General features: G+C 44.0%; 4 protein-coding genes and 1 long non-coding RNA gene across 8 annotated transcripts; 3 read left to right on the top strand and 2 right to left on the bottom strand.

Moving 5' to 3' along the window:
* The first annotated feature begins 13,609 nt into the window (after window positions 1-13,609).
* MAN1A2 (mannosidase alpha class 1A member 2) lies at window positions 13,610-51,060 on the top strand. 4 transcript variants are annotated; one of them, XM_053370283.1, is made up of 14 exons: window positions 13,610-14,329; window positions 22,462-22,717; window positions 24,566-24,662; window positions 35,545-35,663; window positions 39,390-39,470; window positions 40,486-40,580; window positions 40,967-41,090; window positions 41,461-41,554; window positions 43,211-43,326; window positions 45,309-45,528; window positions 47,041-47,213; window positions 48,185-48,300; window positions 50,419-50,501; window positions 50,618-50,684. In XM_053370283.1, exons 1-13 carry the CDS (start codon window positions 14,010-14,012, stop codon window positions 50,477-50,479), a joined length of 1,872 nt encoding a protein of 623 aa, XP_053226258.1. In that variant the 5' UTR covers window positions 13,610-14,009; the 3' UTR covers window positions 50,480-50,501; window positions 50,618-50,684. The 4 variants fall into 4 exon arrangements, with proteins under 4 accessions (XP_053226258.1, XP_053226257.1, XP_053226259.1 ...); XM_053370282.1 differs by lacking the exon at window positions 50,618-50,684 and having other exon boundaries at window positions 50,419-50,516; XM_053370284.1 differs by lacking the exon at window positions 50,419-50,501 and having other exon boundaries at window positions 13,772-14,329; window positions 47,041-47,135; window positions 50,618-51,060.
* A 9,712-nt stretch (window positions 51,061-60,772) lies between these two features.
* LOC128404604 (uncharacterized) lies at window positions 60,773-76,125 on the top strand. The gene is made up of 6 exons (XR_008328142.1): window positions 60,773-60,832; window positions 65,671-65,757; window positions 68,325-68,390; window positions 71,894-71,976; window positions 72,117-72,173; window positions 75,962-76,125. It is a non-coding gene; the product is annotated as an uncharacterized LOC128404604 (long non-coding RNA).
* Window positions 76,126-76,139: 14 nt separating this feature from the next.
* ZNF697 (zinc finger protein 697) lies at window positions 76,140-78,264 on the top strand. The gene is made up of 2 exons (XM_053370293.1): window positions 76,140-76,203; window positions 77,053-78,264. The coding sequence occupies exons 1-2, from the start codon at window positions 76,140-76,142 to the stop codon at window positions 77,892-77,894; spliced, it is 906 nt and encodes a 301-aa protein (XP_053226268.1). The 3' UTR covers window positions 77,895-78,264.
* Window positions 78,265-79,081: 817 nt separating this feature from the next.
* On the bottom strand, window positions 79,082-86,893 carry HSD3B2 (hydroxy-delta-5-steroid dehydrogenase, 3 beta- and steroid delta-isomerase 2). The gene is made up of 3 exons (XM_053370290.1): window positions 86,501-86,893; window positions 81,743-81,907; window positions 79,082-80,237 (listed from the first exon to the last, which is right to left on the bottom strand). Exons 1-3 carry the CDS (start codon window positions 86,652-86,654, stop codon window positions 79,423-79,425), a joined length of 1,134 nt encoding a protein of 377 aa, XP_053226265.1. The 5' UTR covers window positions 86,655-86,893; the 3' UTR covers window positions 79,082-79,422.
* Window positions 86,894-93,844: 6,951 nt separating this feature from the next.
* Window positions 93,845-113,620, bottom strand: HAO2 (hydroxyacid oxidase 2). The gene is made up of 8 exons (XM_053370291.1): window positions 113,516-113,620; window positions 112,664-112,806; window positions 107,951-108,102; window positions 105,797-106,080; window positions 101,584-101,799; window positions 99,419-99,577; window positions 95,520-95,589; window positions 93,845-93,986 (listed from the first exon to the last, which is right to left on the bottom strand). The coding sequence occupies exons 2-8, from the start codon at window positions 112,792-112,794 to the stop codon at window positions 93,931-93,933; spliced, it is 1,068 nt and encodes a 355-aa protein (XP_053226266.1). The 5' UTR covers window positions 112,795-112,806; window positions 113,516-113,620; the 3' UTR covers window positions 93,845-93,930.
* Window positions 113,621-126,127: the final 12,507 nt, after the last annotated feature.

Below are 126,127 nucleotides of genomic sequence, written 5' to 3'. Positions count from 1 at the left end.
GTTGGTTGGCGGGGCCTCCAGAAGCGTCTTGGTAGCAGAAGTCCTGCTCTCAATACCCCCAGATCACGAAATTAAACGACGCCTGCTTCTGGGGAGAAAAGCAATGACGAACCTAGGCAGCATCTTAAAAAGCAGAGACATCACCTTGCCAACAAAGGTCCGTATAGTAAAAGCTCTGGTTTTCCCAGTAGTGATGTATGGAAGTGAGAGCTGGACCATAAAGATGGCTGATCACCGAAGAATTGATGCTTTTGAATTCTGGTGCTGGAGGAGACTCTTGAGAGTCCCATGGACTGCAAGAAGATCAAACCTCTCCATTCTGAAGGAAATCAGCCCTGAGTGATCACTGAAAGGACAGATCGTGAAGTTGAGGCTCCAAGACTTTGGTCACCTCAGGAGAAGAGAAGACTCCCTGGAAAAGACCCTGATGCTGGGAAAGATGGAGGGCACAAGGAGAAGGGGACGACAGAGGACGAGATGGTGGGACAGTGTCCTCGAAGCTACCAGCATGAGTTTGACCAAACTGCGGGAGGCAGTGGAAGACAGGAGGGCCTGGCGTGCTCTGGTCCAGGGGGTCACGAAGAGTCGGACACGACTAAACGACTAAACAACAACAATGCCTTGCATGCGCCAGATCATGGATCTCTTCGCAAGTGGTGGGCGCCATTTCTGAAACCAGAAAAAAATAAGCCATGCTGCAAGGTAGCCAGCGGGCTGGCCCAGGGGTCAGCAACCTTTTTCAGCCATGGGCCCGTCCACCTTCCCTCAGACCATGTGGGGGGCTGGACTATATTTTGAAAAATAAGAATGAACGAATTCCTATGCCCCACAATTAACCCAGAGATGCTTTTTAAATAAAAAAACACATTCAACTCATGTGAAAACACGCTGATTCCCGGATCATCCGTGGGCCGGATTGAGAAGGCGATGGGGCCCCATCTGGCCCACGGGCTTTAGGTTGCCTGCCCCTGCTGGCCTCTCCATATTATTCCAAATTCGAGGAGCTTCTGTGCATTGAGGACATTCCGAAATATATCCTCTACCTTTATATATCCTAGGTAATGAGCAGTAGGAGAGCCATTTCCTTAAAGGCAACTGGAGGCCCCTGGCAGCCTTTCTGGACCTTGGGTCCCAGGATAATTCGTAGGGTTGGGAGGGTCCCCGAGGGTCATCTAGTCCAACCCCCTGCAATGCAGGAATCTCAGATAGATCATCTCAGACAGGTAGAATTATAGAATCATAACATCCTGGAGTTAGAAGGCACCACTAGGGTCATCTAGCCTAACCCAAGTCAGGAATCTTTTGCCCAGTGTAGAGCTCGAACCATTGGCGGACCTTGGGGTCTTAAATTCAGCACCTTTTGCCTTCCATTCAAAATCTACTTAAGGATTCAGGGCACAGAACAAAAACTGCATATAAATTGCATATGCCAATTTCTATCTACAGATGCCTCTGGGGAAATAAGGTGGTGGATGGTGCTCTCCCCTAAATCCACCTCTGCTCAAACCCATGACCCTGAGATGAGGAGCCTTGTGTTCTGCCAACTGAGCTGTTTTTGGACTACAACTCCCACCATCCCTGACCACTAGCCTTGCTAGCTAGGAATGCTGAGAGTTGTTGTAGTGCAACAAAAGCTGGGGACCCAAGGTCAAGAAGGGCGGTCTGAGGCCTGTGGCACTTTAAATGCTAACAGATTTATCATGGTATACAGTTCCGCAGCATATTGGGGAGAGCCAACGTGGTGCCCTCCAGGTGATGCTGAAGCTCAGGAGCCCCAGCCAGCACCACCAGTGGCGAGGGATGATGAGGATCTTATTCCAACATCATGTGAAGGGCACCACATGGGCTACCCCTCAGTTAGGTCCACCACTGCATGAACGAAGTGTGTATGTGCATACTGTTAAGTTATGGGTGAACATATCAGACGACACAGCGATTCTTCAACAGCTCTTGTTTATTCACAGGCCAGGACAGAACTGAACTGAAAGGATCTAGGAGTCTTGGTTGACCACAAACTTGACATGAGCCAACAGTGTGATGCAGCAGCTAAAAAAGCCAATGCAATTCTGGGCTGCATCAATAGGAGTATAGCATCTAGATCAAGGGAAGTAATAGTGCCACTGTATTCTGCTCTGGTCAGACCTCACCTGGAGTACTGTGTCCAGTTCTGGGCGCCACAGTTCAAGAAGGACACTGACAAACTGGAACGTGTCCAGAGGAGGGCAACCAAAATGGTCAAAGGCCTGGAAACGATGCCTTATGAGGAACAGCTAAGGGAGCTGGGCATGTTTAGCCTGGAGAAGAGGAGGTTAAGGGGTGATATGATAGCCATGTTCAAATATATAAAAGGATGTCACATAGAGGAGGGAGAAAGGTTGTTTTCTGCTGCTCCAGAGAAGCGGACACGGAGCAATGGATCCAAACTACAAGAAAGAAGATTCCACCTAAACATTAGGAAGAACTTCCTGACAGTAAGAGCTGTTCGACAGTGGAATTTGCTGCCAAGGAGTGTGGTGGAGTCTCCTTCTTTGGAGGTCTTTAAGCAGAGGCTTGACAACCATATGTCAGGAGTGCTCTGCTGGTGTTTCCTGCTTGGCAGGGGGTTGGACTCGATGGCCCTTGTGGTCTCTTCCAACTCTATGATTCTATGATTCTATGGTTCAGCCAGCCTGCTTATATAGAGCTCCAGTACAACGTAACTGTAACAATTTTCTAAAACTATCCAATCACTGAACGCCACTTTCGATCCCTTATTTGCATAACTATCTACAGTATCCCCCTGCTGGCCCAGGGTGAGAACTTCAGTACATAACACATCCAGTCAATTAAAACTATATACATAACACAGTTGCAGAGAAGCTGGTTGAGAGTTTAAGGTGCCACAGCACCGTCATTTTTGCTGCAACACATGGTCATGGGTACTCCTCTGAAAACTCTTGCTGCTATCCCAGTTTTGCTATGTTAATCAGCACCCGGTGTGGGACAGGAAGGCACTGTCTCTGTCCAAGCCTTTATGTACAGAACACAACTTCTTGGTGAATTCTAATTCAGCTGTTTCGCACCAAATTGAGCCTTTGAAATCATTTTCCAATTTTCACATCAGCCGTGGAGTATCCTGGGAGACTGAAATCTTCCCCCACTGGTTTCTTGATCTTACCATTTCTGATGGCAGAGTTACTATGTCATACATTATTTTGCATACACCTAGATCAGTTTGTCCTGTATAGAAAGCAGGAGTGCAATGCCAGGAGGTAAAAGCATTTTGCCAAATTTGAAGGATAAGCAAGTGAGGGAGCCCGTGGGCCACATCTGGCTTGTGGAAGATTTTCACCCAGCCTTTGAGCTGTCCCCTTTTCCCCAATCCATGACACTCCTAGACTGTTAGTATCATGACAACCATACTATCATAAGGGAGGGTGTTCAAAAATCTACACCTAAGCCTTCATTGGAATAATGCAAGATTCAGCTCCCATGACTTAACCTTAGGTATATTTTCTGATATTTTCTTGAGCAAAAAATTTAGTGCAATCAGCTCTAAACTGACAGTTTATTTTGCCCTGCACAGCCGTGTCACCAAGACTGAGCTTGAGAACAGCCCCTTCTTTAAAGGCATCTGAGAAGAAACATCTTACAATTCAGGGGCAGTATTAAGGGGTTGCCCAGGGGGCCTGAGCCCATTGTTGTTTGTTGCAGACACTGGATCCCTTCCCACTTAAAGGTAAAGGACCCCTGACAGTTAAGTCCAGTCGCGGACGACTCTGGGGTTGTGGCGCTCATCTCGCCTTAGTGGCTGAGGGAGCCAACGTTTGTCCACAGACAGTTTTTCTGGGTCATGTGGCCAGCATGAATAAGCCGCTTCTGGTGAAACCAGAGCAGCACACAGAAACGCTGTTTACCTTCCCGCCGGAGTGGTACCTATTTATCTACTTGCACTTTGACGTGCTTTCGAACTGCTAGGTGGGTAGGAGCAGGGACCGAGCAATGGGAGCTCACCCTGTCGCAGGGATTCGAACCACCGACCTCCCGATCAGCAAGCCCTAGGCTCAGTGGTTTAGACCACAGTGCCACCCTTTAATTTTATGGGAGAAGGAAAGCTCTGATCCTAAACCTCCACTGCCTTAACAGTTATACTAAGCTGTTAGAAAAGCTTCGGGAGTAAACCCTGAGGAACAGTCCCTTGTGGGACACCTTCAAGAAAAGGCAAGGCTAAGGAGTAAACCTTGCACAAATCCAGAGAGGAGTCCCTCAGTTGGATGTTGAATGCATGCCTCCTTCCTGTAACTGCTGCAGCCAAGTTGGTGCCAAACATATTGCTCTGATTTCCTTTGGACCCCATCAGTGAGGCCAAGGTTGGGGGGGGGAGTCTTGTTGCCTGGGCAGCTCAGGACCTCTGTACACACTGCCCAGGCTTGCACCCCTGAGAGAGCTGGGCACACTGCAAAGTGTAGCCACCCACATCTCATTTTCCCAGAGGCACCTACACATATAAATTGTTGTTGTTGTTTAGTCATTTAGTCGTGTCCGCCTCTTCGTGACCCCCTGGACCAGAGCACGCCAGGCACCTCTGTCCTCCACTACTTCATGCAGTTAGGTCAAACTCATGCTGGTAGCTTCGAGAACACTATCCAACCATCTCGTCCTCTGTCGCTCCCTTCTCCTTGTGCCCTCCATCTTTCCCAGCATCAGTGTCTTCTCCAGGGAGTCTTCTCTTCTCATGAGGAGGCCAAAGTCTTGGAACCTCAGCTTCATGATCTGTCCTTCCATTGAGCACTCAGGGCTGATTTCCTTAAGAATGGATGCGTTTGATCTTCTTGCAGTCCATGGGACTCTCAAGAGTCTCCTCCAGCACCAGAATTCAAAAGCATCAATTCTTCGTCGATCAGCCTTCTTTATGGTCCAGCTCTCACTTCCATACATCACTACTGGGAAAACCATGGCTTTAACTATACGGACGTTTGTTGGCAAGGTGACGTCTCTACTTCTCAAGAATATAAATTATAAATTAGTATATGTGAATTGTATGCAAATTTGGCTCTCTGCCCTGAATCCTTTATGTACTGTGCAACACTCCTGTCTTAAATAAAATCTAGTAAGTTATCTCAATTGAGAAAACGAAACATAGGAATGAACAGAAACACTGAAATCAGGGATATTCACTGTGCTCCTAACCTGTAAGTCAACGTCTTCCTCTGCTGACTTTTGGACGCTTTCAACTATTTTTTTAACATCCTTAACCCTAAGCCCTCAATGCTTTTCTTTAATTCTGGATGACTTGTATTGCAAAGCCTCGCAGTTACAATCCGCCATAAAAAATAGAATCATAGAACTGTAGAATTGGAAGGGACCCCAAGGGCCATCTATTCCAACCCTCTGCCATGACAAGAAAACTAATCTCTTTGAACATAGCGGGACTTAATTCCAAGTAAACAGGCATTGGGTTGTACTGTAAACTTTCTAATTCTGCAGCAGCAGTTCCAATCATATTCCAGTGCTCACAAATGCATTCTTAATGTAGAAGAATTCTAATAGTGAAGCAGATACAAACTCGTTAGATAGATAGATAGATATCATTTATTACAGCCATAGGCCCATACAGGTAAAAACAACACATAAGTGACAGCTTATGCCATAGGGGGGAAAAAACAAAAACAAAAAACAGTCGCTAAAACACCACTATAACAATAAAATACTATAAGATGGAAAGGCATACTACGCCTTAATTAGCTTGTAGTGCTCCTTGTCGACGCTTTTGGGAAAGGACAGCGACCAGGAATCTAGCCACCTTCAGGGTCGTGTGGGTATCCTTGTCCTGCAAGATTTGGGCAAGGTGGAATTTTGGTGGGGTACCCTCTAGTTTCTGAATGATTGATCCCAACAAATTTGCCCGTGGCGCATTGAACAAGGGGCAAAAGAACATAATGTGCTGGAGTGACTCCGGCGTCACCTTATCACATTCGCACACGGCAGGGGCTTGGCCCTTTGAGAATCTATGTCTCAGGACGTTGGAGGGAAAAACGTTAAACCTCGCTTTGGTGAAGGCCAGTCTATGGGCAACAGTCGAAAGGGAGGAGAGGTATGATGGAACGCAGTAAGTTAAAGTGATACCAATGTTCTGGGGCGAGCAAACACCTCCCCCCAGCATATAATTTCGCTGTAAGTCGATGTCATCCAGTCTTTGGCGGATCAGTCTTTGAGCGGTGATTTGGTCTAGTTTTAGGGAATCTGAGGGAGAGATTCCATAACTCAGGAGTTTGGCATGAATTCTACTAGTCCAAAGGCTAGAGAATTCATCTCGCCATAAGCATTGGACAAGGTAATGGTTTGGTAATCTATGCCACAATGATAACCAGTAATTGAAGACTTGCTTCCACAGACAAGTTTCTAAGGATGCGATACAAACTCGTTATTACAGCCAGTTTTTAATGAACTGTGTTTGTTGACCTGGAAACACCATTGTCATATGTTTTGAGTTTTAGGAGTGGGTAGATGCAAATTGTGAGGTTACAAATTTCCTGTCCCTAGACTATATGGAGAAGTTTCTCAGGAGAAGGACATTCTCCCTTTCTACTCTCCAGAATGCCCAATCCCCTGGCTTCTATATAGAAATAAAGTGCTCTGATTTGTGGTTGAAGCTAGCCATCAACCTGAGCCATAGCACTATATAGTTTGGTGGAGGAAATTTTTCGGTCAGGATATTCCTTCCTTGTTTCTGAAACATTCCCCTTGCCAACAAACAATGCTACTACATGGTAGCATTGTTTCTGGGATGGTTGGAGATCTGAACCGGAGTAATCTTTTTAGGAGTTTGGAATACACTGGACAACTTTATTGCAGGTCTGAAATCAAATTTGGATGGTCCAGTCATTACTGATTTCACAACAAAACCTGCCTACCCCAAAATGAGGGAGTTGCTTCTTGTGCCCCAGGGAGTATAAGTACATTAAGTTCGACATTAAAAGAAACTAACAAGGATTGAGGCATGCTTTTTGGCTTCCCAAAGCCATGAAATATTGAGCCTTGTGCTTGTGGGGAGGGCAAAAAGAGGAGGAGGTGACTAGCCAGCATGAAGCCTTAGTAGCATATAATAACCTAGAAGAGGGGGCCAGAGGCAGAGGGGGTTGTGGGTCATTATATTAAAAAGAATCGGGGGGGAAGGGGGAAAACTTCCCTTTCCCAAACTTCAGAAACCTCCCTCATCCGTCTGTTTCAAGAGACAGTAGAGTGTGCCTCAGGTGTTGAACTAAAGTCACTGTGTTAGCAGCACTGAAGTGACTTCACTCGGGCACAAACCTGGGCAGTGTGTATGGAGGTCCTGGGTTGCCCAGAGGACAAGCCTTGTTGTTGTTGTTTAGTCATTTAGCCATGTCCAACTCTTCGTGACTCCATGGGCCAGAGCACGCCAGGCACTCCTGTCTTCCACTGCCTCCCACAGTTTGGTCAAACTCATGCTGGTAGCTTCGAGGACACTGTCCAACCATCTCGTCCTCTGTCGTCCCCTTCTTGTGCCCTCCATCTTTCCCAACATCAGGGTCTTTTCCAGGGAGTCTTCTCTTCTCATGAGGTGGCCAAAGTCTTGGAGCCTCAGCTTCAGGATCTGTCCTTCCAGTGAGCACTCAGGGCTGATTTCCTTCAGAATGGAGAGGTTGGATCTTCTTGCAGTCCATGGTACTCTCAAGAGTCTCCTCCAGCACCAGAATTCAAAAGCATCCATTCTTTGGCGATCAGCCTTCTTGATGGTCCAGCTCTCACTTCCATACATCACTACTGGGAAAACCATAGCTTTAACTATATGGACCTTTGTTGGCAAGGTGATGTCTCAGCCTTGCTGATGTCCAAAGGAAAGCAGAGCCATACATTTAGCAACAACTTGGCTGCAGGAGTTGCTGGAAGGAGGCATACAAGGCATCATCCAGCCTTTTTAGGGACTCTGGATTTGTGTAGAGCTTACTGCTTAGCCATGCCTTCTTCCTAAGATATCCCTCAAAGTATCAGAGGTTTAGCGTCAGAGCTTTCATTTTCCTAGATGAACTACCGTCCCAGGTTGATGAGCCTTATCTGCCCCTCACTCCCCTCCAGAGCACGTGCAGAAATCTCCTTCTTGACCATTGGACCCACTATTGGTCTCATCCACTGAATCTGTCAGAGTCTGTCTTCTCACACAGGGGTAGTCTGTAACTCACTGAGGGTTTGAGACTCATCAGCTACCCTTACCTGGTTTAGCTGACCAGTCGAAGCTGTTCCAGCGGTGGGGCCACTGTGACATGCTGACAGCTTCTAGGAGCCACAGGTGAAAGTTGAGTGCAGGGTCGGGACCAAAGGTGGACAAACTACCTCACGACGTGTCCCCCACCAAAGTTACTACCCTCCCCTAACACCCCACTATACACCTCCCCCAATACACAGCAACAAAGTGCTACATTTGTGGGTTGCACGCGAGGGTTGCAATTTGGCGCTTCTGCGCATGCGCGAAGCATGATTTAGTGCTTCTGCGCATGCGTGGCTGCCGAAACCCGGAGGTAACCCATTCCAGTACTTCTGGGTTTCGGTCCATAACCCGAAAAAACTCAACCTGAAGCGTCTGTAACCCGAGGTATGACTGTAGTCTGCTTTCACTTTGGCCTCTTGGAAGGAAAAAAAAGTATATGGAAACAGGAAGTTCATATAATGTATCATTCTGAACCTCTGGTTTTGAGTTACTTTGCAGAGCACAGAGATGGGGGGAGAGAGAAGAACCCCATTATCCACATAGGTAATTTCTTGGTTTACATGTGAAAAGCCATTTTAAAATTCCCCCTGGTGTAGAAGTGAGAGCTGTATGAATGGAGAAATGCTAGATTTTACTGTACCAGTATGTTCCTCCACATTGACTCCCCCACCCAACGAACAAGGGAAAAGGGGCATTCCTGACTTTTCTAGCTCAGGAAATGTGGAGGGGGGTGTTTTTCAAATATTTTAAAAAATAGACTGCAAATTGCAACACCAGTACAGCTCATTACAACAGTCCCACAATGTAGCCCATAATGCATATTGCAGATGTGGGGCTAGGCTAAGGCCGGTATAGAACAGTGCAGTGCAACCCTCATTGCAAACCGAGGGTCAGGCTGAAGTTGAAAGAAAGGAGTATACAACCATCCGTACTATATAGTCCAGTGTTAGCACTGTCGATCAGAGTGGGGTCTGAATTGGGGTTTGCATTTATTACCCCAAACAAAACACTCCTAACACTCAGTTGAATGTAGAAGCCTTGTGCTTCGTTGACTTGCATGCAACCATGTTACAGAACTGTAAAATGCAAAAACAAAAAACTCAGACGAAAGAGAAGGAACTTCTGTTTCTCCTGGTACAGTACATTGAATCGCTGGAAAGATAGGTTGCTATCAAGTCACACCTTCACTAAAATCCTGACTTTCTCCCTTGATTTCCATAGACGGCTTTCACTCCCCTGCATTCTATTGAAACCGGAAATAATCCCAACTTCTCAGTCTGTAATTACAAATCTATGGTGTAGACAACAGGAAGTACAGGTGTCTGGAAACTATAGACTTGAGAATATGTTTAGAGGAAATCGCTAAACATGCAGCTAAGAGTCAAAAGACTGCTCTTTCAGGAATTTATCCCTCCCAGCCTGCACTATGGTGATATTATTTGTTAATGTAGTCACTGAAAAATCTTTTTTAAAGAAACTATCAATACTTGAATTATTTCCTGCACTGTTTATCTGTGCTGTTGTATATTTAATAATATGTAGCTGACAGTTCTAAACTGAAAATTAACTGGTTATCTGTCAGTATCTACCTCACCAGATACTGTGGAGAAGATAATAGAGGTCAGCTGTGATAACACACACAGAAAACCTATAGTGAGACGGTAAAACACTGGTATAAAGGTAAAGTGACCCCTGACCATTAGGTCTAGTCGTGACCAACTCTGGGGTTGCGGCGCTCATCTCCCTTTATTGGCCAAGGGAGCCGGCGTTTGTCTGCAGACAGCTTCCGGGTCATGTGGCCAGCATGACTAAGCCGCTTCTGGCAAACCAGAGCAGCGCACGGAAACGCCGTTTACATTCCCGCCGGTGCGGTACCCATTTATCTACTTGCACTTTGATGTGCTTTCGAACTGCTAGGTTGGCAGGAGCAGGGACCGAGCAACGGGAGCTCACCCTGTGGCGGGGATTCGAACCGCCGACCTTCTGATCGGCAAGTCCTAGGCTCTGCGCTTTAACCCACAGCGCCACCCGCGTCCCACTGGTATACATAGCCATTATCTCAGCCACAGGTGCCTCTCCCCAATGCAATATGTGGATGGAGTGTGTGTGTGTGCTTGCTCGTTTATTAAGCTGAAATCTAAAACTAAATCTCAGAAACTAAGACCCGAGTAACAAATAAGCCAAGGAAGCAATTTCTTTGCTGCTATGCTTTGTTTAGAGCTGGGCAGAATCACATATAGAATCATAGAACTGTAGAGTTGGAAGGGACCACCAGGGTCATTGGTCCAACTCGCTGCCATCCATAATAATAATAATGATAATAAATTTTATTTATATCCCGCCCTCCCCAGCCGAAGCTGGGCTCAGGGCGGCTAACAACAATAAAACAATACAAAAGTACAACACAAACAACACTCTAAAATCATTCATTATAAAATTAATTAAATTCAAGCCAAGGGCCACCATTGGGCCAGAGCTCCGCGAAGATTGCCGAGGGAGGGAGTCAGGCTGTGCCCTGGCCAAAGGCCTGGCAGAACGGCTCTGTCTTGCAGGCCCTGCGGAAAGATGTCAAGTCCCGCAGGGCCCTGGTCTCTTGTGACAGAGTGTTCTACCAGATCGGAGCCACAGCCGAAAAAGCCCTGGCTCTAGTTGAGGCCAGCCTAACTTCTCTGTGGCCTGGGACCTTCAAGATGTTTTTATTTGAAGACCGTAAGTTTCTCTGTGGGGCATACCAGGAGAGGCGGTCCCGTAGGTACAAGGGTCCTAGGCCGTATAGGGCTTTAAAGGTTAAAACCAGCACCTTAAACCTGATCCTGTACTCCACCGGGATCCAGTGCAGCTGGTATAGCACCGGGTGAATGTGATCTCGCAGCGAAGACCCCGTAAGGAGTCTCGCTGCAGCATTCTGCACCCGCTGGAGTTTCTGGGTCAGTCTCAAGGGCAGCCCCACATAGAGCGACTTACAATAATCCAGTCTGGAGGTGACCGTCGCATGCCCCTCAGGTAGAGCATCCATGGCAGGTGGTCATCCAACCTCTGCTTAAACACCTGCAAGGAAGGACAGGTCACCACTTCCCATGGGAGCTTGTTTCACTGCTGAATAGCTCTTACTGTAAGAAAGTTCTTCCTGATGTTTAGTCGAAATCTCCTTTCTAGCAACTTAAATCTACTGGTTTGGGTCCTATCCTCCAGAGCAAGAGAAAACAAGCTTGCCTCGTCTTCCATTTGACAACCCTTTAGATCAGGGTTAGGCAACCTAAGGCCCGGGCGCCGGATGCGGCCCAATCGCCTTCTCAATCCGGCCCACAGACGGTCCAGGAATCAGTGTGTTTTTTCATGAGTAGAATGTGTCCTTTTATTTAAAATGCATCTCTGGGTTATTGTGGGGCATAGGAATTCATTTACCCCCCCCAAAAAAATAGTCTTGGCTGCCCTCCTCTGCCCGCATTTCAGCTTGACAATATCCATAATAATAATAATAATAATAATAAATTTTATTTATATCCCGCCCTCCCCAGCCGAAGCCGGGCTCAGGGCAGCTAACAACAATAAAACAATACAAAAGTACAACACAAACAACACTCTAAAATCATTCATTATAAAATTAATTAATCCATCTTAAAGTTTGGTGCCCAGAACTGGACACAATATTCCAGGTGTGGTCTCACCAAGGCTTTTACTTCCCTTGATCTTGACACTATACTTCTGTTGATGCTGGCTAGAATAACTTTAGCTTTTAAAATTAAATTGATATGCTGCCCTTCATTCAATGATCCCAGGCCAGCCATGGGGCATATCTAGGAGTTGGCAAGGCTGGCCCTTGCCAAGGGCCCAGGCCCGGGGGGGGGGAGCAAAAATTACTCCTCTCCACTGGTTCAGAGTAGTTGGAAGCCTGAACCCACCCATGTCCTCTCCTTGCACCTAAACAGCTTTTTGCCAAGGGTGCAAGGGAACCTAGGTGTTATGTACTGAAGTTCTCACCCTGGGCCAGCAGGGGGATACTGTAGATAGTTCAGGTCCACATATGCAAATAAGGGATTGAAAGTGACGTTCAGTGATTGGCTAGTTACAGAAAATGGTTACTGTTGCGTTCTACTGGAGCTCTATATAAGCAGGCTGGCTGAACCCTTCAGTTCAGTTCTGTTCTGGCCTGTGAATAAACAAGAGCTGTTTGAAGAATCGCTGTGTTGTCTGATATATTCACCCACAACTTAACACTAGGTACACCTTTGCTTGCAACATAAAGACACACAAAACCACAAAATATTTAAATATGTAAAATCACACACACACATAACAAACGAAGACAATGACCCGCCCCCAAAAGTCCACAGACCGTGCAATTGTATTAAATCCCAGTCACTGATAGCTTAGTTGGTACAGCATGAGAGACTTAATCTCATGGTTGTGGGTTCAAGCCTCAGGTCGGGTGAAAGATTCCTGCATTTCAGGGGGTTGGACTAGATGACCCTTGGGGTCCCTTCCAACTCTATAATTCTATCTGTTATGGATGATCTAGTTCAGATTCCTGCATTGCAGGGGGTTGGACTAGATGACCCAGCTCGGATGGTCCCTTCCAGTTCTTAAGATTCTATGGGCAGCGGCCGTTTCTTCGAGAGCGCTTTGAAAAATAAATAAAAGATGCCCAAGAAAGATGTTAAATTATTTTTGTATGCCACAACTGCTGCTCATATTTTGTTAGCTAAAAAGTGGAAAACCCAAGAATTACCAATGATAGAAGAAAGGAAGATGAAGATGATGGAGCTAGCCGACTTAACCGGAAGAGTCCGTGACCAGAAGGAGGAGGAGTACCAGGAAGATTCGATTAAATTTAATGATTACTTAGTTAAACATGTTCAGTTAAAGTAACTGAAAACAGCTTGCAGATACTTACTTGGCTTAGGATTTTATTTACGGTTAAGTGATGAATTAATATGTTTAATTTCATAATGTGAAGATCTAAGGAGGTTAATGTTTAAGTTAAATTTTATAAGAACTGTGATTTGGAAAACCGTTAAAAGGACATGCAATGAAATTCAACCAAGGGGAAGCGAGGGAGTCACTTAACAACAAGTGTAAGTTTCAATAAGGCTATGGTTTATGTTTGTTTGTTTATAATGTTGTGAAAACCAATAAAAAAAATTTGGGAAAAGAAAGAAAGAAAAGAGACCCGGAATAACTTCCGTTGCCGCTGCCAGCCCTTCTCTACCCTTAACCAGCTCTATGAAACAGAAAACGAGAGGGAAGCGGAGGGCGTCCTCTTCCGCTCCGGGAGAGCCACGCATGCGCGCGAGGGGGGCCTGCTTCTCGCTCTCTCTCTGCCTCAGGATTCCGGAGTCGGTTCCTTGAGAGACGTTTGTGGGGAGGAAGGAGAGGAGGAGAAGCGGAGGAGGAGGCGGCCGGGGAGCGAGTGGCGCCACACGGCCGGCCGGCGGGCCCCTCCGAGGCTCCTGGGGCTCCGCCGCCGAGCGGCTGAGGGAAGGGAGGCCGGTTCTGAGGGGCGGGCGGCGCTGAGGAGGCCCGGCATGCGGTGAACCCCCCTCAGGCTTCGCGCTCCGGACCCCGCCGCCCCCGGGAGCCGCCTCGGGATGAGCGCGGCCGCTCCGCCTCAGGCCGCCGGGGCGCGGGGGCCTCCCTCCGGGGAGCGAGCCGCTGCCGGGACGGCTTCCCTGCGCGGAGCGGCGCGCCGGCCCTCCTGAGGCAGGAGGCGGAGAAGGAGGCGGCCTGCTAGCTGCTCCGCCGACCGGAGATTGAACCGCCGTCACCCGACGCCTCGCCTCGCTTCGCCCTCGCCGCCTTCGCGATGACGACGCCGGCGCTGCTGCCGCTCTCGGGCCGCCGCATCCCCCCTCGCAACCTGGGCCCGTCGTCGTCGTCGTCGTTCCCGCACCACAGGGCCACCTTGAGGCTCTCGGAGAAGTTCATCCTCCTGCTGATCCTCAGTGCCTTCATCACGCTCTGCTTCGGGGCCTTCTTCTTCCTGCCGGACTCCTCCAAGCACAAGCGCTTCGACCTGGGCTTGGAGGACGTGCTCATCCCCCACGTGGACGCCGGCGAGGGGGGCAAGAACGCAGGAGGGGGGTACCTGGTCCACGGGCAGGGCCGCGACCAGCACAGGCACAGGTAGGCCCTCATGCCAATGCTGCTGCTGCTGCTATTACTATTATTATTATTATTATTATTATTACTGGTGGAATGGGGTTGGGTAGTCCACGGGTCTCAAACTCAGTGATTTAGGGGCTTCCCCTGCATGCAAAGCCAAGCTCTGGTGGATTGCGCAGACAGTACCAATACAGTGGTACCTCAGGTTACATATTCTTCAGGTTACAGACTCCGCTAACCCAGAAATATTACCTCGGTTTAAGGACTTTGCTTCAAGATGAGAACAGAAATCGTGCTCCAGCGGCACGGCAGCAGCGGGAGGCCCCATTAGCTAAAGTGGTGCTTCAAGTTAAGAACAGTTTCAGGTTAAGAACGGACCTCCGGAACGAATTAAGTACTTAACCCGAGGTACCACTGTATTATTATTGGTGGGATGGGGTTGGGTAGTCCACAGGTTTCAAACTCAGTGATTTAGGGGCTTCCCCTGCATGCAAAGCCAAGCTCTGGTGGATTGCGCAGACAGTACCAATACAGTGGTACCTCGGGTTACATACGCTTCAGGGTTACATACGCTTCAGGTTACAGACTCCGCTAACCCAGAAATAGTGCTTCAGGTTAAGAACTTTGCTTCAGGATGAGAACAGAAATCGTGCTCCAGCGGCACGGCAGCAGCAGGAGGCCCCATTAGCTAAAGTGGTGCTTCAGGTTAAAAGCAGTTTCAGGTTAAGTACGGACCTCCGGATCAAATTAAGTACTTAACCCGAGGTACCACTGTAGTGGGTCCAGTGGTCAAGGTGGCTTCTGCATGGTGGGCTGTATAGAGAGGAATGAGGGCAGATGGGCCTTGTCAACCTGGGAAGGTATCTCATCTAGGAGAAGGAAGACACCGATCCTAAACGGCTGTTGCCTTCTGGGATACTTTTTGGGAGAAGAAAAGGCTATGGAGTAAGCCCTTCACAAATCTAGAGTGGCAACCCTAAGACTGTTGGGTGGCACTTTGTATGCCTTCTTCCAGCAACTCCTGCCGACAAGCTGGTGCCAAGCGTATTGCTCTGCTTTCCTTTGGACCACATCAGGGAGGCTGAGAGGGAGGTCTTGTCCTCTGGACAGCTCAGGACCTCCATACACACTGCCTAGGCTTGCAGCCTGGGGACGTCATGTCAGTGCTAATGCAGCGATTTGACTTCAGCCTTGGAGGTGCACTCCATTGTGTCTCGAAACAGACAGATGCTGACAACAAGAGGGGGAGTGTTGTATACAGGAATAGGTTTCAGCCCTGGCTTAATGTGGTGTGCGGCTTTGGTGAAGAATCACTGTGTGCTGTCAGGTTACGTTCATATCACAGGTGTCCAGAAAGAGGAGTTGTCAAGACCTGATTCGCCATTGCACCTTACTTACTGTATTTAAATCCTGCCTTTCCTTCAAGGGGCTCAAGGTGGTATGCATATTTCTCCTCCCACTACCCATTTAATCCCCGCAACAACCCTGTGAGGAGTGTTAGGCTGAGAGGCAGTGACTGGCCCAGGGTCACCCAGTGAGAGCTTCATGACCAAGCGGGGGATTCGAACCCTGGTCCGTCAGTACTCTTAACTGCTGCTTCACATGGGCTCTTGTTTGCTGTTTCTCTCCCCGTCCCTGCTAGCAGTGGCTGTCCCCATGGAAAGCAAGCCTGGATTTTAGACTAATGCAAGCCAGTTGTGTATCTGTCTCCTGCCATTTTGAGGTGGGGCAGTGGGACGTTAAATTGCCTTTCCTTCTGGGACAAGTCTTTGGAGCTATTAGGAGTGGAATGAGTGAATACTTTAGATCAGAGGCTGGGAACCTCTTTCAGCTGCATTCATTTCTTGGCAACCGTCGGGACCACATGGCAGTGATGGGTAAGACCAGAGGCAAAAGTGGGCTATTTTCTGCATGCACTTGTATACCCTTCTCTGTCCTCCACTAGGGAACCAAAAGGCATTATCAGAATACAAGGACACATTCTAGCTAGGCAAAAACACTCAAAGAGGGTACAAAGACAGGTCAGTGAGGGGTGTGGCCTAGGGAATGTTCTGGGGGGCCAGATAGAGGGTCTGGAGGGCCTCTTATGGACCCTGGGTTCCTCACCCTTGTTTTAGGTGGGGCTGGTGACTGATCTACCACCTACCCTTATTAGATGTAGGCAGAGCAGGAACTTCCACAGACTGAAAAACAGAAGTTACATCTATATTGTGTCTGATAACCTGAAGAGCTATGTAACAACTTGGGAGAAAAGAGTATATATAAAGTCCTCACAGCAGGAACCTGTGCCACAAACCCTGGCATTATATAAACCTTTAGAATATCCTCCATATGCACTCATACCCAGCTATGAGTAGAGTTGGTGTGTCATTTTATACAATGCTCTTAGCAAATGGAACAGAAAAGATTAATTAAAGGGGTGCCTTTTCAGTACCCATTTTGTTTGGAACAGGATAAAAGAGGGGCAGCACCAAAAGAACAGAGTACAGTACAAAGAGTCTGCGCTGGGAGGAAAAAAATGAATTACACTGGGAGTTCAGTAATAAAATTACTATTTTTGAACCTTATTTTATGGCTTTATGGGGCAAACCTAATGATGTCTATTCAGAAGTAAGTCTGAATAGGTATATAATAGCAAAGGTATATAATGAAATCATTTTACTACTGAAGAATAACATTAAGGTAGTAGCAAACATAATTAGAAAAACTACTGGCAGGATCTTCAGTTATTTTAAATAATTTTACCCCACTTTTACTTTGCTGCAGCTTACAGCAAAAAATAAAAACCAAATTCATCAACATTATAACTTAACACGATGAACCTAACCCCCCCCCCCACAAATCAGCTGAACTCACAGTCAATTCCTAGTCTCCAAAGGCCAGAACAGACAGATGGAGCCTGTGATGTGGTACAGTTTTCTGTGTAGAATAAAATGATGGGAAATGATATTTGCTCTTTTCAGAAAACCATTGAGGTTATAGCCATAGAATTTTGTATGTTGTGTTTTACACTTTGCTCTTTCCTTGGTTGCATTTTTTAAAGAAAACACACTGGATTGATTTGAACTTGACACATATTGACTTGTGTCTCATGCTGTTCTTTCATTCTTCCCTTCTTCATGCACCACAACTGAATAATTCCTGGGTTCATTCCTGCTCCTGAACTTGGAAATTGGGGTTTTCAAACAGGGCTTGTTAGCCAAGTTTTTGTTTTCATTAGCCAGCTATGAAGCATATACTACTGTCAACAAATATACTAACTGATGAAATTACATAACACTCTATGTAGGTTGAAAACATTTTTTTTGTTTGAACCTATTGACAGGTTTTTCTCTCCCTTTCAAAAATTTAAGACTTATCTCCTCCATCACAAATATATATACACTATTTGAACTTGTACAAACAATATTTATATAACTAGTTCTAATAGGACTATAAAATGTAGAGGCAACATGGCATTTTGCCAATAAGATGCTTATTTTGATTTTCTAAGAAATTTTATAACAAAAATGACGGAAGAATTATCAGAGAGTTGGGGCATATTAAAGATTGAGATTGTTTGCGGCATGAGTTTTCATAGGCTAACACCTGCTTCTCAGTTTTTTCCAAGCTGGATCACTCACATTCTCTGCCCATAGGATATTGAAAAGCTACAGTGGGCTTGGTTAGTTTTAAATCAGAATTAAATAAGCTTTAGGCTCCCAAGTCCCATCAGTCCCAGACAACATGGCCAGCGGTGAGGAATGATGGGAGTTGTAGTCGATAACAGCATCTGGAGAGCCATAGGTTAGCCAACCCTGATTTAGGGTCAATTTCTTTCCTCTTTCAACTGCATAAAAAATAGATAATAATGCTATCACAAGAAGATACCACTTTTCTCTTAATGCCAGGTGAGAAAATTCAAAGTTTGACAAACTCTGTACTCTCAGAGTTTGTTAATATAATTTATTTGTACTATTTTTACCCCACTCTAATACTCTGGTAAGTTATGTATAATTGTAGTCTACGTCCCACTGAACTCCGTGGTGCTTGATTCTGAACCTATGCTTTTGCATAGGTTCAATCTAAAAGTTAACCATTTTTTTAAACCAAGGCTTATCTTCAGCCAGTTCAAATGCAATCTTTAGTTCTGAGCAAGAAAAATAATTTTACAAAGAAGTATCTAAATGGCTAGTCTGAAGTAGCAACTCTATCTAAGAAGAAAAAAGTAGTATCCAGTTTCTGCTTGCTTCTTTTCCTTACTCTTACTCTGTTTTATTTTTAGTATTTATCCCCTCGCAGTTCATTCAAGTAAAAACTCTGACTGCAAAAATGTTACCGTCTGAAAGAAAAAATCAAGCTCCATCTTCCAGCCCCCCAGCATTGTTTTTAAAATGGAATCCCTACTTGCTCTGATTAATTAACATAGGTAAAATGCACAATAGTAAAACCAAAATGCTTTCCTGAACCTAGTTACAATCAGCAATCATTTTGCACATGTCTGATTGACACACAACCACTGACACGTACGCTGCTTTCGGCCCGGAAGGGGGCGGGGGCAGTATGGGCTTATGCACGACTGCTGACACCCACAATGAGTTGCCTGCATTATCTTGCAACTACCTCATACATTCTCCAAAACAGGAAGCATTTAGCTATAACTACCCTGATGAGTGGATTTGTCAAAGCCTTTTATCACCTTTGGAACAAACCAGGAACTGAAATAATTGGAAGTTGGTGTTTCCCAGTTTCAGGCATGTTGGGAAACTGGTTAATTGATTTACATAGGCAGTCTTCGGTTGTGCATGGAGAAGGAGTGGGAAAAGGTTCAGCAAGTGCAGGGTGTCTGGGTGCAAGGTTTGCGTTTATTTTAGCTTAATAAATGTGAGATATATTGTGGCTGAACTGGGGTGTTCACAACTTCTGCATTTTATTGTGTCCATAAATGGACAAGGAAGAGTATTGACCTGCACTCTTATTTAAAGAGGAGTGCATATCTCCACCTGGGGTTTTTTTGGGGGGGGGGGTTTGCTTTACCCTCGGAATGAAAGCTGGATTAAAGTATTCAACATTCAGAACTTCTAAAGTTCCTCTTTATTAATGTCCTATTGTAATGCTTCAGGTCAGTCTAGCAGAAAATTCCATGACACAGTTGAAACAATAGAAGATTGTATGTTAATATGAATTAAAGTGGTACCGCTGGAAGTTTATAAAAATATAGTTGTCAAGAATTGGAGTTGTAACATGACTTGAAACCATTCAATGGACAGAGGGAAACCAGTTCAGAATTCTTCCCTTAACTCCTTTTCTAGCTACTGTCTTTCCAGGTTCTGCACAGCCATTCGGGTTGAACAACCAGGGATCTCTTTTGCTCTAGGAATGCAGACTTAACCTTGTCACATTAAAAATGGGAGTAGTTTGGCAGTAACAATAGTTTGAACCAATTACCCCTTCAGTGTCATTGTTGGAATGTCTTAGACCAGGGATGTCCAACTCCAAATAGACAGTGATCTACTCACAGTGTAAAAAAACTGGCAGTGATCTACCCATTGTCATTGGATGGATCAAAGTTGTTTTTTTAGGGAGCAAATGAATGAATGGAACTGATCAGCTTTTCTCAACCTGTGGGTCCCCAGATGTTGTTGAACTACAACTCCCATCACCCCTAGCCAGCAAGACCAGATCTCAGAGATGATGGGAGTTGTAGTCCAACAACATCTGGGGACCCACAGGTTGAGAACCACTGAATGGAACTGAATGAGCATTGCAGTATACACAGAGCATAATTAAAAGTTGATTATATAAAACACAATTGAGGGTCCTGAATCCCTAGTCCGGCAGTGGAACTTAATATGATGGCCCACTATTTTGCTAGGAAGCAAAAGTTGCTGAGCTTTTTTAGGAAAGGCAAAGTTATTGAGCTTTCTTGGGGAAGCCAAAGTTCTTGAGCTTTTTTTCAGGGGGAGTAGATCACTGAGGGGCCAGAGATCTACCAGGAACACACCACAATCTACCAGTAGATCACGATCTACCTGTTGGATGTGCCTGCCTTAGACTTAGGAAGTGGGAAGAAACTATTTCCCACCCCCTTTCTTAGACCTTCTAACAATGGTGCTGCACTAGGAGGAAAAATGACCCTTTCCCAAAAATAGGCTTTGTTTCTCCTTTCCTGGAACTGGAGGAGACCCTCCTACACTCTTTCAATTGTAGACAGCAACACAGTTGTTACCCCGCCCCCCTGACATGCTGGGGTAGAGGGAGATTCTTCTACTGCAGCGCTGCCCTACAGAGTAAAAATGCTACTGACTGAGCATGTCTGTCTGCTCCTGAGCCTGCCCCTCTACTGTTTGCGCATGTGTATTTGTATGCATATACACATAAGTGCAGGTTCCTGTGTGCCCCCCCTGCTGTGCTGTCTGTATGTGCATGTGAATTGGACTCTGGTTAGCTTGTGACCCATGGAAGGCTTGTCAAATCCTAAATGCGGCCTTCAAGCCCCAAAGGATCACACACACACCCTTTCAGCCTACTGTGTTGAATTATAGTATTGTTGTGATTCTCAGAAAGTGGGTTAAACTCACAGTAGGTTTCTGGTTTGCAGTGGGAGTTAGGCATAGTGTTATCCAAGTCTCAAGGGCATGGAGTTTAATGTCACAGGTGTTGCTATTCCTTCAGAGTTTAATGCCTATTGCTATTCGTTGCAAATGGGGTGTTAACTGCTAATCTACTGTTGAGAAGACTTATTTGTCATTGTTGAAATGAACAGAAGTGACGGAATCTTAAATGATTTTGACTTTTTTCGCACTTAAAATAACTAGTAATATAATGTTAATATGTCAAGAGTGATATTTTCATTTTCACAGCACATGTTTTGTGACCTTTTCAATAGGATTGAGTAGTTCTAAAGCTTGTGCGATAAGCAGGAAGCAGAGATCCATCATGCCAAGCTTCTGATGAGTTTTAAATCCTTTTTAAATCAGGTTTATCAGGGGACTCTTGGGCTGCAATCCTAAACATGGTTACTTAGCAGTAAGCCCCATTGAACATAGTGGGTTTTACGTCTGAGTAGACGTACATAGAATCGTGCAGTTCTCTGAAATGCCTGTGCCAGTTTTCTGATCACAGATGTGGGTCTTCCTTATCTTGTGATTGCTGTTGCATTACCCTATTTGTGCCAAAAACTTGTTGTGTAACTACTTCCTGCAGTAATAAGGTGAAAACTGTAAATTGCTGGTGATATTTGTTCATTATTGCTGCAGCTTTCTAAATTAGATGCACATGGATTTCCTTCTTTGAATGTAGAGTTGAGGGCATGAAGTGGATTTGCATCCAGATGCAGATATGCCTACACACATTGTGTTTCTGTCAATGGTAGGCATATATATCTGGCCAAGTCTTAATTGGGGCCTGAGAGTTTTGCTGCAGAATCCTTTCAACAAGGTTGGAAACCTCTTTTCAAAAACCATACCTTTAATAATTTGGTTTGCAACAAAAGTTAATTGAAAGACTTCATACCCAGCGTTCTTGGGATAATGTTGATTGCTACGCTAGTTGCCTTGCCATTTAGGGCCTCCTCATTTGCTCTATTCAAATTAGGGGTTGGCTGGGAGCATATTTGCAAACCAGAGAAACAGTTGTGGGCACAGCAACACACACAGCACACTCAAGCACACAACACCACCTATTTTGTTGACAAAAATAGTATGCTTAACTTCAGTGGGGGAGAGAACCCTGTAGACTACAGGCAAGACCTCTGCAAGCATGTGTGTGCCTACGGGAATCATGTTAGCGACCCGTGCTCTAAACCTTATCAGAGCTTCAGTTTTTGGGGGGGCTGGTTGATACATGCATGGTGTGTGAATGCACTTTAACAGATAAAGCCTATAAATAGCACTTTCATGTAGCCTCACATCAGTAACAATGTTTTTCAATGAAATCTGTTCATTTAATCCCATTTAATCATTAGAATTTCTGAAATGCTCTAATGTCAACCATTTCTTACAACATATAGTGGTCTTCTAATACTAATAGATGTATCATTTGTATATATTTGGCAGAACGTCTTCGGTTACAGTTGAAATAAGAAATAGATGATGGTTGTATAACAGATTGGCTCTAACGGTTGGCCCTAAGCTCTAAAAACAGAGCTTAATGACTATTATTTGCTTATTTAGAGAAGAAGAGGAACGCTTGAGAAATAAAATTCGTGCAGATCATGAAAAAGCTTTGGAGGAAGCAAAAGAGAAACTGCAGAAGTCACGGGATGAGATCCAGGCTGAAATTCAAACTGAGAAGAACAAAATAGTAAAGGGTTTGAAGAACAAAAGCAGCAAGCCCTTGCCACCGGTCCCAGTACCAAATCTTGTAGGGATAAACAGTGGAGATCCAGTGGATCCAGACATCCGAGAAAAAAGGGACAAAATTAAAGAGGTAATGGCTTGCGTCATCTTATCATTACCTAGCTGTAGTTCGTGATGCTAGGATTATTTCTGTGAATAGAAACCATACTGTTTGTGATAGTCATAGAAGTTAATTTCATGTGGGAATTGGCTTAATATATTCTGCTTCATAATCTGGGCTTATTTTCTGGGCTGCTTTGGGAGGAAGTTCATCACTCTGACCCCTATAGAACATTTTCTGCCTCTGGAGGAGGCTAACAAGAAACTCATGAGATAGAATCTGGAACAGGACCTCATGAGGAAATCTTAAGTGTCATGATGAGGTGGCGGTTGCTTTTTGGAGGCATAATAAGCACGTAAGACAATTATTATATGTAGATCTTTTGTGCCTTTTTCTTTTATTGTAACCTGACATTTTTCTCTAATCTCTTGCCCTGGAGCTCCCTTTCTGGGGTAGAGTGAATATTACTGACAATATTTTTTAAATGTTGCATTAAAGTGTGTTAAGCTATGCTAATGAAATTTCTACCTTAATTTTCCTTTTTGACAGAGGAAACATGCATTAATGCCCACAGTTCTTTCAACAGCTTGCTGTTTTTCCCCAGTCATACTTTTTCTTCTCTGCATTTGCTCCTATACCACTGTAGTCATGAAATGCAACAGAGGTCTCTAGGCTTTCTGGGTCTGTGAACCAATTTGGATGTTTTTAAAGTGTCGTGCATATGACCATAAAATGGCTGGGGTGGGTAGGGGATTGCTGCTGTGGGGGTATGGCTAATCACAAAACATTGGGAGTGTCCCATGTGTGTCTGCCTATGTGAAAACACAGACCCAAGACACATACACACTCAACTGTTTCTCCCCATTTGAGTCAATGGAGCAGTTCCTCCACTGACTTGCGAAAATGGCAGAGAGGGGAAGCCTTCAGGAATACAGTGTTCTGCCTTATGCAAATCAATGGAGACACTGCTGCTTTGACTCACAGAGGCAGCAGGAAGCATTGAGAGGCAGGTGGCTGGCTGGCTGGCTGGTGATTAGGGATACCAGGCATACAATTTCATTTGAGTCAGAGTCAGAGAGAAAATGCAATGCCACTCTGAGAAATAATAATGAGAGGCAAATTAGGAATGTGTGTTTTGAAAAAAGGTAATAAAAGAAAGAAGTTGGAACCATATTTAGAAATGCATTTCAACAGTGATTCTCATGAATGTGTTGGCCTTTGCAAGTTGATTAGCTTCTTCTACTTAACTTGTTTGATTTATTGGCAGGGGATGCAGGGTTGCAGTAGATTGGCAGTTCAAATCTGCATGATGGGGTGAGCTCCCATTGCTTTGTCTCATCTCCTGCCAACCTAGCAGTTTGAAAGCATACCAGCACGAGTAGGTAAATAGGTTTCACTGCGGTGGGAAGGTAAACGGCATTTCAGTGCACTCTGGCTTCTGTCAGTGTTCCATTGCGCCAAAAGCAGTTTAGTCATGTTGGTCACATGACCCAGAAAAGCTGTCTGCGGACAAACGCCAGCTCCCTCAGTCTGAAAGTGGAGATGAGTGCTACACCCCATAGTCAAATTCGTCTGGACTAAATTGTCCAGTGGTCCTTTACAGTTTTAAACCTTTACCTTTTGATTTATTGGATTAGCTTCCTCTTACATTAATCACTGCTAGTCTTCCATCCCTTTACAGAAGCAGTTGCTTACTTTGACAGCACAGAATATTTTGCAAGACTTGAAGTTGAAACATTTTCAGATATATTTCAGTTGAAATTACAGTTGTACTCTGTTGCTTACCTTTGTTTATATATAGAGAGAATCTGTGTCTAAACAAATATTTTAGTTGAATGGTTAATTTGTGTTAATTTTTATTTGTTTTCCATTCCTTAGATGATGAAGCATGCCTGGGATAATTACCGGCAATATGGATGGGGACATAATGAACTGAAACCCATTGCTAGGAAAGGACATTCCACCAACATATTTGGTAAGTTGTCGTTCTAAAAAACTCATTTTGAAAATTCCACATAAAATACCTTGCTTATCCTGTTGTGTCATTGGAACATTTTTCAAAAGTTAACGAAAGAGAACTGTTAACCCACTTAAGAGATTGCATGTGTAATCCTGTAGATAACCACTCAAGAATAGCAATTACAATTAAATGCAATCCTGTTTTATTGAATTTTATTGTGCAAATGCATCAGTGCATGTCTGACTTCTTATGATAATGAATGTTCTAAATTTTCTGATAGTCATTGCAAAGACAAAATTTGTACAACAGGTTTTTTTTTTGTATAACACAGACTTTTGTCGTTCTGATAGTTGGCTCTTTGAATTAACATTCTGCAAACAAATCTGTTTCATGGTTACATTTGATGAAATGCACTCAGATTTTTGTGTGGCAAGCTGCTGTGTGTGCATGTGCTATGCCACTATATATATTTATGTATGAAGTCCTGCTGGGGCATTTGTGTGTATGAGAGAGAGGGAAGAGCTGGCATGATGACTTCACTTGATCTTCAGTCTTTGCCCTTGCTTACTTCATCTAGAGATCTGTTCTGCACAACTTTTGAGATCTCTTCCATGTTGCCTGGATTTGCAGCTTGATAGCAATGGTAGACTACATAGGCTTCTTAAACTATTGGACAAACTCTGAAGATAATAAAAACAGGGATACTCTGGGGATGATAATAAAATGCCTATTGTGCAGGGTTGACATGTAGAATATATATATAAAGTTCTTTAAATGCCTTAAATGCATATGCTAAGATTTCTGCAGTCACAATGCAGTTAAAAATTCTACCTCTCTGTTCCCACTATGCCTGCAAGAGGAGAGGACTTAAGTCACTCAGTGAGGTTCTTTTTCAAAAACAGGGACATACTAGGACCAAAAATCCTTCAGTTTAAGAGAAAAGTTAAGATGTTTACTTACCTTATTCATCAAAAAACCAGAAATAATAAAGGGTCCAACCTCAAGCTCTGTGCCATATAAGCAACAAGTACAGCCTACAGTTTGGCATATTCTACAGTGGTACCTCTGGTTAAGAACTTAATTCGTTCTGGAGGTACGTTTTTAACCTGAAACTGTTCTTAACCTAAAGCACCACTTTAACTAATGGGGCCTCCCGCTGCACTGCCACCGTGCGATTTCTGTTCTCATCCTGAAGCAAAGTTCTTAACTGTTTCTGGGTTAGCGGAGTCTGTAACCAGAAGCGTCTGTAACCAGAAGCGTCTGTAACCCGAGGTACCACTGTACTCGCTTACAAAAGTCTCCATATACCTGTGTTTTTCCTTGAGCTTTCACCCTCCATCCTCTTCCTCTGTAAGTTGGGAGAATGCTATGGGGGCAATGACTAGATAGGTGCACATCCTGGGTTCTGTTTCTTGGTCACGTTAGGGCGTGATAGGGTTAAGAGGGATAGATGAGAACAGTGCATTTTAATTTATTGAATTTCACAGCAAGAGTGACAGAGTAGCTTTATTTCCAAATGTGGTTTAATGGACCTGTATTTCTTCAACCTGAAGTGCCCTGTTTGTCTCACAAAATGTTCCAGTGGCATATATATGTGAGGTGTTTTCCTCTCCCCTTTCCTCACAGAATGTGGTCTCTGTGCTTCTCAAGCCTCTTTGTTTTCGTAGCCCTCATGTGGAGCATCTTCCTCTCTCTGACTTAGAATGCAGTTAGTCATCTCATCTCTCAGTGTGTCCAGGTCAGATAACTCTTCTGTGGATATGCTGGAACTAGTCATATCTTCCTTGAGGAATGTGATGTTGGAGATTTGTTTTCCTTCTTGTTGACAGAGTTGTCCCTCTAAATGTTTTAATGTATCTGGGTGCTTGATGTCTTTTTGTGAAGAAGGTTCAGACAGGTCTTCTGCAGAGACAACACCTGTCCAAAAAAGGCTGAACTCTTTGCGAGAAGCAGCAACAGCCATAGTAGTAGTGAGTATACAGGGCACCAGGTATAGGAGAGTTGACTGACTTGTCTGTAAGAATGTTGCTACAACAAAGGTCACCATAAGACCATAGCTATAAGCTAGAGTAGAAGCTAGAAAATAGACCCCTGAGGAGTTGACTTGAGCATCAAATCTGTGACAGTAGGCTACCAGGAAACCAGGAAGTATAATATCTCCAAGGCCTATGGCAGTAAAAGAACTGTCATCAAAAATGGATGTTGAGGGTAATATTGGTACTTTCAACAGAAAGGGGATCTCTTCAGAGTCTGGTGTCCCATAAGCTGTCACATCCGTGATGCTTTTTCCAGCTTTGGTTAGGAAAGGAGTGACGAACAGACAAAGTACGTCATAAAACAAATGAGCGAACAGAAACAAGCTACAGTTCTTTAAGGTGGGCATGTGAACTGTTCTCAGAATGTAAATGCCAATAGAGATTCCTAGAACATCTTGCAAAACCCAGCCCCACTCATTCTCATTTCTGAAGATGACCCAAAGTGCACTGATGGCTATACACAGGACAGTTAGAAGCAATGTTCTGATCTCTAGACCTTTGTGAAAAAATGGGAGATGGATTACACGTTTTCCAAATGGAAGCTTGCTTACAAATGGAGCTAAGCAACCATGTAGACTGAAAGATGCGTATAGACAGAAAATGCCAATCATTGCATGTACCAGGTAATCATAGAAATAGTACAGAGCAAGTAGCATGAAGGTGGCCATTACTGTGCAAGTACATGTGAAGTAGGCATTGGTGTCAATTGTTATCTCACCAAAATCATCGTCTTCCGTTTGGAATCGGCTTTCAATATATTGTTGCTTTTTTCTCTCTGTTCTGCCTGCCCAGTAGCTTCCCATGGTGACTATGAACATTGACATCAGATAAATGACCCCAGTTTTGTGTAGCAAGTCCCTGATCAAGTTCTTAAACAATAAATAGAGAATGTCCACATCTTGGAGAAGAATTCCTGAGATTGTGACCTCCTCACAGTGACCCCAGTTATATCTGGATCTCCGGTTTTTCACGAGATAGGGAGCATCTCCGCCAAGAGTCAACAGCCCCTGGGTTTGGTTAATTTGATGGAGTCGGGCACTCTCAAAGAGATTGCAGTTGCCCTCCCTTACAGATGCAATTCTTGTGCTGAATCCACCACCATCATTGTCTTCCTCCCCAAAGAACGAAGGTGGGCAACACATGGCTGAGTAACTGATGTTCTGAGTTCCGAGCGCAGGGTGAAGCCAGCGATTTTTGTTACCCTCTTCACGTGATTTCATCCACTGTGAAGGGAAGAGGAAGCAGTAATCTCCTCCTTTCTCTGGGCTGATACGGATGACCCCAGGGTTCTGAGCAAGCACAGGTGGAATAAGGAGCAGGAACAAGGTGGCTAGAAACAGAAACATCCTTCTTGGCAGTTTCCCTTAATCTTTACTAGGAACTGTAACCACAGGCTGCTTCTTTCTCTTCTTGTAAAAGAGGTTTTGTCCCTTTCCCCCCTTTAATTCAAAGCTTAGGCCCCTGGGACCCAAGCTCTGCTTGCTACATGGTAAGCTGTTCCTGACAGCCTTACCCCACATCATGGATATAACCCCAACCTTGTTTGTTACATAATAAGCCCAGCTTCCTATCCATGGAGACAAACCCCTCCCCTGTCTGCTGCATTGCATCTTCTCTAATAAGTATTTGTTTCTTGCTTTTGCACAACAAGTTTATCAGTAGGGCTGTTTGTCACAAATTGAGCCTAATTTTCTCTTTAACCATAGATACGGATCCAGAATTACAAACTGGAAATCAAATTTTATTACTGCTTTTATGATTTAATAGCTTAAACTGATGACTGTCAGAAGAAGGTGTGATGTGAACATTTTAGTTCATAAAGATGACTTTCCTCTAAAAATCTGAAGTATCGGAGATAGTCATTACAGGCTGCATAGCTACACAATAGGAATCAAGTGAAACTAGGGACTCTCTAGGTTAGCAAAGGTGGACATTAATTTTAGGTTGTGTGCTAGGTAAAAAGTCAATGCTGTAGAAGCCCAATTGGGTAGAATCATAGAATTGTAGAGTTGGAAGGGATCCCAAGGGTCATCTAGTCCAACTCCCTGCAATGTGGGAATCTTTTGCCCAAGGTGAGGCTCAAACTCACAAACATGAGATTAAGAGTCCCATGCTCTACTGGTGGAAAGAATCTTCCCACTTCAAGGATCCTCTAGCTCTAATTTAGGATCTCACAGCTGAATGGCTATATTTTCTAATTGAGACAAAAAGTAGAGGTAGCCATGTTGGCCCATAATAAAAATTCCTAAATCTGTACTAGAGCAGTAGTTTTATTAGGCTAAATAGAATAACATAAAATAGTGTGCAAGCTTTTGGGTTCACCAGAACTCTTTATCAGACTAGATGGTAAACCGAACATCTGGTCACAATCTTCTACCTAGTACGCCATCTAAAATTAAATTTAGTCTTCTAATATAAACACTGCCTAGTTTTACTGTTTTCTGCCTACCAAGGTGCCTGTATATTTCACTTAAGGAACAGACCTGGTTAACGAGCATCTTTTGAGGTTCTAGAGATGGGGTCAGCCATTGTTTTTCTTCTTGTTAACAGGACGCCTTGGTGCTACCTGCATAGCACCTAAAGAGCCTCCTTTGATTGCATACTGCCTCCCTAGCATTGCCCCCCCCCACTGTCAACAATTCACTACTCAGTTGCCTGTGGTGATTAAGAATTGTCCCCTGGCAACCACTCAAGACTCCATTCTCCTATGAAGCCTACCCCTCTAAGATTAGATTGGAAATAGGCAGTCCCACATGCCATGCAGTCTCCAGAATTTTAACTTAAGAGTCTCTCACTTCTGAAATCGGAAAAGGAATGGACCAGAATACTGCCCGTGAAATAATACATAGCCTTACTCTAAGGAGGGCTGCAATTCTGTAATCTGTACATTAGCCTTTCATTGCCTGCCTTCGTATTTTGTTAAATATTTTTTTCCCTCTTTGTCCTATTTCTACTGGTTTTTGTCAGTCAGTTTTTTCTACCTGGAATGGCCCCACCACACCCCAGTAACCCAAGGGGGGCAGGCTGTTAAATTACATTTGTATCCATGTTGTAATGACAAAGTTAAATCGCCAAGCTGTAGTCACTACATCAGCAGGGGCTACACATTATGGCTGGGGAAGGCAGCTAAGCATTAATTTTGACTACACAGCTGTGTAGTCCTACCATGCTATTGAAACAGTATTATATGCATTGAAACAGTATTATATGCATTTGTCAACACAATTACTGTTAAGTTACCGTTAAGTTCACTTAGCTCAGTGGTGCTTGCTTCTGAATAGAGATGTGCAGCACTGCACTTTCACTCTATATGCAGGTTGATGAAAACCTGGAAGCTATTGTTTACTTTTAACTTGTGATTCCCACCCCCAGCTTTTTACATTTTCTCCCTTCTTCCAGTTTTTTGGGACACCTACCACCCTTATGTACATGGTAAATAAGCTCAAACAACATTTATGTTGCTTTTTTTTTTTACTACAAACATTTAAATGAAGGAAAATATGGGTTTGTCCAGTAAGATGCCCATTTTAATTTTCTGCCTTAAGAAATTTTACTAACAGTTGAATGAAGAATGACCAGTTTTTGTTTGTTCGTTTTTTGTCTGTGGCACCTTGAAAGCTAAACCTTTTGGTAGCATGATCACAACTTATTTGACTTGGAGCAGTAGCCATGGAGTGCAAAGGGAAGGGCTGAATTTTGGCACTGAATTTAGGAGGCTGCTGCTGCTAAGGCAAGGTTATGAGTGAACTTTAGCACTGGAACTTTTTAGTGCTGGCTGGCTCAGTGATAAGACTGGATATTATATACTGCTAGGGTTACCATGAAGTTTTGGCTTGGGGTTGTAGAAGGGATTGTCACTTTCTACTCATCTGCCACTTGCTGAATTTCCCCTTGCAGATTTGCTTAGTATCAGGTGGCACTTCAGTCAGTCAGAAAAATAGAACCAGCTCTGCTTGACCAATCAGAAAAAGCTAAATATTCCTACCGGCTTCAAGAGAAACAGATGCATCCATGAAGAAGACTTGCTATGCAATGATGGGTGCCAGAAGGAGCAGAAAGTGGGGATAGAGAGGTTTCTGGGAGGTGGGGCAAGGGAATGAGAGAGAAAGTGTGGGTGCCTTGGTTCTGTGAGCTTGCTGTTACCCATGAATAGCTGCCTGTCCTTACAGGCAGGAGAACTTTCCCAGGGAATTTCCCCTTCTACCTGACAAGTGATTCTTCTGGTATCAGCCTGAGCACAGGAATTTCTTTGGCGACTCAAAGGAACAGAGATTCAAGTTCAAAGTTTTACTTACACAACAGAACACTCTAAAATACACCATGTGTCAGGGAACTGACATCAGAGCCAGAGGCGGAGGCAAGGCTCCCAAGCGATGCTGGAGAAGGGCCCAGCAGGGAGAGAGGTAGCTCATCCGCTGGGGAAGGAAATCAGCGTAACACCAGGGATAAAGGGGGGCAGATGGGGGAATCGGCGAGGGGGCTCCAGAACTCCTCGCCGGAGACCAGCGGGGAGAGCACGGGTCCTCCGCTACCCACACCCACCCTGCGCAGAAGACTTCCGCGCAGGGAAAGTAGGCGTAGACTTGGCTTCAAAGAACTTCTTTGCTGGAAGAAGTTCAAGAAACGCCCACTGACGGATTCTGCTAGCGACTGAACAGCCACGAAGTGAATGGCTGTCCAGACAGAAAAGGTTTAACCAGGCAACCTAGCCAGGAGTGGCGGTAACTTACGCACGAGCAACCCCTAAAACCATTACACCATGCACGAGGAATAATTACTATAAAACCTTTATATAGCAATAAACAAATGAACACAGCAGATTAACATTTTTTTTAGAAAAAAGCACTGAGTATATCATTCAGTCTAGTTTGTTGACATACAGTTACATTGGGTGATTTTGTTGACACTGATGCTGCTGCAGGTCCAAGCGAACATTCCCATGGGCCCAAACAGTATCTCTGGTGGTTCCTCTCCCTTTGGGGAGGGCATTAAGTTCAGCCCTAGTCATGCCATATTTGTTTCAAACTGGTTCTACTACAGTGGCCTAAAATAGCTTTCCATTCAACTTTACTTTTGTTTACGCTCGACCATACTCCATATATATTGCTATGAACAGGTTGTCTTGTAGTTTATTGTGAGTTAACATTCTTAGAGAAAATCCCTTTAATTCCCATTTAACTTCCCTTGTTTTTGTAATGTCAGATGAACAAGCCATTCAGTAGGGCATAGTATACACAACAAACAAGGCGAAACATCTGAAGGAGTAGCTCCTTCCAGGTTGATCTGCCTAGTTGTTAAAATCAGCACAAAAGGTGACCCAGCCTGGGGCCATTCAGTGAAAGATAGACTATTAGCACAAATAATCAATAAATAAAAGCATAAAATTAAAATAATAGACCTCTGAAATGTTACTCCTGGGGGGAATGTGTCTCTTTGTTGGGGAGGGGGAGGTTCCCCACCCTAGAGAGATTGGCTCAGCTTCCGTGTCTTGAATTTGAGATAATAGTAAAATTTAAAAGCTGCTGATATTTTTAGATTTATTTTATTTATTAAGGGCAACTATCACATTCACTTAGCAGATTATAGGGCGTCTAGTTGTCCAGAGTGCCAAATCTCCATAAGGTTCCCCCATCCCACCCTGCCGCTTTGCAAAAGCTTCAATTTCAGGAGCATGTATATATTTTGTGTGTGAGAGTGAGATAGAAATCTTATAGAATCTGGTACATATTTTCTGTACCTGTTTGTTCCCTAATTCCAGTAAGAAGTGGGGAATTCATTGGCAGGCAGGCACCTGATTCTGTTGTTTTATATATACCGTATTTTTCGCACGATTGGACGCACCGGACCATAGGACGCACGTGGTTTTCAGGGGGGGAAATCAAGGAAAAAATATGATTCCCCCCCCCCAGCTCTGGGAGCAGTGGACAGGCTGCACGCAGCCTGTGCGCTACTCCAAGACCTTCTCCCTGCTTTTGCGGGAGGTGGCAGAATTCCCCCACCTCCCGCAAAAGCCCACAGGAGCCCCGCGTGACTCCTGCGGGCTTTTCGACCAGGAGGAAGAAGGGACTGAAACGGCCCGTCAGTCCCTTCTCCCTCCTTGGGGAAAAGCCCCCAAGAACCGCTCGCTCTTTAAAGGCTGTGCGGCTTCTGCGGGCTTTTCTAGGAGGTGGGGGAATTCCTAGAAAAGCCAGCAAAGCCGTGCAGCCCCTTTAAAGAGCGCACGGCTTTTGCCTGCTTTTGCGGGAGGTGGGGGAATTCCCCCATCTCCCGCAAAAGCCCGCAGGAGGGAGAAGGGACTGACTCGGCCAGTCAGTCCCTTCTCCCTCCTTGGGGAAAAGCCCCCAAGAGCCGCTCGCTCTTTAAAGGGTGCGCGGCTCCTGCGGGCTTTTCTAGGAGGTGGGGGAATTCCCCCACCTCCTAGAAAAGCCAGCAGAAGCCACGGAGCCCCTTTAAAGAGCGCCTGGCTTTTGCCTGCTTTTGCGGGAGGTGGGGGAATTCCCCCATCTCCCCCAAAAGCCCACAGAAGGGTTGGAGAGTAGCGGGAAGGCGTCGCACGCCTTCCCGCTGCCCCCCAATCTCTGGGGCTGGCGATGGGGGAAGCGCTTTTTTCCCCACCGCCAGCCTCGAAGCCGGGTTGGAGAGTAGCGGGAAGGCATCGCTGCCTTCCCGCTGCCCCCCAATCTCTGGGGCTGGCCATGGGGGAAGCGCTGCTTTCCCCACCGCCAGCCTCCAACCCGGGTTGGAGAGTAGCGGGAAGGCATCGCTGCCTTCCCGCTGCCCCCCAATCTCTGGGGCTGGCGATGGGGGAAGCGCTGCTTTCCCCACCGCCAGCCTCCAACCCGGGTTGGAGAGTAGCGGGAAGGCATCGCTGCCTTCCCGCTGCCCCCCAATCTCTGGGGCTGGCGATGGGGGAAGCGCTGCTTTCCCCACCGCCAGCCTCCAACCCGGGTTGGAGAGTAGCGGGAAGGCATCGCTGCCTTCCCGCTGCCCCCCAATCTCTGGGGCTGGCGATGGGGGAAGCGCTGCTTTCCCCACCGCCAGCCTCCAACCCGGGTTGGAGAGTAGCGGGAAGGCATCGCTGCCTTCCCGCTGCCCCCCAATCTCTGGGGCTGGCGATGGGGGAAGCGCTGCTTTCCCCACCGCCAGCCTCCAACCCGGGTTGGAGAGTAGCGGGAAGGCATCGCTGCCTTCCCGCTGCCCCCCAATCTCTGGGGCTGGCGATGGGGGAAGCGCTGCTTTCCCCACCGCCAGCCTCCAACCCGGGTTGGAGAGTAGCGGGAAGGCATCGCTGCCTTCCCGCTGCCCCCCAATCTCTGGGGCTGGCGATGGGGGAAGCGCTGCTTTCCCCACCGCCAGCCTCAAACCCGGGTTGGAGAGTAGCGGGAAGGCGTCGCACGCCTTCCTGCTGCCCCCCATCCTCTGGGGCTGGCGATGGGGGAAGCGCTGCTTTCCCCACCGCCAGCCTCAAAGAGCAGACTCTCCTGGCTTCAGCGGAAGCAACGCAAAGCCTCCGGAGCGCAGGCTTCGGAGGCTTTGCCTTGCTATCGCTGAAGCCAGGGAGCCTGCATTCGCTCCATAGGACGCACACACATTTCCCCTTCATTTTTGGAGGGGAAAAAGTGCGTCCTATAGAGCGAAAAATATGGTATATATATATATATATATATATATATATATATATATATATATATATATGTATGTATATATATATATATATATATACACACACACCGTATTTTTCGCTCTATAACACGCACCCGACCATAACACGCACATAGTTTTTAGAGGAGGAAAATCCGTAGGCATGCCACCCGTAGGCATTCCCTCCATAACACGCACAGACATTTCCCCTTACTTTTTAGGAGGAAAAAAGTGAGTGTTATGGTGCAAAAAATACGGTGTGTGTGTGTGTGTGTGTATATATATATATATATATATATATATATATATATATATGTATGTTATATATATGTGTGTGTGTGCGTGCACGCGCGCGCTGTTATTTCATTAAAAAATATCAAAGTGGTTTACAACAAAAAATACATAAAAAACCAGTTTGGAAATGAAACAAAGCCACCTAAAAATAACGTAGCGGTTTCAACATGTATACTACGCAGAAGTATATCTGTTTGCAAATTGAAAAGAACAGTTGTTACATGGAACGTTAGGGTGTCATTTTTTATAAGGAAAAAAAAAGGGAAGTGGGTGGATGGATGGAGAGGGAATTGACCTTCTCAGGCCCCTAACAGCAGCTCATAGTGCCTTCAGCACTGTTCTCTAACCCAGTGCCCTCCAAATGCTATGCAGTACAACTCCCATAATCTCTGACCATTGTCCATACCAACTGGGACTGACGTGAGTGGTAGTCCAAAAAAATCTGGAGTGCACCAGTTTGGGGAAGGCTGACCTAGAGGTAGGATTAGACGGGGGTAACACATTTGTTCAAGGATGTTTCAAGAAAATGGAAATTGAAAGAGGTACTCTTCCATTCTTCAGCCTGCTCCTTGACACATTTCCCACCTTTTAGCAAAGGAGAGGCAGATGCAAATGTGATACAGAAATAACATTGAAGGAATAATGTTCTTAAAGGCGTGACAATTCACTCTTCTTCTTTTTGTTGAAGTTGTTGTTTTTCCCACATGTCCCACATGTTTTTTTAAATCTTTATTCATGCATTCAACAAATATTTATATACTGCTTGATTGTAACTAGAACCTCTAACAATTGGTTTGATTCATACTTGGAGAAATTGATTTATTTATAAAGGATAGTTCCAGCTTACAAATAAATAATGGCTACACTGAAGGGGAAGATCATAAGTAAAACATTTAGTTATAATGGAAATTCTGGGTTTTCTGTAGGAAATTCACAGCTGGGTGCCACTATAGTAGATGCATTGGATACCCTCTACATTATGGGCCTTCACGATGAATTCAAAGAAGGGCAGGAGTGGATTGACAATCACCTTGATTTCAGTGTGGTAAGTTGAACTTTGTGTATGTTGTCCGATTTCTTCCTATCTGGAGAAACATAGAATCATATAACTGTAGAGTTGGAAGGGCAGGAAACTTCTTAGCTTGATCAAACTTCAAATACTATTCTTCTTTCTAAAATGAGGCCTGAAAAAGAGCTGATTAGTGTCTTTTGATGACTCACAAACACTGTGTAAATTTAAAAACAAAATGGAAGGACCTTTCAACCTTTCCTCACAGGACTTGGTCTCCAGGCTTATCTAAGACATGTTGCTTTAATTAGCTGTCCCCCTTCCCTCAAGGGGGAAAAGGAAATTCTGGATGTAATGGTGGATTTCTGTTCTTCACATGGTAGAAGCCCACCTCCTGCTTTTCTTGTCTTTCTACATCCTTGGTGCCATACTTTCTTCACTGCAGCCTGTGGGAGACAGAGAAGTTTTTCTTCTTCCAAGTTAGGTTTCTTGGTCCCAAGCTTTTCCTAACAAAACAAAACTGAATTCTCTTGCTTTGATGCTTCTAGTTCTTTTGACTAATAGCAGAATAGCTTTTTCAGTTCCACACGGTGTCAGGAGCATGAGGGGGAAAGGCCATTCTTCCTCTCTTTTAATAACAGAGAATGTGTTTTCCTGGTCCCAGAGGAGGGGCTTTCTCCCAGCCTAGCTGCCCTCCTTTCTTTTAGGAAGAGAAATCCAGTGTCTTCAAAGGAAATTTGGGACCTACAACACTGGCAATCACATTTCTATGAAAGAGAGAAGACAGCAGGATGCTGGTTTGATGTTCAGCCCCCAAAAGAGACATGAGTAGCTTTTGTGGATGTAACCTCAGAGCCTCTCAAAAATTATAGAGAATTATTGGAGAACAGATGAGGTGCCTGTGGACTGGAGGTGGGCAAATTTTGTCCCTATCTTCTAAAGTGGGAAAAAGAGAAGACCTAGGTAACTACTGATGAGTTTGACATCAATACCAGTAAAGGTCCTGGAGCAGATAATTAAACAGTCATTTTGTGAGCACCTAGAAAAGGATGCTGTGATGACTAAGATGCAGCATGGGTTTCTCAGAAACAAGTCATGCCAGATGAATCACCTATTGTTTTTTGATGCAGGTACAAGCTTGGTAGATCAGGGGAATTATGGAAAGGTAGTGTATCTTGATTTCAGTAAGACTTTTGACAAAGTCCCCCATAACATTCTGGTAAAATGTGGATTGGACAAGGTAACTGTTAGGTGGATTTGTAGCTGGTTGACTGCCCAAACCCATAGAGCGCTCACTAACAATTCCTCACTATCCTAGAAAAAAGTGACAAGTGAGGTGGCACAGGGGTCTGTCCTGCGTCCAATGTTGTTCAGCATCTTTATGGATCAAGGGAATGCTCATCTAATTTGCAGATGACACCAAAATGAGAGGGAATAGTCAATGCTGGTCAAAACTGAGTTGGGATTCAAGATGACCTTAACAGATGGGGAAACATTGCCCACACTAACAAAATTAATTTCAGCAGGACAAAGGTGTAGCTGTAGACTTAGGCAGGAAGAACCAGCTGCACAAATATAAGACTGGAGTACAGTGTCCAGTTCTGGGCACCACAATTTAAGGAGGATATTGACAAGCTGGAATGTGTGCAGAGGGAAGGTGAGCAATGTGATAAAAAGACTGAAAACCAAGCCTTATAAGGAACGGTTGAGGAATATGGGTATGTTTGGCCTGGTAAAGAGCGTTGTCAATATGGAAGATGGAGCAAGCTTGTTTTCTCCTGCACAAGATACTAGGGCCCGAACTAATGGATTCAAGTTACAAGAAAGGAGATTCTGACTAAAGATCAGAAATAACTTTCTGACAGTAAAAGCTGTTCAGTAGTGCAACAGATTCCCACGAGAGGTGGTGGACTCTCTTTACTTGGAGGTTTTTAAGCAAATGTTGGGTGGCCACCTGTCATGTATAGATTCCTGCATGGCAACAGGTTGGACTAGAATGACGACCCTCGGGGTCCTTTCCAACTCTGCAGTTCTGTGTTTCTATGAAAGCTCATCAATCAGAAACTGAATGACCAACTAGTTAGTTCCTTTCTTTTTTTGATCTCTTGATTAAGAGGCTGTGATTTTGAATACTTGGGGCATGGAAAACAAAGTAAGAAAGGATTTTGCTCACATCAGCTCTCTTGCATCTTGGCAGTTAAACTTTCCACAGAAAGTCAGATTTTATATCTTATGAAGAAGATTATATCCCTTGTATGCTAATGGAAGATTTCAGTTAGCCATTGATTTCAGGTTGTGAAATATTTCTAAAATGCAATTTGTTGTCTCTCCCTATAATAGATAGTTGGAGCTCTTGAAAGTTTTCCTGAATGGAGCTTTATGTACCACAGTTATGAATCCAACAAATTGTACAGATATGACTATAAGAGTTTTATCTCTTATGTGAGAAGGTCATTTTTCACCAAAATAAAAAACACAATGGCACAGTTCATGACTCCTGTTCGCTTCCTCTTAACAATGCACCACTGTTCCTGCAACTTGCACACATCTCTTTTGCCACCTTGCTATTCTTACAAGAGGGTGTTGGAGCCGATTTGTACAGAAAGTTAAAATCAATTCATAATAAAGTATGGACGTTTAATGTATATGTGAAGCAACACATTTGCACACATTCTTGATGTGAAAGGGCTCCTTAGCCAGAAAAGTATACTGTTAATTCGCATAGGAGGTAACACTAACTCCAAAACCTGTTCTGTTAAATGGGTTTATATCTCCAAAGAAACATTTACAGGAATTATTTATTTATTCATTTATTTATTTAAAAATTATTGCTTTTCCAAATTTATAACAAACAAGAAAAACATTACAATATAGAGAAAACAAACAAACAAATATCTTAACTGTTATAATCCCACTTTTGTTACCATTGTTGGGTGACTGCCTCAAATCCCCCTAGCTGAGTTTCCATGTAACTCATTGTAGCAGTTTTCAAATACTATTTTCATATAAAATTTACTTGTTCAATTAACATCTTTCTTTCTTTTCATATTGACTTCTATCCATAATGTTATACAACTTCACATATTTAAATCCTAGGCCAATCTGTTACTCACAAGTAGTTCTATTTAAGTTATCTTAACATATTTAACTAAATAATTCTTAAATTTCTTCCATTCCTCTTGGTACTCCTCCTCCTTCTGGTCGCGGACTCTTTTGGTCAGGTCGGCTAACTCCAAAAAGTCCATCATCTTCATCTGCCATTCCTCCACTGTTGGTACTTCTTGTAATTTCCAATTTTTGGCTAGCAAAATTCTAGCTGCAGTTGTGGCATACAAAAACAATCTGACATCTTTCTTGGGCAGTTCCAAACCTATTATTCCAAGTAGAAAGGCTTCTGGTTTCTTAATAAATGTATATTTCAACATTTTTTTCAATTCACTATAAATCTTTTCCCAGAAGCCTTTCACCTTGAGACACATCCACCACATATGGTAAAAGGCACCTTATTTTTCTTTACATTTCCAACATAAATTGTCACTCTTTGCTAGTTTTACAGGGGTTAAGTACCATCTATACATCATTTTCATAACGTTTTCCTTTAACAGGAATTCATTATTTAAAGCAAGAGGCGCCACCCTAGGAACCTTCAGAAAGAAGGCTGGGATACATATTTACTTAAAAAATAAATTCACTGTAATAATTTGTAATAAATCTACATACTCTGTACTAATATCTAGCTTATATCCCTTTTTCTGTCTCAAGAATTCAGAGGTATCTGTCTTTGAAGTCAACATCCGCTTCATTGGTGGCTTGCTTGCGGCCTATTACCTTTCAGGTCAGGAGGTAAGTGAATTATAATATAATCATGGAAATATGTGCAACTTTTACATAGTTTTCTTAAAAGGGAACAAAGGCTTGTTTTCTTGCTGCTTCAGAGGCCTCACTAATAGGTAAGTAACCACAAACTCATTGCTGTAATCAGGAGTGATATGAATTTCAAAATTCAGTACAAATGCAGAAAATTCAAAATGCTGGGCATTGGTCACAGAATCTGTTTTCATTTTATTAAAAAGAGGCATTAAAATGAAATATCTGGAGCCAAAAGAGATGGGGGGGTGCTTTAGTACTGTGGAAACTCATTTCTCCCCAGCAAACTAATAAAATATGTGTGAGGTAGTTTAAGTTGTATATTCAGGTTGCAGAATTTGGCACAAAATTTGCCAATAATTATACAGTAATGAGCACTTGTCACCCTGTCCGAAATCAATTGTCAAAATTTGAGGTCTTAGTTTATGGTTTGCAGCAAGGTTTTAACTGCAGCCTGTGAAACAGATCATGAAAGATCTGTATTGGGTACCATTCTGTATCTGGAGGATCACTTGCTCCCATATGAACTTGCCCATATCTCATTAAGATCTTCTCTTGAGAGGTGCTCTGGATGCTCCCAACCTCAGAGATCCCAGATGCATTACATGGAGCAGGGCCTTTTCTGTGGTGGCACCCAGATTATGGAGAACTTGTTAGGGAACCTGCAATGCTGTCTTTTAGGTGTCAGCTAAAACTTTTTTTAAAAAATTGCCCTAGCCTTTCCCAATATTTAATTTTTGTATATAATTTGTTATCATTTGTATTCATGTTTTTACTAACTATTGAATATGTTTTGTTGCGGTGGTTTTAATTGTTTGTTATGAGCCATTTGGAGCCAATATCAGAATTAGAATGGGATAGAAAAGAGTTAAAATAACCCAACCTGCACTTTTCTATTCTTACTTGCATAAGGACTTACCTCTAAGATGATATGTATAAGATTACACAGAAAAAAATGGAGAAGTGCTCAACTTTCTTTCTTGTGTTACAGGTTTTTAAGTTAAAAGCGGTCCAACTTGCAGGAAAACTTATTCCTGCCTTCAATACACCCACAGGGATTCCTTGGGCAATGGTGAATTTGAAAAGGTAGGAGATTTGAGGCAAGAGGAAGACTGGCAATCAGGAATAGCAAAAACCTATGTTTGGCCACTGATAGTAGGATGTCTCAATGCCTGCTAAGGGATTTTTCTGCACAATTAAATACCTGTATGTGGTGTCTTTGGAGTCTGATGTTAGCTGTGGTATCATGTTGAGTAGTAGTCAAGTTTGGGGGTGATCCTTTCACTGTTGGTTCTCGAATTATTTCAAGGACACTTTTTTCCTTTGGCTTGTGCTTATCTTCCCCAGTAATCTGTTGCTGATTGGTCTTTGCCTTTAACAGAAATAGATAAATTGCTAAACCTCCTCCTATATAGAACAATACCAGTACCAAATATTTGTATACATTTACCCTTTAATATTTCTCTTGCCAGTGGTGTAGGTCGCAACTGGGGCTGGGCGTCTGCTGGCAGCAGTATCCTATCTGAGTTTGGCACCCTTCACATGGAATTTGTACACCTGAGCTACTTGACTGGCAACCCTGTCTACTATGATAAGGTTAGTTTTGTGCTCTTTCTGGTGGAATAAGAAGTTTGTAGATATTTATTGACAGTGACTATAAATAATGTCTTGTTTTTATTATGTATTCTGTGTTTTTACATTGTGAGACCTGCAGATTTTAATAATAATAATAATAATAATAATAATAATAATAATAATAATAATAATAATGGAAATAATGCATATATTAAAATGCATAAACCACCAAGGACCATTAATTGATTGACAATTTATAATGAAATGGTATTTAAAAGTCTGCCTAATTTGTTAGGGCACCAATTTAAACTTATTTAATTGGTGGAAGAGGATTTGATTTACATTCTGTATTGAGACTAAGCTGTGATTATGATTTTTTTTTCTCATTTAGGTCATGCATATTCGTAAGCTACTTCAAAAAATGGACCGCCCAAATGGGCTTTATCCAAACTACTTGAATCCAAGGACTGGGCGCTGGGGGCAGCGTGAGTACTTCCTCCACATTTATGTCAAATTCGATTATATCTATCTATCCACGCACACATATAAGCGCACATTCACACATAGGCACATTCTGAGACCCATTTCAGACATCGCAGCCCAGACCATGGTTTAGCCTTTGGGAACAAGCTTCATACTCACATGGTCCATCCTCCTCTTTCATGTTCTGGTTTCTTGTATCATGTCCTGGCTAATAGTAATAATAGTTCTGCCTCCTTCATTGCACAATTGCATCAAGCTTTGATTTGGGGAGTTTGACTTCAGTAACTTCCAGGATTATTTATCTATGCTGCACAATGCAAGCTTCATTTATTAGTTTATGTAGATAGTTTCACAATCAGAATCAGCTGCTTCAAAGTATCGGTTCCTAGCAGTAAGTCGGTGCACACCGACCCCTCTCACTCTCCAGGCTTCAGGGAGCCCCCGCTGCGCTCCGGAGGCTTCGGGTTCCCTTTGCTGAAGCCAGGAGAGCAAGACTCTCCTGGCTTCAGCAGAGAGGGAGAGCTGTGCAGCACCCCTTCAGCCAAGCGGGAGGAGAAATGGAAGGGGCTCCGTTTCTCCTGCCGCTTTGCTGAAAGGGTGCTGAACAGAGAGAGGGATAAAAAAAATTTTTCTTGTTCTCCCCCTCTAAAACAAGGTGTGTCCTATGGTCAGGTGTGTCCTATACAGCGAAAAATACGGTAACTAACTTTGTGGTGAGTTCTCTCACCGTTTTTTCCAGAAAAAAAGCACTGGGTACATGTTCTGCATGTGGGGGTAGTTACTTTCTTCAAATCTGTCAGTCTGATGGCTTAGTTCACTTTAAAAAGTCTTAAGATTTTAAAAGATTTCCTTGATGGCAAAAGTTGGCTTGAAAAGAGACCAGCTTTATTCTGCTGTCCCCAGCACACAAACCTCTGAAGAGATCAGAAAAGATTAGTTATCTTAACTTACTCAAGAGAGAACATTAAGCAGTAACATGATCACAGTCCTGGAGAGCTTTCAGTGCAGACATTGTGGCCAAGTAGATAAGCTAAGAGCCAGTTTGCATATACACTGAGTCAGATTATTGATCCACTTGTCCAATACTGTGTTTTCTGACAGGAATCCAAGGTCTAAGGGAGCTTCCCTGCCTGCCCCACTCAACCTTACTGTGTAAATTGAATGGGAACAGTCAACTAATATAATTTTAATATGGAATGAAATGAAAAGCCCACTTTGCTGTTCCGTGATCGGCACTTTATGTGAAATTCTCCTCAGGTTTCCCAATATGTAATTGCGTGTTCGATCATGGGTCTGGGATTAGGCATTTAAGTTCTTGTGTCAAAAATTCAAAACGTTGCAAAGCTAATCAGTGATGGGAAAAGGAATTCATTTTCCATGTCAGTGGTGTAAGATGAATTGTGATGCAAAATAAGTTATTTTTAGTATACCAAATTCTTAAACCACAGATTGATGGAGACAATTTTTAAAACAGTTGCTTTTCCAGACTTAAGGGTTATTTCCAGCTAGGTTTTACAAAATCAGTCATGTTCATTCATTTCACTGAATCTACTTTGAGTATGAGTAATATTGGATATAACTCTATGGAGTTTGCCCTGGCAAATCTAGGTAGTATTGCGCACACCAAATTTTACCCTCTTTCTCCTTCTTTGTTGCAGATCACACTTCCATGGGTGGGTTGGGAGACAGTTTCTACGAGTACTTGCTGAAAGCATGGTTGATGTCAGATAAGATGGACATGGAGGCAAGGAAAATGTATGATGATGCTATTGAGGTGATTATAGTGCATTGATTTCCCCCACTTCCCCACATACACAATGAGAATGTCAATTTTAAAAATGTTTCTCCCCTTAAAATGCAAATGATTATTTTGTTTCTAACTCTTTTTAAGGCAGCAAGATATACAATATGTACAGATATACCATTTTGATTCAGTTCTGAAGCTGGAGTTATAAAACTGTGGCGCTCCCCATTTTGACAGTTTGCTAGCTGCATATTGTGGACTAACAGGCTTTTGATAACCCTAACCCACCGCGCCACTCGAACCTGTTTTTGCAGACTCAGGCAGGCAACAAAAGCAGGTTTATTAAGCACTTGGCTGTAGCCAGAATTCTGCATTTGGTAGACCAGAAGTTGTGCAGACCTGCAGTAAGCACCATATTTACACAACTGTGTAAATGCTGTGAAAACTTAAGAACTGGATTGTGATTCCTCACCCTGAATTGTTTCAGCAGTATTGTAACTGAACAAATACTGGTTGACATTCTGGATCAGACTTCCCGGACTTGTCCTCCACATGTTGCATGTGAACAAAATATTGCAGTTCTTTAGATTCCTACCATCACTGCAGTGTCAGAGTAGCTGTTGAACTGGAAACCTCTGAAAAGTGTCATTTGCCAATATTAGCATTAAAAGTTGACAGAAGGAAACACCAGCTTTTACTGAGCACTGCTTCCTTCTACTATGACTAATTAAAAACAACAACCCCACTACTGTCAGAATCTGCCCCCACCTTTACATTGTAAGTAAAACACAGACCTGCTTCCAGAACTTCAACATCCACATGGAAATGCCCTCCCAGCTTAGAGTTTTATAAATTTTGTGAGCAGAGAACTGTTCTTGAGCCAAGATTTTCAACCAACCCCTTGCTCAAATAGGGTACCTTTTCTTAGTGAAGTTCCTGATTCTGGTACCCTACCTTTAATTCTAAATAGGTTTCATGAATATGCTTGCTTTTAAAAGAGAGAATACCACCCACTGGTCTATGTTTCTTTTTGTGTATGTAAAAATCTGTGGTCTTGTAAATAGCAATGGAAAGTTCTCTCTCTCTCTCTCCCTCTCTCGGTGTATGGATTTGCACTCTTCCCAGTAAATGTCCAATAATCCTGATTTGTTGAATTGCCTTGAAGTAAGAAGCCAGGAAAGTTTTTAAGCAGAGGTTGAACGGTCATCTGTCATGTATGATCTAGTTGAGATTTCCCTCTAACTCTACAGTTCTGTGATTCTATTATTCTAAGCTGGAGTTTGTCTTACAGCAGCTTGTATGCTACTCTAAATCCCATGTGATGTGCAAAAGGCTCATGTCAGTATTTGTGATGGTGTTTCCGTGTGCTGCTCTGGTTTCGCCAGAAGTGGCTTAGTCATGCTGGCCACATGACCCGGAAAAACTGTCTGCGAACAAATGTCAGCTCCCTCGGCCAGTAAAGCGAGATGAGCGCTGCAACCCCAGAGTCGTTTGCAACTGGACTTAACTGTCAGGCGTCCTTTACCTTTTATTTACACCCCCCCTCTGAAAAACAAACCCACACCCCCAGTGTAATAGTGCTGTCTCTGGAGAAGAGGGGAGGAGAATGAAAGTGTGACTCGCTAAGCTATGCCTCTGCTGTTCTCCTCACCCCCACCTCTAGTTCTGTGGGAAATATGATGCAGGATAAATGCTTAACTCCCATCATGCATGACAGAGCAGGAACTAGGTAACTTCTTTCTACTCTCTCTCCCTCCCTGAACAAAGAGGTAAGTAGCTACTTAACTCCTGTCCTGTCGAGAATTCCCATCCTATAAGTTTATCATTGCTATTCATTGGTACCCAACTATGTGGTTCTTTGGGTGTTTTGCAGGAGAGAAAAGACTTGCTTGGACACACACACACACACACACACACACACACGTATTAATTCAAAGCATAAAGGATGCACTTGTGACAGTGAATATTTTGAATATTTGAAGTAACTAAAGCTTTTCTGTTTCTTCTTCTAGGCCATAGAGAAGCATCTTATCAGAAAGTCCAATGGAGGCCTAACTTTTATTGGAGAGTGGAAGAATGGGCACCTTGAGAGAAAAATGGGCCATCTCACATGCTTTGCTGGAGGATTGTTTGCTCTTGGAGCAGATGGTTCCCGAGATGATAAGGCTGGACACTACCTACAGCTTGGAGCAGAAATTGCACATACGTGTCATGAATCATATGACAGGACAAGTAGGCATCCTTTCCTGTCTTAAGTTCTGGGTGGCTTTTTTCCTTAATACTTACTAATGGTAGTGTGGCTGAACTCGGAGCAATTTTGAAAGTACATGAAAATGGGGAGAAAATATACTGTGTAAGAGATTATTATTTTTTTAGCTCATGCCCTTTGAGTTTGAATAGTGAATGTGCATTTAATGATGTGTGCATTTAAACTTTGTTTTGCCAAGAGAGAAAGCTGCCTAAAAGCACCATTCGTTCTTAGTAGTCATGAATTGTGTGAAAGCTAGAAAAGGAGGTTATTAAATTACACAATAAAATCCCGTAACAGTGCAAACCAGTAGGAGTATTCTTACTGTTAGCTTCAAACAATTTAACTGGATGAGGAACATAAAACTATATGCTATGCATCTTTGTAAGTTGAGAAATTATCTATATCTGAGTTCATTTTAACTGTATTTTTATAGAAGCTAGTAGCAAAATCTAGATTATCCAAAACTATTTTGCATTTACCATGCCTAGGGAAAAAATGAAGCCTGCATCTCCTGGAATCCAACACTTGTTATGACTTGCTCATAATTACAGTACATAACACTGCCATTTATCCTCAGAAATAAAATGTTTTTTGCCATAGTTATCTCTATGAGAAGCAGCCTTTAATAACTTGATCTACTTAGTAGATTTCATGATTCAGTTTAAGAGCTATAGATGTCAGTTTCATAATTTTGCAGTAACCTAAAATTTCCTTTTTACAGCAGGTTTAAAACAAGCTTCTTGAGTAGTGAATTCTGTATTCTTAGTAAATGAATCATATAGTTGTTCAATGTGTTCAATATTAATTCTACAACTGTGTGCACATTCATTATTCTTTCAGTGGGTTTTAGGGCATTCTCACGCTACAAAAGGCCTGGACAAATTTCTAAGAACTGTTCCAAGTGCTAGTAAGCACAAAGTACCTGTGAGCGTTAAAAACAAACATAGAGTAATGTATGTTATTAGCATATTTGATATAGAATTTCCATTAAAAGTTATTATTTTTCATGCTTTTTATTAGTTTTCTTACTTGCTAAACACATACAATAAAGTAATCAAAATAATAAAATGATGACAACAACAAACACCAAAAAACCTCAAGAAACATACAACCATAAATCCATAAGTTCTTACACATGGACTTATGTCATCATATTCTTTATTCCCAATTCCTTTTCTTCTCTGACAGACTTCCATCTTCCTCAAAGCGGGTCTGTTTTATCTATTTGTTAAACTGCTTCTTTTATCATTTCATCATTTCTGCTGTTTTCCACATACTATAATTATAATCCATATTATGGTTTGTGAAAATTAATCAAAGCAAATCTAGGTTTTGACTTGGGGGCACTTTTTTTAAAGTAATCTCTGTAAATTTCCCATTCCTTTTGGAACTTTTGGTTGGGCTGTCTCCTAATTTTCTCTGTCATTTTTGCCAATTTCCATAAATAATTAAACCATTAAATGTTTCTCCCCCTCCACCTCTTTCCTCTGCAGCATTAAAACTGGGTCCTGAAGCTTTCAAATTTGATGGTGGCGTGGAGGCAGTAGCAGTACGGCAAAATGAAAAATACTACATTTTACGACCAGAGGTGATAGAGACGTATTGGTATATGTGGCGATTCACACATGATCCGAAATACAGGCAGTGGGGCTGGGAGGCAGCACAGGTAACAACAGAAAGCTTTTCCGTGTGGAAGTCAAAATGTTTACTGGCAACCTCTCACTGATGAAGTGTGAGGAATATTGTGTTGCTCCATAGCTGTCTGTTTCACAAGCGGAGACATAAATGCACATATAGGAGAAATGACCAATAGCAGCATATAGAAACATATATCCAAACATATAGAAGAACAACCTTTGTTGAAGCAGAACCAGCGTGGCTTCCGTAAGGGCAAGTCCTGTCTCATGAACTTATTGGAGTTCTTTGAGAGTGTCAACAACCATATGGCTGTTTTATTGGCTGGGTTTTTCTGTAAACGCTAAACAATGAAGACAGAAGGCAGCACATGAGATCAGTACTTGTTTCTCTTTTGTCTCCCTCTGTAGCCCCCCCCCCCACCAAAGCCCCTAGAAAATTGGGGTGGGCTCTCCTGGGTTGCAGTGGGAAGAGATAATCATATGAAATCGAACAGAAGCACCTTGAATGAACCATCTTCACGTTCCATGCTTTATGCAACAAAGCTTTGCGTAGTATTCTGGGGCAATCAAATGTAGTAGCATAAATGAAGTACTAGTGAAATGATTAAGAGGAGCAAGAGTCGTCTCATAACTTGCAGTGAATATTTCTGCTTACCTTATTATGTTGTTGCTGATTTTAAAAACAGTCCTCTACAAAAAAAATAACAGGAGTTTGGGAATTCCATATTTTTAATGTCCTGCAAGAACAGATTAACGGACATTTTGACTATAATATTTCACATATTGTTTTCCCGAATACAACTCCCTCAGCTACCAAATTGTTCTCTTTTTTGTCTTAACTGTGAATACCCAGCGTTAGGTCTTGTTTGTCCCTTGCTGTTTTCATCACTATATGGTTAGGTAGGATTCCACTGTTTCGCAACAGAATGTGTTAACTAGATGCAACAGTGAAAAAGTGTCTAGCGGAACACTCATTCTGTTTCCCCCACGCCCCATATAGGCGATTGACAAGTACTGCCGAGTGAGTGGTGGATTTTCTGGGGTCAAGGATGTCTACTCTTCAGCTCCTACATATGATGATGTGCAGCAAAGCTTCTTCCTTGCTGAAACACTAAAGTAAGCAGATTTTTCTTCTTGATAATTTTCTTGGAATTGTGGTGGTCCTAAGAGGCTACTCAGTGCTTATAGAATTGTTGCCTATTTCATTATTGTTTTCTTAGGTAAATTGCAATTTTTTTGTAAACCACACTGGAATCTATTTTGATGAATGGTAATATAAATGTTTTAAATCATTGTAACAAATTGAAGTCAACAAATGAGCTGTTGATGGGATGAATGGCAGAGGTACACCCACCGGAACGTAAGATGTAAGCACAAAGACCACCACAGTGTATCTAACGTGTAATAGAAAGGGTATCAAAATACGTAATAAGTATTAGTGACAAGACAAATGTGCTGTTTCTGTGATCCTGAAGGTTTGCAACATTGACTTTGTTACTAATTATCATTTACATTATTATATAGTGCATATTCTATAGTTTCTGAGTCCCTTTTTTAAGCGGTTGTCTTCTGTAACATGTTTACATCCTGTTTACTGGTGGATATTTTATAGTGTCAGGCTATAGGTGTGTTTTACCAAGAGTTTATTTTTGTTTTCTACTGACTAGATTTAAACATCACACTAAAGGTTGGCTTGGCTCAGACAAACCACAATTAACGTTAACCACAGCTGATTAATGCTTGGTTGGGTCAGAATAACAAACCATGGTTAATCAAGCACTGAAGTAAAAGCTTCCAAACTTTGTATTCACATCATGTTGCTACATCATGATTTAGCATGGCACTTGTTTTCTTTTTTACTGCAATGCAAAAACAAATTACAAATGCTATTTACCCTGCCAATGGTTACCCAAGGGGAAATGGTGTTTAGTCAAGGCAGTATTTTTGAGATTGTTGGGTATTTTACATAAAAAGTGTCAAGGCCTTATGGATTTTTTTCCATATGCAGAGGGGGAGTAGTTATGAAATATAGTGGTAGACTTTTTTTTTAAAAAAAAGGTTGTGGGGACGATTCCCATTGGCAATAAATGAGGTTCTTGTGTACTGTACTGCAGTTAATTACTCACCAAGACACCTTACGGTTTTCCATATCCAGGAAGGCTGAATGAAAGCCAGATACACACAGTGCCAATTTTACTATTTGGAGAGACTATCTCTTGACTCCAGCCTGTTTCAAACTACTTTTTCTGCCTTTTATGAACAAATGTGTTGAGGCGTGTGGGAGGGTGTGGCAAAATGGGTCTTTGTCTGCCTAGTTTTGGCCCTGCCTAGCCCACTTACCCTGGAGAAAGCCCCATTGATTTCACAGCAACGTACTTCTGAGTAGACATGGCTAGGATTGCACTGTAAATTTAAAGATTATAGAGTTCCTTGGCACATTAATTGGATTATAAACAAACAAACCTGCAGAGCTGCATTATTGAATAACGTGTTTACCCCAGTGTGTTAACTTCAGAGATTAGGAAATAATCATGACTTGAAAGCCATTATTCTGAGTGAAGAGTTCTGAGAAATATTTTAGTCTACAGCTAACGTGTCCCTTGCTTGAATACTCAGATCATTTTGGCTTTCTGAGCTGGGTCTTAACGATTTGTTCTTTCAGTCTTCTAAATAAATACTTTCTGGGTGGAAGCATATATTATCAGATAACGTCTCTTAGAGGTCTGAAAATAAAAGGACTCAGTTTATGGATGCGCATTGGAGACTTACAGGCCAACATCACACTTTTCACTAAGGCTAATGAGCACCAGGCTGGCATTTCACTACAGCCAAATGGAATTTGTTCATGTTAAGTTCATAACACTTCACTGAAAATGCAGTGGAAATCCAGTTATTTCAAAGAGAACACTTCTGGCAATCATGGCAGTGTTATTAATTTTGGTGGATAAAATCTAAATCATAAGGTTGAGATTATTATTTTTAAAAGTATTTGAACAAGAACTAGATAATGAATCCATTAAAAACATTTTGATCCATTATAAAATGCACAGTTAATTGAGCACAAGAGTTAAAATAACCATCATAATTTTTTTAAAGCAAGTACTTATTTAAAGAAAGGTGGATGGTGAGAATCATTCTGTCCTATATGAGATACTGGGGACTGTTGCTTTTATGATAGCACCTACTCTGATTACATTCCTGCTTCATTTAAAGCAATAATATTTTCTCTTTCAGAACAGTTGTTGCAGATTGTATGCAAATTACAGAATTTATAGAATTTAAGTTGATTAAGTGATCTGCTACAACTTCTTTAATGGGTGATACTTTAAACCGTAAAGTCCATAATTTTTCTGAGGTTATCTAGGTTAGACCAGACATGGTGACAAACCTCCTGTTGCTCATTCCAACTTGTTTTCTCTCTCTACCTTGACAGGTATTTGTATCTGCTGTTCTCCAATGATGATCTCCTACCTTTGGATCACTGGGTTTTTAACACAGAAGCTCACCCCTTGCCTGTTTTACATCTAGCCAACACAACACTTTCAGGAAATCATGCATATCGATAGAAACTATTCCAGGACAAGGACAAAATACTTCGTTTTAGCTGTGTTTTGTTTACATGGACCACTTCAGACTTAAGGCTTGAGAGAAGACTGGCATTGTTTAATTAATGAATAACTTTGGATGAAGAGAGGATCAAAACTGCACTCTTAAGCATGTACATAAATTTAAAAATTCCATTTTATACATGACCAAAACTATCGAGTGCAGTGTGTGTCAGCGAAAGACCTTGTATATTTGCAACTGAGAAGGTGGAGCATGGTGTTTTTTTAACAATTCAAAGCCTATCGGAACATGTTTCCTGCCCTATGACAGGACTGCTACTACTGACCTTCGTAGTGAGCGATCTCCTGCCCAGATGATGTGGATTCCTGATATTATGTCATTTGGTTTTTCTTTCGATGATGGCATGACTGAAACAATGACAGGCAACAAAAGTGCACTAATAGCACCTAGAGCTGAAATTCCTCTACTCCTGTTTAGAATTTTCTACTTTTCATCAGTCTGTCCAGACTGGCAGCCATTCCCAGTGCCTCTCAGACCCTTGCCTATTTTTATTATTGTTATTAATAATATTGATCAACCATTTGTTCTTGTAGTATTGTTCATCAGTAAATGAGATATGAAAAGGATCAGCAACTTCTCTCGGTTTTCCTTTTAGGATTTGGGAAGCTTCTTTCACTGCAGTATTGCTTCTTACACTATGACAAAACTGCCCAATGCATCTACCACTTGGTCAAGATTCCCTTCAATTAAGTTGCAATAACTCAACATTTGTCTATGAAGCCAGGAGTTTCATTAAACTCTCACTTTTTTATTTGTATATTATTCAGAAATGGAAGAACTGTTCTGTAAGAGATGTTTTTACACGTCCTCTGAGTAAGACTGTTACCTGGGTATAATGGTGCTTGGTTTTTGGATCTTTTGGTACAGCGGAAATGTGAGGATGAGTTTGTCAGCCTTCACTTACATAATAGAAATCTTACCACTTGATTTCTAAGTAACTGGAAACATAACACTTACTGGTGGGTACATGATAGTGGACAGCAGATCAACAGAAATGTTTGTGTGAATTTTACTTTGCAATGCTTCCTTGTCATTACTAAATGCAATTGGTAACAATTTGGGTTAGAAACGGCTCCTTTCCTGTCAGGTCCCCCACCCCAGTTCAGTTAAAAGAGAATCATGAAGTATTTGGGGGGCGGGGGTTAGTTGGATATTTAAATATTTTGTATGAATATTTTTCATGTACATTGGAATCTGATTTCCTGGTGAATGCAGATTACAAGCATTTATTTTTGTTGGTATGCATCCCTTTTAAAGAGTGCTGAATTCCAAAAATGTTGACCAAGTTATCCCACTGGGACCTTACTGTGCCTCAAGGACAGCCGATCTGTAACTCAGCACACCATTTTAACTAGGTAACTGGTAACAAACCTAAGATCCACTTGTGGTGGAAGGTAAGTTAAATATTTAACATATTGCAGTCCCTAGGATGGAGATCACTCTACCCACTTTGCACTGGTACAGTACAGCTGGGCCTCTGGCCAGGATCATGCTGCATTCTAATGTGAAACCCAATATATCTGCATGTCTCTAGCCCACATAATTGCAGAGATAAATCTAAAACTTCATGGGATATTTACAGTAGAGAAAGGTGGAATTCTAGACCTCAGGAGGTTGAGTTATTCCTTGCTTAGCACAACTACTGGACAGCCCCATGGTCTCCACTCCCATGTTGCGACCCCCACAAATCTGTTTTTTACATTTCTGCATCCTAATGTTTACTTTATGCTCACTTTTTCTTTCCCAGGCCCCCAATAAACTCAAAATTCTAAATTCTGCATGAAAAAGGCAACATATGCAAATCAAAATCATGTGCTGTTTTTTTGAACTGTAGCCTGGCAATAGAATTTGGAATATTTTGATGCAAAGCTCTGTAGAAGTTGTGTCTAGCATAACGTTGGAAATTGCTCTCCATATGCTGCTTATACTGTTTTTATTGAGCCTAAGTCTTGGAACATTGACAATGTTCTCATCGAAATCAGTGGCAAAACTCTGTATGATGCATGGATATCCAAAGTGATTGTTTTGTTGAAAAGTAAAAATTGAGGGGGCTAGAATGGTTTTCAGCCTAAGTAGAGTGGAGTTGGGCTTTGTATTAGGCTGAATAGTTTTCAGCCACTTTCTGTACATGGAAACAGTGCATACTCATGCTGGTACTACATTACTGCTACATTTGTCTTCCCTAAAACATTGATGTGCAGCAGATAGTAATCTTCATTTTAGAGCAGAACTGCATAAACAATACAGGGTCATTGTTGGGAATACTTGGGTGGATTAGCTGATTTTGTTTGTTGAATAGCACCAGTGTACTGGCAGTCTTATCATCCCTCCATGCTTATTTTACAAGTTTTTCAGACCACTCTGCATGCAGTTTCTTCCAGTTTTGAGTTTGCTTCTCGACCCCACCCCCTTACTGGTTTCCAATGTGCATGAGTATATCGATTAAAATGGGCCTGAGCATCTGGATCTACTGGATAGATCTCTGAGATATTTGTAATAGATCTGCAACAGTTTCTGCCCTCTGTTTTTTTTTAAAAAAACCAAAAACAAAAGCAGCAACAAGTAGATTTCTCATTTCACTTTTCTAAATTAGGCTGTTGAAGCTAGGAAAGCTTGGGGAAAATTAAGAGTAGTTTTTTTTTTATGTGAAAGGCCTGTGGGCTCTGTTCTACTGCTGCAAACAAATTCCTGACCCATGCATGTACTCAGAGGCTTCCTGTTTTAAGTGTATATATCCCCGCCCCCCCCAAACACACACACATTTTGCATGGGACTTCAGAGAAGACGACACAAACTGAACATTGTGACAAGCTAAACCAGCTGACATGGAATATAGGGCAGAGCCAACCTGTTAAATAGTGGACATTAGCAACCCCCAGAGCCCCCTAGATCTGCTGCCCCTGTCCACTTGCTGTCTCCAAGCAAGTGAGCAGTGACAGGAAAAAGGCGCAGGGTAGCAGCCTCAACCTCCCTCCCCCTCTGGGCAAGTGCTGTAGCATGGGCCTAGAGCAGTCATCCCCAACCTGCGGCCCTCCAGATGTTTTGGCCTACAACTCCCATGATCCCTAGCTAACAGGACCAGTGGTCAGGGATGATGGGGATTGTAGTCCAAAACATCTGGAGGGCCGAAGGTTGGGGATGCCCAGCCTAGAGGGACAGGTCAAGCTAGTCACCAGTAGTGGTAAGGAAGAGAGTAGGCTACTCAGAGTGGTGGAGGACCTATTACAGGCCTCTTAGCCAAACCCTGCCCCTAAGCATCAAGCTGTATCCGCTGAGCCCTAATAATGTGGGTTATGTTCTAGCTACATATTGGGGGGGCAGGAAGAGGGAAAATGCTTGCCCTCTGAAAAAATGGAAATATTTTTTTCCCCTCCCAAGACAGAGGGTTGGGTCAGAGGATCACCCATGGAGAGCTCCTTTCATGACCCAGGTTAATCCAATGCTACAATACACGTAATCACCAAAAATAGAAATTGGAAGTTCAGCATAAATAAGTACTCCAATAATTCATAGTCACTCAAGTTAATTGTGACTTGTGCGGCTATTCGCTGAAAACCAAAAGCTGAATGAAATTACTATAATTGCTTCCCAAGCATCATTGAAACTAATTACCTAATTAGTCTTTAATGACTTAAGGCAAGTACTTCTGTTCCATTTTAAAAGAGTGGTTTAAAATTAGATTTTCCACTTGTTATAATCGCTAGTAATTTGAGCTTTACTTCTGCACACTGCTTTTGCATCAGGAGGACTAAAGGCGGGGAAGCATTGTGTCTCTCTAAAAGTTCTTTTATATTCTTCAGAACATACAACACCCTACCCTAAAAATAAAATACTTCTTCCAATTCTAGAGGGAGAGGTCAGGGACAGAATTATATAGAGCCAGAAATAGAAAGTCTGAATTCATGCCTGCTGATTTGCTATCACTGTGCCTTGAGTTATAAAAGTGCTGCTTGCGTTTGTTGCTTTGGTAAGACTGCAACATGGGGTGAACTCACTGCCATGAAACACCGTATTTTTTGCTCTATAAGTCTCACTTTTTCCCTCCTAAAAAGTAAGGGGAAATGTGTGTGTGTCTTATGGAGTGAATGCAGGTTGCGCAGCTATCCCAGAAGCCAGAACAGCAAGAGGGATTGCTGCTTTCACTACGCAGCGATCCCTCTTGTTTTTCTGGCTTGGGAGATTCAGAATATTTTTTTTCTTGTTTTCTTCCTCCAAAAACTAGGTGCGTCTTGTGGTCTGGTGCGTCTTATAGAGCAAAAAATACGGTATGTCAAATTTTAAATCCTAAGCCACTTCAGAAAATTTTGCTAATCAGATGCAATGCCATTTTCCTCTTGTTTGGCCATGCAACAAATTGAATATATTTGCTTCATTATTGAGTTTATCACAGTATTTGGTCTGGGGAGTTCTAATGCCATCCCTGCTCTCCCTTCTCAAGCTTTGTGCGCTAGAGACAACAACTCTATTGTAGTTTGTGTACCGTCTTGACAGCCATGAAATGTGGCTCTTTAAGTCTGGCTTCAGTGGACTCTAGATTTTCTTTTTCAGGAATTAAGATAATCCGAGGGATGAATTCATACGCTGCTACATGTGATGTGTCACTTGTTAATGTTAAAAATGTGAAAGACATCACAGATTGACAGGCCATAATGAAAGGCTCATAATCACAGCAACTGTTTAAACTATGTGTTGAACCCATTAAAATCTAGCTGCAACAATGGTACATGAATGCACTGAGTTCTTGTTTTAAAGAAGAAAAAGGATACAAGTAACAACTAAAAACAAATGCATTAGAATTAGTAGGTTTTTAAAAACATTTTGTTGCTCCTGTTCTAAACATGTTAGATTTACTTATTTACAAGTCCTACATTCTAACAACACACAATTCTGGTTTATCCAGTATTTTTGCAACATGCTCACTTCTCTCCTCCAAACAAAATTTTAATAATGGACAACACCCATTTTCTCCGTACTAGGTTATTTATGTACATGCCTGGCAACTGATGTGTGACCTCACTTCATAATTTTTATGTGGAATGCAAAAGCTCTCTGTGGTCACATGTGCAAGTCATCACTTGCTGTTGTAGACATAAAAATGCTGAACATGCAAATATTCAATTCTATACATGTTTACTCACGAGTAAGTCTCACTCCGATTGCAGTGAGGACTCTATTCCATTGAACTCAAAGGGGCTTACTTCTGAGTAGACATGCCTATGATTCTGCCTGTGCCTATGAGTAGACATACCTATGTCTGCTGTATAGTATTTCCCCCCTGCTAGACCAAGAACATGTGTGTTATACCCAAATATTTTAAATTACGTATTTTAGCATGGAGTACTAAAGCTCCATTTTCTGAATGAATAGGAACAGTACTCTCCATCAAGGAAAAACCCTCTAATTGACTTCAGCTGTTTCCCCCCCTAAAATGAATATATTCGCTTAAAGATCCTGGGTTCTTTTAAACAACAACAAAAATCTCTCTTTGATTGTCCACGCTAGATGTTTATACATTTACATATATACTTCTTATATTTTTCTTCCTTGAAAATATTTGGCTGGTTGAAATAATTCATCCCCCTCACCTCCACAGGCAACTTTCCTATATGTTTAAAAGCCATAAATATCTAGGGCAGAATCCTTCTAAGAGAACCAGAGCCAATCAGCAGGGATTTTTTTTTGTTAAGCACTGCATTTGAGCTATTTATATAATCTCTATATGCATACACTTTTGGCTTGCTTGTATAGTTCAGTTACTTTTTACACCGTTAAAACAAGGAAATAACAAAGAACAATTCAGTTAGTGTAGGAATTGGGAACCTGTGACCTGCCAGATGTTAAGACTGCAACATCCATCTTCCCTGCCCCTTAACTATGCTGGCTCAGCGTGAGAGTTTAGTCAGACAACATCAGGAGAGCTACTAGTTCCTTATCCCTGGGCTTCATGTATCAGGTTGGTGACCATTATTGGCTTTTGGACTGCCATTAATACACACAAAGGGGGCTTGGCTCATTCATTATTGTGATGTCAATCTGTAGTGGTGCAATTGTGGATAACCACAGGCCTAGGGGCACCTCTGCTTGATTTAGTCCATCTACCATGAAACACTTATTCATAGTGGATGTTGGCTGTCATCCTGCCTCTTATTTCACTTTCCTAAAGTTTATATTTTTCTTCTGAAATATTAAAAAGGGCAAGAGTCAGCCTTGTGAACTGGGGAGCTTCTGGCTGTCTCTGAGCTGGCATCCTGCATATGTAATTTTTAAAAGTTTAAAAAGAATATTGTATATAAAAAATAAAGAATGTCTTTAAAAGAAAGTGTTTGCTGTGAGCGTATCTTTGTTTGCTTGGGAGTTAAAGAACTGTAGGCAGCAGGTGGGACTGGATTCATTCACCTAATGAAGTTACTGTTATTTTGCATTGTGTTATAAGCTTCTCAAGATGTGTGAAACTCATGTGGGTGTTATCTATAGGGTGCTTTCTTAGTAAAAAAAGTTCCCTTGAATCAGTTGTATCCGCCTGGATTGCCTTTCATTGTTGCAGAGGGAGGCGAGCTGCATTGCACTAATGAGACTTGGCTCCTGCTAAGGAGGTAGCTGGACAGCAAGGGAATTAAAGATGTGCTAAAGGCGGAAGATGAGATTGCAAAGAAGCTGAATGAATTATTTGCATCTGTTTTCACTGTGGGGAAATGGGCAGATCCCTGTGCCTGAACTAACTTTCTCAGGAAAGGAGTCTGGAAATTAACAAATTAACCAGGTCCAAATGACACCCACCCAAGAATTTTTACCTTGAATGTGAAACTGCTGATCTTCTAACAAAGGAATGTGAAATATATAAACTTATTGTGCTGCAGGACTGGAAACTGGCCAATGTAACACCAATTTTTAAAAGGGGTCCAGGGAGTATCAAGGAACTTACAGATCAGTTAGCCTAATGTCTGTTTCAGGAAAATTGGTGGAAAGGCATTATTAAGATAGAATTACCATAGCTAGAATAACAATGCTTGCTGAAGCATAAGCAGCCTTTGGAGACAGTGCCTTTTGGAAAGCATCCATTAAAATTAAGAATAACATGGATTTGTAAAATCCTTGATTTCCCCATCAGGTGACACTTTAGACACAGCCAGTTAATAGATTTTTAATCATTGTCATGACGCCTATATGGGTCACCCAGTAACACGGCTCACTAGTTGGCTCAGAAGCACAACATAGTAAAATACATTATTAAAACTCCATAAACATGGCAAAATCTATGGACTAATAAAAATGCACTAACTCTTTATCGTTGGCACAAAAAAAAGAGATGGTGGCGATGCCTCAAGCAGTGCTGAAGAAATTATGTATGGAGGAAAAAAGGGAATAAATTTTTTTTTTTTAAAAAAAGATACATTTCAAAGGAAGCTACAAACAAGCAGCAGCCCAAATTAGACAGTTCAAGACAAGCTTTCATTACCACCAAGGGATTGCTTTGAGAGGGAAACTACTATGGTCGCTCACGGTGCAGTACCACTTCCCTCCTTTCAACAAGTTTTTAGTGTTTTGCCATCTTTTCTGGTCCTTGGACAGAAAAGATGTAGAGATAAATAAATATAGATTCGCCTGTCAAATAAACTGCATCTCACTCTGGGATGTAGGTTGCACTATAACCAGACCAGCAGCACTGGCACCACAACAGGTGCCACATAAATAACACCCACATTTGCAAGAACCTGATCATTTTAGTGTGGCAGCGCTACCACTTTGCCTACTGAGATCAAGCAGGCACCTTTGCTGTACCCTGTTTGGCACCTGCTAAAAGCTATCCCTGTTTTGGACAAGTCTACCCAGATGCTTAGAAAGCTGAGGCAATTCTAATCTGCTCTAGTATTTTCAACTTTCGTTAATAGGATCATAGATTTGTAGAGTTGGAAGGGACCACAAGGGATATCCAATACAATCCCCCTGCAATGCAAGAATCTTTTACCCAACACGGGGCTCGAACCCACAACTCTTATGCTTTACTGACTGAGTAAAGGTGTGGGTTAAACCACAGAGCCTAGGACTTGCCGATCAGAAGGTCGGCGGTTCGAGTCCCTGCGACGGGGTGAGCTCCTGTTGCTCGGTCCCTGCTCCTGCCAACCTAGCAGTTCGAAAGCACCTCAAAGTGCAAGTAGATAAATAGGTACCGCTCTGGCGGGAAGGTAAACGGTGTTTCCGTGCGCTGCTCTGGTTCGCCAGAAGTGGCTTAGTCATGCTGGCCACATGACCTGGAAGCTGTACGCCGGCTCCCTCGGCCAGTAAAGCAAGATGAGCGCTGCAACCCCAGAGCCGGCCACGACTGGACCTAATGGTCAGGGGTCCCTTTACCTTTTTACCCCTGACTGTTAGGTCCAGTTGCAGACGACTCTGGGGTTGTGGTGCTCATCTCGCTCTATAGGCCGAGGGAGCCGGTGTTTGTCTGCAGACAGCTTCTGGATCATGTGGCCAGCATGACTAAGCCGCTTCTGGCGAACCAGAGCAGCGGATAGAAATGCCGTTTACCTTCCCGCCTTATCTACTTGCACTTGGACATGCTTTCGAACTGCTAGGTTGGCAGGAGCAGGGACTGAACAACGGGAGCTCACCCCGTCGCGGGGATTCGAACCACCGACCTGATTGGCAAGTCCTAGGCTCTGTGCTTTAACCCACAGCGCCACCCTGAGTAGGGTTGTGGATTTCCCCTTGGTTTTACTGCTTTATCTTTTCATAAACCGCTTTTTATGTTTGCTTTTAAACTACCAAGCGGTGTATAAATTTCATAAAATAAAACAATATGAATATTTTGTGTGCTGTTGCCGCAACTTTCGCTGTACTCTTTTCGGTGCCTGATGAAAACCATCCCTGTTTTAGACAAGCCTACCCAGATGCTTTTGAATTCTGGTGCTGGAGGAGACTCTTGAGAGTCCCATGGACTGCAAGAAGATCAAACCTCTCAATTCTGAAGGAAATCAGCCCTGAGTGCTCACTGGAAGGACAGATCCTGAAGCTGAGGCTCCAAGACTTTGGCCACCTCATGAGAAGAGAAGACTCCCTGGAAAAGACCCTGATGTTGGGAAAGATGGAGGGCACAAGGAGAAGGGGACGACAGAGGACGAGATGGTGGGACAGTGTTCTCAAAGCTACCAGCATGAGTTTGACCAAACTGCGGGAGGCAGTGGAAGACAGGAGTGCCTGGCGTGCTCTGGTCCAGGGGGTCACAAAGAGGCAGACACCACTAAACAACAAAAAACCCTGATGCTTAGAAAGCTGAAGCAATTCCATTCCACTTTAGTATTTTCAACTTTCATTATGCCTTAAAAGTTGGGTTGAGGATTTTCCCTCGCTTTTACTGCTTTACCTTTTCGCAAGCTGCTTTGGGTGTTGTTTTTAATTATCTTGCGATGTATACATTTTACGAAAGAAAAGCAGAATAAACCAGGGCGTGGCAGGAGAGGATGCCAAACGTGGTGGGAAGAAGAGTCAAGGACAATCCCAGAAACATTTAAACGTGCAGAGCTGCAGTGCCATTTCTCTTGCGGAATATTTTCAAAAAGAGCATCGAGTGATATTGAGGACCATCCTAGTCAGCAACAAAAAAACATCCGGTGCGGCGCGAAAAAAAATTGCATTCTGCAATTGTGACCCAGAGTTGGGGGGTCGGGAGTTTGAGAAGCACTGAAATAAATTAGATAAATTCCGTGGCGTGGCTGCAAAGAGCACCCGCGAGCCTCTTCTTCTCCTTCTTCTTCTTTTTCTTCCAGGGCGGCGCCTTCGCGCCAAAATTAATAAAATAAAGAAACCGAGGAGGAGAAACTGTCGAGATGCCGCCGGGAGTTGGGGGCGGCTGAGGGGAGTCTCCTCGGGTTACCTCAGGCGGAGGCGGAGCGGGGGGCGACGAGGGACCGCGGCCGGCCAGGCGGGCCGAGGAGGAGGCGAGGCGAGGAGCCCTGTGGGCCCGCCCGGCCTTTGTCTGGCCTCGGGGCCTGCGGCGCCGGCGTCGGGGCGGAGCCGAGGAGGAGAGGTAGGGAGGCGCGGGCGAGGCGAAGGCGCCCGGGGCCCGGCTCTCGAGGAGTCCGGCCGAAGGGGCGGGCCGCCCGGGGTGGTGCCGACAGAGAGAGGGTCAATTCCCCCTTGTCCGGAGGAGGCCCTCCCGCCTTCCAGCCCCGCGAAGCATTTCCACGCAGGCAGCTCTGCACATGGGGGCTGCTTCCCCTGCCCGAAAAACCCAGCGGGGGGGGGGTTCACTTGGAGGCCTCCTCCTTTTAGCCCCCCAGGAGAGGGGAAGGGGTGCTGGGGGAAGGGGGTGGCTAGGGGGCTCAGCTTTGGCTGCTCATTTTTATGGAGCAGTCAAGTAATTTCGTTGTCCCTGAGAGGGGGCAATGACAATAAAGATGATGAATTCTGGTGCTGGAGAAGACTCTGGAGAGTCCCATGGACTGCAAGAAGATCCAACCTCTCCATTCTGAAGGAAATCAGCCCTGAGTGCTCACTGGAAGGACAGATCCTGAAGCTGAGGCTCCAAGACTTTGGCCACCTCATGGGAAGAGAAGACTCCCTGGGAAAGACCCTGATGTTGGGAAAGATGGAGGGCACAAGGAGAAGGGGAGGACAGAGGACGAGATGGTTGGATGGTGTTCTTGAAGCTACTAACATGAGCCTGACCAAACTGCGGGAGGCGGTGGAAGACAGGAGTGCCTGGCGTGCTCTGGTCCAGGGGGTCACAAAGAGGCGGACACGACTAAACAACAACTACTCCTCTGCACCCATTTTCCATCAAGCTCCACCCTGGTTCCCTGTTGCAGACCCTCCAGCATTTCTCCAGTGAAAATGTTGCTGTTTAGTCGTGTCCGCCTCTTCGTGACCCCCTGGGCCAGAGCACGCCAGGCACCCCTGTGCTCACAGAGCACATAGGAAATTCTCCCAAAGATGCCCCATTGGCATGGATGTGCACTGTGCAAGAACGCAGTGATGCTCCCAAAGCGCATGGTTCATGCCAATGGGGCGTGCACAGAACGACTTCCTAGCACATAAGCTTTGTTAAGCTGCTTGTTTTAGCATTTGCCAGAAGGGTTGTTGTTATTTAGTCGTTTAGTCGTGCCCGACTCTTCGTGACCCCCTGGACCAGAGCACGCCAGGCCTCCTGTCTTCCCCTGCCTCACACAGCTTGGTCAAACTCACGCTGGTAGCTTTCGAGAACCATCTCGTCCTCTATCGTCCCCTTCTCCTTGTGCTCTCCATCTTTCACAACATCAGGGTCTTTTCCAGGGAGTCTTTTCTTTTCATGAGGTGGCCAAAGTTTTGGAGCCTCAGCTTCAGGATCTGTCCTTCCAGGGAGCACTCAGGGCTGATTTCCTTCAGAATGGAGAGGTTGGATCTTCTTGCAGTCCATGGGACTCTCAAGAGTCTTCTCCAGCACCAGAATTCAAAAGCATCCATTCTTCGGCGATCAGCCTTCTTTATGGTCCAGCTTTTACTTCCATATATCACTACTGGTAGTTAAACCAGAGCTTTAACTATATGGACCTTTGTCAGCAAGGTGATGTCTCTGCTTTTTAAGATGCTGTCAACAATGGGACGCAGGTGGCACTGTTGGTTAAACCACAGAGCCTAGGACTTGCCGATCAGAAGGTCGGTGGTTCGAATCCCCATGACGGGGTGAGCTCCCGTTGCTCAGTCCCTGCTCCTGCCAACCTAGCAGTTCGAAAGCATGTCAAAGTGCAAGTAGATAAATAGGTACCGCTCCGGCGGGAAGGTAAACAGTGTTTCCGTGCACTGCTCTGGTTCGCCAGAAGTGGCTTAGTCATGCTGGCCACATGACCCGGAAGCTGTACACCGGGTCCCTTGGCTAGTAAAGCGAGATGAGCGGCACAACCCCAAAGTCAGCCATGACTGAACCACAACTGCACTTTGGTTTCTGTCACAGTGTGCTACACCACACTTGAGGCTATTGTTTTGTAGGCCCTTCCTCTACAGCAGAGCTTTCCAAACTGTGTGTTGCAACACATTAGTGTGTTGGCTGTGTAGGTGTGTTGCACGAATGCTCCCCGCACTCCTCCCAGGTGTGGAAAGGGGTTAGTTTAACCTCCACTTTCCTAGTGAAACTGAATTACTGCGTCGCAAAATTATGCATGTCTAAAAAGTGTGTCACCAACATGAAAAGTGTGGAAAGCTCTGATCTACAAGGAAGAGGGATGATGATGATTTGCTTAATGCTGAAATTGCACAGTTGTGGCAGTGGGTTTGTATATACAGCAAAGAGTTTCGTGGTACCTTTAATAATAACACATATATTTATTTATTTATGCATTTATTTATTTCATAAGATTTATATACTGCTTATTGTGAAAACCAACCAACCAGCCAACTGCAAGGTGGTTTCCAAAGAGACTTTAAAACTTTACTTTCCAACCATTGGAAATGACCGCTGGGGGGGAGCACAAAGAGAAGAAACGAGTGAGGCATATGCACCAGCGAAACCAGACGCCTTTATCTGCCCCACCTGCAATAAAACATGTCTCTTCTGTATCGGTCTCTACAGCCACAGTTCGTGCTGTAACTCTCCAGCGGTTTGACTGAAACAGATTAAAATTACCTCAGTTTTCTAAGGATCTGGGTAGGCTTCTAAACAAGAATGTTTATCATGGCATAAGTATGTGGACGAGTGTCCCTTTTATCAGATACATGAAATGCTATCCTTACTTGGCAGACAGAAGAAAAAATGTAAAAAGTGAGTTCTGAGGAAAAGGGAGGCAGGGACACCAGACTGTGACAATTACATTAAAACCTAAATGTAAAATAAGTACAGCAACCATTCAAAAATGTAAAATCCTGGCATTGGTAGATTGCAGCATAATCCATTCCTAGCCATGTCTGCTCAGAAATAAATTATTTTGAATTCAATGAGGCTTAGGCTGAAGTAAATGAGATTACAATTGCAGTCTTAATTAGCACCTATAATGGGATAAAAACCTGTTATCGTGAATCAGGCTGCACACACACACACAGTACCCATATCTGTTGTAACAAAGTGCATTGTGTTTTGCGGGGCAGAAGGGAGGTGTGTTGAAGGGGCTGAAAATTTAATAATCAATTTTGCATTATTTCTACTAGCAGATTCAATTAGCAAAATGTCCAGGCAACTGAGTGCAGTTCTTGTTCTCTGTCCCTCTCTCACACTTTTAAAAGAAAGCAATTGTGGTACAAAAACTTGTACAATTCTGCACCTACCTACCTGGGAGTAAGTCCCATTGAATTCAGTGGAACTTACTTCTGAGTAGATATGAACAGGATCCTGCTGTGAACAGGGATTTTTTAAAAAACGTGCTAGTATACCAGTGAATTCATTTATGATGAGAAATACACCGGATAATTATAAAGTTTCACTGTGGCCAGAGGAATACAGCTTTTTATTTGACAGAATGAATAAAATATGGAATTAGTGAATTGATGTGCACAGTATTTATTACATAAGAAATCCACAGTTTTCTTCATATTTGGACAAATGCAAGTTTCCTCCAAAGAGCTCAAGGCAGCATGCATTGTTCTTCATTCATTTTATCTTCACCAGAACCCTGTGAGTTAGATCAGACTGGAGAAAGGAATAATAGGCCCACGGCAATTGCTATTGCATGGGGAAATGGTGATGCTAACCTAGGTCTCCCAGTTAAAGTAATGGATTACTTTGTGTATGAACTTCAGCAGGTGGATCCATACAATCTTTTCTCACTGCATAGTACTGTATTTTTCGCTCCATAAAACACACTTTTTTCCTCCTAAAAGGTATGGGAAAATGTGAGTGCGTCTTATGGAGGGAATGGCGCTGCGCAGAGGGAGAGCTGTGCAACCCCCGTTCCCCCTCCCGCTTTGATGAAGGGGCGCTGCACAGTTCTCCCTCTCTGCGCAGCGCCTCTCCTCCGAAAGTAATGGAGAGCGAAGGTAATGGAGCGAAAAATACGGTAATTTTTGCAGCCACCTTGTGGAGAATATCTGTATTAACATACCCTTTGTTCAATGGATTGAGTTTACACGGGTTTAGCAGGAAATGGGATCTAAGAAGTAGGGAATCGTTGACACTGTTGGGCAAATGCAGCCATAATCTTTGACTGTTGGTGATCTGTCTTCATGTTCTGCTACCCACACGGTGCTGCTTCAAACCAAGAGATACATAGATCTGAGTCAGAACATTGAGCCATAGGGCGGTGTAGTGTTTTCTACTCTGATGGTGTAGAACTGCCGAGAGGGCTGGGTCTACAACTGTCTTCCCACAATGGAAAAAGGTGTGCATCTGTCTGTCTTGGGAGACAACTGGATACAAACTCCACCTAAGTCCCAATATCCTTCAAGCTGCCAGGAATGCCCTTGGCAATAGAGGCTCTCAATTCCCTCCATTTAAATGCAAAACTCCTCAGGGCCAGACTTCATAATAATAATAATAATAATAATAATAATAATAATAATAATATATAATAATATTATTTTTTGTATTTGTTCTCAAGACATGACCTGGACGGGAGTGGGATTTGAGTGAAGGGCAAAGAGCACAACATTTTCAAGCCAAACCCCAGACAGCTTACCCTGGTTAGCCTCCTTGCCACAACTGCTTTCTCCTACCGGAAACTAGGAGGAAGTGCTTTTTGGTGGGCTCTTTCGTAATCAGACCACTCTCTCAAAGGCACTTCCTCTCAGTTCCAGGCATGCTGAGAGAAGGAGAAAATGCAACTGTGGGTAGCATAGATAGGGGGTGGAAAAAAGGGAGGTGCTTCCTTCTTTCCTCTCTTATGTCCCTTCCACCCTGCTGTGGATTTTTGATGGACGCCACTAGTAAGTTACCGTTGTCATTGTTAATCTCTTGATGTGCAGGGCGGCCTGTTCAATGATCCTGGAATGCAGAAGATGCACGTCGGCAAGACATCCTGACTGAAAACCTACGTGGTTTGCAACAACAAAGTAAGTCAACCCATAGACTTGATTAAAATTAAATTACCTGCTTATCCTGCCGCTCTTCCAGGAGACACAAGTCAGTATATACCGGTGTCCCACAACCTTCACAAATTGAGGGGAGCTGGGTGAAGAGAAAAATACTTATTTCTTTGTTGCCTTTATGTCCCACCTCTAAGGAGCTCAAGGTAGCATGTGTGATTCTTTCCCCTCCTTATTTAATCCCCACAGCAACTGTCAGGGAACTGCCATTGGCTCAGGGGCGAGGGGGGGAAAGACAGGTGGATTACAGAGAGCCCCCAAAGATCATGGGAAGCAGCACTTCCTCAGCGGAGGAAGGAAGCCACGCCTCTAGTGGAGAGGAGATGCGGGGCTCGGAGGAGGCGAGGCGGTGCCAGGACACCTTGCCTGAGCAAAGCGGGGAGGAGGGAGGTCCCCCTTTACCCAAGCCATCCTTGCACAGTAGGCTTTCACGCAGAGAGGGGAGGCGCAGACTGGGCATCAAGAAACTCCTCTGCTGGGGAAGATTTAAGGACTGCCCACTCTCAGATTCTGCTAGTGAATGAGCAAGACATGGAATAGAGGCGCTCTGCATTGTAAAGGTTTTTAGCACCAATAATAAAGCTCTAGAACAGACCAGTGAGGCATCTTGCCTGATTGCTCTCGAGCAACTACCCGATCGCCCTAACAGCAACCCTGTGCGGTAGGTTAGCTGAGAGGCAGTGACCAGCCTAGGGTCACCCGGTAAGCTTCATGGCCAAGTGGGGATTTGAACAATGATCCGTCAGGTCCTAGTCTGACACTCTAACCACTACACCACACTGCACAGTTGCACAGTGAACCTGTCATCTCAGTGTGGATTTAAGCTTTCGTAGCAGATCAGCAAATGCAGCCGTCAAAGGTATAGTGTGTCTTCCTTCCACATCATTAGCATTCAGTAGCTGAGGTTCGGCAATGATCAGCCCAGCTTGGAACCACATACTGAATGATGTATGACAATGAAACTGGGAGATTTGAGCACTCAGACCTTATCATGAGCAAGAGATGGTCGTGAGCTGAGAAGTGACACTGAATATTTTATTCAGTAGGGGAAACCAGCAGTCCAGTCCCAATACTTCTAATCGCCACAAGTTCATTTTTTTTTTTAATCCAATGCAAGAAATCATGAGTGGTTCGAACTCCATGGTCTTCTCTTCCTTGACCTCCAGTTTCTGTGTCTTTCCAGATTAAATATGAGCTTTTACAAAGGAGAGAAGTAAGGCATCGTGTCCCCCATAGAGCTGTCTTTAGACTGTTGCTTTTTAACGTGTTCATAAAATGAACTGGAATTAGGGCAGAGCAGTGAAGTGGCCAGCTTCGCGGAGGAGATGAAACGATTTCCGTTACATAAAGCGAACAAACAGTTCAGAAAGGTGACAAACAAAGATTGCAAATGGTTAGCAATGGACTTTGTTGTTGTTTAGTCGTTTAGTCGTGTCCAACTCTTCGTGACCCCCTGGACCAGAGCACGCCAAGCACTCCTGTCTTCCACTGCCTCCTGCAGCTTGGTCAAACTCATGCTGGTAGCTTCGAGAACACTGTCCCACCATCTCGTCCTCCGTCGTCCCCTTCTCCTTGTGCCCTCCATCTTTCCCAACATCAGGGTCTTTTCCAGGGAGTCTTCTCTTCTCATGAGGTGGCCAAAGTATTGGAGCCTCAGCTTCAGGATCTGTCCTTCCAGTGAGCACTCAGGGCTGATTTCCTTCAGAATGAGAGATTTAATCTTCTGGCAGTCCATGGGACTCTCCAGAGTCTCCTCCAGCACCAGAATTCAAAAGCATCCATTCTTCGGCGATCAGCCTTCTTTATGGTCCAGCTCTCACTTCCATACATCACTACTGGGAAAACCAGAGCTTTAACTATACAGAGCAATGGACTTTAGGCCAAAGAAATAATCTCTCCACCTCGGTGGAATGAGAGCAGGAGGAGCCCCAAGCACAGGCCCAGCAGAAGCACGGCTTTCTCAGATTACGACACACAGCAAAGTGCCCAAGATGCAAACACCCCCCGCAATTACAGTAGACCCTCAATTTGCACGTGATTTATTTACACGACTGCAGCTTTGCACAGGTGGCACTGGCAGCTCACACTTACACAAACATCCTACACCCTTTGGGACCCTTTCCCCGGGGAGGCTTGCCAGTTTGTTGTTACTCCAAGTTCAGATACTTCTCTCAAATATGCAAAGGTTTGAAATAACACTGAATATCATTTTGCTGAAGAAAATATGTATTTTCAGGGAAAGTCTTTTCTTTAAAGGAAATGAATGTTCAGTTCAACACTGCATGGCAAATTTTGATACATGCTAAAGGGAACAACCTGGCTGATCATCAAACAGCCATGAACATTAATGCGTTTAGTTAGCTGGTTCCATTTCTGCCCCACCTTTTCCGAAGGATATCCATATTTTAGTAGCACATATGTGTTAAGTGGGGGGGATTCTGTTAGCTGCCTAGAACCATCTTGTTCTCAGCTCATTTCCTAAGTTTTTCTGAGTCACCCAGGAAAAGACTAAAACATTGCTGATTCATTTCCAGATGGCAAAAGTTGACGGTGTGATAAATGAGGACGCTGCCAGATTTGAAATTCTTTGGCACTGCTTGGTAAGATGTGTCCATTCCAACCTTGTACTCCTGTTATCATCAGATAAAGAATGTATGGTCTTGCCCTATGCATTACCCAAAGCGCTCTTGAAGTCTGGCACTTTGAAAAGGGCTTTGTGGTTTTCTAGGGTTCTAGGTGCCTAGGATGTGGCAAAATGAGCTCAATGTGGACAAGAATAGGCCAAAGTTTCGATCTCTGCATGTAAATAGCATTGATTATAAAACAACATTTGGGAGAATATTGTTTTTAAAGGGTAGAAAAGGGGTAATACCAGAAAAATCCAGTCTGCCTAAACGCATTATTGGTAATTATTGTAGAAAGTTAAACAAACCTTGTCTTTGCTTACAAGTTTAAGCTGCAAAGGATGGATACCTAAACAATATATCATCTTCTAGTGTCTAAATCCATTGCTACAAATGCTATATTGAATTCCACCCAAAGTATCTCCAGAAATGTCTATATGAGGGTAAAAGGCATACAATAATACAGTGGTACCTCGGGTTAAGAACTTAATTCGTTCCGGAGGTCCGTTCTTAACCTGAAACTGTTCTTAACCTGAAGCACCATTTTAGCTAATGGGGCCTCCTGCTGCCACCGCTCCGCCAGAGCACGATTTCTGTTCTCACCCTGAAGCAAAGTTCTTAACCCGAGGTACTATTTCTGGGTTAGTGGAGTCTGTAACCTGAAGCGTCTGTAACCTGAAGCGTCTGTAACCCGAGGTACCACTGTATAATAAATTTTTATGTGAACCACCCTGAGACCTCCAGGTATAGGGCAGTATATAAATTCAAAATAATAATAATAATAATAATAATAATAATAATAATAATAATAATTAGACTTAACATTAAAAACCCGTTTCCATCTTGTGAAAACAATGTTGGAAAGCTATGAAAAGGGTAAAAACAGAAGTAAGGAGGAGGCAAAGAAACTCATTGTAAACCTTCTTTGAGAGACTGCTGTTAATTTATAATTTTGAGGCATAAAATGTTCGCATGTCTTGTGTTATTTTCTTTTTGGTTACTGCCTGCATTAATTTTGTTTCGAACGAGTCCTTGATATTTACAGGGCCCATGACTTTAAAAATATATTCCTGTGGTAATGGCAGGACTGAAAAAGTGGATTTTGCAAGGCCTTAAGGTTTCCAAGAGGCTGGAAGGAGAAGCACGCGTTATCTATTACACAATGATTCAAGGACCTTGCTGCATTTGAACGTATTTCTTATAAACATCAATTTTGTTTGGATATCTGTCAGGATATTTGGACGGTGTATATTGACTTATGGTTGTAGCCAAGGCAGCACTAAAGTAAGGATCCTGTCAGCACAAGGATATCTGCTTGTACAAAAGGGGTTTCCTCTCTTCTCCCGGGGGGTCTCCCAACCTTCCAGAGCAAATCTGGGGGGGGCATGGGGTGCACATGGGACAGGGGCCATTGCCCAAGCAGAACTATTTGCACTAAAGGGGTGTGCTAGTTGAATACTACTCATCGCATATGTTCAAACTGAGATTGCTATATTGATGGTTACTGGATTACTAATGTGAGCTGATGTTTTCTTTTTCTCTCTTGCCTTGTTTCCCCCCATTTGTTTATTTTGTGGTTGTTAATTTTGCTATAAAAATATCCCATTAAATCTTTCATCATTAAAAGGTAGGCATTAATAGTATACTATTTTATTTATTTATTTATTTATTTATTTATTTATTTATTCATTCATTCATTCATTCATTCATTCATTCATTCATTCCAATGCCATATTGCAGATAAGCAGCTTCATAGAGCCATTACAGTGGTACCTCGGGTTACAGACGCTTCAGGTTACAGACGCTTCAGGTTACAGATTCCACTAACCCAGAAGTAGTACCTCGGGTTAAGAACTTTGCTTCAGGATAAGAACAGAAATCACACAGCGGCAGCGCAGTGGCAGTGGGAGGCCCCATTAGCTAAAGTGGTGCTTCAGGTTAAGAACAGTTTCAGGTTAAGAACAGACCTCCGGAACAAATTAAGTACTTAACCCGAGGTACCACTCTACACTAAACCAGGGTTTGCATAAACCATTATTTCAAACCCAGATAATGGTTTAGGTTTACAGGCACATGAAATAACCATGATTAGGAGTCTTCTCTTGTTTCCATCTGCTCAACAGCTGTAGTTTAATAGAGAGAGAAAAATGGGGGTGGGGGTACAGGTGCCCTTATAGATTGAGCAATGCCTGTAATTAGTTTTTCAATTTGAACATGGCTGGACATATATGCCCATCACACAAAGTGAAACCCATGGTTTAGTGGAAATGCATAATATATTACTTAACCTTCTAGAAAGGAGACTGCTGCGACAGTTAAGCAAAGGTTTTGCTTCATATGAGGCTGATTGTGGTTCAAGTCTCTCTTCCTCATCACAATCTGTAACTGAGCCAAAGTAAAACGGACCCCATTAGGTCCAGTCGTGGCCGACTCTGGGGTTGTGGCGCTCATCTCGCTTTATTGGCTGAGGGAGCTGGCGTACAGCTTCCGGGTCATGTGGCCAGCATGACTAAGCCGCTTCTGGCGAACCAGAGCAGCGCACGGAAATGCCGTTTACCTTCCCACTGGAGTGGTACCTATTTATCTACTTGCACTTTGATGTGCTTTCGAACTGCTAGGTTGGCAGGAGCAGGGACTGAGCAATGGGAGCTCACTCCGTCGCGGGGATTCAAACTGCCAACCTTCTGATCGGCAAGTCCTAGGCTCTGTGGTTTAACCCACAGCGCCACCCGCGCACAGTAAGCCATACCCCGGCTTATTGGGATGTGCGAACCGGGCCACAACTAGCACCAGCTGTTACTTGTGACATTCTGGTTTGCTCATGGATTACAAACCTTGACGTGTCCATTCAGACATCACAGCAAACAATGGCTTTGGTGTGATGCCTGAATATAGTTATAGTAGAACCAGTTATATCATGCATAGTTTGGCCTAGCTGTGTATATATAGAATCATAGAATCATAGAGTTGGAAGAGACCACAAGGGCCATCGAGTCCAACCCCCTGCCAAGCATGAAACACCAGCAGAGCACTCCTGACATATGGTTGTCAAGCCTCTGCTTAAAGACCTCCAAAGAAGGAGACTCCACCACACTCCTTGGCAGCAAATTCCACTGTCGAACAGCTCTTACTGTCAGGAAGTTCTTCCTAATGTTTAGGTGGAATCTTCTTTCCTGCAGTTTGGATCCATTGCTCCGTGTCCGCTTCTCTGGAGCAGCAGAAAACAACCTTTCTCCCTCCTCTATGTGACATCCTTTTATATATTTGAACATGGCTATCATATCACCCCTTAACCTCCTCTTCAAATCCTCATGCATTTCCATACTCCTCAAGTAGAACATTGATTGGGGGGGTGGCAGGAAAAGTATTTCTGAGGAGATTCCTGCCATCTACTCCCAAGTTTCTGCTGCTACGAAATGTAAAGATGCATAATAACATTTTTCATTTTCCCCCTTGTCCCTGTATTTTGTTTTAAACAGACTTTGGGGCAAAGTGGAGGAGATTTGAAAGCGGCGCGTTCGGGGTCTTGAGTCATTTTCCAGTTTTTGCATGAAGGCACTAGGTGAAAGTTTAATTGTTTTCATGTGTAAATTGGATAAACGGATTATTTTCTCTCTCTGAGTATACAGGGTGAACCACTCTTCATCTGGGGAAGCGTGTATAGGGATGGTGCTATAGAAATACTGCTAACAATAATTTCAGAGAGGTGCATGTTGGGAATGGGTTTGCAGTGAGCTCAGATGGCCATGTTGAAGGTGGGTTCTGTTGAATGGTTTCTTTAAATGTAAAGGTTCATCATTGTTCCACCCGATGTGTATGTCTTTAAGGGGCCAGAGCAAGGGCCAGAGTAAGATAACGAGACCCTGCTTTACAGCTGTGAAGCATAGCAGGTGCTGCTGAGTTGTATTTGATTAAGGTGTGTCAGCATTTGGGTGTAGTATATAAGGAGCAGCACCTAGCTCTCCCATTACCCTGGGGGTTGGGTTGGTGGTTGGGTCTGGTTTGGTTGTTAATGTATTTAGTGTAAAAGGAGTTTTTGTTTTTCTTATTAAAACCTTGTTTAAGTTATTTTTGAGTCCTTTATTTTTTAATGCATGGTCTCCCCAGCAAGCTCTCTACGCTACTAAACTGCAAACAGCCAACATCTTTGGTTATGGGCCCAGCTGCTGAGTGGATGACTGCATATTTTTGGACTCTGAGAAAGGTTTGAAAACTCCTTCTCCTGTTAGCGTAGTTCTGTGGGTCTGGAAGAGTTCCAGAATGGTTGACCGGGTTCCTGAAGCTGAGAAGGCTCTGGTCTTCCCACAGCTAACAGATGAGAACTATAGTTTATGGTCTTTTCGGGTGGAGGCGCTTTTGACCTCTAGAGAAGTATGGACCTATGTAACTGATGACCCTCCTGACCCTGTGACTAATGCTTGGTCGAAAGGAGATGCAAAAGCCAGGGCGATAATTAATTTGGCAGTCAGTGACCAGCAAGTAGTCTATATAAGAAATAAGAAAACTGCCAAAGAAATGTGGTACAGTCTTGCAGCAGTGCATGTTAGAAAAGAGTCAGCATCTGCATTGACGTTTTTCAAGCAGTTGTACCAGACGAAGTTGCAGCCTGGTGGTGATTTGGCAGCACACTTGGGACGTCTGGAGGCAATACGCGGCGAATTAATTCGAAGGGACATGGAGATACCTGATATTCAGTATGTTTTTATCATTCTTTGTTCCCTTAATGAGGACTTCGATGGTATAGCTAGCCAGATATCTGCTGTTCCACCAGCACAATTAACTGTGGAAGGGGTGACGGCAAGATTAATGGGCGAGTTGGATAGAAGGGAGGCTTGTGCCATAAGCACTCCTATTTCCAGAAGTAATGAGGAACGCCATATGCAAACCTGTGGTGATACAACTGCATTTAAAGCTGCAAAGCGTTGTTGGTTCTGCAATAAGCAAGGACATTTTGCAAAGGACTGCAGAGCCAAAAGAAAGCAAAGTACTCCTAAGTCTGTTTCTGTTCGTCAGTCACGGTCGTCAGCCCAGCAGCCGACATCGTATAGTAGAGACAGAAACGAGCCCCGAGCTTTTCATGCTCGGACAACAGATCGTAAAAGAATTAAAGATGCCAAGTGGAAGTCTTTTATTATTGACTCAGGAGCATCTCAGCACGTTTGCAATGATCGGAGCTTGTTTATTTCTTTCGAAGAGGAAATTGGTAATGTACATTTAGCCAATTCACAAGTCTTGCAGTCGCTTGGCAGGGGTACTGTTAAACTTGACTCTTTAAACATTACAATAGCGAACTGCATTTACTGCCCGTCAGTGGACAATTTATTGTCAGTAAGGTGCTTTGCTCGTCAAGGCATAACTGTGCGTTTCTTAAAGTCAATGTGTGAGTTTTTCGATGGGAACAAACGTCTATTATATGCCCGGGAATCTGATGGTTTATATAGACTGTATTTTCGCACCTACTCCCAATCGCCTATAAATTGCAGAGCAGCACAGTCAAGCCAGGGGTTGAGGAATGTAAGGCCACATTCCGGGTGTGTCCATGAGGCGCACAGAATTCTGGGACACCTGAATTTTGCTGATGTAATTAAGACAAAGAATATTGTTAATGGCCTCAACTTAAAACCATGTAAATTATTTATGCAATGTCTATCGTGTTGCAAGAATAAGATTAAGGTTGCACGCAAGGGTAGGTGCTCAGATAGGAAAGTAACTGAGCCATTTGAGCGTGTACATTGTGATTTAGTTGGGCCACTCCCACCATCATTAGGAGGTTCTAAGTACTGGCTTACTCTGATAGACCAGTATAGTAGATATTGTTGGACTTATGCAATAGCTGAGAAGTCCCAAGCATTTGAGAAGTACAAAGTTTTTTGCAACTGGGTAAAAACGCACTTTAACAAATCAATTAAGAACCTGTTTTCTGACCGGGGCGGGGAATTTGTTTCTGAGGATTTTGAGAAATTCCTGGAAGCGCAGGGGACTACTCATGAGTTATCTTGCCCCCGAAGTCCCTGGCAAAATGGGCTTGTTGAAGTTGTGCAGCGTGACCTACAGGCAGGGGTTAAAACGTATCTGCACGATGCTAATCTGCCCAAAGACTTTTGGGCTGAAGCGCTTAATGCGTTTTGTTATGTTAAAAATCACAGTTATCATTCTGGTTTAGATGTCACCCCCTATGAGAAGCTGTTTAAAAAACGCCCTAATCTGAAATACCTACGCATTTGGGGTTCAGATGTAATTATGCATTATCCCGCTAAACAGAAATTGGGTGAACGTAGTGTCCAGGGAAAATTAATGGGCTACCAGCAGGGGGCGTACAGAATTTACATACCAGCAACTGGCAAATTTCATATTACCAGAAGTATGATACAAACTGTAAATTGGAATGGCGTTGCTGTTTTCCAAGATACTAACGGTATAGATAATATTGAGGAAGAAGAGGAAGAAGCAGCAGCAGGAGGAAATGGTGCTTCTGAATTAATGGAAAAAGACAAAAAGTCTGTTGAATCTGATTTGTTTGATGATTTAAAGTCACAGGCACCCGAGGGGAGGTTAGATTCTCTTGAGTTTTCTGATCGTGAGCTTAGCCTACAGGCATCTCTTCAATCTGACAATGATTTACAACCTGAAAGTAGTGGTTCACTTAGTCCCATTAAGTCTGAGGAGTCTGACTCTCCTTCCGGACTGAGACGTTCAGATAGAAAGAGACAGAAGCCACAACGTTTTGCAGATGAACATTTTAATACTGTGTATGCCAATAAGGCAGTTTTTGAGCCAAAAAGCTACAATGATGTTCAGAAATTACCTAAGCAACAAGCTGCAAATTGGTATTAAGCTATGAACTCTGAGATAGCTTCTTTAAAAGAGCATAACACTTGGTCTCTTGTACCACAAACCCCAGATATGAGACTTATTGATTCAAAGTGGGTTTATAGAGTTAAAATGAATGACAAAAATGAAGTTGTAAGGTACAAGGCTAGATAGTTGCTAGGGTTCTCAACAAATTACAGGTGAAGATTATGATTTGTGTTATTCACCAAGCGTAAAATTTGAAACAGTTAAGCTTTTGTTAAAAGATGCATCACAACGTGGACATTCTGTTTTGAAAGACATGTACAAAGTATGCTTTATGTTTTTGTTCCACAATGATGAACCGCAGGGGAAATGTTGAATGGTTTCTTTAAATGTAAAGGTTCATCATTGTTCCACCCGATGTGTATGTCTTTAAGGGGCCAGAGCAAGGGCCAGAGTAAGATAACGAGACCCAGCTTTACAGCTGTGAAGCATAGCAGGTGCTGCTGAGTTGTATTTGATTAAGGTGTGTCAGCATTTGGGTGTAGTATATAAGGAGCAGCACCTAGCTCTCCCATTACCCTGGGGGTTGGGTTGGTGGTTGGGTCTGGTTTGGTTGTTAATGTATTTAGTGTAAAAGGAGTTTTTGTTTTTCTTATTAAAACCTTGTTTAAGTTATTTTTGAGTCCTTTATTTTTTAATGCATGGTCTCCCCAGCAAGCTCTCTACGCTACTAAACTGCAAACAGCCAACAGGTTCTGACCTGGGAGATGGATAAAGTCCCAGTAAAGTTTCTGTTACTGTGCTAGTGAAGGGGTTGTGTGGTTTGTTATGTTGATTAATGTATTGCACTTGGAAGAGATTTTACAGACATTTGCAGTATCCTCTGCCTATCTTTCTATATGTCTTGCCATGAGCAGGATTCCCCAGTGGATGGAACCAGTAGAAGAACTGTGTGCATCTGTGCTCTCCAGTTCTACAGAAAGAGAATTTATAGGTGAGATAGAACAGTCCAAAAAAAAAAGTGGTTTATATCAAATATCTCATCCTGGTCTCGCTTTATGCACGGTGTGGCTGGAAACACACTTTCTAGCTGGTCTTTATTAATCTTCGTCACTAATGGCAGTACAGTGGACACTCGGGTTGCGAACGTGATCCGTGCGGGAAGCACATTCACAACCCGCAGCGTCTGCAGTGCCGCATCTGCGCACGCGTGGGTTGCGATTCGGTGCTTCTGTGCATGTGCAAAGCGTGATTTAGCGCTTCTGCGCACACAAGCGCCAAAACCCAGAAGTAACCCATTCCTGTACTTTCGGGTTCGGCACGGTGCGCAACCCGAAATCGTGCAACCCAAAGCGTCTGTAACCCGAGTTATGACTGTATAGATATCCTCACTTTCTCCTCCCTCCTCTCTTCTGCATCTTTGTCTCAGGTGGCCGATTGTGTAGTTGTGCTTTCCTTATGAGGCAACACTGGGGTGGGCGAGTGGCAGCTCTGAGCAGCATGTGCTTCCTGCCAGGCCCTGAGAAAGATTGGGCAGGGAGGGGACTGGGCAACTCCAGTTTCAAATCCATGTTTCTTTGGTGGGGAAGGATTAGCCCCCCCTTCCCACTTCTCACCTTCATGGGGTGATTACCAGCATGAATTACCTCTCTTCTTGGCTGTTAACTTGCCTGTGTCTGCCTCACACCCGTCTCCCCAAAGTCATGCCATGAAGTGTCTTCTAGTTATTCCGCCCTGGTCTGTAGGATTCTTAAAGCCCTCAGGGGCCATGCCATACCTGCTTTTCAGGCTATTATTAATATTATTGGTCTAAATCCTCCTATCTGATGCTTCTGCTTTCTAGGAAACTATGAGATCCCAAGTGAGTACGAGGAAGAAATTCCTCCTGGAGATGATGCAGAGAAGGTGCAGCAAGATGAGCTTCTACTGAGACAAAATGAAGAAAATGCTCCCCAGAGTCATGGAGGAGCCATTGAAGATGAGCAGATGCAAGACAATTGTCCTGATCAGCAGCATAATGAATCTGCAGATCGAGGTGGTAGCCTGGGACTCCTCCAAGACATCGTGTCTCCACCTGGGATTCCCTTGGGAGTAGAACCTTTCCGTTACACCGAAGGTGGGGAGAGCGTCCAATATAATTCAAGCCTTAATGTCCAACCTGAGATCTCTCCAGTGGGAGAGAAGCCGCATAAGTGCACTGAATGTAGCAAGAGCTTCAGCTGGCGCTCTGACCTTATTAAACACCAGAGAATTCACACGGGGGAGAAGCCCTACATATGCAGTGAATGTGGGGAGAACTTCACGGTGAGCTCTCACCTTTTTACACATAGGAGAATCCATACCGGAGAGAAGCCTTTCCTTTGTCCCGAGTGCGGGAAATGCTTCAGTCGGAACTCGCACCTTGTGAACCACCAAAGAACCCACACGGGAGAGAAACCCTTTGAATGCAGCGAGTGCGGGAAGAGCTTCAGCGATTTCTCAACCCTGACTCAGCACCAGAGGACGCACACAGGCGAAAAGCCCTATATATGTGTTGAATGTGGGAAAGGCTTTATACAGAGTTCGCATCTCGCAAGGCACCGGAGAACCCACATGGGAGAGAAACCCTACAAGTGTGCCGAGTGCGGCAAAGGCTTCCGATACAAGACGCACCTCGTACAACACCACAGACTTCACATAGGATAGGGAAGCATGGGGAGGACGGCTGCCTTGCCTATAAAAGCTAATGAATGTTCTAAGTTTCATGGGGAAATGAAATAAAGAAGGAACCTTAAGAAACGTAGCGTTTTTAACTGTAGTGAACAGAGGCCAGAGCTGTACTTTAAGTAGGAAACATGTTTGCTGTGTGTAAACCATTGCTTGCCAAGTCGGTGTTTAAACTATGGGTGGCATGTGTGTCTGGAAAGCCTGGCCAGATTTATGTGGAAGGACTTGTGTGGCCCTGGGGCAACAGACAGCAGGGTGGAGCTTTCTCAAGGAACAGGGAGGGAGGCTGGATCTTGCAAGTCAGGGAATTTGGGGAAGTGGGTGAGTATAGTTGATGGATTGATGAGTTTAACAAGGAATGGGAACTTTGGACCTGTAGGGATACAGTCACCAAGACCTCAGCTGATGTGCAGTAAGTGAGAGGAACACTTTGTTTGTCCTCGTTTAGCGAGCAGAAAGCATGCTGTGTTGTGTAGTTGATTCCAAATGGTAACTTTGGAAACCCCTCCCTTTTTCATCTGCAGGTGGGAAAATTCCCCTTCGTCTTTCACGCAATATCTCCCCTGATTGCATTGATGTTTTCTTTTTAAAAATTATATGTATACGCATGCTGCTCTAGGGGCTCAGCTGTCCCTGGCTTGGGGGGGGGGAGAGGAAATGGAAGAGCTTTTGAACATGTTAACAATGTTTACTTTTCTCTGAAATAAAACCTTGGGGGTTTTTTAATATAAAAAAGAGTTACCTATTCTTCCATTTTCAACCTGTGCTTGGATTTCTGGTTGAAATTGCATTTGGGTATCTGGAAAGTGTTCAGATGCACTTAACGGACAGTGAAAATATTGCACTCTATACAGTCCCTAGGGGTGAAGAGGCACCGTAGGGTAGAAGGATTTGTTAGCTGGCATGACTTGGGGGCCAGAGTATAGAATCAGCAGGATCAGGTGGTAACTATTTTATGGTCCGTACTAGAGAAAAATAGGAAACTGAGACGAGAACCAGGCCAAACCCTTCTTTGCACCATATTCTTTAAGAATGTATTTTTTCCTCACCCACCCCTTTTTGGCAGCACACCTCATCACCCTTATTACAAAAACTATTGCCACTTGATCATGCTGATTCTATACAATGGCCCTCAAACTCAATTTAAAAAACCCCACACACAACACTTGTTGCACAGGTCATGCTTGTCCTGTTGATTTTATATATGCATTGCTATTATTAACATTTATCTGCTAGGTGCTTGCAAGTAACCTGTATGTGACAAATCACTGTTGTCCTTGCAGTTTTGAATGTTGACAGGAGCAGATGGTGGCCCATGAGAGCTGGTGAAGAACTCTCCGGGGAGATCTGCTTGATCATTAATGTCCACAGTGAATGAAAGGGTTCTTGTACTTCATTGAGGCATTACAGAAAGTGGGTTTCACGCTTTGGGTGCTCTGTTGCCTCCCGGCTGACCCCCACCCTCCTTACTTCCTGCCTCCTCTTCATCCTACCACGGAGGTCAACCTTAGAGGGTCTTGTTTTTCAGGTAGGCCCTTCTCAGTGGAGCTACTTTGGCAATCCACTGGCTTGTAAGCTCCTTGGCTTCTTCCCATTTGTAGCGAGGTGCATAGCCAAAATCCCTTTGAGCTTTTCTGGAAGAAAAGCTAAACGGGGTATTGACCAAGGTCACAAGGTGAGTATTGATGCGGGGAATGTATCTGACAAAAGGCCGGAGTAAGGAACTCACAATCTCCAGCAGCAGACTATAGTAATAGAACATTGTCAAGGGCATTGGTAGTTTGGGTTCAATACCAAACCCCAGCTCCTTGCTCAGCTCGTAATTTAAGTCCGAATAGCTCATGTGGGGAGTGTCATCTGTGATGTAATAGAATTTTCCTCGGATCCGCTTGACCTTTTCTGGATCCCGCATGGCTTTCGCCACTTGAATGTGAGCTGAAGCAATGTTCCCTACGTAGATGGGATTTACGAGAGCCTCCTTCCTAGATAGCCTTATAAAGACATTATTGTTTTGGATGCTTTCATCGAGGTGGCCCAGAAGGAAAGGACTTCCTTCTCCAAAGATGTACGGGGACCTCAAAGCGCACGTCACAAGACTGCTGCCATCTTTCAGCGGCTGGCCATCCAGCTGCTGCACCAATTTCTCCGCTGCTCTCTTTGATTCAGCGTAAGGAAATTTTCTGGTATCGTGGTACACCGTGTCTTCATCGCCATCAACAATGGGGTCCCCTCTTCTGTTTGGACCCATCACTTCAATGCTGCTGGTGAAGACAAAATACTGGACGTTGTTGTAGAAGCAGGCATCCAGGAGCAGCTGTGTACCTTTGCCAAAAAGAAATACGTTAGCAAGGCTGGCTCAAGTTTTGCTACCAGAGGTGGAAAAATGAAAAGAACATTTCCCTGCACTCTCACACACATGTGCCTTCTGCCATTTTTAGCGATGACCCAAACCCACCAGGCCTATCTTTGTATTGTGCCAGGCCTATCTTTGTAAAGAACTGCCTGCATGAAGTAAGGTGGCAGGTGTTCCCTGTGAGAGGGCCACCTGCTAGGAAGCTGAAAGCCTCTGTAGCTCCTCCCCAGCTTATCCGTTAAAGTGGGTCTACTTACTACACAGCATTTCTGGAAATTGACCTGAGGCTTAATTTGAGCCCCTTTTCAGTTCAGTGTTGTCCTACCACTCATTCTGCATAATGTACATCAGTGTGCATAAAAATCCCTCAACGTGTACTAAAGCACACCAGGGAACGGCCTGTACTAAGCCATTCTCCCTGATGCACTGGTCTTCTACATGCAGGGAGGTTTCTTTTTAAAGAAAAGTGGTTATTCAAACATGCAGTCCTGTCCAGAATCCACCGACTTCAGACTAGTTCCTCGTTTTGTAACAGGAGCCTCTTACATAGACGGTGGGCTTATGGGAGCATTTCATATCAACGTTTAAATGCAGAACATTGTGCACTAAGCATCTGCAGCTGAAACTGCAGTGTAAAGTGGAACAATCTATTCTACCATCTCAGGACTCTGCCTTCTATCCCTACCTCATTCTGCACTGTGTCACTCTAGCTTCCCAAGAACAGCTCTGACAGGCTGGGGTGTGGCTGTGTATACCTGACAGTGCCATGGAAAGGAGACAACAGAGGCTATATTGTGTTGTAGTACATTAGCAGGTGGCTGAAGGGGGCCTAGGAAGCAGGAGGACTCGTGGCAAAAGGTTGAGACTGAATATTTTGCCTGTGTGCATTGCTTGTGATACCAGGCTACCCTCTCCCAGAGGTTGTTGTTGCTGCAACAACAGAAACCACCTTCCCTGCTCTGAATTTCAACTCCCTGGGGACAGGCTGTGGTTGGTCAGCAGTGAAGGAAAGATATGTTCAATAAGCAGCACATATGGTTCTTCATTGGTGAACTATATGCTGATTTCCGCCAGCAATTTCTAGATCAACTCTGCTTCCCCAAATGGAAACCGGAGTTGGAGGTCATACATTTTCTATTGCTGGTGAATGATCAAGAGCTCACCAAGTTAGTGGCTAAATGTCTCTATTTGGTTTTTTGTCGTCGAAACACACTGCAGACATCTGATCTCCCTGGAGACCAAGAGATGTGACGATAGACCCCTCTGCCTCCTTTCTTTTAGCAAATGTTTTGTGCCACTGGGGAAGTGGTAATTCTGTATTGATTTGGTTCGGATGTTCGTATGTGATGCCAATAAAAGGTTTGGTGATGAACAAGCAGCACAAATCACCTTCCGAGGTCATTTCAATCATCTTGCAGACGTTCCTTTCCAAGTGTGTCCCACCCGGATTTCCCTCTGCACAACCCAGTCTTACCTTTCGTGTTGACATCCCAGAGTGTCTGTTTGTCTATATATCCCAAGACGTCGATGAGGCAAGCTGTGTGGATGACAAGAGACACACCTTGGGTAGCCGTGCGGAGGAACGCTGCATCCCGGATATCCCCTTGGAGGATTGTCAGGGGAGTTTTAGTCTTCAGTTCTGGAAATTATGACATCAGACAAAGGGGTGATCAGTTGTTTGCCTCTGTGGGTTCACTAAAGAGCAGGAGAAACCCTACTGTTTAATCTATATCAAGGAGCAGCCAAAACAACATGTTTCTCAGGACATTGGCTGTGTATATACTTGCCAACAAAGATCCGCATAGTAAAAGCTATGGTTTTCCCAGTAGTGATGTATAGAAGTGAGAGCTGGACCACAAAGAAGACTGATCGCCAAAGAACTGATGCTTTTGAATTCTGGTGCTGGAGGAGACTCTTGAGAGTCCCATGGACTGCAAGAAGATCAAACCTCTCCATTCTGAAGGAAATCAGCCCTGAGTGCTCACTGGAAGGACAGATCCTGAAGCTGAGGCTCCAAGACTTTGGCCACCTCATGAGAAGAGAAGACTCCCTGGAAAAGACCCTGATGTTGGGAAAGATGGAGGGCGCAAGGAGAAGGGGACGACAGAGGACGAGATGGTTGGATAGTGTTCTCGAAGCTACCAGCATGAGTTTGACCAAACTGCGGGAGGCAGTGGAAGACAGAAGTGCCTGGCGTGCTCTGGTCCATGGGGTCACGAAGTGCTGGACACGACTAAACGACTAAACAACAATACTCGGGGCCGGATTTAGGTTTGATGAGGCCCTAAGCTACTGAAGGTAATGGGGCCCTTTATATGAGCAAACCAGTAGTGATCTTTTAGTGAGCCGGCAGGGCCCATTAATTACATCATAGGAGCCTACACAACACAAAACACTGTTGCTTTATGTAGGTTTTATTTTATTTGTTTTTTATATTTTGGAAATGTACATCCAGGTTTTTTCCCCTTTAATTTTTTGGGGCCCCCAAGAGAGTGTGGCCCTAAGCTATAGCTTGTTTAGCTTATATGTAAATCTGGCACTGTATATACTATACCTTGAAAGCACATTCTTTCCCTCAAAGAATTCTGGGTGCTGTAGTTTGTTAAAAGTTGCCGGGAATTGTCACTCTGCAAGAGCTAAACTACAGTGCCCAGAATTCCTTTTTTAAAAAAACTTTTACTTACACATTTCAATAATTTTACAATCATTTTAACATTTTAAAAACTCAACTTCCTTCCCCCTCTTTCTGTGGTTCCTAAATTTTTTTGTATTTTCTGCATATTCTGAATTAACCATTTAGTCATCTACTTTAAATGTATACTCTTATAAAACGGCACGTTATTATAACAATCCTGCCAATGTTCTTATTGTTTAGTTTGTTTGTAAATATTCAACAAGCCATTTCCATTCATTTTTTAAAAGTTTGTTATCTTGATTTCTTATTTTTCTGGTAAGTTTTGCCATTTCTGCATATTCCATGAGTTTTTGTGTCCATTCTTTTGTCAGGACTTCTTCTTTCCATTTTTGAGCAAATAAACATGATTGCTGCTGTAGTCACATACATAAATAAATTTCTATAAAGTTTGGGTAGTTTTGTGCCCAGAATTCTTTTGAGGGAAAGAATGTGTTTTAAAGGTATAGTGTATATGCAAACTGTATGTTAGAGCCAATAAGATGTAAATGATTGTAGCCGACTTAAGCCTTTTCTAAATCTGTGCTGGATTATGACACATCTCTCTTCAGTTCAATTGTATGTATTTTCAAAATGTGTGTGTGTGTGTGTGTCTAATTGCCCATAGCCAGTAAGAGATGCCCTTGTGGGCAATGTGTCCAAAAAAGCGGAGGAGCAGAGTCCATGATGTCTCAAGCACTCTACTGCACACTGAAGAAGGCAGAAGGATGCCTGCCTCTTTTTTGAATATTGGTCTTTTTCTTAAAAGCTCATTTTTCTTGCATGACTAACATGACCTTGATGTAATCCCAAGGAGTCTGTGGCCATGCAGCTTTTCAGTTGGAAGCCATAGGGGCATTGAAAGCCGCCTTCCACAGCTCAATATTGACAAGTTACAAGATTTTTATTAAAGTTTTTCACAATACAGATGCAGTTGTACCTTGGAAGTCGAATGGAATCCGTTCCGGAAGTCTGTTCAACTTCCAAACGTTCGAAAACCAAAGCGCGGCTTCTGATTGGCTGCAGGAAGGTCCTGCAGCCAATCGGAAGCCCAGTTGGACGTTCGGAAACCGGAATGTCCGAGTACCAAGGCATTCGGGATCCAAGGTATGACTGGACAATAAGATAAGGGCTACCAAAAATACAGGCAACTCCCCATTTCCATGGGGGTTGTCTTCCAGTATTGTGCATGTCAGCGGTTATGCATAAGCCCATTACACTCGCACCCTGTTCTGTCCCCTTTGGGGGCCAAAAGTGGCACACATATTGGCAGTCACGCATCAATCAGACTCGCACAAAATGGTTGCTGGAGTCCTCTCCTAAAGGCAATTCTCAGCCCTCACCTCCCGCGGAAGGTAGCTGCCCCCCCCCAGCTCTTATCCGATATCCTTCCTTTCTTCTCCCTGCCTCTCACCCTGGGAGACCAAAATTACCCTGTTCACCACCCGGAGCCCTCCATCAGCCATCTACCACCCCTTTGAGTACACAATCCCTGGATTTTAACAAACGTATGACTTCACAGAAAAGGAGAAAAGACGCACAGAAATTGTCAACACCCTGAACCTCAAATTGTCTACAACAAAAAGGTCTCAAAGTGACCGTAATTGACCTGTATGAAGGATTTGAAAGAGACAATGAATGTTGCTTTTGTTAATTATAGAAAACCTTTTAATATTTCCTGAACTTTACTGCTAGGCATGTTGCTGCTGCTATCCTGGATATTCAGGGGACAATGGGAAACTAGTCTGCCAGTGCTCTAAAGTCAGTCAATTAGCTTTTAAACTGAAGGTTTCTCTGTAGAGAAATATATGAACAGCAGCCACAGGAGGTCCTTCCTGCTTTTCCTAGGACAATAACTAAAGGAACAGTTGTCTCTTATTTAAACCTAACTTCTGAGGTTTAAGTTTGTTGCCCTTACACCTAATGCCCCTGGTTTTTATTTTTCGCTCTGGTGCCCACACATGCCTGCCATCTCCTAGAGACCACCAGCCCTGCTCCCAGCACAGGCACACAGGCAGGAAAAACTCGCTTAGCATCTGAACATTCAGCTGAGCATGTAAAAAGGGAGACATCACTCAATTGCAGTTGTGGAAGCCTGTTTCATTTGTTCATCTGAATACATGGAAGTTGTGGAGATACAGCTCACTCCCAATGAACATACATCTTATTTTAATGAATTGACTTTTGCACAACTTTGGAAAGCTTTTACAGAGTTACGACTAAATACAATAAACTCTGCTTATAGAGATGGGAGACACAGAGGCATACCAAAAAACGAACGCGTTTGCATTAGGGGATGTTCTGAAGTAGAGGACCTTATGCATTATATCTTGCACTGTCCCTTATATAATGATGCAAGAAAAAGATTTTTAGTACCTATAATGATAAGGTCCCCTGGCCAGAACCCCTCTGATAAGTACAGCCCACTCAGGCGTTTGCCGGAGACAGTGTTTCTGAGGAAGCTAAAGGCAGTCTGCAGGGAGCGCCCAGGTTTGCAAAGCTGCAGCCTTACGCCAAAGTATTCCTGTTCCACAGTACAACTGCTGCCCCACTGCTGCCCTATTCTACCATCACAGAGCAATATAAGAGAGCCAACGACCCTCACATTAAAAAAACACCACACTGTCAAAATATGAACATGAAACAAATTTTACCATCCCCAGGCAGAAAACTAAACCAGTGAAGAAATAGCAGGCCTTTTAAAGAACCACAGTTTAATGACGGGGCCTGAGGCACCTTACTTGGTAATGGGAATACACCCCGCTGCACAAAACACATTCCCTGCAGGTAGAAAAGTGGCCTGTCAGGGCGAAGGATCCCTGTACGATATACGATCTCTTCATTGTCATTGTCCCATGCAGAACAATGAAATTGAAAAACTACATAAAACTACATAAAAACTACATAAAACTACCACAAAATTACATAAAACTACATTAAAACTACATAAAACTACATAAAACATTCAAAACCCCCTAAAAAATCTAAAAAATTTAGAATACACTATACATAAAACTACATAAAAACTACATAAAACTACCACAAAATTATATAAAACTACATTAAAACTACATAAAACTACTACAAAACTACATAAAACATTCAAAACCCCCTAAAAACTCTAAAAAATTTAAAATACACTATACTGTAGAGACCCGTTATGGTGTGTTTAGAACCAGAATTGCATTTGTGTAGAAACTGTTTCTCAGGCGGCTAGTCCTGGCCTTTGTAACCCTATACCTTCTTCCAGAAGGCAGAAGCTGAAAGAGATCATTCTCTTTTGTGCTATCTCTGCCGCTTTCTTATGGCACCTGGCAGCATAGATTTGATCTAAGGTGGGAAGGTACACTCCTTTCCTGAGCACGCTACCTTTCTAAGTGCATCCTGCGAGCTCCCACCCGTGTTCTGAAATGTTTCAGCTCATGCAACACCTCAGTAAGTGAGGCCACTGTCCCAAAGTGACCCCCTCCACGAGATAACCCTACAATTTGGATCCTCGCACCTCTTCTCTAATCTCCAGTTCTTCCCCTCCCTTCAGAAAACAAACACAGAGGAACTTACTTCCAAAGCGCTGGAGCGTCTCAGGGCTGAGGGCTTTGTCCGTGGCACGAACCTCGGCCAGTCCTTCCTCTTCCTCCAGCAACTGGCAGACGATCCTTTGACCAAGGAATCCACCAGCTCCGGTCACCAGACATTTCGTTCCTGCCAAAGACATGGTGAGGAAGCTGCAGCAGTTGACTCAGGGCAGCTCTTCCTTCTGAGAGACAAGGAGAAGGGAACAGCAGAGCTTAAAAAATAAACTCAAAAGGGATGACCAGATTCAGGTACCACTATGACTAGAAACTCTAAGAAGTTAACTGCTCAAAGAGACAGTAATGATTAATGATCCCTACAATCTCCTTCCTTGTCTGAATTCCTCAGGACAGAGGTGACAGCTCAGGGTTGTTGCTGTTACTGCCTTCTCATCTCAACCTCCTTTTATTCTCGCCCCCGCTTCTCTTTGCCTCCCTCAGATTGGGTAGCACACTCATGACGTTCCCTCTTGATGCACCCAGCTCTCTTCCCTCTTCCTCCACCCACTTGGGGGGGGGAATCCTCAAATTTATTTATTTATTTTTAGAAAAAGCTCGCACAACTGGTATCGCTTGTGTCTGGGGTTTTCCCCCCATGCATTTGTCCCATTCAAGAATTACCTGATGGCCTCTTGAATGGATGGCAGAAGAGTTACTGTATTTCTTGCTCTATAAGACTCACTTTTTCCCTCCTAAAAAGTAAGGGGAAATGTGTGTGCGTCTTATGGAGCGAATGCAGGCTGCACAGCTATCCCAGAAGCCAGAACAGCAAGAGGGATTGCTGCTTTCACTGCACAGAGATCCCTCTTGCTGTTCTGGCTTGGGAGATTCAGAATATTTTTTTTCTTGTTTTCCTCCTCCAAAAACTAGGTGCGTCTTGTGGTCTGGTGCGTCTTATAGAGCGAAAAATACGCTACTTCCAGTTTCGCAGAAGGGGGCCGGCACCCGATGAGAACAGATAACAACTCTGGCTTCATCAATTGGCTGAACAGAAAAATAGCACTGGGAAAAAGTTCACGTAACCTGCAGCAGAATCAGGCAGTAAAAGCCTTTCCATGGCAGCTTCCAGGATGTAATGCTTGAATATTTGCTCTTGTTTTTCAAACAGACAAATGAAAGCACTCGTTTAACTAGCATGTCCTGGAGAAAAGTTCACCCTAGCTTTCTCCCAGACATTTCCCCCCCCCCCAAGTGCATGGGATTTCCTTTAACAAAAAAACCCAGAGTGTGTTTGCTACCGTCCACCTGAGACACAGCTGCTGCTGTTTAAAATGGTACAATGCAGTAAACATTTTATCATTTCAGTTCAGCAGATAGTATAAATGGCCCTCTCATTTTAAAGACTACTCCTCAGTTTTTTTTTCTGTCTGCTGCTTTGGCAAAATCAAAGCAATGCTAGCTTGTAGCTCCGTTTGTAACAAAAACTTTAAATAATACATTTAATTATTGACTTGCCCCACCCTCCGGCCCTAGGAGTCCTCATAAGGGAGCTGGTCCTGGAGGAAGAACTGCGAGGGGAGAGACTCCATCAGGCAAGGCTTCCTCCCTCTTGCCTTGCCCCAATACAATACAAAATAGAATACAAAAACAAGGAAAACAGTCTTACTATGCAAAATCAAGTAACAATTATAGAATCATAGGGTTTTTTTAGAGTTGGAAGGGACCTTAAGAATCATCTAGTCCACCCCCCTGCAATGCAGGAATATGCAGCTGTCCCATAAGGGGATTGAACCTGCAACCTTGGCATTATCAGCACCAAGCTCTGACCAACTGAGCTATGTTTATGTTATAATCAGAGTTGCAGACCTGTGTCCTCATTCATGGGAGTCCGCCCCATTAGGGCTTACTTCTGAGGGGGTGGGCATGTGTAGGATTACATGGGTAATTTCAAAAATCCAATTTACGAACACCATATGTTTTTCTGCGAAACAAACCCCTCTCTAAATTTTGGCACCTTTGCAATATGCGCAATCTGGCAATGCATTGGTTGTACAGTGTGGATGTGATCAGAAAAATAAAGTTCACTCTTATGGATATTTACTCTAAAGTAAGTGCCATTTATGCTGGCTCCCTCGGCCAATAAAGCGAGATGAGTGCTGCAACCCCAGAGTCAGTCATGACTGGACCTAATGGTCAGGGGTCCCCTTTACCTTTAAGTGCCATTTTAGTGGGTCACGGGTGGCGCTGTGGGTTAAACCACACAGCCTAGGGCTTGCTGATCAGAAGGTTGGCGGTTCGAAGCCCTGCAATGACGGGGTGAGCTCTCCCTGCTCCTGCCAACCTAGCAGTTCGAAAGCACATCAGAGTGCAAGTAGATAAATAGGTACCACTCCAGCGGGAAGGTAAACGGTGTTTCCGTGCACTGCTCTGGTTCGCCAGAAGGGGCTTAGTCATGCTGGCCACATGACCCGGAAGCTGTACGCCGGCTCCCTCGGCCAATAATGAGCGCCGCAACCCCAGAGTCGGCCACGACTGGACCTAACAGTCAGGGGTCCCTTCACCTTTAAGTGCCATTTTGTTCAGTGGGTTTACTCCCTTGGAAATGGGATTGCGGTTGTTGGGCTTATGGGCTTTGCTCCCCCCCCCTTGTGATGCTTTCTCTGCATCAACCTTGAACTGTCTGCTGGTGGCTTATCTGACAATTGTGGAAGACATCCAGACCTCCTGCTTGTGTACTGCCTTTCGGAATGAACATTTTCTCCCCCGCTTGAAAATACATGGAATTGGGTGTCAGAGGGCACATTTTTCATGAAGTGCGCACCCGTTTGGCTCATTCCTAACACTGACACAATGTGAATCCAGCACCCGGATTCACAGTGCAGTGTACCCAGAATTCCATGTCGACATTTCTGCAGTTTCCCAGTTTTCAGCTATTTTTTGTTTCAATGCTCTTTGCCTCTGTGCTTACGTGGTTTTAGAATTACATCTGCTTCATAGTTGAAGGATATTGGGATATAAATACGTTAGATAAATTGTATAGACCCTGAACTGCCCAAGATCAAACGAAAGCTAACAAGGCCTCTCCGCTCTTTGGAGCTAGTTAATTCGCAGAGCACACAGGAAATTCTCCCAAAGATGCCCCATTGACGCGGATGTGCACTGTGCAAGAACACAGTGATGCTCCCATGCCTCATGGTTCATGCCAATGGGGCATGCGCAGAACAACTTCCAAGCACATAAGATTTGTTAAGCTGCTTGCTTTAGCGTTTGGTAATAGGGTTGTTGTTATTTAGTCATTTAGTCGTGTCTGACTTTTTGTGATCCCATGGACCAGAGCATGCCAGGCACTCCTGTCTTCCACTGCCTCCCGCAGTTTGGTCAAACTCATGCTGGTAGCTTGGAGAACACTGCCCAGCCATCTCATCCTCTGTCGTCCCCTTCTCCTTGTGCCCTCCATCTTCCCCAACATCAGGGTCTTTTCCAGGGAGTCTTCTCTTCTCATGAGGTGGCCAAAGTCTTGGAGCCTCAGCTTCAGGATCTGTCCTTCCAGTGAGCACTCAGGGCTGATTTCCTTCAGAATGGAGAGGTTTGATCTTCTTGCAGTCCATGGGACTCTCAAGTGTCTCCTCCAGCACCATAATTCAAAAGCATCAATTCTTCGGCAATCAGCCTTCTTTATGGTTCAGCTCTTTATGGTCCAGGTAGAAGGGTTACCAAAATGAAAATGTGCAGGCAGCACGGAAATAATCAAGACTCATATTGCTCAGCATAGATAATAATCAACCCCCACTGTTTTGGTCTTGCTTTCAGTATGGTCCATACAGCATGGATGGTGCTGGACAAATTTGCCCCCTCGGATCTTTTCCCAGATGGACTCTAAGTAGGAGAGAGCCCCGATTGACATGACGGCCACATCTTTATACGAGTCAGGGCGGCTGTGCATCAACAGATAAGGCTTGGTGTCATCAGCATATTGATGACAACCCAGCCCAAAACTCCGCACAATCTGGGCAAGGGGACGCATAAAGATATTGAAAAGCATCGGGGAAGGTTTGCGCCCTGTGGGACTCCACACATCAAGGAGTGCCGCAGCAACAATTCCCTCCCTAACGCCACCCTCTGTCCCCGACCTGAGATAAAGGAGCGCAGCCATTGTCAGACTGTGCCCTGAATCCCCATGTCGGCAAGGCGGTGGTCCAAAAGTTCGTGATCGACCATATCAAAGGCTGCTGACAAATCTAAAAGAATCAGCAGTCTCGACCCGCCTCAATCTAGCTGTCTACGGAGATCATAGGTTAGGGCAACCAAAGTCGTCTCGGTCCCCTAACCGGGGAGAAAGCCGGACTGAAGCATTCTATCAATCCTTATAAACACGCTATAAACGTGGGTAGAGTTTGAACTTCTGTTGACTTTAAGCACCCCACCCTCTTTTAGCCAATGGCCTACTTTGTACCAAGCGAAAACTGCAGTTACAGAAGCAGATGAGCAGATAAGCAGATAGCGTGCTCGTTTCTTATTTTTCATTGATCTGCATTGTTAGATTATTCATAGGAAGGGAATGGCTATATGATTTATTATTTGTCAGTTTTGGCTATTGGCTTCCTGTTAGCCCTGTTTTTATGGTCATATCACATTTTTCCTACAGATGGCAAGGCTCAGGAGAAGAACCTGAAACCTCCCTTTCCAGTTTTAAGATTGTGTTATGTGCTTCCATGGACGTAGCCAGGGTTTTTGTTGGGGGGGCAGGACTTTTGTCAGGGGGCGCAGAACTGTCATGATTGATCAGTTAGTTAAGTATTTCTATTGTTTCAGTTGGTGGGGGGCTGCCCCCCCCGGCTATGCCCATGTGTACTGCCATAGCCAGGCCTTGCTAGTACATTCATAGCATGTTACAGAAAAAATGGGTGGAATGGCCTCATCTGATGTTCTGCTTCAGTGACCTGTGGTTGAGCCAGCAGGAAGTGAAAATCTGCAGGCGGCTCTTGAGAACTAGTCCATTTTGTACTCGAGCTTCTCTCTGAGATCACTCTTGTTTGTCCTGAGCTTCTGTGTCCTTCCCTTGGGCCCTTTCTGCATGTACTGATCTTGTGGAGAGACTCATGGTCATGTAGATAAGACATGAAATAACACTACATCAGCCAGTAAGACAGCTTTCAAGGCCGTTCACTCAGCAGCGTTAGCAATACTGCATCACAATGACGGAAGTTGCTTTCCTGGTTCAGCAGGGTTTCCTTAAGTCATGAGGGAACATGCTAGAGACTAAAAAGGAGCGCAAATATCCCTTGTTTTGGCATCCGTCTGTTTCGAGAGACAATGGAGTGCGCCTCCAAGGTGAAGTCAAACCGCTGGGTTAGCAGTGTCAGAGCGACCTCCCCAGGGCACAAGCCTGGGCACTGTGTGTGGAGGCCCTGGGCTGCCCAGATGACATGACCACCCCTCTCAGCCTCACTGATGTGGTCCAAAGGAAAGCAGAGCAATGGTTTGACATCAGCCTGGCTGCAGAAATTGCTGGAAGGAGGTGTACAAGGCGCCATCTAACCATCTTAGGGACTCCACTCTGAATTTGTGTAGGGTTTATTCCATAGTCTTATCTTCTCCCAAAGATATCCCGCAAGGCAGTGGAGGTATAGGACCAGCGTGTTCCTTCTCCTAGGTGGGCTACTGTGCTGGTCCCGGGGGCAGTTACCGTGCGGTGTGGTCTAAGTCCAGGGTAAGGAGGCTGTCCGTCAGGGGTGAAGCGAGGTCCAAAACAAAGAGTTGGGCATGGTCAGGAACTCAGGAGAGCAGGTCAGGGTGCCGGCAGGAACAGGTTACCAGCGATGTTGCTCCCGCAACCTGGGACTGGGCTGACTTGCCTTTATCTCCTCTGGGGCCTAGGGCGGTCCTGGCCCACAGGTGACTCGCCTCTCCTGGCCTTAAGGCGAGCACTCCTCCTGCGAGAACTTAGTTCCCTCCGCCTCTCTGCCCTGAGCCTCTGCAGCTCAGGAGAGGCTGGAGGGTTACTGGACCCAGAGGCAGCCTCACCTTCCCCTGACAGGGCTGGGAGAGGAGCACCTGCAGGCAATGGGTCCTCCATCACCTCCAGAGCCAGAGTGGATTCATCTGGTGTCTGCTCCTGAGGATCCGGCACAGGTGCGGGCCCTTCAGATTCAAGCCCCTGCCCTGGCTCAGCCGGCCCTGGAGGCGGGGTCTCCTGTGCAGGCTGGGATTCCTCTGGTTCAGCCTCTGAATCGGATTCCCAGGCCATCCCAGCTACCTTCCCAGGTGGATGAGCCCCATATGCCCCTCACTTCCCTCTACAGTACGTGCAGACCTGACATGAACCACACAATTACTTTTAACAAGGTCAGCGCACCCTGTACTCCTTTGGTTCAGCCTATACACAAATTGCTGGGGAAAGCAGGGCTTGCTTCCAACTGCCTTAGCAAAGTCCCAGGGTGGATCTACACTCGTGGTTTATAACGTTAAAAAAGTGTTATTGAAATGTGACCCCAGAGGGGTTTAAACAATCAATATAGATCCGCCCCAAGATCAATTAGCTGGCTTATTTCTCTGGCAGCCCCACCCCCCCAAAAATAAACCTTTGTGAAACCTAGGAACTAAGAGAACAAAGCACTCTGCATTTCACAGCTGAAGAAAACTTGTTTACTTTCTTTTCTGAAGTTTTTTTTAATTGGATTTTGCAATATACGCACAAATGAGAACAGCAACACCATTGCAGGTCTTTCATTCCAAAATATAGACCTCAAAATAAAACCCTTAAAATAAGTATAATAAGAAAATGAAAACCATACCAAAGAGAATAAATTTAATCCACTATGCCAGGTAAAAATCAGGCACCTGGTAAGAACAGAGTAAGTACTATACAAATCAGGCTAAATTGGAAGTAAATTGGCTAGCTAATATATTCTGATTGTTCAAAGGTAAGTGTGGAAAGGAAAGTGTGCCTACAAATGAAAATAATTGTAAAATTAACCTATTACCTTAGGGGAAACGGCTTGCAAAATGCATACACTGGTCAGAACTTCAAACAAAAATGTGTTTATTAGGAGGAATTGACATTAAATGCTGTTGAATTGTCGTGGATGATTTTATTTATTTATTTTTTAAATGCAGATTGCTGCAGAAATGTGCAAAACTGAATTTAAGATTGGAAAAATGAGAAGCAGAGAGGAGAGAAATTGCCAGATCCTTCCATCCCTTGTCACGTGACCAAACAGCCCCATCGCTGCATCAACTGCATTGGCCCCTTCTTCCCCTCTGGGCCCAATAGATGGTGCTGGTTGTCACTTTGGGGACCAGGGTATTTGAAGGACTGCCGCCTCCTGTACTTCCCACAAACATATAGGGGGCTGTAACGTTGCCAGAGATTGATTGGGGGAGGGGGGGCAGCTGATTTGTTCTTTCCAGTTGCTCTGAGCCTGCTTGTCCAGGGCTGCAGTCACTTCCTGGAACTGATGAACAGGGCAGGAAGGTTCTTCACAACTTGGAATATCGAACAACGTGGCGGCCAATTTCTGAGACATTTCTACAGCCTGCAGGAAATTAAAAGAGGCAAACTATTTAAAAAATGTGCTGTCGGCAAATAGAGCCACAGAGACCCCTACTCCAAAGCCTACCGATCTAGGAAACCTCCAACTTCAGAACCTCTGGGAGCAAAGGTTTGGCCAACATGGACGCATGTATGTGCTGGAGCAACCAGCTCAGAGTTCCTTACAAGCTGAAGTTCACATACAGAGAAAGAGATAACCAAGGCATGGTGACCCTATTTCCTCTCAAGGTGGGAAGTGATGACATAGGCCAGTGGTTTTCAACCAGGGTGCCATGGCACTGTGGGCTGCCTTGAATGATGGTCAGGGGTGCCACAGGCAAAGCTGTGTCATTGAAATTCTACTCAATATTGATCCAGAGTAGATTCCAATCTATAGTTAGCAGAGTTAAAACTTAAACACGGTGCAGGATTCCCCCCAAAATAGACCAGAGCAATTACCGTATTTTTTGCTCTACGAGACTCACTTTTTCCCTCCTAAAAAGTAAGGGGAAATGTGTGTGCACCTTATGGAGCGAATGCAGGCTGTGCAGCTATCCCAGAAGCCAGAACAGCAAGAGGGATTGCTGCTTTCACTGTGCAGCGATCCCTCTTGCTGTTCTGGCTTCTGAGATTCAGAATATTTTTTTTCTTGTTTTCCTCCTCCAAAAACTAGGTGCGTCTTGTAGTCTGTGTGTCTTATAGAGCGGAAAATACGGTAATATTTCATCCAGCAGAGCTTGACTGCTACTGAAGGCAAATGAGCATAATGGTCACAAATCCAATACATTCAGGATTGGCACTGTCCATAAGAAATCCAGTTGCAGCAGACTTAACCTAAACTTACAATAACTTATAATAAGTCTAAACCTTGACACTACATACAGAACACCACACCAGACGGAAAAGAGATAAAAGAGAAAGTGAAACCCAGACTCCATCTGGCCTCACTATTATAATCAGCATGACCTTGATGGAAAGGGATAACAGAACCAGTTTAAGCCAGCTGTACTCAGCTTCTCGGAAGGAATAACCCAAATATCATGAACGGGAAAGATCTCTACACATCAGATCAATACTTTCTGCACTAAGAAATGCAAACTGACAAACTGGCCTCTGTCCCTCTTTACTTCCTCTGATGCCCTCTTGCATCTCTGCCTCCCAAAGGCTTGCACAGCTGTTTGTTGCAGCAGCCCTGGCTTCAAGCTCCCCAGGTGAATGGTGCCTCTGGGGGCTGGCCAGGGGGTGCTGGATTGCCAGGAGCTGAGGCGGCCTCGGAGTAAGCAAGCAAGCGGGCGAGGGAGCCCCAGCCAGCCAGTCCGCCAGCCCTTGCTGTTGGGAATGGACAGACAAGTCCCACCCCTGTGGGGCAGTGTGAGGAGGCACCTCTCTTTGGGGCAGAGGGGGCAGCTCAGAGACCAGGGGCAGCAGCAGTGGCTGCCCAAAGGACTCCCAAGAAGAGGGGAGATGAGAGGAGGCTGAGGGAACACTCCGCAAGGGAGGGTGTTTGAAAAAGGCGGAGAGAAGGGGGAGGATTTACCAGCAAGAGCCATCGACAAACGAAATTCCTCTTTCAAAATCTCCAGAACTTTCCGAAGTCCTTCTTCGCCCTGTTCCAAGAAACAGTGATATTGTAAATTATGGACTGAATATGGACAACAGCTTTTGAGAGCTGAAAAGGATCTCAGAATTGTTTTCCAACTAGGTTGTACGTATACTATACTTTTGTCTCACTGTTGTCTCTGTTCAAACGGGTTTTGCCGGCATTTGAAACGCTATGAAAGCCCATACAGAAACTGTTTGAACAAAATGTTAGCAGGATGGCTGTAGAGTGGAAGCCAGACTTCCACTTTCTCTTTTATGCCACCTTCAGTACTCTGAAACAAACCGTTGCATGGCTCCAGATATCTAGGCTACAGACATATCAATTATGTTGACTGATATGACAAAATAGAGGGAACAAAATTCTACAAAGTAGTGAGCCTTGTATGTACATATCCATACAGCGGTACCTCGGGTTAAGAACTTAATTCATTCTGAAGGTCCGTTCTTAACCCGAAATGGTTCTTAACCTGAGGTACCACTTTAGCTAATGGGGTTTCTCACTGCTGCCGCTGCACGATTTCTGTTCTCATCCTGAAGCAAAGTTCTTAACCCAAGGTACTATTTCTGGGTTAGCAGAGTCTGTACCCTGAAGCGTCTGTAACCTGAAGCGTATGTAACCTGAAGCGTATGTAACCTGAATTACCACTGTATTGCTAAAGGCCAAAACAGACATAATCAGGAGATCTGTAAGAGCCACAATACCAGTATAATACCTCTTCCCTAACTTGTGTACAAACCACATTTTATTCTAGAATGGAGACCGAGTACGTACTTCTTTTTTCTACATAGTTCACACACAGTCTAGAGCTATTGCATATTTTAGCTTGAGAAGAACTTCTTGAGAAACTAGTTTTGTTCTGAAAATAAAAGATCATTGCTGTTTGATTCTGCATTGCCCACCAGTGTGTCCATTTGAAGACAAATTAAAACTGATGTGGGTTATCCCAGCAATGGTGGCTCTCTCCATACCTGCCCAACGGCATTGTGGGTGGGTGCGAACCCAGATCCCAACCACCGCTTCATTCTTCGCTCTCCTGGGTCATGTGCAGGGAGGAAAAGGCATGCAGAATCTAATCAGGGGGTTGGTTTTCAAATGTGTGTTAAGCGCAGACCCTCCAAGTGTCCCTATTTCCCAGGGACAGTCCTGGATTTACAGAAGCCGTCTCAGTTTCTGATTTGATCCCGGAATGTCCTCCTTTTCCTTAGGACGTCCCTATTTCTATCAGAGAAATGTTGGAGGGTATGGAGTTATATAACCCCCAAGCCAAGGAGATAAGTAACTGTACAACCTTTAGAAAACATCTGAAGACAGCCCCATATAGGTTAGTTTTTTAATGTTTAATTTTTTCTTAATTATGTTTTTATGTGTGTTGGAAGCTGCCTGGAGTGGTTGGGGCAACCCAGTCAGACCGGTGGGGTATAAATAACAAAAAGATGACGATGATGGAACAGGACGTCCCTATTTTCATCGGGAAAATGTTACAGGATACGCAATGACCACACCTGGCCTTGTGGATCGCAGGATCTATGCTCGATCTAGACTGGAAGCAGAATGTTGAGGAGGAATCCTAATGATTCTGGACTGAGAAAAGCCTTTGCACTACAAATGCGTTGGTGTGTATGCAGCCTTACCAGCAGAAATTCAAGCCAGCGTGGCAAAAGAAGGGAGGACAGTGAATTTCTAGTTTGCGGATAGTAGGGAGGTCCTGGGTAAAGACAAAATTCTGCCTATGGGCCACATATGCAAAAGATCAAATGCTCTTCTGTACAGTGTGCAGGACTCAACTAACTGGTCCTGCTAGCGCAAGCTCATGCAAGGACTTCCATAAGCACAATGGGGCCTCCTCTTCTCCCCCTGCACCCCCGAATTGCCAGGAGGGGGGTTCATGAGAACCTCCAGGGCAGCATGCGGGGGGAGAGGCGGTTGTTCCACCAGGCAAGAAGATGTGCTGGCGCCGACCGAATGTTCATAACAGGGCGACCTTGAATTCCTCCCACTGGTTCTTATCCTCCACTGAAGGAACTATTCACGTTATCTTGGCTTTGAGAACAGCTTGTATGTCTGTCTCGCCCTCTTGCAGCTGGCTTTCCATTACATTTTTTCCACAATTCCTGGAGATCAAGGAATCAGTGCAGCAAAACAATATTGCCACTTATTTTGCTGAGGAAGAAAGCTAACTGCTCTGTTAAAAAAATAAAGCAAAGAGAAGAGCTATGGCGCAAAAGAGACCAGGGCTGCAATCTAGCAGGCCATTTTGCATCCATACAAAAGGAATGAGAACCTGCTTTAAGCCTCAGTTATTGTCTGCTGCCTCGTGCTTCGTCTTTACTGATAGCTAACATGCGGGTGGCGCTCGGGACGCGGGTGGCGCTGTGGGTAAAAGCCTCAGCGCCTAGGGCTTGCCGATCGAAAGGTCGGCGGTTCGAATCCCCGCAGCGGGGTGCGCTCCCGCTGCTCGGTCCCAGCGCCTGCCAACCTAGCAGTTCGAAAGCACCCCCAGGTGCAAGTAGATAAATAGGGACCGCTTACTGGCGGGAAGGTAAACGGTGTTTCCATGTGCTGCGCTGGCTCACCAGATGCAGCTTTGTCACGCTGGCCACGTGACCCGGAAGTGTCTCCGGACAGCGCTGGCCCCTGGCCTCTTGAGTGAGATGGGCGCACAACCCCAGAGTCTGTCAAGACTGGCCCGTACGGGCAGGGGTACCTTTACCTTTACCTTAACATGCTGCTGCCCCTTTAAAGAAAAACAAAATGGAACCATGGGGAGGGGAGCAGCAGACTCCAGGGCAGTTGATGGGGGGGGGCTCTGTCAAACAGCTTGGGGGGTTCTAGATCAATCATAGCTTGATTTGTTTGCATCTCCCTGGATAACCCATGTTCCGGGTGTCTATTACCGTCTGGAATGAATAAATGCAGTAGCTCTTGGGGGGGGGAATAGCCTATGAGCCTAGTAAAATGATTAGCTATGATTATGCTTTTATATATTTATCTATATCCCCATCTTTTTTCCTAACAGGGATTCAAGGCAGCTTACAGATAAGATAAGAACAGCTGAAAACATAGAGGAAAATAATTCCACCACTACTGATGGTGATGGCTGTCCCCTCTGGTCCGTAGACTGGAGTGTAACCTGTACACGGAGCGGGGCCTTCATTTTGCAACACAAGCACCCTACGTTGTTTTGCAGGTTGGTTTGGAAGCTGCTATTTTGCAAACATATCTCCCTCGTAGATGGTAGCCCCAGCCTTTTGGGGTTTTATTGTGACATGTGGCTTCAGAGTAACAATCAGAATTATGAAACGGATTGAGAAAGTGGTGTTATAGCACACGTACCTGGACTGAAGCTTATTGGATAAATCAAGATTGTACTGGCAGAACAATGCACCACACTGGAGCCCAAAACATGCATGCAATATAAAATCAAAGGTAAGATGTGATGGACCATGTGCAAATGTGAAGGGCAATGCAGAAAACCCTGTTTCGGTCACTTGTTTGAAAGGGACTGCTGTTCATTTGCAATTTCTTGAGAGCCAGTGTGGTGTAGTGGTTAAGAGCGATGGACTCGTAATCTGGTGAACTGGGTTCGCTTCCCCGCTCCTCCACATGCAGCTGCTGGGTGATCTTGGGCCAGTCACACTTCTCTGAAGTCTCTCAGCCCCACTCACCTCACAGAGTGTTTGTTGTGGGGGAGGAAGGGAAAGGAGAATGTGAGCCGCTTTGAGACTCCTTAGGGTAGTGATAAAGCGGGATATCAAATCCAAACTCTTCTTCTTCTGCTATATCTTATAAGCCCTAAACGGTTGCTCAGGCATACAAACTGTATATTTATTCACCTTATAGGCCAGACCCCATATAGCAGGCCTTCCGATGAAGACGCATCTTGCTCCGAGCGCCAGCGCTTTCAATACATCACTTCCTGTTCGTATCCCGCCATCCAAATAAACGTCAATTTTGTTTTCAACTGTGGCTACAATTTCAACTAGAGCATCAATCTGCAAAGAAGCAAACACGAAACACATAGATGGGAACTGAGGCATAAATGTTCAAGAACCAAGACTTGCCCTCTGTTATTTCACAAATATCCTTGGAACATGGATCTCTCTTGGAACTCCTATCTGCCACCATCACACCAATGCACTGCTAAACATTAACGAAGGCTCTACACCTAGTGTCTGCTTATTTATTTTATTGATAGTCTGTCCAGCCAAGCTATTTAAAAGCCAAGAGTATTCTGTTTGGGGGCAGAATTCTGTGATGAATGCATAGTGTTTCTGGGGGTGGTCTTGATCTAGAGGATGGGAATTTCAAAAGTCTTTATAAGCCCTTGCACAGCATTTTTGGGGGTCCTCTTCCTCTCCTGCGTGTGAGGGGAGTACCCTGTTGCAACAGATCAATAAAGATCAAGCTTACTAGCTGCTTTGCTTCTCAATATTCTCTGGTTGGCCTCTGTTATTTTCTCCTACCAATAGGGAACCTATGTAAGGACTCTATATGGGCTCTTGGATACCCCATAAGGGAAAAGGGCATATTTTTATTTACAACAGGGGCAGGCACTCTTTGGTGAGAGAAGCCCAACAGAGATTTAAAATCGCAAAATATGAAGCAAAGCAAACTATGGAAATACAGGCCGTCAGATCTTTAAAATGTGCCCTTCCAAGTTCCTTTCAAAGTCCCTCTCTTCTCCTAGCATAGAAAAAGACCGTATGTTTGGTAAGTTCAAAAACTTTTTACTTACAAACTCTCCAAAGGTCAGGTTCATGTACATCAGCTAGAAAAGCTGCACAGGCAGCAAACTGTGGTTTAGTCACAAAGTGGTAAAAGTTCCTAAATAATTGGTGTAAATCCTCAAGAGAGGCTTGTTAGAGCTACACGGGCTGAACTTGGCGCAACCAGCTCAGACCTTCTCACACACCAAGCTTCTCAGGTACTTCTGAGGTACAATAGGCTTGATTACCCTAATCCCAAGATAAGGGTATGTGACCTGGCTAAGCCTGGCAGGACAGTTTACTCTATGGCATGAACCCCTTCATGCATTCATTAGGCTTAAGCATGTTGGTTATATGAGGGTGATTATCCCACATATGCAACATTCTTCTGTGCACGCTGTGGGCCTTGAACCTGCTCCAATAAAGGAGCTGGTTTTCCACCTTCATACTGCACAGACACAAATGATTCTGTTCAACTTGTTCCCCTGCCCTGATTTTCTCCTCCTAACTGTTTCTGCATTCATTTATCTTTTAAATCTCTGAAAGTCACTAAATGTGCACTCTTGATGGATTCTCTTGAAAACACAGAACCAAATAAACATAAGTCTTATAAGTCTCTGAAAGTCTTCATAGACTATGTAAGTCTCTGAAAGAAGCAATGGGTCAGATTCTTATCTGATGAAAACAAGCCGTTAAAGCTTTGTTTTATGACGTCCAACGCTGCTGAAGTGGTCCACAAACAGACGTAGTGAACAGTGTTTCCGGACATCCCCACTGTTTCGCAGAATTCTTCTTCAGCACAGCAGAAGGATACCGCAAATGAATGATTGAAATGATGTTCGCTACGTCTGTTTCATCAGATAAGAATCTGACCCATTGCTTCTTTCAGAGACTTGCATAGTCTACAAAGACTTTCAGAGACTTACAAGACTTGTGTTTATTTGGTTCTATGTTTTCAAGGGAATCCATCAAGAGTGTACATTTAGTGACTTTCAGAGATTTATAAGATTTCTGTTTATTTGGTTTCTCATATTGTTCCATGTTCCGTATAGACTATATAAAGAGTTTATATTGATATTGCATTGTTGTACTTGGTCATTGTGTTGCCTTGGATATCACTGTTAATTGTTTGCAACACAGGGGTTTAATTGTTTGGTTATTCATTTATCTTTTGAATGATTCAATTGATATCCTGCTCCTTTGCATCGGTGCACACAACCAAGTAAACCACAGCTGTGGACATGAACAGTTTTGCACATGTTAAGTGTGATAGATAATGACCTGCCCCTTACACTTGCAGGTGCCCCATCCAGCTGTCTTCCTCCGTGGTTGGACACAATAATCCCTTGGACTCCATGGCTCATGGCCAGCTCTGCATCTTCCTTTGTCAGAATTCCCTTGATGATGAGCGGTAGGCGTGTCACTCTCCGTAGCCAGGAGATATCATTCCAAGTGACAGAGGGGTCGATGCTGCCAGCAGGCACCCCATATTCTGAACAGTCTTTACTCTGAAGGAGAGGAGCAAAAGGGAGCGTCACTGTTGCTCACACTGTTGGTGCAACTCTTAAACAGATCCCTCTCCTGCTAGGCTTTGCCATAAACATTTTGAGGTTTTGTTACAATCAAGCACTATGTAAAGGCTGTGAAACAAATATACAGTGGTACCTCAGGTTACAGACACTTTGGGTTATGCGTTTTCAGGTTGCGGACTGCGTGAAACCCAGAAGTACCAGAAAGGGCTACTTCCGGGTTTTGCCGCTTGCGCATGCGCAGAAGCGCTAAATTGTGTCACGCGTGTGCGCAGACGCGGAGCTGCAGGTTACGAACGCTGCGGGTTGCGGATGTGCCTCCATCATGGATTACATCTGCAACCCAAGGTTCCACTGTATACCATATTGGCCTGAATATAAGCCATACTTCCCCCCAAATTCTGACCATGAAAAGTTAAAGTTTGGGTTATATTTGTGACCTTACGGTATACAGCCAGGAATGCAGCAAAGCGGTGCCCACACGGCGTGCAGTTCCCCACCCTCTCCTCCAAGGCTGAGAAGGGAGAGAGAGAGGAAGGGGAAAGGCCGATGGCAACACAGCGCCCCCCCCCCAGTATGAAGCCAGGAGCAGCGAGGAAGGGAGTGGTTTATATTTGGGTATTTTTTCTTCCCCCCCTCCAGTTTTAAAGCTGCGGCTTATATTCAGGTGTGACATATTTGCGCCAATATGGTATTGATATATTGAACAAATATGGAGCCTTTTGCTGTATGGCCTCTTATTACCCCTCTGGCAGTGAGGTCAGGCTTGGCTATACAGTCATACCTTGGAAGTCGAATGGAATCTGTTCCGGAAGTCCTTTCGACTTCCAAAATGTTCGGAAACCAAAGTGTGGCTTCTGATTGGCTGCAGGAAGCTCCTACAGCCAATTGGAGGCCACTCTGGACATTTGGGTTCCAGAGAACGTTCGCAAACCAGAACACTCACTTCTGGGTTTGCGGCGTTTGGGAGCCAAAATGTTTGACTCCCAAGGCGTTCGGCTTCCAAAGTACGACTGTATTCTATATTCTTTCCTTTGGCTGAATTTCTCGTTGTACATCTGTTTTGCATGCAGAAGGCGCCAGGTTCAGTCCCTCGTATCTCCTGGTAGGGCCCCATCTGAAGCCCCAAAGAGCAGCTGCCAGTCAGTTTGGACAGTACTGAGTGAGATGAACTGACTTGATATATGGCAGCTTCCATTGTTGCCTTCATCCTGGGGTGGAGATGGGACGGACGGGGGGGGGGGCGAAGGAGAGCAGAGATTGGGGTGGGCGGATGGGATGGTGCAGGGGATGGGCAGGGTCCTGCTTTGCCCTCCCGAAATGTGGGAGGGTATGTAACATACCCTTATAAGGGTATGAATCCCTAGTGGGAATTAAGATTGCCGGAAGAAATATCAGCAACCTCAGATATGCAGATGACACCACCTTGATGGCACAAAGTGAGGAGGAATTAAAGAACCTTTCAATGAGGGTGAAAGAGGAGAGCACAAAATATGGTCTGAAGCTCAGCATCAAAAAAACGAAGATCATGGCTACTGGTCCCATCACCTCCTGGCAAATAGAAGGGGAAGAAATGGAGGCAGTGAGAGATTTTACTTTCTTGGGCTCCATGATCACTGCAGATGGTGACAGCAGCCACAAAATTAACAGACGCCTGCTTCTTGGGAGAAAAGCAATGACAAACCTAGACAGCATCTCAAAAAGTAGAGACATCACCTTGCCAACAAAGGTCCGTATAGTAAAAGCTATGGTTTTTTCAGTTGTGATGTATGGAAGTGAGAGCTGGACCATAAAGAAGGCTGATCGCCGAAGAATTGATGCTTTTGAAATATGGTGCTGGAGGAGACTCTTGAGAGTCCCATGGATTGCAAGAAGATCAAACCTCTCCATTCTGAAGGAAATCAGCCCTGAGTGCTCACTGGAAGGACAGATCCTGAAGCTGAGGCTCCAAGACTTTGGCCACCTCATGAGAAGAGAAGACTCCCTGGAAAAGACCCTGATGCTGGGAAAGATGGAGGGCACAAGGAGAAGGGGACGACAGAGGACGAGATGGTTGGACAGTGTTCTCGAAGCTACCAGCATGAGTTTGACCAAACTGCAGGAGACAGTGGAAGACAGAAGTGCCTGGAGTGCTCTGGTCCATGTGGTCACGAAGAGTCGGACACGACTAAATGACTAAACAACAACAACGAGGATGGGATTGGTTATGTGTCCTCCCATTCTCCATCCTTTGAAATTTCTTACTCCCTCTCTGGTCTGAAAGGCATTTGTTTTATTCTGAACTTCTGTGGTGTTCAAAGTTCTTCTTCTGTCATCACCATCCCTTCGTATGGTGCTTTTATAAGGAACCTGCTCTGTTTGCTTTACAGGAGCAGGAGAGACTGCTATCCAAGACAGGCAGGAAGCTAAGAGCCCCTGAAAGCTGTTGACTGAGAAGGCCTCAGAGACGCGAGCATCCATCCCAGCGGGAGTGACAGAAATTTGAGCTAGGAGGGAAGCAACGATCCCCTTCCCTCCAGGTTAAAAAATATTTGATTGTTTTCCTTTCCCTTGTCTGTCCTCCAGTGGACGCCAGCAAGAGTGCAGCAACTCCAAGGCCTCACAGAGCCAAGAAAGCTTCTGTTTGTTTTGGGCTGCATAACCCTTGCCTTGAGCAGATGAGACCAACAGGGTGTCCAATGGTCCAAAAGGCAATTTCTGCATGTGGTGCAGAGGGAAGTGAGGGGCAGATGGGGCTAGTCAACTTTAGAAAGGTAGCCCATCTCGGAGAAGGAAAACTCTGATGCTCAACCTCTGCTGCCTTGCAGGATTTCTTCGGGAGAAGAAACGGCTCAGGAGCAAGCCCTACACATATCTGGAGTGGAGTCCCTAAGACGGTTGGATGGTGCCTTGTATGCTTCCTTACTGCAACTCCTGCAGCCCAGCTGGTGCCAAAAATATTGCTCTGCTTTCCTTTGGACCAAATCAGTGAGACCGAGAGGGCAGGTCTTGTCATCTGGGCAGCCCAGGACTTCCATACAGTGGTACCTCAGGTTACAGACGCTTCAGGTTACATACCGTTTTGTGCCATCCCAAACACACTTCGCTGCCTTGTCCCAATGTCCAGCCTGGCACTGCCCACACCTTGCTGGCTGTCTCTCCACAATGGTGTGGATGTCCCAAGTTACTCTGCCCATTCCCTAGAAAGCTTTTGTAGGGGATTCCGCTAAGGCTTTACAGACCTTGAAAGCAGGGGAATTTTGGGAAATGATATACAATGAACTGAAGAAAATGTTCAAAATGACATTTGTTAAAAAACCAGAAGCATTTCTGTTAGGGATTGTAGGACAAGACCTGCCAAGGAAAATAAAGAATTTATTTATGTATGCGACAACAGCGGCAAGGGTCTTGATAGCGCAAGGATGGAAGAATGAGGAAATCCCGACAAAAGAACAGTGGCAAGAAAAACTGATGGACTATGCAGAACTGGCTAAATTGACATATAAACTGCGAGATAAGGACAACTGTGACTTTAAACAAAAATGGGAACTTTTCACAAATTACTTAAAAGGACAACAAAATGAATTTGACTCCTTGGCAGGTTTTAATGAAATCATTTTTTAATGAAATGATTTTAGAATGTTGTATTATTTTATTGTTGTTAGCCGCCCTGAGCCCGGCCTTGGCTGGGGAGGGCGGGATATAAATAAATTATTATTATTATTATGAATAAGCGTACACAAATTATTATTATTATTATTATTATTATTATTATTATTATTATTATTATTTTGAATAAACATACACAAATTTATTGATTGATAACATGGCAGACAGAAGATGTAAGGATTTGTATAATTTTGTAACATGCAGAGAATAATATGTGTTGAGAATTCAGAAAGAGGAACTAAGGGAAGTCTTTGGGGGAGGGGGGGAGGGTTTGATGTTGTTGAATTGCTAATAATTTTTTAAAAAACAAACAAACAAACAAACAAACCTCGAAGGCGCCTTCAAAGTTCTTCAGCTTGACAGCAGACAAGAACCGGAAGTCGTTGCGGATGTCGTCGCGCCTCTTCCCCGTGTAGGGCACGTCAGCTGTGAGCACCAGGGCCCGGAAACCAGCTGCCTCTGCCCTCCGCACCAGTTGCTCCGAGATGGTTCTGTCCCGGTGGATGTAGAGCTGGAACCACCGGAGAGCAGCAGGCGCAGCAGCAGCAATCTCATCCACGGAGCAAGAGGCATAGGAGCTGGCAATGTAGCATGTATTCATTGCTTCTGCCGCTTTGGAAAAATATGGGGATGGGGGAAGGAAAATCTGAGCCTAGTATGCTGGGTTCTGCCTGGACGCTGAGGTCCAGCGCGGAGGGCCTTCTGGCGGTTCCCTCATTGCGAGAAGCAAAGCTAAAGGGAACCAGGCAGAGGGCCTTCTCGGTAGTGGCGCCCGCCCTGTGGAACGCCCTCCCATCAGATGTCAAAGCAATAAACAACTACCTGACATTCAGAAGACATTCAGGGAAGTTTTTAATGTGTGACATTTTAGTGTATTTTTGGTCTCTGTGGAAGCCACCCAGAGTGGCTGGGGAAACCCAGCCAGATGGGTGGGGTACAAATAATAAATTATTATTATTATTATTATTATTATTATTATTATTATTATTATCATCATCATCATTACTGGGTTTGGCTGCTTTGGCTCATAGAATTATTGAACTGTTGAGTTGGAAGGGACCACACAGTTTTTCTAATCCAGCCCCCTGCTATGTGGGAATCTCAGCTAAAGCAGCCATGATTAGTGGGTCAGTTCACTAATTCCTGTTATTTGTTTATTTTATTTCCTTACAGAGCACGAATGGTGGAATGGTGCCATTGACAGCGAAAAGAGGGAATTTCAAAAAAGGGTTATTTATGTATGCCACTACTGTGGCCTGTGTTTTGTTAGCCCCCAAATGGAAAACGAGCGAGATCCCAACTAAAGAAGAATGGCAACTTAAGTTGACAGAATATGCACAACTCGCATATTAATATATAGAACAAGAAGGACATATGTTTAAAGAAGATTGGAAAACGTTTATTGAATATATAAGGGAAATAATTGTGTCCAGCTGAAAACGCTGGCAGCATTAAGGTAAATTCAACAGCGTAAACAAGTTTTGATGGATGCAATAATGGACTACTGAATGGTATAGTTTTTGTAAAATATGCAGGGATTTATGAGATGTAAAATGAACCACGGAAGTCATTGATATCTTAAGGATGTAAAATGAGTATTTTAAACTACCAGACTTTTAGAAGACTTCTGAAGGCAGCCCTGTTTAGGGAAGCTTTTAATGTTTGATGTATCACAGTATTTTAATATTCTTTTGGAAGCCGCCCAGAGTGGCTGGGAAACCCAGCCAGATGGGCGGGGTATAAATAATAAATTATTATTATTATTATTATTATTATTATTATTATTATTATTAACTGTAAAACAGAAAATTTAATAAAAATTATATATTAAAAGAGAGAGAGAGAAGGGGGAATTAAATGTTCTCAGACATGCGGAAGTATTAGCAGCCAAGTCTCTGCTAAACTGCACTCATTCTGTCTTCTCCATCTTTTGTAATATGGCGCCGTGTGCAAGGCTAAAATTTGGCTCCCCCAAATTGATCTTCTCTGTTATGGATCTTCTCAATTTTGTGCCCCCTTGGCTTGGTGCCCTTTGCAGTGGAACCGCCCCGCCCTAAATCTGGCGCTGTGGGTGCAATCTTTGTATTGCTGAAGAGAGCTACAGTCTTCCCTACAAGACTGAGCTGTACACATTGCTGACCGATTTCCCTGTTGTGCTCTGACGAGGTCCTCTCCGGACCTCTCCAAAGTGAAATTTCAGGCTTGCCTTTTTGCAGAGTGTTTTAAAAGCCTTAATACGACCTGATAAACTTGAAAGGCACTTGATTCTAAGGCAAGGCAGCTAGCTTGAGGGGAAGGGGAAACCAGGGTTGGATTCAGAGGCAAGTCCGTGTGTGGCACAGCTGCCGCTTGGATAAGGACCGTGCTGTGTGGATGACATGGAAAAACATGCGCGCACGGGATGATGCGCTAAATCCACTTTCAGCTGCCCTGTGTGCCCAACCACTGTTTCTCAGCAAGAAAGAAGGAGACCCCGGCATACCTCTCGCTGTGCTCAGCTCTCCATCTGGCCAAGCCAACCTATGGAAGCCGGTGGGAGCAATTCCCACAGGGAAGCTGATTTCAGTGCCAAGGATGGTGGTCCTTGTATCCATTGCAGACATGTCGCGCAGAACGCGTGGGCGAAAGCAAATCCTGCAGGAAGAATTAGATGTGGGATGTAATGCACTGGGAGCAGTCAAGTACAACATTCCTCGTTTTGCTAGAGTGGACATGCAAGGGAATGTTTGGTTCAGCCAGTCGAAACTTCCTGTTCCTCCTGGCGTGGAGCATCCGTCCTTGCATGTGACTAGTGGGTGGGTGTGACCTTTCCAGACTTGGTAAAAGGCCAAGGCATGCTGCCACTCTCTCTCTTTTCCACCTTCCTTTCATCCTGTCAACTTTCTGGAATGAACTGCTGGCTGCCAGCCAAGCAGTCCCCCAGGTCATCTCCCTTTGGGGTAAACCTGTTTGTACAGGTTTGTAACTTTAAGCCTAAAGGCTGCCTTTGGGGATCACACTGTGCTCTGCCTGATTGTGAGTAAACTTTCTTTTTATTGCTTATGAATAAAACTGCAGTGTCTTTATTATTTTAGGAGGGATTGAAGGTGTCTTACCAGGAAAATATTAGAACACATTTCAGTCTGGACAAGCCAGATTGAATTGCGTATTGTCTTAAGAAACTCACACGAGTTTGCAACTAGTTTTCTGCCGTGTAAAGGGGAATGGACTCTGCTGAGTAAAGGAACTTGCTAGCGCAAGTTAGGAAGGCTATTAATCAACAATATATCCTCTCCTGCCACTCTGAACATTCCCACTCTAGAAAGAGCTGAAACAGCAGAGCTGGCAGGTGTTACTTCTGCTGGCGGAAGCCCTGTCAATCTAATCTAATTCAGCCGTTCATCCTGACAACTAAACAACTCAGGTATCCCTTTTGATGGAGAATATCCTATATTGCCCTTCCCCTGTTGAAAAGCTGCTCTTGGCTTTTCTTCTTTTGAAAAACTTGCAGCAGAGTTTCCTTTTTAATTGAGTATCTTTATTATTTACAATAATTTACATGGGTCTGATACAAATAAAATAACAAATAAAAGACCTAATGCTGACTCACGCTCATTTGTACACTGACACTTTTAACTCTCTACACTCTGACCCTTGTTAATCATATGCCCTTAATATAGTCTCCTGTTGCTGGGCAGACTTTTCCTGTTGCCTAGCAACCTGTTCAAGACCAATTACCAAGTTTCTGGAATATTCCAACATCCCCCAAGTGAATATAAAACATATATAATAAGCTGGCTTATAATCAGTGCGTGAACCGCTTTATTCTAAGGACACAGCGCTCAAATATTTCTAGTATTGCCTTATGTTAAGTTCTGTTAATTTGTTAATGTAACTTTGTTTTTTTCCTGTTTTGCATTCAATTATAAAATCCTCATTATAATTATTATTAAGAGTAATATAAATTAGATAACTTTGTGGAGATCTTGTGGAGAACAAGTATAATAAATAACAAAAACAGGGGGAAATGTATTATTCAGGATACGTTCATAAAGATTTCCACATTAGCAAAAGTACAAAACGCATGGTTGATTAAATAATGGACATTTTATTTTATTTTTCTATTGAAAAACCAGCAACAAACCATCCTTACGTGTTCTGCTCCACTTGGAAAATGGTGTGATAAGTATCAGTGTGGCAATTAGCATTAGAAAAAATAAGAAAAATTAGCATTAACCATTAATGTTTATTACCCCACAATGTGTGTGTGTGTGTGTGTGTGTGTGTGTGTGTGTGTGTGTGTTTAGGGAGAATTTGTGGAGACTCTGACTGAGGAGTCTGACTACTTGCACATTGCAATCTTGATAGCAATTGTGGGGGGGGGGGATCTGTAACAATTAAATACTACAGAGATTGCTAATTATATTGTTACTGTCACATGGAATTAGGTGCTTTGCTGAATGGTGAAAAAGCTATACTGGAGTCAGGGGTGAATCTAATCTGTTATGTATTGACGTTCTCACCCTGGGCCAGCAGGGGGATACTGTAGATAGTTTTCACTCAGGTCCACGTCAGTTAATTTAGGCAGGAAACCCTGGGTTGTTGTTGCTACAATGTTGACCGCCGGCTGCCTATAAAAGCAGGCCGGCTGAGCTGGTTGCTGTTCAGTTCAGTTCCAGCTTACTATAAAGAACCACTTGGAGAAATCTCTGTGTCGACTGCTATGTCCAACTGCAACTTAATATAATCCTTGCGATCAAACTAGAGTTATTGAGAGTTCAACCTTTTTGGAACTTCTCTCATGAGGACACAAAGGGCACAAGCAGCTGGTTTCATTGGACTGTGAAAAGGCCCTTTTCAATGTAAACACAATGATATTTCAGGGGTGGGGGAGCAGCGGCAGAGCAAGCTGATCAGGTGCCTGGGGCGGTGTGCGTGCCTTGCGCCCAGGGGCGGTGCCAGCTGCCTGTGAGGGCGGGGCCCCAGCCAACCACAGGACGGGCTGGGGCAGGACACTCCGTAGTGTAGCAGGAACCCCCCCAATCATTCAGTTTGTACAAACTTCACACACACTCACACCCACACACTACATACGCTATGCTTCTGTTATAAATTCATAGAAAATCAACCATACATCGGATCTGCACTGTTCCACTTTTATTTTACTCCATGAAGGAAGGACTACAAAATGGGGAAGGTTTGATACAGGCCAGCCCAGCACATCCACAGGAGCCCTGCCCAGTTGCTATGCCAACCCTGATGGTCCTAGACAGAAGACAATCAAGATCACAAAGAACTTGCATATGGGAGTGGATTCAGCATGGACTGGAACAAAGGACAATGATCAGATCTTCGCTCAGGGGGCAGGAAACTGCGACTACCTTTTGTCTTCTGAAAATGACTCATGGGGAGGGGGAGAAGGGAACCAGCCAGGTGACAGGACACTCAGGTTACCACCACAACTCCTCCCTCAACCCCTCCTTTCTGTGATGTATGTATAATGTTTCTGGTGGTGGTCTTGATCTACAGGGTGGGAATTTCAAAAGTTTTTATAAGACCTTGCACACCATTTTTCTGTGTCTTTCCTCTCTCCTGCAAGTGAGGGGAACACCCTGTTGCAACAGTTCAATAAAAGCCAAGCCTACAGGCTGCTGCTTTGCTCCAAGTTATCCTGGTTGGTGTATTTATTTTTGTCCAAGGGAGCCCTTGGATTTTTCCGGTAACAGTAGGTCTTCGGAGGCGTCTGCCTGCCTCCTCCCACTCAGCTGGGGGGGGGGAGGGCAGACCGTTTGGGGCAGCGCAGAGTCTGTGGGCACCTAAGTCACTGAATCACTTCCAGGAGAGACGCGTGCCTCGGGCACACTGCAGGTGAGTGCCTCCCGACATTTTGTCACCTCGCTCCATGGTGACACCTGGGGCAGCCCGCCCCCCCACCCCTCCCTTCCTCCGCCCCTGGGGGGGGAGGCTATTCCTGCATCTGTCCCCAGAAAGCACCAGGCACTTGGAGAAAGCGCTTGTGTGGGTGTTCAGAGGCTTGAAATGCTTGCTATTGTGTGTCCCCCCCCCCTGCCCACTGGGTAGACGGTATGAGATTTCTTGAGTGTCTCACATTTTGTTGCAGTAGAAATGGGATCTGGCTGCAAGGCGTGGAACAACTCTGACACATCTGCAAGTTCAGATCCAGCCACACTACTGCAATAGCTGCACTGGGCCACACAAGTGTGTGAGAACTAGAATGTAGTACTGAAAACAAAACTTTGTGGCATACAGAGGCATCAGTTCCTCCCAATTTTGCTGCAAACAATTCACTTTCCCAGATCAGACTTCTGTTTCGATAGATACTAGATCAGCCATTTGTGACTGAGTTTAACGAAGTCAGTCGGTGGAAAGAAATGCACGTGAATGCTTGCACCCAGTGCCGGATTTACGTATAAGCTAAACAAGCTATAGCTTAGGGCCCCACTCTCTTGGGTCCCCCCAAAAAAATGAAAGGGAAAAAAAACCTGGATGTACATTTCCAAAATATAAGATAAAAAAGAAATAAAATAAAACCTACATACAGCAACAGTGTTTTGTGTTGCGTAGACTCCTATGATGTAAGTAAGGGCCCTGCCTGCTAGCCTGCTCCCTAAAATATCACTGGTTTGCTCATTTCCATGCATATAGCATATATTCAACTCAAAAAACAGTGACAATTTGTTGTTGACAAAGGACACCTGGACATATAAAGGGCCCCGTTACCTTCAGTAGCTTAGGGCCTCATCAAACCTAAATCCGGACCTGCTTGCACCGCCAATGTCTGGCGTAAGATTTCAACCCAGCCCAATCTGGCCAGTCCACAATGCCTCACGTGAGCGACCATCTTAATATGAGTGCTAAGGTCGGCGGTTCGAATCCCCGCGACGGGGTGAGCTCCTGTTACTCGGTCCCAGCTCCTGCCAACCTAGCAGTTCAAAAGCACATCAAAGTGCAAGTAGATAAATAGGTACCGCTCCGGCAGGAAGGTAAATGGCGTTTCCGTGCGCTGCTCTGGTTCGTCAGAAGCGGCTTAGTCATGCTGGCCACATGACCCGGAAGCTGTACGCCAGCTCCCTCGGCCAATAAAGCGAGATGAGCACCGCAACCCCAGAGTCGGTCACGACTGGACCTAATGGTCAGGGGTCCCTTTACCTTTACCTTTAACCTTCCACTCGCCAAAGGTGAGCCTTTATCATACCTTTTGAATGCCTTGAGGTTTTCTTCCAGGGTACTACATTCATCAGCGCCAGCGGCAAAAAACTCCCAGGCATCTTTGGGGAGATGCTGCTTAGCATATGCCTCAAAGTCCGACAAACAGACCAGGGCCATCTTAAATCAAAGCTGCAGTGGAGAGAAGATAATTATGACAAGTACAGGCTATAAATGAGAGTCCTGAAGTTGGCTTGATGGGGAAATGTTCTTACAGACATGCACAGTCACACAGTCCCCGCCCCTCTTCTCAGCTGATCTGTGCAGATTAGCTGGAAGAGACAGGATTCTATGTGCTTTCTGCCCAGAGGTGCTGTCCGGTTGCGGGGGGGGGCAGGCAGTGTGCCTTCAGAGAACATTATTTATATCAGGGCAATGAATGGAATAACAATAACAATAATAATATCATCTATTCCAGCAAAATATAAAAACATAACAAAACATCAAACATTGAAAACTTCTCTATGAAGAGTTGCCTTCATAAGTCTCCTAAAAGTCATATAATATACCGTAATTAGAACAGAGTCCGCTTAGAATACCAAAATTAAAACCCACCTGAACCAAATGGTCTTTATCTAATAAAACACTGAAATAATTTAAATTACAGCCTTGGAACAAATCACATATGGTGGCAAAGGAAGGGAGTAATTTGCATGTGTGAGTGAGTCACATTGCACATCAATTCACACCCGAAATGTAGAGGTGTGTCCTTCCACTGCAAATCTAATAATTATTGGGAGAAAGCAAGTGCTGAATCCAGCCACAGATTTTTAAATAACAACCTTTATCCACCGCCCACCGCCCACTGCCCACAAACAACCTCAGGTAAAAAATTACTTGCCTTTAGTGTGAGCAACACCAGCAAGCTAGACCATTGCTTCAGTGCAGATTTTCAACTGAATGTCGTGCTATCCCTTTGTGAACACAGCCAGTCCTTGATTTGTGTTTGGCTGAGGGGACATTTCAAATTGAATACATCACCGCAAAAGATTAAAGCTTAACTTTCTAGTAAACTTTGGACTGTTTGTGCTGGTCTGAATGTGCTCTTGTAACGAAACAGTTCTGCTACGCCACACACTAGGTGCGCATTCCATAGTTCTGGAATCCTTCTCAGATGGTAAATTGTCAAAATAATTCAGGCTGTAACAAAATTATTTACCACCGATATGTCCTTCCTTATTCTCCAAGGAGTTTGAGGTGGCTTATATGGTTCCCCCCCCCCATATCATTTAATGCCAACAACAGCCCTGTGAGGTAGGTTAGGCTGAGAGGCAGTGATTAGTCCAAGGTCACCCAGTGATCTTCGTGGCCATGTGGGGATATGAACCCGGGTCTCCCGGGGCCTAGTCTGACACTCTAACCACTGCACCAACACTGGAATGCAGTGCAAAGCACACTGATTTATTTAAACACAAGCATCAACATAAGAATAAGAGCATAATCCCCCTATAATAATGCACTTTTGCATGTTATTTTCAGGAATATCTGCATTTCATTCCAGCATATACAATTTTGTACACATCACTCGACTTGCAAAATTCAGAGAAGGGCAGATTTCGAAGGATGGTTGTGTTTCGGTTCTCATATTGTTTTGTAAAGTAGGTTTGCCTATAAATGGGAAATGAATCAAAATTCTCCCCCTTTGCTAGTCTGGTGTATGTAAATCTAACGGGTTATACAACTGCTGGTGCATCTGAACTAAGTTTTCATTTCTCCACTACATTTTTATTCTTCCTCTGGTTTGTGGTCTGTGTTATTTGCCTGCCATTCAGCTTCGTTTAATTTCCTGCATCATTAAAGAGGGAATTGTTAGGAAAATCCAGGTCTTGCATGCTGCTCCCACTAGATGCCAGTATAGCCCTATAAATCCTTTCATGAAACTGGCATGACCATGTTCCTTATTCTGGTAAGCACTTGGGGAAGTTAACAGGGTGACCTTAACCTCAGAGTCTGCTTACACCCAGGGAAATCATCACGAACCTCTAGTTTAGTTCTTAAAATGGCTGGGGTGGGAAGTAGGTCATAGAATCATAGAACTGTAGAGTTGGAAAGTTGGACCCTGAGAGTCATCGAGTCCAACCTCCTGCAATGCAGTAATCTCAAATAAATCACACAAGACAGATGGGCATCCAACCTCTGCTTAAAAGGAAGGAGAGTCCACTGCCTCTCATTTAAGTGTCTCACCTTCCAGTTGGGACACTCTGGTTTTAATTTTATCAAAGATTTGGGGAAGAAAAGGACAAAGAAACCCCTTATTTTAATACTCAATCCCTATACACAATTAAATACTAGGGGTGTCACTTGTCTTAGTCACAGAAGGATCAGTCCAGAGTGGGGACCTCCAAAGTAATTTGGGGAGATTCAGATGTTAAGAAAAGTGTGCAGATGGTGCGTCTGTAAACATTTCTCATCAGGGGAAATGCCAGGGTGGAGACAGGGGAGACGCTGTTGTTATTGATAGGTCTATCTTCTTCTGATCGCCGAAGAATTGATGCTTTTGAACTATGGTGCTGGAGGAGACTCTTGAGAGTCCCATGGACTGCAAGAAGATCAAACCTCTCCATTCTGAAGGAAATCAGCCCTGAGTGCTCACTGGAAGGACAGATCCTGAAGCTGAGGCTCCAAGACTTTGGCCACCTCCTGAGAAGAGAAGACTCCCTGGAAAAGACCCTGATGTTGGGAAAGAGAGAAGGGGATGACAGAGGACGAGATGGTTGGACAGTGTTCTCGAAGCTACCAGCATGAGTCTGACTGAACTGCGGGAAGCAGCGGAAGACAGGAGTGCCTGGCGTGCTCTGGTCTAGGGGGTCACCAAGAGTCGGACACGACTAAACGACTAAACAATAACAACATCTTCTAACCAGAGGGAATGAATTGATCAGGGCTCACCAGTCACATTGTTCTTGTTTGCTCCTGTTCACTTTGCTCCTTCTGCTAGTGGAAAATGCTGGACATTCTAGTTCATCTGCCTCTGTGCATCCATTCCTGTCAAATCAATTTTGCATTTATTTTCTGACTTTTGGTGCCAACTGAGCAGAAAAGAAATCTGAAGACCCCACCCCTAATTCACCATACTTCCCCAGCACCTGCACTTAGCTCAAGTACCTCTTTGATGTATGCTGTTTTCATAATAAAAACATTACCCACAAAACCACAGGGAAGGAAGAAGTGAATCCCTATGAATTCTCTCCTGCCACCTGCAAAATCAGCTTTGAATGTGCTTCACATACCCGTCTCCTTGAACTTATTTTTCTGTAATTTGGCAGGTTTTTTACCTCAGAATACCTCTATGGTGCGTTATTTTCATTCAGAGACTAATTCAGCCTACAATTTTCCTCTTCCCTCTTCTTCCTCTGTGTGTTCTGGGAGACCAGGGAGAAGGGGAACTGCAATAGGGGGATCCTCCCTAGATTCTTCAGCAGCCTACCTAATCTCTGTCTTCTGGCCCCCCTCTTCTCCTGCCTCTGAGTCTGAACAACCATGTGCCACAACCTCTTCCTGCTCACTAGACTCTGTTGCCTCTTCTGACACCTCCTCCTCCCAGTCTGCTCCCTCTTCTCCCTCTGATCATTCATCATCATGCTACCACCAATCCCCTGGCTCTGAATCTTCTTGCCCTGGGGTTCCTCAGCTGCTGCCTCCCACCACTCCCCTGCATTAAGCCAGTCTATGCCACATGCTTTGAAATGTATTCTGCATTCACATTTTTTTCAAAAGCTGGTGAAAGGAAAGACCATTCAAGTTTGTCAAATGCTTTTGTTGCATCAAGTGAAAATACCACAATCGTTGTTCTGGTTTTGACTCCCAAATGCATTACGTTTACTACTCCGCATATGGAGTCTGCTCTGGAGCATTCACAGATGATGTCCATCTGGTTTCCTGCATTTCCCCCAGCCATAGCAGGAAAGGCAGTGCCGGATTTATGTATAGGCTAAGTAGGCTGAAGCCTAGGGCCTCTAAATCTAGGGGGCCTTGCCAGCCCTTTCTCTCCCCAGCGGGCAGTCTCCCCCCTCCCAAAATTGCAAACCCAAGACTTCATGCAAGGGCAGGGCAACTCAGGCCCAGCAACTATTAGACTCAGGGCTAGCCAATGGGGCACAACTTGATTAATTTTTTTTGTAGGGCCCCAGTTCACAGCCAAAGTCTGCAAAATCTTATAAATAAAATCCATCTAGATTGCCCTGGTGCAGGGGCCCCCTTAGGAGCAGCCCATGGAGCCCAATTGCTCCAATTGCCTTAAGGTCAGCCCTGATGAGACTGTGCAGGGGTTGGACTGGCAAGCCCTGCACCTTCTAGGTCTCTGGTGTCACCATTCAGAGTACAGACTCAAGGACTTGTTATGGAAATAAAGGGGGGCACTTACTGGAAATCAGTTTTGTCACCTCTTGCCCCCCAAACCCCGAGACAATGAGCCCAGCCACCTTTTATTCACAGTCGCATAAGCACTACACTACAGCATGGCCATAAACTTGTACGTTCAACCGCTGAAATATACACCCAATATGTAGCAATGGAGATTTATGTTACTGCTTTATGAATGAACACTGTGTTTTATGAATGGACTCTGTATTTTGTGAATTACCTAAGAGCCACCAATAGGGAGCTCTAGAATCTGACAGCTAACCAATTGGGTACTACCAAACAGCGACCCCTATTGCTGAAAGCAAGTAACCAGCAGGGAACGCTTCAACTCAGCCTTTGCACTGTTGACTGAACACCCCCTGCTGTGCAGATAATGGAGAAAGCTTGTAAACTGTATCCCTTCTGGGATCCTGGCCAACTCTATTACGCTGGTGTAAACCCTGGAGCACCAGAAGCCCAGAATAGCAGCAAATAAAATCTGCTCATACGTCAGCAACTGAGAAGACTTGTCAACCAGTTCTTCCAAAGTCTTCCTAAATTATAAAGCTTCAAAATACAGGCCAAAAGAGAGCAGGTCTGGGAAGAGAGAGGCATACAATGGGCACCACCAGTGAAGAGACCCTGCTCTGTGTAACTCCTGCCCTGTCATTTGATAGAGTGCCCACTTGCTCTCCTTCTTGACATGGAATGCTCTCTATTGGAGTCTCCAGGTCCAATATAAAGACCGTAAGAAGGGAGAGCAGGGACCTTTAAGTTCCCAACAGCTGTTAATCAAGCAAGAACACACACAGGTCACCTTTGTCACAGTCAGGATGCCTATCTCCTGGCCAGGCCTGCACCTAATCTTGTTTTTGTACAATCTTGTTTGTCCTCAGTAACCAAAATTATATTATCAACATATACAAGCAGAAAAGTTGTTTTCCTTCATTTACAAGGAATTGTACAAAACAAAGTGGCACTAATAAAGAAAAGTTCCAAGGTGGGTTAATTGGTTCTGCAGCTTCCATGCACATGATGTGTGATGCTAATTATTTCTCCCAAAAGTTAAATGATAACTAATCAGAGGCAGCTACAGGGGAGCTATGAGATTCAGGTGAGGGTCAGATGCCTTGTCAATCCCAGAAGGTATATAAGAGGACGACCCGGCCTGCCCACCATTCTCCTAAAGAGGAGAAGCCTAGCATGGAAGACTTGTGTATAGTACGCAGATCTGAAAGGGCCACAAAGGGTAAACCACCCAAAAGATATGCTGAAGAGTTTGCTAAAACAGTCATAGCAGATACAGCTGTTGTTAGTAGCTCAGAGAAGCTTCCAAGAGGTCCAAAGTCCAAAGTTTAACCTCAGATGACACTGAGCCATGGTTAAATGCCATGAAGGCTGAACTTGATTCCTTAGAGAGGAACAAGACATGGGAGCTAGTTCCAGGACTGCCCAGGCCACAAAAGGTTTACCAAGTTCAGTTATTGCAAAAGTTTTTCAGTGTTTATTTTATGCATTTTGTTTAAAATCACCATGGTATTTAACAATAATATTTTATGTCCTTTAGAGGAGAAATTGTGAATTGCAGAATTTTAAATAGCTGTCACCATCCTTGGCTTCACTCAATTTTGTTCATAACACTCTTCCATTTCCTTCTAGTTGTGAGGGTGGGGGATGGGGAGGGGAGTAGCCAAGGGCCTCTCTTCATCTAAATCCGGCCCTGAGGAAAGGGTTTAGTAACGTGCCAAATATTTTGCAAAATCCCCCAGTATAACTGTCTTTCCCAGAAATTATAACAATTTTAAAATGTTTTACAACTGATTGTAATTCCTTTAATGTAAAAGGGCTATTCAGAAAATATTTGTGATCCTGAGAAAGCACATCCACACCTATTCCACCCAAATAATCCCATAGTTTGGTGGGGCTGGGGCTGAAAGGATTTTTGGAATACTTTGTTAGTCTTGATTGTTATACATTTATTAGAAAAAGAAAAAGGAGAGATATATAAAGTGTTGAGTAACAGCTGCGGAACTGATTTTAAATTTTCTTTTAGTCCCTTCCCCCGTCCAATTTCCATGAAAAAACGGTCCAATTTTTCAGTTTTAACTTTCCTTTATTTGCAAGGAATTTAATGTTCTTATTGTCATTTTTCTTAATAACTTTGGGGGGGGGTGGCTTGCACTGTAAATTGTTCAATATTTTGTTTCAATCCAATGCATCCATTTACATTCGTGTTCTGGATCTCAATTTAGAAAACAGAGAAGCAAAGGGAACTCCGAATGAACAGGTTTACACGTAACTGGCACACATCCCATAAGGGCACACAAAGTGGGTGATTCCCCTATTATGTAAACTGTTTAGAGGATTTTGTTGATTAAGCAGTTTATAAATCTTGATAGAAAAATAGCTAAGTAGCTAAATAAATTAAAAATGAAATAAAATATCCATTCCAATTGTTGGTAGCCCACAGAAATTAGCAGGGTTGCACAGGAGGCAGGACTACTCTGTGCAAGATTGCAGTGGTAGTGTTAAGTTTTTATTTTCCTTTGTATGTCACCCTGATAATTTTATGAAACGGCTGCCTAAATAATAACATAAAAATATTTTAAATAAATAAACCAAGAATGGCCTCATCAAAGAGAAATTGCTTCATGCTTACCCAGAGACCCATCCACCAACAGAGAAAGGATGCATTAAGCCATTTTCCCTCTGGAGGGAAAAGCACATTTGGTGTTCCACATGGAAGCTCCCTTAGCTTTCTATCTTACATTCCAGGGCTGTATTTGCGTAGTCTGTTTGTTGTAAATAAAAGGATCGGGCTGGAAGAAGCCCTTTCCAGCACAGTGGTACCTCGGGTTACAGACGCTTCGGGTTACAGACTCTGCTAACCCAGAAATAGTACCTTGGGTTAAGAACTTTGCTTCAGGATGAGAACAGAAATCGTGCTCCAGCAGCATGGCAGCAGCAGGAGGCCCCATTAGCTAAAGTAGTGGTTCAGGTTAAGAATGGTTTCAAGTTAAGAACGGACCTCCGGAACGAATTAAGTTCTTAACCCGAGGTACCACTGTACTGTCCATTTATTCTTGCTTGTGTTTTTCAAGGTATTATGTCATGGACCAGCTTTCTCAACAGGAGGCTCAGGAGAAAATGCAAATAGCATCCCGTCCGGCTTGCAAGTGGTCTCCTATGTATTAACAACATACAGTCAAGGACGGGAGGTAGGAACTCTCCTCTGTTGCACCTTGAAATTAATCATGTTTACATCTGGCTTGAGACAATGTCAAGCAAAGATGTGTTTCTAGTTAAAAGTTTTAAGCTGCATCACAAAGGCAGAATGTCTATTAGTTAATAGCCGGTATCATTTTTCATGCCTTTTAAAGCCATAAATATTTTAAATATCAAAGCATTTTTCTTTGGTGTGTGTACGTATCTCTTTCTTCTAAGTGCCTTCCTGTAATGGCTTTCCTTTTTTCTCCTGCTTGACTCTGTTTGCCAGAGTTGATGCATGATGTAGTCTGAAACTTGCCATTTAGCTTTTACCTAGGCAAAATATTTCTGGCTACACCTACCCATATGTTTGATTGCTGTGGCTTTTATTCCCAATTTCTTCCCGTTCTTTAAAAGAGGAGACGTTTTGCAAATTGTATAGCAAACCGATCCTGTGTATGCTTACTTGGAAGTAACTCCTGCTTTTTCAGGGAAGCTTTACTTCCAAGTAACTGTCTATAGATTGAAGCTTTAATCTATGTGTGATTATTTTTTTTTAATGTTTCCAAGGGGCTATGTTTCCTTAACTACTTTCATCCCTTCTTTGAAATTAAACTTCTTTGAAATTAAAGGGAAATGTCCATATTTAAGAAAGACTAGCATGGATTGGGGGACGCGGGTGGTGCTGTAGGTTAAACCACAGAGCCTAGGGCTTGCTGATCAGAAGGTCGGCTGTTTGAATCCCCGTGACGGGGTGAGCTCCCGTTGCTCGGTCCCAGCTCCTGTCAACCTAGCAGTTCGAAAATACGTCAAAGTGCAAGTAGATAAATAGGTACCTCTCTGGCGGGAAGGTAAACGGCATTTCCGTGTGTTGCTCTGGTTTGCCAGAAGCGGCTTAGTCATGCTGGCCACATGACCCAGAAGCTGTACGCCGGCTCCCTCGGCCAATAAAGCGAGATGAGCGCCGCAACCCCAGAGTGGGTCACGACTGGACCTAATGGTCAGGGGTCCCTTTACCTTTACCTAGCATGGATTGGGAGAAATTTGCCCCCACCCCCCAAATTGCTGGACTCCTGTCATGAACATATACTGTTATTTTTCTTTCAGAGATCTTAACACTTGGAACACAGCCACGTAGAAATATACTTTGCCCCTCCTGTGACCCACCCCCATTTCCCACCCACCCCTGATGCCATGGCTGTGGGTGTGGTGGATCTTTGCAACCAGAAATGGTAGACCTGAGGAAACTGCTGTTGGCATTTTCAAACTGAATTATCTTAATAATCCTATTGGCATTAAATCAGGAGGAGAAACACCCTTTTTTGATGAGAATAGTGAGAAACCTGAGAGGTATCCATTGTAACTCTCTCCTATGATGGGATAAGATTTCCCACCCTAAATTCCAGGGGAGGGAAAATGGAGAAGGATGTGTATTGAAATACAGGTTACAGCGGGACTCCTGTATCAAAGCAGTCTAGAGCCTCTGGGAGCCATTTTGAGTCATGAAACTCAGCACAAAAGACCTGACTGATTTGCAGTAGATGTTCTAAATTCAGCCTAGTATGTAGCAAGAGGACCCAGCCATCTGTTTACCACCTGATGACCACGATGCTCTGTGTTTCCTCCACAGACTTCCATACTGGGCCAATTTGAAGCTGAATTGGTGACATGTAAACATGTACTGTAGCTACAGCTGAAGAAAAATTTTCCTAGGGCTGGCTGGTGCGTGCATTGTAATTTTGCATAAGTATTAAAAACACCTAGTCATTGCCAGAGTTCCTGTGAGTTGGGCATGTGAAAATAATGGATAGGGGTTTGGTTAGTTGAGCAGGAGAGAGTATATTCTGACTGCTGCAGCCTGGCCAGAATGTGATCAGATTATCTGAGCAAGAGGATCGTGAACAATCTGGCACTGATAATCAAAAACATGATTGGGAAACAGATGTAGAGCACTTTGGAGACTCTCCTTGAATATTGAACACAATGGGAAAGGGCTCAAATAATAAAACGGAGAGGATCCTGGCAAGAAATATAGCGTGCTGACACTTTTACGACCTGAGATGCTTACAATATACAGAAACGGCGTTTTGTTTGCTTTCCATACACAGCTTGATATCACATGCTCGGCTCTCTCCGCTGCCACTTGGAGTCAGGAAGGACAATATATTTTCTTTTCCAAATAGACCTAGTGATTCTAGTCAGGTGCAGAAAGCAAATAAATTACAGGAGACATTTTGTGTCTATTAATCAATTGGTTTGTCATCTTCCAACCCTTGATCCCCCATGAAAGAAAGTGGCAATGGGAAGGGGGAGGCAGGGAATAAGCACGGAACCAAAGATAAGCTTATGTTCGCGGAAAATAGGACTCCAGCTTAGTAGCTTCCCTTTGAGGGATTGATGCTCCAGGAAGAAGCAGGACCCATGTGTGCATAACAGTTATCTTTTGTTGCTTTTTTTAAAAAAGGAGATATTGATTATTGGATAGAGGAATAGATAAAACTGGTCACTGGTTTTAATAATGCATGTTAAATTTCAAGATCATAGGGCATGGTAGGGTGGCAGTTGTGCTCCTGCTGCTTACAGGCAAGGCATCAGTAAGGTCAGCACAGTGCTAGCACACCAATAGGAGCACCAGATTTTTTCTATTGGTGCATTTGCACCATGCCAACTTTGCCCCTCCTCCTCTACTTCCTGGTAAGCAGCAGCAACATGACCCACTACAGGTGAAGCATTTTCTAGCCTCATGAGGTGCTGTGAAAAATGTGTTGTGTTTGGGTAGCAAGGAAATAGTCAAGGAGCAGGCAGACAACTTTTCTCTGGTGCTACATAACACTCCACCACTGAGTCACTGAAGTAGGTAAACTACAGGAGCTCAAGAGGTCCAAAAAGGCCCTCTTAGCTAGTATTGTGTATTAACGGAGGGGTACCTTTTCATGGTAGGCGGGTGGTGCTGTGGGTTAAACCACAGAGCCTAGGACTTGCTGATCAGAAGGTGGTGGTTCGAATCCCCGCAACGGGGTGAGCTCCCATTGCTCGGTCTCAGCTCCTGTCAACCTAGCAGTTCAAAAACACGTCAAAGTGCAAGTAGATAAATAGGTACCGCTCTGGCGGGAAGGTAAACGGTGTTTCCGTGCACTGCTCTGGTTCGCCAGAAGCGGCTTAGTCATGCTGGCCACATGACCCGGAAGCTGCACGCCGGCTCCCTCGGCCAGTAAAGCAAGATGAGCGCCGCAACCCCAGAGTCATCCGCAACTGGACCTAATGGTCAGGGGTCCCTTTACCTTTACCTTTACCTTTTCATGAGGCTGCCTCTGTGGCTTACTTGTACACATGACTCCACTTCAGTTGCTGGTGAGGGCAAAGAAGAATGATGGCTTCTTTCACTTAGGGCTTAACCCACACTTCCCCTTGTCTGAGTTCCGTGCAACACTGGGGAGGCTCGTCATGTACACATGACATCACACATGCAACACACACATGTGACGTCATGTATGTCGTGAGGAGAGTGAAAGGCCCAATGAGGACCTTCACTACTATGAGGAGGCCCAGTGGGGCCCGGCCCCTCAAGAATGGGGGAGCTCATCCCCATACCCTACTTTGGAGGGCATAGAGCTGGCATGTATGCTCTTGTCCCACAGCTTTCGCTTGGGGAAAACCACTCTTTAGTGCTCAACCAGAGCAAACAACAATTCAGGTCATCCCCAGATTGCCCTTTGTTCCCATCTATCACCAAAGAGCAGGTTTTCCTTTGGAAAGCAGCTGGGCAAGGGGGAAACCCATGCCTAGAAAAGGCAGGTTGAACAGAAAAATGCAGAAGTGTGGACCAACCCTTAGTTGCTCTGGTAACTTAGTAGGAGGTGTATCAAGAACACAAGCTCCAGATCATTCAAGGGGAGGCGCTTCTGATGCTTCTGCTGTTATCAAATCACTCTGGGAGAAATGTCTTCTCAGCTGACCATGGCAAAGCCATGCTGGCCAATCTGCACTCTGGATCTTATAAAGTAGGCCCAGTGCCTTCCATCAAAGCGGTTTTGATCCACAGTTCCTAACTAAAGCTGAGACTCATCCAGATTTTCTTTTTCACCATGTTTTCCAGGCACAGTCCTGTGTTTTAAAGTTTCTTGTCCAAGTGGTGTTTTTTTTCTTGTCCTGGCACTTTCCCTAGAAAAAAATAATAATCTTGTTTTACCACTGAATTGGAGCAAATGGCAACATGGACAACCCAATTGCAGTCAGTGGTAAAACACAGGTTTTCCTGGGGAAAGCGCCAGGGTCCCCCCCCCAAAAAAAAACCCCACATGTGCTTGGGTTCAGTGTGTTGTTAAGGATATTGAGAAGCTGGAACGTGTGCAGAGGAGGGAGGCCAAAATGGCCAAAGGTCTGGAAGCTAAGCCTTATGAGGAATGGTTGAGGGAGCTGGGTATGTTTAGCCTGGAAAAGAGGAGACTGAGAGGGGAGATAATAACCATCTTCAAATATCTCAAGGGCCATCACATGGAAGACGGAGCAAGCTTGTTTTCTCCCGCTCTGGAGGGTAGGAATCGAACCAATGGCTTCAAGGTACAAGAAATGAGATTTTGTTGTTGTTGCTGTTTTTAAATAATAAATTTTATTAGTATTTTCCACACAACAACAGGAAAAATATCATAAAATAGCAATACACAAAACACAAAAACCAGCATACAAAAGAACAACCAAATCCATATCTTACAAGTTAATAATATAAGCACTAAAAAGAAAAACAAACATTGACTTCCACAGCACCTCCTTTACCTCTCATTGTATCTTCCTGTTTTCCTTATCATCTCTATCCTAGCATCTAGATATAAATCCCTCTTTCTTATCCTTTCACTTCACAAGGTTATTCCAGACTCAGCCAGATTTCTGTTCTTGAACCTTGGCTTTTAAGGTATTCATTTAGGCAAGAAATAAGATTTTGACTAAACATCAGGAATAACTTTATTACAGTAAGAGCTGTACGACAGCAGAACAGTCTCCCTCAGGAGATTGTGGACGCCCCTTCCTTGGAGGTTTTTAAGCAGAGGTTGGAGGGCCATCTGTAATGGATGCTTTAGCTGAGATTCTTGCAATGTAGCGGGTTGGACTGGATGGCCCTTGGTGTCCCTTCCAACTCTATAGTTCTATGAAAGCCCAGGCCTGTGTCTAGGAATGCAGCACAATGAGGCTTTCTTTCTTGTGCAAATGAGCAAAGCATAGGTGCTGACAGTAGCATCCAGAATATGCTTTCGTTTGCCTTGTAAGTTCTCAGCTATGTCTGGATGAAGACAGTCAAGGCAAGTCTTGGGATGTTGTCCCATTAGTAGCTCAGCAGGACTGGCTCCTGTTACTGAACATGGAGTGAAATGTTGAGCTACGAGGAAGCTGGCAAGTCTGCTCCAATAATCGGCTTCAGGGCATCATTTGCTGTCTACACCATATCATGGGCTTGAGATGATGAGGTGCAATGGTGACAGCTTGGATGAAGTTTCGGTCCACAAATTTCTTAAACTTGCAGACCCATTGTCAGAACTATAATACCTGCAATCTATGCGCTGCAGATAACTGGCTCGGTGCTGCAATTGTTGCAACAGATGTTTGCGATGGGACTACAACTACTTCAAGCCAATTTGAGTAGGAGTCATAGTATTGAGAAGGAACTACTATGTATATGTATCTATAAAAGAAAGAACTGCTTTAAAATGGCAGTTCAATGGCACTGGACCACCTAGAAAAGCAAAATGATTAATAAAATAGTGAATGGCAAATGCTAGATTTGTCCATATGTGGTAGTCACACAGGACGTCAAGAGATTTACTGACAAATGGTTATTTCCTCCAGTAAAGAAATCTTCCGGGTAGAAATATGCATGAATCCATTACTAGGTATTAATTAATTACACACTACG

The sequence above is a fragment of the Podarcis raffonei genome, chromosome 17 (genome assembly GCF_027172205.1).
Source record: "Podarcis raffonei isolate rPodRaf1 chromosome 17, rPodRaf1.pri, whole genome shotgun sequence".
Classification (NCBI taxonomy): domain Eukaryota; kingdom Metazoa; phylum Chordata; class Lepidosauria; order Squamata; family Lacertidae; genus Podarcis; species Podarcis raffonei.
This window is presented reverse-complemented; position numbering and strand designations above follow the sequence as displayed.

Excerpts from the sequence above, each read along its gene's own strand:
- MAN1A2 (XM_053370281.1), top strand. The coding sequence starts at position 14,010 with ATGACGACGCCGGCGCTGCTGCCGCTCTCGGGCCGCCGCATCCCCCCT. Across the intron at positions 14,330-22,461 it reads CGCGACCAGCACAGGCACAG|AGAAGAAGAGGAACGCTTGA; the intron begins GTAGGCCCTCAT and ends TTGCTTATTTAG. Across the intron at positions 40,581-40,966 it reads GCAATGGTGAATTTGAAAAG|TGGTGTAGGTCGCAACTGGG; the intron begins GTAGGAGATTTG and ends TTCTCTTGCCAG.
- ZNF697 (XM_053370293.1), top strand. The coding sequence starts at position 76,140 with ATGGAACCAGTAGAAGAACTGTGTGCATCTGTGCTCTCCAGTTCTACA. Across the intron at positions 76,204-77,052 it reads TACAGAAAGAGAATTTATAG|GAAACTATGAGATCCCAAGT; the intron begins GTGAGATAGAAC and ends TCTGCTTTCTAG.
- HSD3B2 (XM_053370290.1), bottom strand. The coding sequence starts at position 86,654 with ATGTCTTTGGCAGGAACGAAATGTCTGGTGACCGGAGCTGGTGGATTC. Across the intron at positions 81,908-86,500 it reads GACGCTCCAGCGCTTTGGAA|AACTGAAGACTAAAACTCCC; the intron begins GTAAGTTCCTCT and ends CATAATTTCCAG. Across the intron at positions 80,238-81,742 it reads CTGGGATGTCAACACGAAAG|GTACACAGCTGCTCCTGGAT; the intron begins GTAAGACTGGGT and ends TTTTTGGCAAAG.
- HAO2 (XM_053370291.1), bottom strand. The coding sequence starts at position 112,794 with ATGGCCCTGGTCTGTTTGTCGGACTTTGAGGCATATGCTAAGCAGCAT. Across the intron at positions 106,081-107,950 it reads AGAGCTGAGCACAGCGAGAG|CGGCAGAAGCAATGAATACA; the intron begins GTATGCCGGGGT and ends ATTTTTCCAAAG. Across the intron at positions 101,800-105,796 it reads ACTTTGAAGGCGCCTTCGAG|AGTAAAGACTGTTCAGAATA; the intron begins GTTTGTTTGTTT and ends CCTCTCCTTCAG.